Raw genomic sequence first — 144179 nt, 5'->3', positions numbered from 1 at the left:
TCCTTTTTAAAGCAGTATTCCGTGGTGGGTGCTTCCGGCGTCCATATTTGGTGCAGCATTTTGGAACGGCTGTCTTGGGAAAGAGAGGACCAAAGCGCAGCGTGGTTAGTGTTCATCTTATTTAATAATAATCCAAACTGAACACTTCAATTTACAAAACAACAAAGTGAAAACCGAACAGTTCTGTCTGGTGCAGACACAAAGACTGAAAATAACCACCCACAAAACACAAAGGAAAACAGGCTACCTAAATATGGTTCTCAATCAGGGACAACGATTGACAGCTGCCACTGATTGAGAACCATATCAGGCCAAACACAGAAATAGAAAATCATAGAAAAAATAACATAGACAACCCACCCAACCCATGCCATTACCATACTAAAACAAAAGACAAAACAAAGGAACTAAGGTCAGAATGTGACAGTTCCCCCCCCCCCCCCCCCCCCCCAAAGGTGCGGACTCCGGCCGCAAAACTTAAACCTATAGGGGAGGGTCTGGGTGGGTGTCTGTCCGCGGTGGCGGCTCTGGCGCGGGACATGGACCCCACTTCACCACAGTTTTTGTCCGCCTCCTCAACCGCCCCCGTGGCCTCTTACGAGCGGCGGACCACGCCGCCGACCTCCGCCTCTAGCCATGGGTCCCGAATGGACGGGAAATTCCGGCAGCGCCGCACAGGCGGGAGACTCCGGCAGCGCCGTACAGGCGGGAGACTCCGGCAGCTCCGGAGAGAAGGGCGATTCCGGCATTGCCGGCGTGACAGGCGGCTCTGGCAGCTCCTGGCGGCTCCGGCAGCTCGGGACAGACTGGAGACTCCGGCAGCTCGGGACAGACGAGAGACTCCGGCAGCTCGGGACAGACGGGAGACTCCGGCAGCTCGGGACAGACGGGAGACTCCGGCAGCTCGGGACAGACGGGAGACTCTGGCAGCGCTGGAGAGGAGGAAGGCTCTGGCAGCGCTAGACAGGCGGGAGCACCTGTAGGCAGAATACGGAGAGACAGCCTGGTGCGGGGGGGGTGGCACCGGATAGACCGGACCGTGAAGGCGCACAGAAGGTCTCGAGCACCGAGCCTGCCCAACCCTACCTGGTTGAATGCTCCTTGTAGCCAGGCCAGTGCGGCGAGGTGGAATAGCCCGCACTGGGCTGTGCTGGCGAACCGGGGACACCATGCGTAGGGCTGGTGCCATGTACACCGGCCCGTGGAGACGCACTGGAGACCAGATGCGCTGAGCCGGCTTCATGGCACCTGGCTCGATGCCCACTCTAGCCGGGAGCTGGGGTGTACCGCACCGGGCTATGCACACGCACCGGGGACACCGTGCGCCTCACGGCATAACACGGTGCCTGCCCGGTCCCTCTCTCTCTCCGGTAAGCACGGGAAGTTGCCGCAGGTCTCCTACCTGCCTCCTACCTGCCTCCACACTCCCCGTGTGCCAACCCCTATTCATTTTTGGGGCTGCCTCTCGGCTTCCTTGATCGTCGTGCCAACTCCATTCGCCGGTATCCCTCCTCACACTGCTCCAGAGAATCCCAGTCGGGCTCCGGCACTCTCCCTGGGTCGGCCGACCACCTGTCTATCTCCTCCCAGGTTGTGACATAGTCCAGATCTCGCTCCCATGTCCAGGAGTCCTGTGATCGCTGCTCCTGCTGCTACTCCCTGTTACCACGCTGCTTAGTCCTTTTTTGGTGGGTGGTTCTGTAACGGCATTCAGAGGTGAAAGAAGGATCGGACCAAAGCGCAGCGTGGTAAGTGTTCATGATGATTTATTCAAAACGAACTGAACACTGAAATACAAAACAATGTGAACAAAACGAAAACCGAAACAGTACCGTGTGGCCCAAATACTCATACGGAAACACACCCACCAAAAAACTAAGGAAAACAGGGTACCTAAATATGGTTCTCAATCAGGGACAACGATTGACAGCTGCCTCTGATTGAGAACCATATCAGGTCAAACACAGAAATAGAAAATCATAGAAAAACTAACATAGACAACCCACCCAACTCACGCCCTGACCGTTATAAAACAAAAGACAAAACAAAGGAACTAAGGTCAGAACGTGACACATTTGGAACATTTAACATTGTTAATGGGCTCTTATTAAACTAGAGTTAGAGTTCTACAATGCCTTTTTCTGTGTTCTATACATCAAAAATTGTGATTTCCATTGGTTCCACCATATATGGCGTTGCACCCATAAATCTGTGGTGCTTTGACTGAGGAACTACTGAAGTGATTGTGATTCTGTGGTGCACTCCATCAGGTTGTGATTTCACACCACCCCCTGCCAGGCTGTTGTAAGACAGCTGTCATACGATTGGATGCAGTCTTGGATGGAGTGATGTCTCCCCCTGTAGATGGAAAAATAGGAAGAAAGGAACTTGAGGTCAGATTGAGACAGTCACCTGTCACCTGTCAATGTTGTATAAGTACAGAATTCTATCTGGTCATCCAGTGAGAGCCATTAGAGGGAGCACAAAATATGCTATACCTTTTGAGTGAAATATTTTCTTAATATTTTCACTTTCTTTCAATGGGAAATAAAATACAACAAATAAGCCAAAACAGGAAATCTGACCTAGTACTTTTTTGACCTGAATTAAATTATGCAAATGTGCTTTTGTAGGCCTATAAAAGTCAAGTCTGGTTACACCATTAAAGAGCCACTGAACACACCGATTGGCACAGCTGTTTTTCTATTGCACATTAGAAAAACGAGATTTCAGTCTTGGAGTTGTGTTTCCTGACCGATTCCCTGTTTGGTTAATTATGTTTGTCCCCCATGAGACACTGAAGATGCGGAAGCCTATTTCACTTCTTCAAAATCCCCAGAATTAATCTAAGATAACTAAATTAATCTGTCATTAATTTTGACATTTTTGCAGAGGATGTTTTAGCTGTGCAATTTTACATTTAACTAAGGTGTTTGGTGCAGTATTTCTCAAGTAAAAAAATGGACAACGGAGCTACTGAACAGGTCTGTCGCACTGTCAGTGCTATTGGATAGAGAGCAATCACCACAGCTATTCACCCCATGTTAGTGGGCAAATGGACATCATCAAATCATAACCCAATTTTTATTTACCCGTTGTGATTTATGGATAATCCAAAATCTGTTTTTAGACAAGACTGACTTTTTGACCAAAATTATCCTATTTACACTTTGTAGTCAATTTTGACACTAGAATAACTGTTTCTGACTGTTTCTGCCACACAGGACATTTTCAAAGGGATTAGTTGCTTTTTAAAGGCAGTTGCTCTTTAATCAAGAATAACAAATGCTGTTTTGGTTGAACAAAAGGCCTTACTAAATATAAATAACAAAGTTGAAAAGTTAATCTACAGATATAAATAGCAAAGTTGAAAAGCTAATCAACCAACCAGACCAACAATATCAGCAAATCAAACAATTCCATTCATTTCAATAATTGACCATTTCCATGGTCTGTTAAAACTCAAGCTTGCGAGGAATTGACATAAATGACATAAAATGTCCACTGAGTCATACATACATTTATATGTCGCTAAACACTGTTACAGACCAAAGCAATGGCACCCATTAGAGAAACAACTGGACCAAAAAACTGTCACCAATTTAATAATTCACACTTGGTGCTGAAAGGTTACGTCTTGTTTCTGACACAGGGAGATGGGACCAAACAATTCACTTTTTAAAAGCCTGCGAAGGCTCTATGGGGCAACAATTTAAATCGGAGTAGTGTCTGGGTAGATGATGCCAATGGCCCTGTGTTTAATGGGCGACATACAAAATGTTTCCCTTTCATTTCAACTGGAGCACGGCGAGAGTGGGGTCGGGACCCTACTGTTGTTATTATTTATTAAACCTGATTACGAGGCACAGCAAACACTGACACTGTACAGCCCCTCTGCTCTCTGACTCACTTACCATTATTTGACTTCAGATGCAGTTCAAAACATCCCTTATGAATATTTCAAATCTAGCTCCTGAGGGGGGATGCAGCATTGACATTATTAGAGGCAGTGAGGTTCTCAGATATTGGACGCTTGTTTACTTAAGACTGTCTGTAAGAATAAGAATCACAGCCCTTTTTGGGTTACCATCAAACATATTTTAGATGTGTGTCTTGGTGTGCCCATTTGATAGATACCATGTCATTTCAACGTGTATAATTGTGTAATATTTGGTTGAGATTTTGATCAATGAGATTACAACCTACCACTCAAAATGACAGCCAATAATTAGTTACATTTCTAATGAGTTATCACTATGCTTTCAACTATCTAAAAGCACCACCAAATTCCAATGGAAAATCATGGTCAGATGTTGTTTAGTTGTCACCCAAATGTGTATTATTGCAATTTCAACCATTTAAAAGCCCAGCAAAGAATGGCAATACAATGTCAGATTAATGCTTTATCACTGAGATTTCAGTTAAGATTACATTAAGATTATTACAGCAACTGTGAATATCTCCACAGACTTGTGAAGACATGCATGTTATCTTGAACATACGTGCTTTACGGGCGCGATTCAGACTGTATGCCTTTCTACGCATTCCTTTCCTACACACTTCTCCGTAGTTGATATTGACTTACCTTATGCAGGTTAGTAACAGGCTTTGTAGGTGTGGTTCCCTTGCGCACGCTAAATCATTTTAATTCAACCTCTGAATACCCTCCCACTTGCTGGCCAAAATATTTTCTCATGGAGTTTGCATTCAATAGGATTTTCAGGACATTCATCTTAAGCCATCCCTTTAAATACGGTGTACCTTTAATAACATTTTTGGCGCCAGACTCACTAGAATACATACAGAGAACAGGTTAAAAATATAGGGATCAATGAAAGAAAGCCGTTGAAATATATGCATATTCGTCTCCGTTTTATCACCAACTGGTAGATTTAAAAATACTCTGATCATCTAGATTATTTAGGCACATTTTAGGGTTATGAATGAATGTATGAATCCTAAAAAACAGGGTTGGGAAGCCTTATGAAATATATTGATGAATCAAAAATATAGTGGTTTGATTCATCCTGAAAGTTCTATGCATGAAACATTGGAATGTGAAAAGTGTACAATAGGGTTTGAACAATAACCCAATGAATATATCCTAATCCTCACTAATCATGGAACTGTATGACATCGTGAACCACTTTGTGTGATCTAATACTTCAAATAGGCTACATGTCCCAAATTATTGCACAACATTAGCCTAATATGATCCACTATTACTAACAACAACCCTCAGAAACAACTACACGGACGAGTCAGAGGAAAAAAAGTTTTTAAAAGTGAGAAATTATGCAAAACGTAGGCTACAAATTGAAGGAAACTAACACTAAAGTGGCAGTTATATATGTGTGTGGGTATTACTGAAGGTGGTTATTATTTAACATGATACCATTTTTTTCTATAAAATGGAGAAAAACCTGTCTCCAAATTTCATCCCTGCAAATTATAAGGGCATACAATTACATTTCTGAATAATGGCACAGCTATTAATGAAGGTCAACATCAAATCAAATCAAATGTATTTATATAGCCCTTCGTTAACCCACTGTTCCTAGGCCATCATTGAAAATAAGACTTGCCTAGTTAAATAAAGGTTAAAAAAAATCCCCTTCTCCAAACAAATTTCAAATTTACCTACAGTTGAATTCGGTAGTTTACATACACCTTAGCCAACTGCATTTATCTCAGTTTTTAACAAATCCTGACATTTATTCAAAGTAAAAATTCCCTGTCTTAGATCAGTTAGGATAACCACTTTAATTTAAGAATGTGAAATGTCAGAATAAGAGTAGAGAGAATTATTTATTTCAGCTTTTATTTCTTTCATCACATTCCCAGTGGGTCAGAAGTTTACATGCATTTAATTCGTTTTCGGTAGCATTGCCTTTAAATTGTTTAACTTGGGTCGAATTTTTCAGGTAGGCTTCCACAAGCTTCCCACAATAAGTTGGGTGAATTTTGGCCCATTCCTCCTGACAGAGCTGGCATAACTGAGTCAGGTTTGTAGTCCTCCTTTCTCGCACACGCTTTTTCAGTTCTGCCCACAAATGTTCTATGAGACTGAGGTCAGGGCTTTGTGATGGCCACTCCCATACCTTGGCTTTGCTGTCCTTAAGCCGTTTCTCCAAAACTTTGGAAGTATGCTTGGGGTCATTGTCCATTTGGAGGACCCATTTGCGACCAAGCCTTAACTTCCTGACTGATGTCTTGAGATGCTGCATCAATATATCCACATAATTTTCCTGCCTCATGCCATCTATTTTGTGAAGTGCACCAGTCCCTCCCGCAGCAAAGCACCCCCACAACATGATGCTGCCACCCCCGTGCTTCACGGTTGGGACAGTGTATTCGGCTTGCAAGCCACTCCCACTCCAAACAGTCCTATTTTTGTTGCATCAGACCAGAGGACATTTCTCTAAAAAGTACGATCTTTGTCCCCATGTGAGTTGCAAACCGTACTCTGGCTTTTTTTAAGGCGGTTTTGGAGCAGTGGCTTCTTCCTTGCTGAGCGGCCTTTCAGGTTATGTCAATGTAGGACTCATTTTAGTGTGGATATAGATACTTTTGAACATGTTTCCTCCAGCACCTTCAATATGTCCTTTACTGTTGTTCTGGGATAGATTTTTTTCATTTTGAACCAAAGTACGTTAATCTCTAGGAGACAGAACGTGTCTCCTTCCTGAGCAGTATGACGGCTGCGTGGTACCATGGTGTTTATATTTGTGTACTGTTGTTTGTACAGACAAATGTGGTACCTTCAGGCGTTTGGAAATTGCTCCCAAGGATGAACCAGACTTGTGGTCCATTATTGTTTCTGTGGTCTTGGCTGATTTATTTAGATTTTCCCATGATGTCAAGCAGACGCACTGAGTTTGAAGGTAGGCCTTGAAATACATCCACAAGTACACCTCCAATTGACTCAAATGATGTCAGTTAGCCTATCAGAAGTTTCTACAGCCATGACATCATTTTCTGTAATTTTCCAAGCTGTTTAAAGGCACAGTCCACTTAGTGTATGTAAACTTCTGACCCACTGGAATTGTGATACAGTGAATTGTAAGTGAAATGATCTGTCTAAACAATTGTTGGAAAAACTACTTGTGTCATGAACAAAGTAGATGTCCTAACCGACTTGCCAAACTATAGTTTGTTAACAAGACATTTGTGGACTGGTTGAAAAAAGATTTTTAAGGACTCCAACCTAAGTGTATGTAAACTTCTGACTTCAACTGTAGCTCTTATCAATAGTAATTACTAATTACAGTGCATGGAGATTGAGCTGGTTCGTGACAAAGTTTGTCACAAAAAGGGAGACAACGTGGAGTTAAGGAATAACAGAATATATTTATAAACTAAACTAAACACAATTAACCATGGTGTGTGTAGTCACTATGGTAAGTGAGTGGTTGCATGCATAAATGTGATAATGAGGGGTGTTGCAAGGTGCTAACGCTAACAAAGAAAAACAGCCACAACCAAAATCTATCAGTGTCTGCATGGAGAGATTATCCCCAATGAATGTGGACGAGATGCTTTTATCCTGGGACACGGTACTCGGTCCACACCGGTACTGTGTCCCATTTCGTTGATGACCCTCCCAGCTCCGCCCACCGACAACCTACTCAGGAAAACAAGAGTAAAGATAGAATTCGGCAGACAGAGTGGGAGGGCGTCAGCAACAACATTATCAGTCCCCCGGATGTGCCGCACATCGAGATGGAATGCTTGTAAAAAATAAACACCATCTCATTATACTCTTATTAGGACACATCATGGACCTCAAAAAGGTGAGGTTAAGGTCAGTGTACAGTAGACCACAATAGGTACTACTCCCGACCCAACATACACCTCAAAGTGCTGTTTATTTATTTATTTATCCGTTATTTTACCAGGTAAGTTGACTGAGAACACGTTCTCATTTGCTGCAATGACCTGGGGAATAGTTACAGGGGAGAGGAGGGGGATGAATGAGCCAATTGTTAACTGGGGATTATTAGGTGACCGTGATGGTTTGAGGGCCAGATTGGGAATTTAGCCAGGACACCGGGGTTAACACCCCTACTCTTACGATAAGTGCAATGGGATCTTTAATGACCTCAGAGAGTCAGGACTCTCGTTTAACGTCCCATCCGAAAGATGGCACCCTACACAGGGCAGTGTCCCCAAACGCTGGGGGATTGGGATATTTTTTTTTAGACCAGAGGAAAGAGTGCCTCCTACTGGCCCTCCAACACCACTTCCAGCGGCATCTGGTCTCCCATCCAGGAACTGACCAGGACCAACCCTGCTTAGCTTCAAAGCAAGCCAGCAGTGGTGTGCAGGGTGGTATGCTGCTGGCTGTAGCGCCCATATTAGTGCTGTAGCGCTCCTTTTTCAATGACCGAGTAGTTCAACTGATAATGGTTAAACTTTTTGGATAAGAAACAGACCTCTCAACACCAGACACATCTGCTTGCAGTAAAACTGCACCTGCCCCCACATGACTCGCAGCCACCTGTAAGATGAATGACAATCCACAAAAGGAGCAGCCAGCACTGGAGTTGAGGCAAGCAACCTCTTTGCATCTTCAAACGCCTGTTGACAAGGTTTGTAAATGTATCAGAAAACAAACCTGTAAATCTCTGAATCATACCAACCATCTCTTTTCACCCATCAACAGGTAGATGACTGAGAAGGCTGTCTAAAATATCCAGTGTCTGAATTTTTCAATCTTCCCTGCAGTATGCAATCATCGGGACCAGGAACATCTTCCTCCTCATGCACGGACCTAGCATGACAAGAACACAGCGAATTAATGGTATCGGCCAAAAGAACAGGTTTACCGTCCTCTGTAGGCTCCCACTGTTCAGCCTCAGAGGAACGTGCCTAATAGGGTTTTAACAAATGTACATGGCACAGTTGGTGTGCTTTCTAAATTCGGGAGTGGCAACGAGATAGTTTTCCTCAGTGTACTGGCTCACAACCGTATATGGACCTTGAAACTTTGCTTGAAAAGGAGAACCAACAATTGGCAGCAGAGCAGGAAGCTGGTCACCTGGACTAAAGTGACAAGGCTCAGTTCGCCAATCAAATATGCCCTTCATCCTCTCCTGTGAAGATGACAGCTTTTCTTTTGCCATTTCACCAGCGGCGTACAGGCGTCGCCGGAAATCACACACATAAGATAACAGGGACTGAGGGGGATAGAAGTTCACGCACCCTATGTCCAAACAAGGTAATTTGGACTGAAACCCGTGCTCTCCTGTGAAACCTCCCTAGTGACTAACAGTAACCAAGGAAACCCCTCCGCCATCTCCAAACTATAAGCGCTCAACAAAGACTTACGTGTTTGATGGAAAATTTCCAGCGCCCCTTGACTAGGCGCTGGATAGGCGCTAGACAAATTGTGTTTAATATGGAGCTGTTGGAGAACCTGACCAAACAGATTAGAGGTGAAATTAGATCCTTTATCATTCTGAATGACTTTAGGGATTCCAAACAGTGAGAGAAACTGAGTCAAAGCTTTTAGCACAGACTTAGTCGTGATAGACCGGAGAGGATAGGCAGCAGGAAACCTAGTGGTCTGACGCAGTGAACAGGTAACTAATACCATTTTTGAACGAGGCAGAGGACCAGCAGTCAATTATCAGAAACTCAAAAGGTTGGCTGGGTACAGGAACAGGAAACAGTGGTACCGGTTTAATAGCTTGATTAGGTTTACCAGTTAGTTGACAGGTGTGACAAGTTGATGAACTCAGAAACATCCCCCATTAACCTAGGCCAGTAGAAATGTCGTATTATGCAATGGTAGGTTTTCATCACACCCATATGTCCAGCAACTTCGTTGTGGGAAGTTGTCAACACCAACTCACGAAGCTTAACTGGTACAACAACCTGACTAATCGCCTCCCCCGGAAAACAACTACCATGAGACACCCACTTTCTTATCAGGACATCCTCTTGGAGAAAATAGCCACATCTCCCAAATGTTCCAAAGGCACAATTTGGTCACGCAACTCTAATGTGGGGTCAGCCCATTGCGCCTTGATTCAATCGGAGTGGGGTACAGATAACGGGATAACAGTGACAGATTTCTTTGTGGCATTCTTGTTAGCCAGTGCAGTGACCAGGTCGCCACAGCTCATAGAACAAGTCACTGCACACGCAGAGAACCCCTCTGGGAAACTCTGTGCACTCATCAAGAATCCCTACAAATTACGGTTTAGCAGAAACTACTGGAGATGAAAACACGACAGGCTATACACGCTCAACAGCCAAGTTATTCCCAAGGATAACATTGACACCCTCAATAGGCAACGAAGGACGCACCCACAGAACAACCTCACCTTTCACCAGTCCACAATCCAACATCAGTTTATGAAATGGAACTGACAGTGTTCAAACCTATTACCCTGATTAGAACACTATTCCCCGAATCAATCTCAGCAGAGAAGGGTAACACAGACTCCAACACAAACAATTCAGAGGCACCTGTGTCTCTCAGGATCTTCACTGACACTAGGTCCTTACTTTGTAACATAGACACAAAACCCTCCGTAATGAAAGGTAAATGGTCTGAGTCAGTATGGACTTTCACATGCTCCTGGGCATTGAACTGATGTGGAACAGGCACAGCTAACGTAAGCGCACGTACTGAAATTATCCCTATCCCTGAGAACCGGACATTCATTTTTCCAATGACCCGAACCTTGACAGGAGTGAAAGTCTTGACCAAAGTCAGCTTTACCACGGGAGTCAGGCTCCAACCCTAGTTGAATGAAACTCTCCCCGTGAACCAAAGTATCTTGGTGAGCGAGGCCCAAATCTCACCGAAAGCCCCCACACACTCCGAATACGGGCTCTGCAAAGACACTTTTGTGAGTCAAAACATACTCATCCGCCAAAACAGCAGTTTCAGTGACAGTCTTTAGTTTTCGTTCGTTAATGTACCTGGCTATATGATCAGGGATTGTGTCCTTGAAATGCTCTAGCATAACCAGATCACACAGCCCTTGGAAAGTCATAACTGCAGAGGAGGAACACCAGCGATTAAACTGCTAAGATAATTCGCATGCAAACTCAACATGAGTGTTTATTATCCCTGTTTAAAGGTCTAAATCATTGGCGGTAAGCCTCAGGGACCAATTCGTAAATCTGTAACAGCCATTTTAACCTTATCATAACTAACAATGTTGGCTACACTAAGAGCTAAATATGCTTCATGCGCATTACCTGTCAACACACTGCAACATTAAAGTGCAGTCAGAATCAGGCCAACTCCTAGCGTCAGCAACACGCTCAAACAACAAAAAGAATGTCTCAGGGTCCTTCTAATTAAATTTAGGCAAGAACCGTAAGTTCCCAACAATATCAAATGTGTCTGGGACATGACCAAAAGAGGAACGACCCCTAGGTAAATCTGGGTCATCTTCCCAGAGCAAACTCTCCCCTGAGAGCTTTCCTTCCCTAACCAGCTCTAGCCGCTCTTGTTTAAGCTTGATTTTAGCACACTCCAAATCCTGTTTAAATGCCAATTATTTTTCAGATTTGACACATTCATGCTCTAGCTTCTCACGATCATGCTCTAGCTGTAACAGAAGCAGTTCTTTCTGCTGTTGAAAAAGACTACTAGGACTAAGATGGAGCGGCCAATGTAACGTTACAGGGGAGACTGCGAGTCCTCAGCAGAGGCTGCCACAGTGGTAACTTCAAGAATACCACTCCATCAGATTGGCCTTCAATAATGAACATCAAAAAATGAAATTAGGTCATCACTAATTTCAACCTTGTAGTGTTCAGCAATATTCAACAGCTGTTCTTTATTACATAATTCTAACAGTTCCTCTGATGGAAAGCAAATGAACTTGTCTACATTAGACACCATAGTCAGAAGTAATTACAACAAATCTCGCTCTTCCCCTCTGCTGAACACACCAGACCACAAGAGAAGTGACAATCAACTGGGCACCACAGAAGAGAAAAGAGATATATGGAGCTTCCCCAAAACCTACAGTAACTCAACTCTGGTCTTTGTGCAGATTTGCAGTGGGTAATTACACACTGTAGCCAGCTGGCAAGGAAATAAACCACCCAGCACACTGGCAGATTCCCCCAAGCCACGGATGTGCCCCTGAGACAACTGCTCAGTCCAGACACCACACAAAAATAACAAACAAAGTAGCCATGCCCAACATATTCCAAAATGCCTAACATTGGTAAAAGGCTATAGCTCCAGGTAGTAAGTGTCACTACCTTCCCCAAATCTCCCACTGAGGTACACAGCCGACTGTACTCACCTCCTCGGACCGATGTCCCAACAGTGAGTAAATCAAGAGTCTCCAGCCTGGGCAAGGGCTTGGAAACTAACCAATGTACTCTCTCCAACGCAGCACACAACCAACTATCCACCGCAGTGGCAAGTTTACCAAACAAACAAAGGTAACCAATACTGGGCACAAAACATTACAACTCAAACAAGATGTAACAAAAAATGTAAACAAAGCACCTACAGAGTTTAACATTAACTCCACATTTTCTCCCAAACACAGTACCTTCAAGATCCCGGATGAGCCCCCACTAGTCACGAACCGGCTCAAAGTTCATAACAAAAAGGGAGACAACATGGAGATAAGGAATAACAAAATAGATTTATTAACTAAAGTAAACAAAATACAATTAACAATGGTGTGTGTAGTCAGTACTGTAAGTGAGTGGTTGGTTGCATGCATAAATGTGATAATGCGGGTTGTTGAAAGGTGCCAATGAAAACAAACAGCCACGACCAAAATCTATCAGTGTCTGCATGGCGAGAGTCCCCCCAATGAATGGAGAAGAGGTGCATTTATCCTGGGACACACCCTAGCCCAGGTGTGTGCCATTTCGCTGACGACCCTCCCGGCTCTGCCCACCGACATCCTATTAAAACCTTTTGTGACTTTTTCATTTTTGGAAAAAAAAAACGTTCCCTTAGTAAACGGGATATCTTGTCAGGACAAGATGCTAGAATATGCATATAATTGACAGCTTAGGATAGAAAACACTCTAAAGTTTCCAAACATCTAAAAATATTGTCTGTGAGTATAACAGAACTGATGTTGCAGGCGAAAGCCTGAGAAAAATCCAATCCGGAAGTGCCTCATGTTTTGAAAGCGCTGCGTTCCAATGTGTCCCTATTGAGCAGTGAATGGGCTATCAACCAGATTACGCTTTCTCCATATTCCCGAAGGTGTCTACAGCATTGTGACGTAGTTTTACGCATTTATGTTGAAGAATACCGTAGGCGGCTACATTGTGCAAGTGGTCACCAGATGCTCCCAGAGAGATTCTTGCGTAAAATACAGAGGGAGCCATTACTCCAATCGGTCCTACTGAAAAACGAATTGTCCCGATGGATATATTACCGAATAGATATTTGAAAAACACCTTGAGGATTGATTATAAACAACGTTTGCCATGTTTCTGTCGATATTATGGAGCTAATTTGGAATATTTTTTGCCGTTTTCGTGACTGCAATTTCCGGGCGATTTCTCAGCCAAATGTGAAGAACAAACTAAGCTATTTCGCCTACAAAAATACTATTTTTGGAAAAAAGGAACATTTGCTATCTAACTGGGAGTCTCGTGAGTGAAAATATCCGAAGCTCATCAAAGGTAAACAATTTAATTTGATTGCTTTTCTGATTTCTGTGACCAAGTTACCTGCTGCTAGCTGGACAAAATGCTATGCTAGGCTATTGATAAACTTACACAAATGCTTGTCTAGCTTTGGCTGTAAAGCATATTTTGAAAAAGATGACAGGGTGATTAACAAAAGGCTAAGCTGTGTTTCAATATATTTCATTTGTGATTTTCATGAATAGGAATATTTTCTAGGAATATTTATGTCCGTTGCGTTATGCTAATTAGTGTCAGATGATGACAACGGTCCCGTTCACGGGATGGGGAGTCACTAGAGGTTAAATAAAGGTTAAATAAATACAATAAAAAAATGTATCCTTATGTAATCATATAGGGGGGAAATCCGACCTGAGTTAAGCATTTTTTATGCCCTTTTCTCTCTATGCATATTCTGACCTTGAATTTAAGCATGGGAATAGCATGATATTCATTCGCTATTTGTTTGTGGTGGAGATCAAATAAATAAATGTATTATGCCATATTCGGACTTTGACTTAACGCCTTCATAATTCGACCACCTTTACGCGCGAGGAAACCATGAATAAGCATCTACTTTATTTTTTCAAGTCAGTTAAGAACAAATTCTTATTTACAACAAGGGCCTACCAAAAGGCAAAAGACCTCCTGCGGGGACAGGGCCTGGGATTAAAAATGTAAAATTAAATAACATCACGACAAAAGAGACAACACTACAGAAAGAGAGACCTAAGACAACAACATAGCAAGGCAGCAACACATGACAACACAGCATGTTAGTAACACAACATGACAACAACATGGTAGCAACACAATATGCTAACAACACAAAACATGGCATGAACATTATTGGGCACAGACAACAGCACAAAGGGCAAGACGGTAGAAACAACAATACATCACACAAAGCAGGCACAACTGTCAGAAAGAGTGTCCATGATTGAGTGTTTGAATAAAGAGATTGAGATAAAACTGTCCAGTTTGAGTGTTTGTTGCAGCTCGTTCCAGTCCCTAGCTGCAATGAACTGAAAAGACGAGTGACCCAGGGATGTGTGTGCTTTGGGGAACCTTTAACAGAATGTGACTGGCAGAACAGGTGTTGTATGTGGAGGATGCGGGCTGCAGTAGATATCTCAGATAGGGGGGAGTGAGGCCTAAGAGAGTTTTATAAATAAGCATCAACCAGTGGGTCTTGCGGCGGGTATACAGAGATGACCAGTTTACAGAGGAGTATTGAGTGCAGTGATGTGTCCTATACGGAGAATTGGTGGCAAATCTGATGGCCGAATGGTAAAGAACAGCCGCTCGAGAGCACCCTTTACATAATGATCTATAAATTATGTCTCCGTAATCTAGCATGGGTAGGATGGTCATCTGAATCAGGGTTCGTTTGGCAGCTGGGGTGAAAAAGGAGCGATTATGACAGAGGAAACCAAATCTAGATTTAAGTTTAGCCTGCGGCTTTGATATGTGCTGAGAGAAGGACAGTGTACTGTTTAGCCATACTCCCAAGTACTTTTATGAGATGACTACCTCAAGCTCTAAACCCTCAGGGGTAGTAATCACACCTGTGGGGAGAGGGGCATTCTTCTTACCAAACCACATGGCCTTTGTTTTAGAGGTGTTCAGAACAAGGGGAAGGGTAAAGAAAGCGTGTTGGCCACTAAGAAAGCTTTGTTGAAGAGCACACAATCTGGGGAAGGGACACACGGGTTTAAGACTGTATCATCTGCATATAAATGGATGAGAGAGCTTCCTACTGCCTGAGCTATATTGTTGATGTAAATTGAGAAGAGCGTGGGAACTAGGATTCAGCCTTGGGGTACTCCCTATGTGACAGGCAGTGGTTGAGGCAGCAGATCTTCTGACTTTATACACTGCACTCTTTGAGAGAGGTAGTTAGGAAACCAGGCCAAAGACCCCTCAGAGACACCAATATTACTTAGCCGGCCCACAAGAATGGAATGGTCTACCGTATCAAGTCAATAAAAATAGCAGCACAATAGTGCTTAGAATCAAGGGAAATGGTGACATCACTGAGGACATTTAAGGTTGCAGTGACACATCCATACCTGAGTGGAAACCAGATTGCATACCAGAGAGAATACTACAGACATCAAGAAAGCCAGTCAGTTGATTATTGCTAAGTTTTTCCAACACTTTTGGTAAACAGGGCAGAATAGAAATAGGCCTATAACAGGTAGGATAAGCTTGATATCCCCCTTTAAGTAAAGGACGAAACGTTGCTGCCTTCCAAGCAATGGGAACCTCCCAAGAACGGAGAGACCGGTTAAAAAGGCCGGAGATAGGCTTGGCGATGATAGGGGCAGCAACCTTAAGGAAGAAAGGGTCATCTGACCCAGATGATTTTTGGGGGTCAAGTTTCAGGAGCTCCTCTAGCACTTCGGATTCAGTGACTGCCTGCAGGGAGAAACTTTGTAGCGGGGCAGGGGAAATAGAGGGAGAAGCACCTGGGATAGTCGCATTAAAAGGGGTGGGCGATGAGTTACAGTAACCTCAATAGTTACAGTAACCTCAATGTGGACATCGATGTGTTACTCATTTTAAGGTTGAACGTTACATTAGTTTGTAAGATAGCCTCAACTTTAGGCTATTTAAAACCTGTCTAGGACACAGGTTCCGCTAACGGAACCCCCCCCAACATTCCGCTGAAAAGGCAGCGCGGGAAATTCTAAAATATATTTTTTGAAATATTTAACTTTCACACAATAACAAGTCCAATACAGCAAATGAAAGATAAACATCTTGGTAATCAACCCATCGTGTCTGATTTTTTAACTGTTTTACAGCGAAAACACAACATATATTTATGTTAGATCACCACCAAATCCAAAGAAACAGCCATTTTTCCCAGCCAAAGATAGAGTCACAAAAGCAGAATTAGAGATAAATTAAACACTAGCCTTTAATAATCTTCATCAGATGACACTCATATGACATCATGTTACACAATACATTCATGTTTTGTTCGATAATATGCATATTTATATCCACAAATCTCGGTTTACATTGGCGCCATGTTCAGAAATGCCTCCAAAATATCCGGAGTAATTACAGAGAGCCACGTCATATAACATAAATACTCATCCTAAACTTTGACGAAAGATACATGTTTTACATATAATTAAAGATACACTGGTTGTTAATGCAACCGCTGTATCAGATTTTTAAAAAACGTTACGAAAAAAGCATACGATGCAATAATCTGAGACGACGCTCAGAAGAAAATATATTTCTCCGCCATGTTGGAGTCAACAGAAATACGAAATTACATCGTAAATATTCCCTTACCTTTGATGATCTTTCATCAGAATGCAGTGCAAGGAATCCTAGTTCTGCAATAAATTATTGTTTTCTTTCATAATGTCCATGTCCAAATTAGCTACTTTTGCTAGCACGTTTAGTTCACATGTCCAAAAGCTGGCACTGGTCCAGGCGAACTCGGACGAAAACTTCAAAAAGTTATATTCCAGGTCGAATAAACTGGTCAAACTAAGTAGAGAATCAATCTTCAGGATGCTATTATCATATCTATCCAATAATGTTCCAACCGGAGCATTTGTTTTGTCTACAGAGTAATGGAACGCAAGGCGATATAATGACTACTCCGCATAACCAGGAACTGGCATTCTGCCAGACCAGTGACTGAAATAGCTGCCATCCGGTCCCACATCACACTAGAGGCTTCATTCCACGTTCTACTGACTGTTGACATCTAGTGGAAGGCGTAGGAAGTGTGAATAGGCGATGAGTTGAAAATCAACCAGCCCCAGAATTTCCACTTCCTGTTTGGAAGTTTGCCTGCCCTATGAGTTATGTTATACTCACAGACATAATTCAAACAGTTTTAGAAACTTCAGACTGTTTTCTATCCAATAGTAATAATAATATGCATATATTAGCATCTGGGACAGAGTAGGAGGCAGTTTACCATGGGCACGTAATTCATCCAAAGTGAAAATGCTGCCCCCTATCCCTAAAAGGTAAATGAATTACAAAAGTAATATTGAATTGTGTTTAGTTGACATGCAACCAAATATATAAACATTTAAAGGAGATGTGCATTCAGAAAGCATTCACACCCTGACTTTTTCCACATTCTGTTGTGCTACAAAGTGGGATTAAAATGGATATAATTGTCATTTTTGGTCAACGATCTAAGCAAAATACTCTGTCAAACTGAAAATTTGAAAAACACTAATATATTTTAATTAGATAAGTAAAATCAAATAAAACTTTATTTATCACATGCGCCAAATGCAACAAGTGCAGACCTTACCGTGAAATGCTTACTTACAAGCCCATAACCAACATTGCAGTTCAAGAAAGAGTTAAGAAAATATTTAGCAAATAAACTAAAGTAAAAAATAGCAAAAGGTAGCACAAAAAAAGGTTACATAAAATAAATTAACGAGGCTATATACAGTGGGTACCGTTACCAAGTCAATGTGCGAGGGTACAGGTTAGTCGAGGTAATTTGTAGATGGAGGTAGGGGTGAAGTGACTATTGTGCCCAATAGAAATGAATAGTAAATAATGTATTGTGTAATTTTGGCGTTATTTTTATTGTAAATAAGAATGTCATATGTTTCTAAACACTGCTACATTACTGTGGATGCTACCATGATTATGAATCGTGAATAATGATGAGTGAGAAAGTTACAGACACAGAAATATCATACCTAAAGACATGCTAACCTCTCACCATCTACTATGCTAACATATGGAATTGTTTTAAGATGGTCATACCAAGGATCATTTAGCTATTTTATTTAGAATTTTAGGTATTATTTTAATTATTGATGAAACATTGAATTTGTCTTTACTGCTATTAGCCCAAAGAAATACATGGAATAACATATTCAGACATTGAAAAACAGATTAGTGTATTGCCCAAGTTGTTCGGATGCTTTAGAAAAAAGTAATAAACAACGCTTGCAAAAGTTTGTAAAAATAGATACGATTCTGCAATCATGGGGTAAATACTTGTATATTTATGGAAAAATCACACTGATTAACTCTTTGGTGCTATCACAGTTTACTTACTTACTACTGGCGCTGCCTACTCCAGACAACTCGTTTTTTAAATCACATGAGCAAAGAATATTTCATTTTATTGGAATGCTAAGCAGACAAAATTGAATGTGACAATTTATAGAGTTTGGGAGGCTGCAATTATTAAATGTGAAAACCTTAAACCTCTCACTTAAAGCTTCACTCATACATAAGTTATACTTAAACCCCAAAAGGTTCTCAAGTAGATTATTAAGAAAGGCTCATCCCTTGTTCAGAAATGGCCTTTTTGCCTTCATACAGATTACAACTTCAAATTTCCGACCAATTGAAAATAAAATGTTGTTTAAAGTATCACCCTTTCTTAAACAAGCCATAGAAAGCTGGTTACAATAACAGTTTTATCCTCCAGAAATATAGAACAAATATTACAACAAAAATGATGGTTAAACTCAAATATATTGATTAATAATAAAAAATATATTTATGGATGTTTTTCTTTTTCTTGTATATTTATTAATGACACTATGAATAGAAACAGTGGAGTTATATGACATATGCAGCTATGGAAAATATTTGGGAATATCTGCTCATTCCACATTTATAACCAACTGATTGCAGCATTAACACAAAAATGGACGAGGCAAGTGGAAGAGGGAAAAGGTAGGGTTGTTTGTCTGCCATATATTGAAGTAACAAATTGGATGAAAATAATTGGCAAAGATAGAAAAATATACCAGTTTCATTTGAAAACAAGTATTGATAGGAAACATCATAAAGGTTGCTAAATAAATTAGAAGAGATGTTCAATGTACCGATTCCATGGCACATGGTTTATGAACTGATACAAAAAACAACACTTGATTCAACACTGAGTTTTTCTATTTAAATTATTATACAAAATTCCTAACACAAACAGAATGGTATATACAGTATATGGGGAATACAACAATCTCAGCTCTGTAGATGTTGCTGCAAAGAGACAAAATCACTGGATAATTTTTTCTGGTATTGCCCCTATGTAGCTTGTTTCTGGTCACAGGTTCAGAAATGGTTAAAAAAATCACAACATTAATTTAAAATGAACCTTACAAATAGCAGTGTTGGGTGATTTGTAAAGTCATGGTCAGTCAATAAATATATATTTTTTAAATATATTTTTTTAAACAACGTTGGGACGCAGCTCATTAAAAACTCATATCTTTATCTTAATAGACAGAAGGGGGATTTTATTATGCTAATTAGATTTCCATGGGGTGCGGACATTGACTCTAGGGGGTTAACAACATTATAGACCACTGCCAGCCTGGATGTGCCTGCTGCCTGCTGACTCATACCTCACACTTACGGGAGACTGGAGAGAGTAGAGGAGAGATTGAGAAACCGAGAGAGAGAAACAGAGAGAATGAAACAGAGAGAGAGAGAGAGAGAGAGAGGGACAGACAAATATGTCATATCAATAAAACATTTTGAATTTAATTTAAATTGGGGTAGGGGGGACAAGAGAGAAGATGAAAGATAGAAAGGGAGAGAAAAAAGACCATAGATTTCTGTCCCTTCTTCTCCTCTCATCCCACTGCCCATTGGCTGAATGATGGCTCTCAATAAGTTATGTGATGCTAGAGTATCACAGGGATTGATAGTGCCCCTGGGGAATCTATAGCATGCATACCTCAGAGAGGAGAATGCTTCATATCTCAGTGACAATAAATCAAATCAAATCAAAGTTTATTGGTCACATACACAGTTTAGTAGTTATAGTGGTACATGCGAAATGCTGATGTTTTTAACTCCTAACAATGCAGTCAAATGTCAAGCAATTGAAATGTAAAGACAAAACAAAAGACAAGCAATCAAGAATGGTGGGAGGAATCCAATTAGCAACCCGAATAGCGTTGTAGCAGTATCAAAATTCAATGTATACATATGTACACCGGGGGAATTTACAGTACCTTGTAAAAGTATTCATCCCCCTTGGCGTTTCTTCCTATTTTGTTCCATTACAAACTGTAATTTACAAATATTTTTATTTGGATTTCATGTAATGGACTTACACAAAATAGTCAAAATTGGTGAAGTGAAATGTAAAATATAACTTGTTTCAAATAATGAATAAATAAATAAACGGAAAAGCGGTGCGTGCATATGTATTCACCCCCTTTGCTATGAAGTCCCTAAATAAGATCTGGTGCAACCAATTACCTTCAGAAGTCACATAATTAGTTAGATTGCACACAGGTGGACTTTATTTAAGTGTCTCATGATCTGTCACATGATCTCAGTTTAAATACACCTGTTCTGAAAGATCCCAGAGTCTGCAACACCACTAAGCAAGGGGCACTGCCAATCAAGTCGCACCATGAAGACCAAGGAGTTCTCCAAACAGGTCAGGGACAAAGTTGTGGAGAAGTACAGATCAGGGTTGGGTTCTAAAAAAATATCCGAAACTTTAAACATCCCACGGAGCACCATTAAATCCATTATTAAAAAATGGAAAGAATATGGCACCACAACAAACCTGCCAAGAGTGGGCCGTCCACCAAAACTCAGGGACCAGGCAAGGAGGCCATTAAACAGAGAGTCATCAAAGAGACCAAAGATAAGGAGCTACAAAGCTCCACAGTGAAGATGGTAATATCTGTCCATAGGACCACTTTAAGCTGTACACCCCACAGCGCTGGGCTTTACGGAAGAGTGGCCAGAAAAAAAGCCATTGCTTAACCTTTCTAGTGCAGAGACAACATTCCGCTCCCAAGTCCAATACAGCAAATGAAAGATAATAATCTTGTTCATCTACCCACCGTGTCCGATTTAAAAAAATGCTTTACAGCTAAAGCACGACATATGATTATGTTAGATCACCTTCAAGTCGAAAAAACACAGCCATTTTTCCAGCCAAAGATAGGAGTCACAAAAAGCAGAAATATAGATCAAATTAATCACTAACCTTTGATGATCTTCATCAGATGACACTCATAGGACATCATGTTACACAATACATGTATGTTTTGTTCGATAATGTGCATGCAGTGCCTTGCGAAAGTATTCGGCCCCCTTGAACTTTGCGACCTTTTGCCACATTTCAGGCTTCAAACATAAAGATATAAAACTGTATTTTTTTGTGAAGAATCAACAACAAGTGGGACACAATCATGAAGTGGAACGACATTTATTGGATATTTCAAACTTTTTTAACAACGCAAAAACAAAAAAATTGGGCGTGCAAAATTATTCAGCCCCTTTACTTTCAGTGCAGCAAACTCTCTCCAGAAGTTCAGTGAGGATCTCTGAATGATCCAATGTTGACCTAAATGACTAATGATGATAAATACAATCCACCTGTGCGTAATCAAGTCTCCGTATCAATGCACCTGCACTGTGATAGTCTCAGAGGTCCGTTAAAAGCGCAGAGAGCATCATGAAGAACAAGGAACACACCAGGCAGGTCCGAGATACTGTTGTGAAGAAGTTTAAAGCCGGATTTGGATACAAAAAGATTTCCCAAGCTTTAAACATCCCAAGGAGCACTGTGCAAGCGATAATATTGAAATGGAAGGAGTATCAGACCACTGCAAATCTACCAAGACCTGGCCGTCCCTCTAAACTTTCAGCTCATACAAGGAGAAGACTGATCAGAGATGCAGCCAAGAGGCCCATGATCACTCTGGATGAACTGCAGAGATCTACAGCTGAGGTGGGAGACTCTGTCCATAGGACAACAATCAGTCGTAAATTGCACAAATCTGGCCTTTATGGAAGAGTGGCAAGAAGAAAGCCATTTCTTAAAGATATCCATAAAAAGTGTCGTTTAAAGTTTGCCACAAGCCACCTGGGAGACACACCAAACATGTGGAAGAAGGTGCTCTGGTCAGATGAAACCAAAATTGAACTTTTTGGCAACAATGCAAAACGTTATGTTTGGCGTAAAAGCAACACAGCTGAACACACCATCCCCACTGTCAAACATGGTGGTGGCAGCATCATGGTTTGGGCCTGCTTTTCTTCAGCAGGGACAGGTAAGATGGTTAAAATTGATGGGAAGATGGATGGAGCCAAATACAGGACCATTCTGGAAGAAAACCTGATGGAGTCTGCAAAAGACCTGAGACTGGGACGGAGATTTGTCTTCCAACAAGACAATGATCCAAAACATAAAGCAAAATCTACAATGGAATGGTTCAAAAATAAACATATCCAGGTGTTAGAATGGCCAAGTCAAAGTCCAGACCTGAATCCAATCGAGAATCTGTGGAAAGAACTGTTCACAAATGCTCTCCATCCAACCTCACTGAGCTCGAGCTGTTTTGCAAGGAGGAATGGGAAAACATTTCAGTCTCTCGATGTGCAAAACTGATAGAGACATACCCCAAGCGACTTACAGCTGTAATCGCAGCAAAAGGTGGCGCTACAAAGTATTAACTTAAGGGGGCTGAATAATTTTGCACGCCCAATTTTTCAGTTTTTGATTTGTTAAAAAAGTTTGAAATATCCAATAAATGTCGTTCCACTTCATGATTGTGTCCCACTTGTTGTTGATTCTTCACAAAAAAATACAGTTTTATATCTTTATGTTTGAAGCCTGAAATGTGGCAAAAGGTCGCAAAGTTCAAGGGGGCCGAATACTTTCGCAAGGCACTGTATTTATATCCAAATATCTCAGTTTACATTGGCGCCTTACGTGCAGTAATGTTTTGATTCCAAAACATCCGGTGATTTTGCAGAAATACTAATAATAAATATTGATAAAGATACTAATGTTATTCACAGAATTAAAGATGGACTTCTCCTTTATGCAACCGCTGGGTCAGATTTCAAAAAAACTTTACGGAAAAAGCATAATCTGAGAACGGCGCTCAGAACCCAAAACAGCCAGAGGAAAATCTGCCATTTTGGATTCAACAAAGTCAGAAACAACACCATAAATATTCATTTACCTTTGATGAGGGTAAGTGACAATAAATGACTGATTTGTTCCATAAAGATCCATCAATAGCCACTTGTTGTTAGCGTGTTCAGCCCAGTAATCCATCTTCATGAGGCGCGAGCATTTCATCCAGACAAAAACTCAAAGTTCCGTTATAGTCCTTTAGAAACATGTGAAACGATGTATGGAATCAATCGTTAGGATGTGTTTAACATAAAAAATCAATAATATTCCAACCAGAGAATTCCTTTGTCTTCAGAAAAAGCACTGGAACGAGAGGTAACTGTCGGGAGCGTGCGTCATGAGACCAAGGCTCTCTGCCAGACCACTGACTCAAACAGGTCTCATGAGCCCCTCCTTTATAGTAGAATCCTCATTCAAGTTTCAAAATACGGTTTACATCTAGTGGAAGCCCTAGGAAGTGCAACCTCATCCATATCTCAATGTGCAGTCGGTAGGCCAAGCTTTGAAAAACTACAAACCTCAATGTCCCACTTCCTGGTTGGATTTTTCTTAGGTATTTGCCTGTCATATGAGTTCTGTTATACTCACAGACATCATTAAAACAGTTTTAGAAACGTCAGAGTGTTTTCTATCCAATAATAATAATGATATGCATATATTAGCATCTGGGACAGAGTAGGAGGCAGTTCACTCTGGGCACGTTATTCATCCAAAGTGAAAATGCTGCCCCCTATCCCAAACAGGTTTTAAGCATATGTTCTCTTTTCAGTCTCCTCCATTTCCACTAACTGAAGTTAACTCTAAGAATTGTTTTCCTAATAATAGTGTAAAATTAACAGCACTTATTGATGAATTTAAAACAATTAGTCCAGGGAAAACAGCTGGGGTACAGTAGTTTGGACATACCTACTCATTCAAAGGTTTTTGTTTATTTGTACTATTTTCTACATTGTAGAATAATAGTGAAGACATCAAAACTATGAAATAACACATACACTAAAAAGTAACACTAAAAAGTGTTAAAACAAATCAAAATATATTTGAGATTCTTCGAAGTAGCCACACTTTGCCTTGATGACAGAACTCATATGGCAGGCAAAAACCTGAGAAAAATCCAAACAGGAAGTGGGAAATCTGAGGTTTCTCTGGCTGGTTTGGGCTCAGAGCGCCGTTCTCAGATTATGCTTTTTCCATAAAGTATTTTTGAAATCTGACACAACAGAAGTGTATCTAAAGTTCCATTTATAATAGTTGAATTTTCATCAACATTTATTATGAGTATTTCTGTGAATTCATGTGGCTCTCTGCACTATCACTGCATGCTTTGGAACTACTGAACATAACACGCCAATGTAAAATAAGAATTTTGGATATAAATATGAACTTTCCCCGAACAAAACATACATGTATTGTGTAACATGAATTCCTATGAGTGTCATCTGATGAAGATCATCAAAGGTTAGTGATTCATTTTATCTCTATTTGTGCTTTTTGTGACTCCTCTCTTTGGCTGGAAAAATGGCTGGGTTTTTCTGTAAGTTGGTGGTGACCTAACATAATCGTTTGTGGAGCTTTCGCCGTAAAGCATTTTTTAAATCAGACACGGAGGCTGGATTAATGAGAATTTTATCTTTAAAATGGTGCCTAATACTTGTATGTTTGAGGAATTGGATTTATGAGATTTCTGTTGATTTGTATTTGGCGCCCTGCAATTTCATTGGCTGTTGGTGAGGGGTTCCGCCCAGTCCTAGACAGGTTAAAGTATTTTTCTTCCACATATAATATAGCAAACCAAGGTACTGAGCTTAGTGACGAGCTTGGAGGGCACTATGGTGTTAAAAGCTAAGCTGTAGTCGATGAACAGCAGTCTCACATGTGTGTTCCTCTTGTCCAGGTGGGATAGGGCAGTGCAACGGCGATTGCGTCGTCCATGGATTTGTTCGGGTGGTATGCAAATTATAATGGATCGGGGGCATTGGTATTGTGGAGGTGAACTACCTACAGTCTCTGACGTCCAACGAGCCATACAGGGTGATGCTTCTCAAACTGAAATGCCTCTTCTGATCAAGAGAGTCAAATCAATCAGTCAAAGGACTCAAAATACAGTACTTGGACGCATATAAAGTATTGAAGAGTTATGGAAAGGTGGTATAAATTGTCTGCCACACAGAATCCATCTGAGAGATATGGGATCACTGCATGTCAATTTGTTTTAATAGAGGTTGAAGGAGATTTGTTATCCATGGCTGGCTATAAGATTGTCACTATCGTTTGAATCATTTGCAGACTGTTAGTGTTTACAGGTCTGATTGAATGATTGATGACCTTGCCAGCACACCCTGGTCCCTGCCTGAGTAGATCTCTCTTTCCTCTGTAATTGGTGAGATACGGCATGCAAAGCAAAGTCAATTAAATGATTTGTTGACAGGGTGGGTAATCTGACAGCCAGCAAATGCACATCCGGCCAACTACCTTGGTCACTTATTTGACCTTTTAATTATCTTTACTTCAAAACTTGCAGAGATCAAAAAAATATTTAACACGCTGCTATCTTTCCTTTCAATTATCCACATATTGCATGATTCGGGTTCTCATCATGCTAACTGATGATGATGATTAATGCCTCCTGAATTAAATAATTACCCTGCCATTTGTTATTGTGTTTATTTTACTATTTTTTTATACCAGGGACTGAATATCACAGAGGTTCTGTAGTCTGTACATTTCCATGTGATGAGAAAGAAAGGGTAGAATGGATGGTAGAATAGTACTCAAGGAGGAAATTTGTAATACCAGGAAAGTGCTAGCCTGAGGTTACTTTAATGATAGCAGTCCTTTTGCCTTTAAGTATCACAGTCCAATGAATAATTTTGTTCAAGAACGGATAACATTTGATGTTTTCGGAGCAATCAGTTGGAGAGTCTCCAAAGTAAAATGTAGCTCGTATTCAATGTCACACAAAAGGTTTTGAAAATGACTTGATTTTCTTCATACCAACAATGGAGGAACCCCTCATAAAAAAATGAAATAAAGTAACTAGGTCAACATTTGGTTGGACATTTTATGAGCAAAATGACAGCTTTTCTTATACTTCAAGCTAGCTCATTAGATTCAGACAGACAAAAGTCTTATTTGCTCACAATGCTTCTGAAAACCACCCACCTGCTAGCCGCCACAGACTTTCATAGACAGCCAACAGCAAACGGTGGCAGTGTCAAAAGCCATGATGCCCATATTTATCATACCATTTTTGGAAAGAGAAGGCTGCGTAAACAAAATTAACCAAGCAGCTGAGCTGAGAGGGCCTAGCAAATGTCCGTCCCACTGACATCAAGGCATTAGCATGAAAATAAACAGAACTAGAGGGAAATATTCCCTCTCTGGCGCTCCATGGCTTTCTGAGGGCTGAGCATCTGGGTCTGTGTTAATTAACTTGGCATTAGCAGCGTTTGGGTTTTATTCAATGCTGAGCTCACGGGGGTGTTTTAGAACTGTTAAATCAGGGCTGAGGAACATGGGAACGCTCGTGTCGGATTCAGGAAGAATTAGAGCCTGTGGAACCTCAGGAGAACCAGCCTATCCTGGAACCTCTGTCTAATTTAGTATGGCTGTTAATCAGAGATTCTAAAGGGCTCCTGAATACGTCTCCTAGCCTCTACCAGGGAGAAAACAACAATGCCGGGGGTTCGAGAGTACCTCTGGTGCAGTGCTTTCGCCTACTCTCTAAAGCTTTAAGAAAACAGGTGTCCAACTCATACAAGCTCCAAGTTCTGACGATTTGCTGATAAAACTGGGAGAGGTGGACAGAATGTTATTCAAAGATTAGCATTTCAGGCTACCAGTTATACAAGTTATTTCATATTCACAAAATAAGCATTGACAAAATAAACATGCCTTCCTTTGAATAAGCTTTCCCAGCCAAATTGCAAGTTGTTGATTTAACTCCAGAGACAATAGAGGTTGAAAATACCAAGGAGTGTGATTGCAATTAGAGTTTCATTATTTGTGTCCTACTCACACTGTATTCACTTAAGATAACCGTTTTTTAATCAAAACTCTGAATGGGTCATGTCTGTTATCACAGATTGAAAGCACAGTAGCGAACAGGGGAAAAAACAAGCCCAGTAATCAGACATAAGTGTACATTAGTGCATAGGACAATGGTACCCATTTCTGTTCTCCCTTTTCAGCCTAACTACTAAGGCCTTCAATGGTCCAGCTTTTCACATAAACTGCTAAAAGGCATGTGGCTGGGTTATCAAGAACCGTCTTGTTTTTAATTATTTCCATTTCAATGCCGAATCTTTAAACTACAACTTTCCATTGCAATAGTTGATAGGACAGGTAGATGTAGGCATTGCTCTCAATGAGAACGTTAACACCCCAAGATAGCTACTCTTTGAATGAAGGGTTGTAGTCACTTTGTCAAGCAAGGTAGACTGTAGCGTAGCCTACACTTCTTTATCCAGTTCACTTCTTTGTCCTTTGAAAATAATTCTGTGGAAGACCCAACACCAAATCCACCATTGCTGAGAAGTTTAAGTAGTGGTAGGTCTAATAAATGGATTGACGGTGCAAAGAAGCTACGTACATTTGTTATGTCTTCTACATGCCCAATCACTGAAGCCTACTGTCACAGATTACCGAGCTAAAGATGTGTCTGAAACTGGCTGTAAATAACATTTTAAGGGGGCAATATATTTTGCTGAGTCATGCTCTTTTATCTCCAGTATGCTCCTCCCAACCCTGTCACAGAGCATTCTTTCTAGCCTGCCTGAATAATCCCTGTCAGCTGGCGGCACATGGAACTGTCACAGGTATGGCCGTGAAAGAAACAAAGTGACAGGGATAACGTGGGCCAGGTCGCTTCACATGCCTTCACATGTCCCCTTCTCTTACTTCTTCAAACCAGAGCTTGTTGGTGAATGATATGTCTAAGACATGGTCCATGCATGACTCAACGTTTGTCCCCTTCTTGTCTGCTTCTTGAAACCAATGTGTAGGGAAGGTGAATCGGTGTAATACAGTGCATTCAGAAAGTATTCAGACCATTGACTTTTTCACATGTTGTTAACTTACAGCCTTATTCTAAAATTGATTACATTATTATTTTTCCTCATCAATCTACACAAAATACCCCATAATGACAAGCAAAAACATGTTTGTAGAAATTGTAGCAAATTTACAGAAAATAAAAACAGAAATATCTTATGTACATGAGTATTCAGACCCTTTGCTATGAGACTCGAAATTGACCTCAGGTACATCATGTTTCCATTGATCATCCGTGAAATGTTTCTACAACTTGATTGGAGTCCACCTGTGGTAAATTCAATTGATTGGATATGATTTGGAAAGGAACACACCTGTCTATATGGTTCCACAGTTGACAATGCATGTCAGAGCAAAAACCAAGCCATGAGGTCGAAGGGATTGTCCGTAGAACTCTGAGATAGGATTGTGTCAAGAAACAGATATGGGGAAGGGTACCAAAAAAGCAGCTTTGAAGATCCCTGAGAACACAGTGGCCTATATCATTCATAAATGGAACCACCAAGACTCTTCCTAGAGCTGGCCGCCAGGCCAAACTGAGCAATCGGGGGAGAAGGGCATTGGTCAGGGAGGTGACTAAGAACCTGATGGTTGTTCTGATAGAGCTCTAGAGTTCCTCTGTGGAGATGGGAGAATCTTACAAAAGGACAACCATCTCCGCAGCACTTCACCAATCAGCACTTGATGGTAGAGTGGCCAGACGGAAGCCAGTCCTCAGTAAAAGGCACATGACAGCCCACTTGGAGTCTCTCAGACCATGAGAAACAAGATTCTCTGGTCTGATGAAACCAAGATTGAACTCTTTGGCCTGAATGCCAAGCATCACGTCTGTAAAAAAAAAAGAAAAACGTTTTGCTTTGTCATTATAGGGTATTGTGTGTAGATTGATGTGGGATTAAAACTTTTTTTTTTAAGACTAAGGCTGTAACGTAACAACATTTTGAAAAAGTCAAGGGGTCTGAATACTTTCCGAAATCACTCTATACTCATGTGATGTAACCTTGCTGAGACCTGAAGATTAGCTCTCAGCTGACCTTTTACCACCCAGCTAGCCTTGAGCTAACACAGTCTTTAGGTGTGCAGACAACCCAAAATTTAACCCTGATCAGTCACAAGTGCTTTCTGTTTGTATGGAACATATCCTTGAGATACAATCACCGTCCTGAAGAATGTCAAAACTAGCTTATTGAAGTGTGAAGCGTGTTCCTTTGTTGCACTTCACAATAACATTAGTCTGCCTTTTTTGGAATCGACTACAACAACATATGTTTGTTAGGTTGTGCAAACACCCACAGTTCCAAAAATGGATTTTATGTGCAACCCTGCCAAGACACAAGCTCTAACTGTACTATGTGAGTGGTCCGTAGGCAGTCTTCACTTTCATCAGTGTGGTCGGTCAGCCTCAGCCTCCTAGTGCTGTAGTAGCTTGTTGCTGCCTTCTACTTTATCTCCTGTATATCACTGATGATGGATTTGTAATGGAGGAGCTGGGCCTCTCTCGCTCACAGCACTACATCACTGCTTACAAATCTCCTGCCTATCTGCTCTGCTAGTATCAATGATGGCCCACCTCCCGAGAAGAAAATGGCACAAAACATACAATGTTCCATTCCCACCTGGGTCTGTCCTTTAGCAGCGTGCCACAGTGTTGACAGAAGGGTAGAGCCTGATAATATCTAGAAGATACATCCATTCATCTTCTAGGCTTTTGGCACAAATCCTCTCCACAAAACACATTAACAAGGAATATATGAGAGCGCAAATATACTGTCAAACCTTCCAAATGCACCTGAAAAGATAACCATAGTACTTTGAATTGTTCTTATTTGTTTGAGTTTCTCAAATTAAGTAAATTCTCAACACACAAAAACTTCAACAAGTTTTGATAAGCCTCACAGAGATGTGCTTATGAAAATGCTAAATGAAAAGGGAGGACAATGCCATGAAAAGGAAAGAACATTATCGCTGTGAGATTCTGAATGTGATCTGTGCATACTGAGGGGTAGACAAAGCAGCTTACCTTTCTCATCCGCTCTGCAGTGGCTTATCAATCCTACAATCCCCCTGAATTAGCAGACATACTGCTAAGCACTGAGTCTCCTCTACCATGAAGATTCCCTCAAGCAAAGACCTTGATCACCGTTATTGTAAATAAGAAGTTGTTCTTAACTGACTTGCCTAGTTAAATAAAGGTTAAATAAAATAAAAATATGTATAATTAAAAAAAAAAACTTTCACCACCATTGTTTTTTCAAATCAAGCAGACAGTTATTAAGCCAGCGAGAAACTGTTTCTGGATACAAAGTCTATTTCTCTTCCCTGTTGTGGTTCTGGTTTGATAGATGTCGTAATTGGGAACTAGTTTGATGTGTATGGTCTAATAGTTAATGTAATGACAGTTTTGATGGGGACATTGGGGAACACAACTGCAATTTCATGATGAAGAATTGAAGAAAGGTTTTGTTTATTTGAGGCTAAAAAGTATTTTAACATTAAATATAAGAATAGCAACACCTCTAAATTAATGAAAATATCCCATGACACATCAAATCCATAATCGTGTACTTAAAGGTATTAAAGGGTACTTCCTGATTTTGGCCTCGTTTGGAAGATAGCTCATTAAGAAATGCTAGCGGCCATGACTGAAGCCAAATGAGAATTGTCTTGGGGGTGTGGCATGTACTGTTCTTGGTCCCTCCTGAGTCACCGTAGCAACAACATAGCCACTTCCTAAAAATATTCACTTCCTTAGACTAGTCTGAATTGATCTAAGATAAATCAAGAAATCTGTCATTAATTTAGACGTTTTTGCAGACGTTTTAGTTGCACAATTTTACATCTAGCTAAGGTGTTTAGTGCAGTATTTCTCAAGTAAAACAATGTGAATGAAGACCTAATCCGTGCACTGCAGACTTTCTATCAAGTCGGGAAAGTCTGGCTGTGCACTCAGGACTGATTTCTGAGAACAATAACATGTCTACAACTTAATCATCTGCAAGCTGTCAAACTATCTTTAAAAAAGCACAAGATGCACATGGTTTATCAGTGCCCAAAGTCACTTGATTGCTAGCTAAGTTCCAACTCTTTGTTTGTCAATGAAGTTAGCAAGTAGTAGCTAGATGGCACATTGAGCAGGAAGACCACAATCAGCTTATCAAGTCACTGGAGACGTGTTTGCTTCGGTGCTGTTTTAGTTGTTTTTTTTACAACTTTCTCACTATCTATTACGAGAGTGCATCTACAATTGAATTCTGAAGTTTACATACACTTTTTTTAACCACTCCACAAATTTCTTGTTAACAAACATACGTTTTGGCAAGTTGGTTAGGACATCTACTTTGTGCATGACACAATTAATTTTTCCAACTATTGTTTACAGACAGATTATTTCACTTATAAATCAATGCATCACAAATCCAGTGGGTCAGAAGTTTACATACACTCAGTTGACTGTGCCTTTAAACAGCTTGGAAAATTCCAGAAGACTATGTCATGGCTTTAGAAGCTTCTGATAGGTTAATTGACATCATTTGAGTCAATTGGAGGTGTACCTGTGGATGTATTTCAAGGCCTACCTTCAAACTCAGTGCCTCTTTGCTTGACATCATGGGAAAATTGAAATAAATCAGCAAAGACCTCAGAAAAAAATTGTAGACCTCCACAAGTTGGTTCATCCTAGGGAGAAATGTCCAAATGCCAGAAGGTACCACGTTCATCTGTACAAAACAATAGTATGCAAGTATAAACACCATGGGACCACGCAGCCGTCATACCACTCAGGAAGGAGACACATTCTGTCTCCTAGAGATGAACAAACTTTGGTGCGAAAATCCCAGAAAAACAACAAAGGAACTTGTGAAGATGCTGAAGGAAACAGGTACAAAAGTATCTATATCCACAGTAAAACGAGTCCTATATTGACATAACTTGAAAGGCCGCTCAGCAAAGAAGAATCCACTGCTTCAAAACCACCATAAAAAAGCCAGACTACGGTTTGCAACTGCACATGGGGACAAAGATCGTACTTTTTGGAGAAATGTCCTCTGGTCTGATGAAAGAAAAATAGAATTGTTTGGCCATAATGACCATCGTTATGTTTGGAGGAAAAAGGGGGAAGCTTGCAAGCCAAAGAACACCATCCCAACCGTGAAGCACGGGGGTTGCAGCATCATGTTGTTGGACTGCATTACTGCAGGAGGGACTGGTGCACTTCACAAAATAGGTGGCATCATGAGGAAAGAGAATTATGAGGATATATTGAAGCAACATCTCAAGACATCAGTCAGGAAGTTAAAGCTTGGTCGCAAACGGGTCTTCCAAATGGACAATGACCCCAAGCACACTTCCAAAGTAGGAATTGTGAAAAACTGAGTTCAAATGTATTTGGCTAAGGTGTATGTAAACTTCCGACTTCTGGCAGTGTTTCATAGGGAACAATGTTACAAAACCGGTCGCGGGGGGACACAAGATACTCTCAAATGGGTTTTGGAATATCTTGTTCAAGTCCATTCCAGTGTTCTCTATGGCTGTCATCTCATCTAGCAATGGGGTAGTGGTAATAATCCTTTGACCTTCTTCATGTTAATAGGAACAACTTATTGCCTCTCTGGTAAAATCCATGGTTTGAGTTTAAAATGTCCCAAAAACACAAAACAATTACCGTGGAGCTGCTTCCTCTAAGCACTACCGAAGTTCTGTGATTAACTTGTAGAAAAAAAGAAGGAAGGGAGATGCTGCTAAGGTACACAATAGTAGGTTTTGGTAGACAGAAGGTGCTCTTTGGTAAAAGGGGTAAATTGGTCATCAAAAATATATTTTTATATCTTTATATAATTAATGAAAAGGTCTTTATTTGTATGACATGTTCAATGGAAACAAAGATTAAAAACTCTGACGTGTTTCGGCTGCATGGTCTTCGTCAGGGAGTACAAAGACATGATAATACAATGTCCTCTTTCAAACAGCTTTTTCCAATCAACCCTGGTTTGAAGAGGGAGTGGTTACAGAATTCATTGGACAACAACTAGTAAGCAATATTATACGGATTAAAAAGTGAAATAATGTAGATATGTTATCAAAATGTAAATAAAATCTAAAAGCATCAGAACCCCTAGAAAGATAGTTCCTTGAATATGACTGGACTGGATACCACCAGTTGGAACTTGCTCCAGAGTCGAGGTATATCACAACTTTCTTAACATACATGGGACTAAGCATTAATTAAGCATACATGGGTACAAGCATTAATTTTCAGAATCTCATTATCTGCTGAAGTTTTCCAACACATCATTCAGCAGGTGCTCCATGGAATCCCACTAGTGAAAAACTTCAGTGATTGCGGCATTCTTGTTTTTGGGACCTCAGCCGAAGCTCACAACTGTTCACTGGAAGCCATCTTCCAAAGGCTTCATGAGAACAACCTGACAATCGACAAAGACAAGAGTGAGTATCAAAAAACATCTTTGGAGATCTATGGCTAAAACTTATCTCAAGATGGCATTTCTGCAGATCCCAAGAAGCTTGAGGCGATAAGCAACATGTCACTTCCTAAAAACCTGAGTGAAGTCCTCAGACTCCTGGGAATGGCGAACTACAGTGCAAGCTTCATTCCGGACATATCCCCAATCACCCTACCACTGCATGACCTCACAAAGAAAGAAACAGAGTGGGCCAGGAAACAAACACACAACGAAGCACTTAACACGTTCAAGGAACAACTTCTCAACAACCCAGTCATGAGTTACTTCCACCCAGACAGAGAAACAGACGTCATTGGTGCAGTCCAAGCACAGGAAGATTAGAAGACGAACATGACACATACTGTTGCATATGCAAGCAGAGCACCTATCCAAGTCAAATAGATACTCCCAGACTGGACAAGATGCACTGACAATAGTCTGGCACTGTGAAATGTGTATCTGTATCTCTGTGGTGCTTAGTTCAACATGATCACAGATCAGAAGCCATTGGAACTCATCTTTAACAACCCCAAGTCGAAGCCACCAGTCAGGATTGAGAGACAGGCTTTCAGGCTTCAACCCTACAAGATTGAGGTGATTCACAAGTCAGGCAAGTCCACCCCAGCAGACTACATGTCTTGACATCCGCAAAGTCTTTGTTAATCGACAATCACAATGATGTGGACACTGAAATGCATATGTGCTTTTTCGCGAAGAATGCAGTACCTAAAGTGTCTCCTGACCCCTCCTGTCTCAGCCTCCAGTATTTATGCTGCAGTAGTTTATGTGTCGGGAGGCTAGGGTCAGTTTGTTATATCTGGAGTACTTCGCCTGTCCTATTCGGTGTCCTGTGTGAATTTAAGTGTGCTCTCTCTAATTCTCTCTTTCTCTCTTTCTTTCTCTCTCTCGGAGGACCTGAGCCCTAGGACCATGCCTCGGGACTACCTGACATGATGACTCCTTGCTGTCCACCTGGCCGTGCTGCTGCTCCAGTTTCAACTGTTCTGCCTTATTATTATTTGACCATGCTGGTCATTTATGAACATTTGAACATCTTGGCCATGTTCTGTTATAATCTCCACCCGGCGCAGCCAGAAGAGGACTGGCTACCCCACATAGCCTGGTTCCTCTCTAGGTTTCTTCCTAGGTTTTGGCCTTTCTAGGGAGTTTTTCCTAGCCACCGTGCTTCTACACCTGCATTGCTTGCTGTTTGGGGTTTTAGGCTGGGTTTCTGTACAGCACTTTGAGATATCAGCTGATGTACGAAGGGCTATATAAATAAATTTGATTTCATTTAGATTTCATTTAAAGCCATAACTCTTCGATAACTGAAAACCGAGGTAACGAATGACCAGCTTCTGCAGCATCTGATCAATCATTCACTGGCAACTGGAACAATATCTATGGGAACTTCACATCTGAGAACAACCTGACAGTCAGTTCCTGAAGAGGGACTAACAGCGCTCAAAGCATTCTACAATATCAGAGAGGAATTTACCTCACTCAAGAAGACAAACTGACAATAAGCTACTGCAGATGTCTGAGCTATCACAAGGCCCGTGGCAGAAAGTCTCTGGACTTTTGCGGACCTTCCATACTGGTAACTATCTCATAGTCATTCTGGCTGAATACTAAAGAATCTCGTTTGCGGAGATAACGTCAACCTCTGTAAGCAAAGTTATCCCCATCATGGACAAAGTGTTCTCTACTGTGGCAATACCAAAGGAAGTTTCAAGTCGAGTTCTCCGACTTCACAGGTTTCCACCATCGGAAAATCACACCTTACTGGCCCCAAGCCAACGCTGAAGTTGAAAGGTTCATGAGGATTGTGAGAAAAGCTGTTACAACTGTGACATTAAAAGGCAAGCTGTGGAAGGAGGAGCTGCACAAAGTACCAAGGAACTACAAAGATACTCCTCACCACTCCACAAACCAGCCCTCAACTGACTTGCCCTATTGACGACTTCTGTCGATCAAGCTACCTACCTTTGAGTTACCTTCAAATGATGTTGAGCACCTCCGCACGGACAGCTCCAAAAAGGAAAAGATGAAAACCTAAGACAAAGGATAAACGCATCACAGTTAGAACTCTCTGTAGGGGATGTCGTCCTCATCCGTAAAAAGAAGACAGGTAAACTTGTGACTCCATTCAACCCAAGCCATACAAAGTCACAGCAGTGAAAGGCACAATGATCACTGTCCAGCGACACTGGCATATTGTCAAAAGGAACCAGTCACACTTTAAGTTTCTGAAACACTGCCCAGAAGTCACCTGCAGATGAAGAGGATGATTAAGAGGATGATGAGGAGGAATCTCAAATTGACCCTCAAGTTAATCACCCACCTCCTGCTCGTCCTGAAGACATCCCACTAGCAGCAAGAAGATATCATCAAAGACAAAATGGAAGAACTCCTCACAGGCTGATAGCTGATGTTAAAAATAAAAACCAATTAATTGAGCTGCTGAGAAATATCATTTTATTTGAATAAGGGTTTAAAAATAAAATTATATTTATGTTTGTTTAAAGTAACAGAAGAAAACACATACTGTAACACATGTTAAGCATTGTGGAATGAAAGTGTATTAATACATGTACTGTATAGAGAATGTTTGAAAAAAAGCATGTTTATTTTCTACAAGAAAAGGAGGGATGTAATGTAACACGACCTCTTTAATAATGCCACATTCAGTATCCGCAAGTGAAAGTTAGAAACAGCCTTCAGTATTCCTACCCCAAAAATGTGCCCAATGACAAACAGCATTGCTGTTCAGATGAATTCATAATACAAATGTAAAGAGGTTAGATGCATAACCCAGTATTGCAATAGTTAAGAGGTGTGCATTTTCAAAATAGTTGAGAACTTTTTCCTTTTCCCAAAGGTGTGAATCAATGGATAAGTACACACCATAATCGAAAAAGGGGTAATGGAGGTGACTGCTTACATTTGAATACATTACAGTGCCTTGCGAAAGTATTCGGCCCCCTTGAACTTTGCGACCTTTTGCCACATTTCAGGCTTCAAACATAAAGATATAAAACTGTATTTTTTTGTGAAGAATCAACAACAAGTGGGACATAATCATGAAGTGGAACGACATTTATTGGATATTTCAAACTTTTTTAACAAATCAAAAACTGAAAAATTGGGCATGCAAAATTATTCAGCCCCCTTAAGTTAATACTTTGTAGCGCCACCTTTTGCTGCGATTACAGCTGTAAGTCGCTTGGGGTATGTCTCTATCAGTTTTGCACATCGAGAGACTGAAATGTTTTCCCATTCCTCCTTGCAAAACAGCTCGAGCTCAGTGAGGTTGGATGGAGAGCATTTGTGAACAGTTCTTTCCACAGATTCTCGATTGGATTCAGGTCTGGACTTTGACTTGGCCATTCTAACACCTGGATATGTTTATTTTTGAACCATTCCATTGTAGATTTTGCTTTATGTTTTGGATCATTGTCTTGTTGGAAGACAAATCTCCGTCCCAGTCTCAGGTCTTTTGCAGACTCCATCAGGTTTTCTTCCAGAATGGTCCTGTATTTGGCTCCATCCATCTTCCCATCAATTTTAACCATCTTCCCTGTCCCTGCTGAAGAAAAGCAGGCCCAAACCATGATGCTGCCACCACCATGTTTGACAGTGGGGATGGTGTGTTCAGCTGTGTTGCTTTTACACCAAACATAACGTTTTGCATTGTTGCCAAAAAGTTCAATTTTGGTTTCATCTGACCAGAGCACCTTCTTCCACATGTTTGGTGTGTCTCCCAGGTGGCTTGTGGCAAACTTTAAACGACACTTTTTATGGATATCTTTAAGAAATGGCTTTCTTCTTGCCACTCTTCCGTAAAAGGCCAGATTTGTGCAATATACGACTGATTGTTGTCCTATGGACAGAGTCTCCCACCTCAGCTGTAGATCTCTGCAGTTCATCCAGAGTGATCATGGGCCTCTTGGCTGCATCTCTGATCAGTCTTTTCCTTGTATGAGCTGAAAGTTTAGAGGGACGGCCAGGTCTTGGTAGATTTGCAGTGGTCTGATACTCCTTCCATTTCAATATTATCGCTTGCACAGTGCTCCTTGGGATGTTTAAAGCTTGGGAAATCTTTTTGTATCCAAATCCGTCTTTAAACCTCTTCACAACAGTATCTCGGACCTGCCTGGTGTGTTCCTTGTTCTTCATGATGCTCTCTGCGCTTTTAACGGACCTCTGAGACTATCACAGTGCAGGTGCATTTATACGGAGACTTGATTACACACAGGTGGATTGTATTTATCATCATTAGTCATTTAGGTCAATATTGGATCATTCAGAGAACTTCTGGAGAGAGTTTGCTGCACTGAAAGTAAAGGGGCTGAATAATTTTGCACGCCCAATTTTTCAGTTTTTGATTTGTTAAAAAAGTTTGAAATATCCAATAAATGTCGTTCCACTTCATGATTGTGTCCCACTTGTTGTTGATTCTTCACAAAAAAATACAGTTTTATATCTTTATGTTTGAAGCCTGAAATGTGGCAAAAGGTCGCAAAGTTCAAGGGGGCTGAATACTTTCGCAAGGCACTGTATCTATACCCCACTACTAGATAGAAAAGAAAACAACATGGTAGGCGATAGAATGAATCTCTATGAGGCTTGGTGTGTTCCTCATATAGCCTGTTTTAAATGTAGCAGATATAACCCCTGGACTGATAGTATTCTGCAAAGTGATAACCAGAGAAATGGAGCTCAAAAGAAGGAGCTCTTAGTCGAAGCACCCCTGGATTCATATTCCACCGGGCCTCATGGAATGGAGTTATCTGAATCAACAGTCCTCAACTGTTCGTGGAAGGATATTGAAGGAGGCCGAGGTCAAATTACATGGGGATTCAGGTGGCATTAGACTTCTGAGAGTTTCCAGACTCTGGGAGAGATGATCTTCAGGGCCTTTAGTACTCAGAAAGAGGCTGAAGAGACTGACAGCTGAGGCAATGGGAAGAATGAGAGAAAAAAAGATTGAAAATCATAGGGTACATCATAGTTGGCTGCAGTTAAAAAATTGACAAAATGTAACAATGTTGTATCTTTTTCCCAGTCCTTAAAGTTTTCTACAACAAACATTAAGACAGAACAGGAAGAGCTGTTCCTGCAGCTGCATGACACTTGGCTAAGATGACTCTCTCCCGACTCTCTTCTGTCCCGACTATTCTGTTCTGTGATTGAGACTGTGGTTAAGGTGTGAATTAGTCACCCACCCCCAGCCTGTGGCAGACCCAGACTGTAGAGTAGGAAACACACTGGGCTGTCTTGCCTCTGCCACCGCCACCATGGTCCCTCAGAGGAGATCCATTTCAGGAACACCACTCATTAATATGCTAATGGCGCTCATTTCAGCTTGAAGCTGAAATTAATGGAATTACAGTATTTAGTGGGTCAGAGATGAGAGAGGACGAGTGTCACATTTAAAATAGAGAGCACTTGATGTTTTTGTTATTGTGCAAAGTAATTTTTACTAGGAAAAAGCATGATTATGTGATTTTCATCTCTACAGTAACAGCACTGTGCAAGGGTAGAGTTTTTCAGTTTTCTTCTAATGTATTCTGGGAACTTGTTTTCTCTCCAGTACATTGGAGTATATTGTCTCCAGATCTAGCATTTGGCAAGTAATACAGTCTGCAACAACATTGCACTTGGCTATTCTATCATTAGATACATGCACAGATAGGGGTCTACCTGTGCTGAGCACAAGCTCATTTGCCCTCCCACTTACCAAGTGTCGTTGAGTTTTTGTCGTTGTTGTACTGAACCCACTGCCTGCAAGTCATCTTGATTTCAATTTCACCACCCTCCACCACCACCCCGTCCGTTGGTTGCACTTGTTGGTCTGCCTTCTACGGAGATTGCTCACGTTACCCCCGGTATCCCGTCCCTCTAAACTTTCAGCTCATACAAGGAGAAGACTGATCAGAGATGCAGCCAAGAGGCCCATGATCACTCTGGATGAACTGCAGAGATCTACAGCTGAGGTGGGAGACTCTGTCCATAGGACAACAATCAGTCGTATATTGCACAAATCTGGCCTTTATGGAAGAGTGGCAAGAAGAAATCTTTTTCTTAAAGATATCCATAAAAAGTGTCGGTTAAAGTTTGCCACAAGCCACCTGGGAGACACACCAAATATCAACAGTACTGCTACAGCAGCATAACATTTGATAAACACTTGATAAACACTTGATTTACATAATCAATATTCAGTCTGGTTGGCTGATACAGACAGCAAAGAGAGACAGAAAGACATAGAGAGGAGTGGCTGCATCAATGACCCTCCGACTCAACTCCATCCCTTCTTCAGTCGGGAGTTGCACATGCGTGTCACTGCAGCAGCAACACAGGGAGTCTAGACTCCAGCTAACCACCATATACTAAAATATCCACACAAGCCACTAGCCTGCTAGTCATATATCATGAGTTAGAAGATTATGAATATTAAATTATGAAGTTATAATTTAAGAATTGAAGAGCATTGAAGATAAATCACAATCATTGGGGGAAAAAAACTCAATCTAACTCAAAGATCAGCTGATAGCCCACCCTCTTTTCCTGATGTAAATCATGTCTTTGAGTGGCGCTGTAATAAGGGCTTAGATTCAATCAGATCAACCTGCGATGGCATAGCAGATGTTTCGGAGGTGTCGGAGGTGGAACTGCGCTGGAGCAATCAAATCGGTGAGCAGCTGCTCTTGCGATCATTGTCTTGAAGCCACACCCGCCCCACTCACTTTAGAAGTACAGAACAAGACAGTGTAGGCTATATAGAAAAATCATTAAATGAAATAATGATGATTTCTATCATCCTAATGGAGGTGTAGATTACATCTCACATTCCAGTGTTTCAACTTGTAAACAGGCTGCATGGGATTTCTGTTAAAAGGCAAATCCACCACTTTTCAACATCATTTTCAATACCAGTGTCAACATGTGAAAAGGGCACATTTCTAAGAAAATACACTCCCTTGGCTAGAACACCGTGGCAGGTTTTGAAAATCACCCTTTTTACTTTTAATCCTACCCTGTGATGTCACAGAGAAGCATTTTTTAGGACCTTTCTTGTCTTTTTAAAAACAGATCATAGAAATGCGCTGTTCTCACATATGTAGGCACTGTTCTGGTGCTGTATATGATGAATATGAAGTTGAAAAGTGGCGGAATTCACTTTAATGCAACTCTGTGCAGCCAATGGCAATTTCCGCTTTAGATATAATGCTGGAAGCCATTTGGGGATTTGAGAGCTCTAATGCAGTTCCAACTCAGACACCGTCAAAACAACCACTATGCGGAGGTCGGCTAAAGCGTATCTGATTAAATAGAGCTATAGCTTGCTTACAATTTGTGATGAATGTGTTGTTGCAGAAATAAATAGGCCTATGCTCAAAAATTTTAACATTTTCTGTCACGACTCCGACCGAAGGTGGCTCCCCTTCCCGTTCGGGTGGCGCTCGGCGGTCGTCGTCGCCGGCCTACTAGCTGCCACTGATTCTTTCCTCCCCCTCCTTATGTGTTTATTGAGTACACCTGTTTTGAGTTGGGTATAATTAGTGAGGCTTTATTAGTCAGCCGGCCCGCCTGGTTCTTTGTGCGGGATTAATTATTGTGACCTTCTGTTTTGTGTAACTTGTGTGCACGTCTGTGAGTTACGTGTTTTCCCATTTTGTGGGTTTTGCTGGACAGTTTAAGTCCCCGTGTTTGGGGCGTTTGTTTTGTTATACGCCCTGTGTTTTTGTGGGGTTGGCTTATGTTCGCCGTTTTGTGCATTAAAGTATCACTACCCTGAACTCTCTGCTTCCTGCGCCTGACTTCTCACCCACTACACTCAGAACGTTACATTTTCACTACAGAGGCATTTGATATGTTATGAATTTGGAGATATGTATATATATTTTTTAAGCTGGGGAATGGGGGGCTGCATCCTTGAAAGGTCTGGGCCGGACCTTTTAGTAACCCTATACAAACTATGTAATAACTAAACAACACCCAGCGGCCAAGGTATTTTTCTGAGTGGTGTGTAGGCGTGGACCATTATTGTGGGAATGAAAATCAAATGTATTTGTCACATGCGGCCCGAACACAAGGCCTTAACCAACAATGCAGTTTAATTAAGAAATAGAGCTAAGAAAATATTTACAAAAATTTGAATATAGAGTAAATATAAAGTATAATAAAGTATAATAAAATAACAATAACGAGGTTCTATACAGGGGGTTCTGGCTAGGGCCGGTCCTGATTGATGAGTTAATTTCCAGGTTGATAAAATCAGTCAAAATCATTTAGTTTTTTAATTACAAGTTGCAACAGGGAGACAACCTCCAGCATAGAAGCATAGAAAAGTATAATTTGCCTTCTCTAAGCAGACTCTTATATTCTGTAAACACCAGCTGAGAGGCACGTATGATGTCGCAAAATCATCTGCTACAGTATCACACAGTGTCACAGAATAAAATAACATAAAGTGTCCTCAGTCCTTGGGCATCCTAATAAAATCAAAATCCAGTCTGGAGTCAGTCACTATAACAGATATGAGAACAGTCCATAACATTCAATATTAAGTCTAGTGACCATCAACCCGTAAACAAATGAGTGCACTTATTTGTGTGTATCCCAAATAGAACACTGGAAATCATATCCCGACTACAATAGTATACCATATTAATAGTGTAAACATTACAATCATCATAATCTGGGGTTACTTCTGTGTATGCCTACAGCATGTGTGTTTCATTGATTTGTATTGTGTTTTCTGGGGGCCCCAGAAAGAGAAGCTGTTGCCAAAGTAACAGATAATGGAGCAAACAGATGAGTGCCAATTATGTCACATCTGCTCCTGCAACGCCCTCTACTGCTCATCCTGTGTCTCCTTGACCTGCCGCCACTCCCCCAGTACTCTCTCCCTCTGTGTGTGTGTGTGTGTGTGTGTGATTGTGTGTCTGTGTGTGTGATTGTGTGGGCAGAGACAGGTGTCCGGGAGTCAGAGCAGATCCCCACCGACTTCAACTTGTTCCATAATCAAGACCTCTACAAATACTCAGTCCTGCCACTTCCACACTGCCAGATTGTAATTTCTGCTCTGTCAGTCTAAGCTTCTAGCAGTTTGTTACTATTAGATCCTGTTATCCTCCTATCTGTCCTCGATTCCCCACTCTACTACTCACTTGGATTCCTTTCCGGACCTGCTTACCCAGTCCCAACCCCTGTCGCTCCAGCCTCCACATCCTCACATGGTTTCCTGCAACCCACTCAAGCTTCCCCTGGCCTGCACTCCATCTGCCCCCTGTGTTTCAATAAATACCTTGGTTACTTCATCCCAGTCCCCTCGTCTGAGTCTGCTCTTGGGTTCCCCTGTTCCACTCCGCGTAACAAATAATCAGAGTAAAGAGTGCTTTATGTCAGAGTATTCTTGATAAGCAACTATACCCCTGATGAAGTCTACTACTGAAACCCCTATGGAAATGATCCAAAGTTGAACGGTTATTCGTTGAGGTTTTTAAATATGTTTTTCCTCACCGTGGACAGCTCACATGTTATAGCCCTGAGGAACAGTTCACACACTGGGAAACAACACAAATAGAGCCTTATGGAAATTATGGCAAGTTGAAGAGTTTTTCATTGAGGTTGATGGAAGTCAAAGATGGAGTCTCCAAGTCACTGTAGTCATTGGAGTTACTCATTATTTAGAGGCAGTTCAGCACCGTGGACAACTCCCATACCATATAACTAAGGAAAGGTCTACTTGTTCCAATACACTACAAACACACTTTCTTTCTGTCTTCAATTGAAGACACCACAAAGCTGACCATATTGGGTGGAGATGGAGACCTTACTATAATAATGTAAGCCATTTAGCAGACGCTTTTATCCAAAACGACTTAGTCATGCTTGCATACATATTACATTTGAGTGGCCCTGGGAATCGAACCCACAACCCTGGCGGTGCAAGCACCTTGCTCTACCAACTGAGCGTTGGTATGTTAATTATTCCAACAAGGTTCATGTTGATTGTGGTTGGCACACTATTGCAAACAACGGAAATAATATATATGGACCAAGGGATAGGATGCAGATGAGTTTAGGTTCTTAAACTCAGGTCTCTAAGCTTAGGTTAGAACCTTAATTTAGAGAGGATGCAGTTGCATATGATCACTTCTAACTGAAATGCTGATGCATGTGTGTTGATGTATTCCTTCATATTCACTGTTAAATGCCAGCATTCATTCATTGTCTGGAGTCTCAGTTGGTGCTGTTAGTTGCCTTTGCAGTGCTGTGATGCATGGCTTTTGCACAGACATATGGGGGCTGAAGACAAGGGAGAAGAGAAGCAGTCACTGAACCATCCTCAGTTCCCATACCCTGCTCAGACAGATAGAGCTAAGTATGACAGTAAGACAGGTATGAAGACTAAACTAACCGCTGGCTCACAGACAGTGTGCTTTAGCCTACAGGTATTTATTTTGGTGAGATACATTCGATTAATTCCTCAAATGTCGCCTATTCATTTGCCCCTCCTGAAAGAGATCACATCAGTAAAATTAATAATAGATTTAAAACGTCATGAGAAAATAAAGACTTAAATATCCTCAGACAATACATATAGGAATCCATAGCTGTAGGCTATTTCACTGTGATAAGGGAGCCGCTGTCTCCAAAGCGCTTGTTACCATTCGCGCCACGTCAACGGTGACGGTCTTAAGTATATCCTCCTTTCGTAGCTATTACAGAGGGTTACTTGTGTTTTAAACATGTGACTGGGTGAGAAAGGGGGTAAAAGGGAGAGAGGAGAGCTAAAAAAGACCGTGTCTGCTGTTTCACCTATTGCAATTTGGCTCTCCCTTTCTCTGACAGCGCTGCGGAGTAGGCGGGTCAAGCAGAGCCCGGTGCTGGCGTGGACTTTATAAAATAATATTTAACCACTGGCCAGAGATACTTAAACATCCGGTGAAGCAATACCCACCTGCATTCCTCCGTAGTTGCCTTCCTGCCAGTCGCCCACTGGTGTTTCCAACCCGAGGCGCGCACGCATTCCCTCACCAAGCGGAATTGCGCCCGCTCTCTCCGTGGATACTTTAATTTAGTAATTATCCCCGGAAATGTCAAAAACTCTGCTTCCAGGAAGGTTAAAGTATTCCCGGATAATCGTACCTCTATGAAAAGCTTTTTTCTACCAAACTTCCTCAGTGGGCCGGAGCGATAGGAAGGATTGCTAAGGCGCAGCGCAGCCCGACTTGTCGAATCGTTTTCCTTCTATTGCTCATCGGATGTTGTGGAGTGTTGTGGATCTCGTCCAATTCATAACTCATTCGCACCGATGAACGTTTTGGCAGTTCTATGGGCATATCCGCTGATTCAGCAAGATAATGGGAGACGCTGAGTTTAACTTTGTCTGCTGTTCTGAATCGCGGTGAGTTGAGATATCCATCTTTCACAATACCTATTGTTAGTAAGCCTGGAAAGAGCTTAGTTTTTTGTTACGTAATGGTTTGCATTTTCCTAAAATTGCATGAACACTGTCACGCAATGTAGGGACAGATTGGTTAGACCTATAACTGAATTCCAGAGGTAGCCAAACCTTGAAAATAGCATGATGTCCTCTCTCTTACACACACACACACACACACACACAAACAGTGCCACCTCTGCCTATAGCCAGACTACGTACTGCACTTAGGGCCCCGGTGGCGATAGTTGGCCACCCACTAAAACATTAATAAAAATAAACTTACCGTTGAGAGATAGCATAGCAGAATACACAACGTGCCATTTCAAAAGTTTTTATCTTGTTATGTCACTCACTGACATAACGAGGTGGCTAGAGATGGTTCTACTCACACACCATCTGTCTCCTTGCACACACGCGGACATACACAACATTGGTATGCACCTTTACATGCATGCACACTGATTCACCCCCACCCCCCCCCCCCCCACCTTCTCTTTTATCATTCCCTCCCTGGCACCAAGTCTATATCCCCGAGGGTGTATTGGCTTGTTTGCAGAGCAGAGCAAAGCAGAGCTGGGGATCAGATCTCTAACACTGATGTGGTGTGTGAGCAAGTCTGCCATGTGCTAGCCAGTCAGTCAGGCAGAACCAGCAGCTTCCAGACATCCACAAACAATTTTCCCTCTGATTTCATAATTATACACTTCACCCTCAAGCTTTTCAAAACCTGCATTGATTCCCATGGCTTTGAATGTCATGAAAGCCAAGCACCCTCAATCCACAAACACCACTGTAAATGTAGCTCCTAAATCAAAATATAATAACTTGGCATTGATAAATTGAATGAACCCAGTAAAGCACAATGACATAACATTATACATGTGTGCTGCTCTTGAATAGGGGATATTGTGGTCATTGTGGATTTAGAGTATTTCGATGTATTGAAATGGTTTATATAGTCAATTTGATCCCTTTCAGATAATTATACTAAATACTGCATACCAAATACTTTATACTATTGCATATCTAGCTTGCGCTAATCCTGACTTGACGTAACATAAATCAATGTTTGGTAAATATACCAAAATAATAGACATTCACTCATCTGGCAGTTGTCAAACAGACAATGGTCGACGAATCTTGTTTCAAAGAAATTAAATGGTGTATCTTTGCCTATGGAGAGTCTATGAAAGTGATGAGTGAACTTGGTTAATACATGAGTCATATCTGAACATATTGTAGAGATAGATCTATATAATGGAGATGTAGTGATGTCTCTGGTTAAGGCTCCATTGGGTGAACTTATGTCAGCTTTGGTTTATCACTACAATTGGAGGGAGTCAGTACTGTCATAGTCTATGAGTCTCTCACATTAGCTGTTAGCTCAGAGAGCCCCAGAGTCAAATCATTGGAGGATTTTTAGCACTGAGTGCTAAAGCCTCTGTATGTACAGTATGTGACCTGCAAGAGAATGGGCTCTATAAACCATCTTCAGGATGTACCACGTTAAAGTGTTTGTGTGTGTGACTGCGTATGAATATGTGTTCATGTAACTTCTCCATAAAATTGGTGGAGGCCCAGCTCCATAAAGGGTTCAATCTCTTGTTCCTTTGTGGAGGCCATGGGGTAATTTATCTCCAGAGACTGTATAAAGAGTGAGTCCATTGCCACGGCCAGACTTAAGAGCTGAATGCTGCATTCATGTCCTGTGGTGTATAGTGAGAGAGCTTGGTGGCCCAGCTGAACCCCGTGAACATTATATACAGTGCCTTGCAAAAGTATTCATCCCCCTTGGTGTTTTTCCTATTTTGTTGCATTACAACCTGTAATTTAAATGTATTTTTTGGGTGGGATTTCATGTAATGGACATACTCAAAATAGTCGAAATTGGTGAAGTGAAATGAGAAAAAAAAACAGAAGAGTAGTGCATGCATGTGGTGAAACCACGCCAGCCCAGGACCTCGACATCCAGCTTCTTCACCTGGGGGATCATCTGAGGGAGGGTGCTGAGGAGTATGTCTGTCTGTAATAAAGCCCTTTTGTGCAAAAAAAACTCATTCTGATTGGCTGGGCCTGGCTTCCTAGTGTTTCCCAAGTGGTTGAGCCTATAACCTCACAGGCTCATCTATGGCTGCACCCCTGCACAGCCATGTGAAATCCATAGATCAGGGCCTCCTGAATTTAATTAAATTGGCTGATTTCCTTATATGAACTGTAACTAAGTAAAATCTTTTAAATAGTTGCATGTTCATGTTTTTAATTTATGTTTTTGTTCAGTATAGCATTAGCAAAATCAACAGCTATTGTTTCAATTCAACCTCTGGCTCATCTCAAATGCAATAATATTTAGTGATATTGATTTGTGTTTGGTTGTCAACACAACCAAATATCAACATTTGAAATGGATGTACAGTTGAAGTCAGAAGTTTACATACACCTTAGCCAAATACATTTAAACTCAGTTTTTCTCAATTCTTGACATTAAATCATAGTAAAAATTCCCTGTCTTAGGTCAGTTAGGATAACCACTTTATTTTAAGGATGTGAATTGTCAGGATGATAGTAGAGTGATTTATTATAGCTTTTATTTCTTTCATCACATTCCCTGTGGGTCAGAAGTTTACCTGCACTCAATTAGTATTTGGTAGCATTGCCTTTAAATTGCTTACCTTGGGTCAAACGTTTCGGGTAGCCTTCCACAAGCTTCCCACAATAAGTTAGGTGAAATTTGTCCCATTCCTCCTGACAGAGCTGGTGTAACTGAGTCAGGTTTGTAGGCCTCATTGCTTGCACATGCTTTTTAAGTTCTGCCCACAAATGTTCTATAGTGTTGAGGTCAGGGCTTTGATGACCACTCCAATACCTTGACTTTGTTGTCCTTAAGCCATTTTGCCACAACTTTGGAAGTATGCTTGCGGTCATTGTTCATATGGAAGACCCATTTGCAACCAAGCTTTAACTTCCTGACTGATGTTTTGAGATGTTGCTTCAAAATATCCACATAATTTTCCCTCTTCGTGATGCCATCTATTTTGTGTAGTGTACCAGTCCCTCCTGCAGCAAAGCACCCCCCAAAACATGATGCTGCCTCTCCCGTGCTTCACGGTTGGGATGGTGTTCTTTGGCTTGCAAGCCTCCCCCTTTTTCCTCCAAACATAACGATGGTCATTATGGCCAAACAGTTCTGTTTTTGTTTCATCAGACCAGAGGACATTTCTCCAAAAAGTATGATTTTTGTCCCCCATGTGAGTTGCAAAAACTTAGTCTGGCTTTCATCTCTAAGAGACAGAACGCATCTCCTTCCTGAGTGGTATGACAGCTGTGTGGTCCCATGGTGTTTATACTTGCGTACTATTGTTTGTACAGATGAACGTGGTACCTTCAAGGGTTTGGAAATTGCTCTCAAGGATGAACCAGGCTTGTGGAGGGCTACAATGTTTTTTTCTGAGGTCTTGGCTGATTTCCTTTGATTTTCCCACAATTTCAAGCAAAGAAGCACTGGGTGTGAAGGTAGGCCTTGAAATACATCCACAGGTACACCTCCAATTGACTCAAATGTTGTCAATTAGCCTATTACAAGCTTCTAAAGCCATTACATCATTTTCTGGAATTTTCCAAGCTGTTTAAATGTACAGCCAATTTAGGGAATGTAAACTTCTGACCCACTGGAATTGTGATACAAAGAATTATAAGTGAAATAATCTGTCTGTAAACAATTATTGGACAAATTACTTGTCATGCACACAGTCGATGTCCTAACTGAGTTGCCAAAACTATAGTTTGTTAACAAGAAATTTGTGGAGTGGTTGAAAAACAAGTTTTAATGACTCCAACCTAAGTGTATGTTAACTTCCGACTTCTTCAACTGTATTCACCCCATTTCCTATGAAGCCCCGAAATAAGATCTGGTGCAACCAATTACCTTCCGAAGTCACATAATTAGTTAGATTGCACACAGGTGGACATTAAGTGTCACATGATCTCAGTATATATACACCTGTTCTGAAAGGCCCCAGAGTCTGCAACACCACTAAGCAAGGGGCACCACCAAGCAAGCGGCACCATGAAGACCAAGCAGCTCTCAAACAGGTCAGGGACAAAGTTGTGGAGAAGTACAGATCGGGGTACTAAAATCCAGACTGCATCATATCCGGCCGTGATTGGGAGTCCCATAGGGCGGCGCACAATTGGCCCAGCGTCATCCGGGTTTGGCCGGGGTAGGCCGTCATTGTAAATAAGAATTTGGTCTTAACTGACTTGCCTAGTTAAATAAAATCGTTGGATTATAAAACAATATCTGAAAATTTTTTAAGAATATGGCACCACAACAAACCCGCCAAGAGAGAGCCACTCACCAAAACTCACGGACCAGGCAAGGAGGGTATTCATATCTAACCCTGAAGGAGCTGCAAAGCTCTACAGCGGAGATCGGCATATCTGTCCATAGGACTACTTTAAGCCATACACTCCACAGAGCTGGGATTTACAGAAGAGTGGCCAGAAAAAAAGCCATTGCTTAAAGGAAAAAAAAGCAAACACATTTGGTGTTCTACAAAAGGCATGTGGGAGACTGCCCAAACATATAAAAGAAGGTACTCTGGTCAGATGAGACTAAAATTGAGCTTTTTGGCCATCAAGGAATACACTATGTCTGGCGTAAACCCAACACCTCTCATCACCCCGAGAACACCATCCCTACAGTGAAGCATGTTGGTGGTAGCATCTTGCTGTGGGGATGTTTTTCATCGGCAGGGACTGTGAAACTGGTCAGAATTGAAGGAATGATGGATGACGCTAGATACAGGGATATTCTTGAGAGAAACCTGTTTCAGTCTTCCAGAGATTTGAGACTGGGACGGAGGTTCACCTTCCAGCAGGAAAATGACCCTAAGCATACTGCTAAAGCAACACTCGAGTGGTTTAAGGGGAAACATTTAAATGTCTTGGAATGGCCTCGTCAAAGCCCAGACCTCAATTCAATTAAGAATCTGTGGTATGACTTACAGATTGCTGTATACCATCAGGAACCTATCCAACTTGAAGGAGCTGGAGAAGTTTTGCCTTGAAGAATGGGCAAAAATCTCAGTGACATACCTCATGAAACTTGCAGCTGTAATTGCTGAAAAAGGTTGCTCTACAAAATATTGATTTTGGGGGGGGGGGGGTGAATAGTTATGCACGCTTAAGTTCAGTTTTTGTCCTATTTCTTGTTTGTTTCACAATAAAACAATATTTTGCATCTTCAAAGTGGTAGGCGTGTTGTGCAAATCAAATGATTCAACCCCCTCCCCAAAAAATAAATTTTAATTCCAGGTTGTTAGGCAACAAAATTGGAAAAATGCCAAGAGGGTGAATACTTTCGCAAGCCACTGTCTGACCGTCTCCTCGCTATTTAGAGGCCTATAATAGAAGCAATGCAGATTGGTGAGAGCATAATAAAGCTCACACAAACACTGGCAAACACACACGTAATCCCACAAACCCGTACACAGATTTGCACAGACACGCACGCACACACACACACACACACACACACAAGACATCAATAACTGATGCGGATTTCTCAATGGCCTGTTCATCTGCTCCTGAGATATTTTCATAGATCAGATGAGACATGTGAGATGCCACCGTGTTCAAATGACCGTGTGATGCTTCAAGGGTGTGTCTTCCTTAAAGAACCCACATCTTATTTTCTGTACAGCACTTTGATATATCAGCTGATGTAAGAAGGGCTATATACTGTAAATACATTTGATTTGATTTCTTTAAGGCCTGCTGCTAACAAGCACACAAATTAATTAATGAATCACACGTGAAACACGGCTGAATCAATTTTATCACATCAAATATCCACAGTGGAGATAAAAAAAAAAGAGAAGATGGAGACAGGAGAAGAAAGAGAGAATCAAAGAGACTTAAAGAGAGAGATACAGGAAGAAACGGTGGACAAACAGGCAGCAGGCAGGCAGGTTTTGGCAAGAACATGGGGTTTTGTCAGGGTTGGGTAGGTTACTTTCTAAATGTAATCTGTTACAGTTACTAATTGTAATCAGTAACGTAACTTTTGGATTAAACAAACTCAGTAACGTAGTCTGATTTATTTTTTTGATTTCTCTTAAGAGGCATCAGAAGACACATTTATATTACCAATTCAATAATATCTATTGCAGGATAAATCAATGCATAGCTGGCCATAAATGGATTTGCATTTTACTTTATGGGTTGGTTATGTATAGGCTTCTTCAAACCCATTTGCTTTCTACTACTAAATCTGTCAGATTGTCAGTCATTCCATTTAATTGAATACCCATTGATCTTCAAGAATATAATTTGGAAATATCGATCAGACAAATTGTTTTACATGAGCATATCCCAAAAACGAAGGATTTATTAGCCTACTCTGTTGTTTATTTTGTCATAGAGGACTGATTGGGCTCATTGCTTCAAGATGAAAAATAAATGCTGCTCTCATGGAATGTCATGCTTTAAGCCCTTCCGAAAAGTGTTATTTGCATGTGCAAAATGTATGCCATGTGCTGCATTTGTTATAGGCATATTGTTTACGTTTTTGTTTGATATTTCAATCATTTGGAGCTGTTGAAGTCTATCAAAGTGGGCGAGTTTGAGCATGTGTCCGTTTGGCCTATTGAAACACTTTTTTATCAGCACGAATTAGATTGAGCACTAAAAGCCCTACTCATGCTCTTCTTAAATTAAACTTGCTTTTGACAGTATGGAGCACAATACAACGGATGAGTTTAGATGGGAGGAACTTCCTCAAACTTTTATTCCATAGGCACGAATCCGCCCTATGCAGCTGTTGCAAGAGCTCATTTTTCACTGGCTGAAAAAATTATTGATAGGCAGCTTAAACTTCTTTAAATTCAACCATATATATAGGGTTAAAATACACATAAACATTTGTGAAAGACATCCACAACAACCACAATCCATAAGGCCAAAATAGCCAAATGAGAGAGCAGCAGTGTGATTCACATCAATGCGCTATGTAGATCAATCTGATTGTGGACATCAGGAAACAGCAGAGGGAGCACACCTGCCCTCCAGGACAACTACAGCACCTAATGTCACAGGAATGCCAAAAAGATTATCCAAGGACAATAACAATCTGAGCCACGGCTTGTTCACCCTGTTATCATCCAGAAGGTGAGGTCAGTACAGGTGCATCAAAGCTGGGACCGAGAGACTGAAAACAGTTATCTTAAGGCCATCAGACTGTTAAATAGCCATCACTAGCCGGCTTCCACCCTGTTACGCAATCATGCACCTTAGAGGCTGCTGTCCTATATACATAGACTTGGAATCACTTGCCAGTATAATAATGGAACATTAGTCATTTTTTAATAATGTTTGCATACTGCATTACTCATCTCGTATGTATATACCGTATTCTATTCCACTGTATTTATTAAATGCCACTCCGACATTGCTCGATCTAATATTGATATATTTCTTAATTCAATTATTTTACTTTTGATGTGTGTGTATTGTTGTGAATTGTTTTTTAGATACTACTGCACTGTTGGAGCTAGGAACACAAGCATGTCGCTACACCTGCAATAAAATCAGCTAAATATGTGTATGTGACCAATACAATTTTATTTGATTTAGACAACAATAGTAAGTGATATCTGTATCACTTGTAGGCTACACCACTGCTGTCGTCCTTACGTCCAAGCGTTTCTTCAAGTTGGATAATCTTTGAATGTCGACAGCAGTCACACCATTGGAATACATACAGTAGCTTGTACTGTAGCCTACAAAACCTATCCTGCTCTTTTCCTGCCATTCATCAAACACATTTGATTTCAGTCGTCTTTGACATGTGGTCAGACTCACTCTGGTAGAAAAAACGTAAACCTACGCCTTTTTCAATGCTGATTTGAATGTCATTGAGAAAACAATGTTGTGACAGTTTTTTCATTAACATCATTTCTGAATTGAAAAGTAATCCTAGAAGTAATCATTTTATTTGAAAGTATCTGTAATCTGAGTACAATCTTTTTGCTGGAAAAGGGTTACAGTTTTTTATAATCCGTTAACTTGTCACGGATTGCATATAAATCGGTTACTCCCCGACGCTTGGCTTTGTGGTGTATACCCACGGCCCATTATTTTATTATAATGAGCAAACTGGTGGATCAGTGGCGTAGCGGCCCTAACTCGTATCCGAGCCTGACGGAGAGAGAGGACAACAGAGAGAAAAGAAGACAATAGGAAAGATATAGAAAATGTGAAGTGCGGAGAGAAGGTAGGAAAGAAGAGAGGATAGTAAAGGAGAGGAGAGCAGGACACAGAGAGATTGACTGATTAGGGCATTAAAAGAAAGATGCCTCCAAGAATGTTTGGTAATTGAAAAAATATATGATTCCAGGCAATGATGGGAAATGTACAGTCACAAACCTTACCTCAATAAAACAAACAAAATTATATTAGAAACGGGTGAAAAAGAAAGGTAGCATGTGTTCTTGTAAATGCTGTCGTTACTGGTCAATCCCCAAATATGTTATTCTCCCTCTCTGACCTTCTCATTTTACATTTACAGTTTATATACACCTTAGCCAACTACATTTAAACTCAGTTTTTCACAATTCCTGACATTTAATCCAAGTAAAAAAATCCCTGTTTTAGGTCAGTTAGGATCACTACTTTATTTTAAGAATGTGAAATGTCAGGATAAGAGTAGAGAGAATGATTTATTTCAGCTTTTATTTCTTTCATCACATTCCCAGTGGGTCAGAAGTTTACATGCACTCAATTAGTATTTCATAGCATTGCCTTTAAATTGTTGAACTAGGGTCAAACATTTAGGGTAGCCTTCCACAAGCTTTCCACAATAAGTTGGGTGACTTTTGGCCCATTCTTCCTGACAGAGCTGATGTAACTGAGTCAGGTTTTTAGGCCTCCTTGCTCGCACATGCTTTTTAAGTTCTGCCTACACATTTTCTATGGGATTGAGGTCAGGGCTTTGTGATGGCCACTCCAATACCTTGACTGTGTTGTCCTTAAGCCATTTTGCCACAACTTTGAAAGTATGCTTGGGGTCATTGTCCGTTTGGAAGACCCATTTGCAACCAAGCTTCAACTTCCTGACTGATATCTTGATGTTGCTTCAATATATCCACATAACTGTCTTTTCTCATGATGCCATCTATTTTGTGAAGTACACCAGTCCCTCTTGCAGCAAAGCACCCTCACAACATGATGCTGCCACCCCCGTGCTTCACGGTTGGGATGGTTGCCAGCCTCCCCCTTTTTCCTCCAAACATAACGATGGTTATCAGTTCTACAATATCAGTTCTACGATGGCCAAACAGTTCTATTTTTGTTTCATCAGACCAGAGGACATTTCTCCAAAAATAACAATCTTTGTCACCATGTGCAGTTGCAAACTGTAGTCTGGCTTTTTTATGGCGGTTTTGGAGCAGTGGCTTCTTCCTTGCTGAGCAGCCTTTCAGGTTCTGCCGATATAGGACTCATTTTACTGTGGATATAGATACTTTTGTATCTGTTTCCTCCAGCATCTTCACAAGGTCCTTTGCTGTTGTTCTGGAATTGATTTGCACTTTTCGCAGCAAAGTACATTCCTCTCTAGGAGACCGAACGTGTCTCCTTCCTGAGCGGTATAACGACTGCGTGGTCGCATGGTGTATATATTTGTGTACTATTGTTTGTACAAATGAACATGGCGTTTGGAAATTGCTCCCAAGGATGAACCAGGTCTTGGCTGAGGTCTATAAGGTCTTGGCTGATTTCAATTAGCGGACTCTCTTATTCAGAGCAACTAGGGTTAAGTGCATTGCTCAAGGACACATTGACAGATTTTATACCTAGTTGGCTAGGGGATTCGAACCACACACACATACAGTAGCCCAAGTCTGTCGCCCTCCACCATACCAAGTACTGTAAAGAGAATACCTATTAGCCCAGTTTCATAGGTTATTTTTACAGCTATTCACTTAGCAGAAATAATGCTTTTATTTAGGAGGAACCTTTTGGGCCTGCTTGTACCCGGCCACTGGCTCTCGTTTTCAGAAGAGGCCTGTGTGCTTTACTGAGATTTATAGACACTTTTGCCCACTCTTCTCCCAGCCTCCCAGTGATATGCAACCAATTGAGCACTTACGAGCTGGATAGCCACAATTAAGATTGTAACCCTCGGTGTAAAATAGTAAATAATGGCTACTTCTCAGAAAGTATTAAACTGTCAAGAGTAGTAAAACCAGGCTATCCACTATTGGCATATGTATTAATTATCAAAATGTTATCTATTAAAATCAGATCCAACAATAATATCAAGGGCCTAGAAATCCAGGGCTTAAAAACAAAGGTGTACACTGATGATTCATGTTTTCTTCTCTGGATTACAACACACTTACTCATGGTCTTTCTTTATTTTTACTATTTTTCACATTTGTTTAATAATAGTGAAGACTTCAAAATTAAATAAAACATATGGAATCGTGTAGTAACCAAAAAGTGTTATATATATATTTTAGATTCATCAAAGTAGCCACCCTTTGCCTTGATGATGGCTTTGCACACTCTTGGCATTCTCTCCAGCCACCTGGAATGCATTTAAATTAACAGGTGTGCCTAATTTGTGGAATTTATTTCCTTCTTCATTTGAGCCAATCAGTTGTGTTGAGACAGGGTTGGTATACAGAAGATAGCCCTATTTGGTAAAAGACCAAGTCCATATTATGGCAAGAACCGCTCAAATAAGCAAAGAGAAACGACAGTCCAACATTACCTTAAGACATGAATGTTTTCCAATGTGAAAAATGTCAAGAACTTTGGAAGTGTCTTCAAGTGCAGTCACAAAAAACGCTATGATGACACTGGCTCTCATGAGGACCACCACAGGAAAGGAAGACCCAGAGTTACCTCTGCTACAGAGGATAAGTTCATTAGAGTTACCAGCCTCAGATATTGCAAATAAATGCTTCACAAATCTCAACATCAACTGTTCAGAGGAGACTGCGTGAATCAGGCCTTAATAGTAGAAGATCTCTGCATGTGTGGTTCCCACCGTGTTATTTAATAGTTTTGATGTCTTCACTATTAATCCGCAATGTAGAAAATAGTAAATACGTATAAATAAAAACCATTGAATGAGTAGGTGTGTCCAAACTTTTGACTGGTACTCTATTTCCCTACAAAATATATGGGTGATTGGAAATTATGCAGACAATTACATTAATGGATGCCACAATCTATCTGCAATTTTTAAAGGTGATCTACCCTCTAAAGAAAATCTAATGTATCCCATAACTGCCTATTCAAGTGGGCTTTTTATGTGGTTTTAAATCAATTTGGTGTTGTTTTTTATTCAATGTGGAAAGGAAAAGCGCTCTACCTCAATAAACCTTTCAGTAGAATACACACACACACACACACTGAGTACACAAAATATTAAGCCTTCCATGACATAGACTGACCAGGTGAATCCAGTTGAAAGTTATGATCCCTTATTGATGTCACTTGTTAAATCCACTTCAATCCTTGTAAATGAAGGGGAGGTGACAGGTTAAAGAAGGATTTTTTAAGCCTTGAGATAATTGAAAGATGTATTGTTTGTGCCATTCAGAGGGTGAATGGGCAAGACAAAATATTTAAGTGCCTTTGAATGAGGTATGGTAGTAGGTGCCAGGCGCACTGGTTTTTGTGAAGAACTGCAATGCTGCTGGGTTTTTCAAACTCAACAGTTTCCCATGTGTATCAAGAATGGCCAACCACCCAAAGGACTTCCAGCCAATTTGACACAACTGTGGGAAGTATTGGAGTCAACATGGGCCAGCATCCCTGTGGAACGCTTTCGACACCTTGTAGTCCATGCCCTGACACATTGAGGCTGTTCTGAGGGCAAGAGGGCTGGGTGGTGCATCTCAATATTAGGAAGGTGTTCCTAATGAGTGATATCTCATTTTATACACACACACAGACACACAAACTTGGTCAAGTCTTTCACCTGCCACCATATCAAGTATCTAAAAGGGAATAGCTGTTAGCCCAGTTTTTACTTTTATATATACGACTATTCACTCAGCAGAACTAATGCTCTTCATTTAGGAGGGACCTTTTGGGCCTGCTTGTACCCGGCCACTGTCTCTCGTTTTCAGAAGAGGCCTATGTGTGCTTTACTGAGATTTATAGAAGCATTTGCCCGCTCTGCTCCCAGCCTCCCAGTGATATGCAGGTAAATCAAGTGAGAACTTTACAAGCTGAATAGCCATAATCAAGACTGTTTTTTTATCATTCCTTTCCAGAATTGACTATTCAAGTGGTATTTTTGTGGTTTTACATCGATTTTGTGTTTTTTATTCAACGTAGAATGGAAAAGTACTCTACTTCAATGAACCCTTCAGCAGAACACTTACTCACTCACTCACTCACTCACTCACTCACTCACTCACTCACTCACTCACTCACTCACTCACTCACTCACTCACTCACTCACTCCACTAATTGATTAGATTCAATTGAAATCTTTAAGCCCCCACACACACACTTCTGCATTATATCTCGGGTTGAGCCAATTGCTCATTTCTAATTGATTCGGGGCTGCAAGAACTGGGAAAAAGCATATTTTAACAGCACTCAGGTTTTTCCTTTTCCAGTGAGTTGTGCCTAATGTTTCAAACAGAAAGATAAATCAGTCATGTGATGTGTAACATACAAGCTAAAGCACTGACCAACATAATGTAGCTTCACATGTTTGTTCAGTTAATGAATTATTCCTTCAAAGCAGTAAATAACAAGCTGTAGTCCATGTTAGCTTACATGTAATAGCATCCACTAGCCTACATGGCGCTCTGATTTCATACTGTATTAGACCGCTGGCCAGGCAGTCATCTATCGTCCCCTAAAGCATCAGTCTATACTCAAACAGTCCATTACTCAAAGTGACAGCCATATTAGAAAGGATATTTCATTCTGTCTTCCACCACCTGACACTGTCTGCCACTGTTTCTAACACCACAACTGAATCTCTGCTTTTTAATATTGGTTTTGAAATGCTTTCAATGGGAAACCTTCTCTTTGATGCTCTCCCACACCCAGAACCGCCTCATCCTATACGCTGCACGTAGTAGTAACGCACGGGTTTATTCACCCGCACTCACCCGCAATTGCTAATAGCTCATCCGCGACCGCCTGACTATGTGATAAAGTGAAAATCTGTGGCCTGCAAAATCTGTGGCCAACCCTAACCCGCAAAAACAGAAGATGCACTTTATTTTACTCAATTTATTTTACCCAATTTTTTAATGTCTAATTTAGATATGTTTCTGCTTATAATTTCTGACATTTTGGTAGGCTATTTGTTAGTTAACTTATTTTGTAGTCTATAATTAGATACATGCAGCTTCTCTTCTGTCATTACTTGTCGTCCTAGGCCTCTAGAAGGCTAAATAAACCCTTGTTCACCAGGATAATGTCATAAATCAATAGAATGAATGCTTCAATCTAGTTGACTTTGGTAACTTTTCTCTTTCATCTCTGCTTACATTTTTTAAAATAATTTTGATCAGTTTTAAGGAAATTAAAAGCTGAGACTACCCAACATATTTCTGATGAGATTTCAGTTCTGCTTGGATGCATATTTTATGTGGTCGTTAAAATACTATCAGCTTTTATGATGCTAATAAAGATAGGGACTGTAAAAAGTTCTAACTGCACATTCACATTCTCTCAAGATGCTAAAAGAAAGAAATCATGTTTCTCCACTCCTGTTCCCAAGTCAAAATGTACATTTTATAGCAATTCTGCAGGAGTTAATAATATATTAGGCTATAGACCTATAGTCAGTGCCCAGATACTATTCTATTTAACCCATTTGAACTGTAAAGTTCCCTTGACGTGCCATATTTGAAGTTCTGTCCTGTGACTGTCAAATGTATATGGTCCCTCACAATCACTGCTATCATCCACTTTACCAAATCATAGAGTTTCTAAACCCAGAGACATTTTTTTATTGTATTTAACTTGGCAAGTCAATTTAGAACAAATTCTTATTTACAATGACGGCCTACCACGGCCAAACCCAGACAACGCTGGGCCAATTGTGCACCACCCTATGGGACCTCCAATCACAGTCAGATGTGATGCAGCCAGGATTCGAACCAGGGACTGCAGTGACACCTCTTGCACTGAAATGCAGTGCCTTAGACCACTGTGCCACTCGCTGTGTCATTTGTGAGACTTTGAGGAACAATTGCAAAGCAGATCATGCAGACCAGGCTGAGGTTTGGGATTTGATCAATGAGAGAAATACTAGATTCATACAAACTTGGTCTCTTTTCTGTTTTCTTGAATTAGGTATCTCCAAAATGCAGGTGTTTCAGCCTAGCTCAGTGCTTTATGTGGTGGTGGGGCAGCCAGCAGAATGTGTAATGGTAATGTTCTCTAGTTGCGCTGTGATTGGCTCAGTGTTCTGTCACTCATGGGGACACTACATCACCGCGAAATCTACAAGTAGAGCTAGAAAATTCAAGCCCCTTGGGTGCTGCCATAGAGTTACATTAGAAGTGCCTATCCATGAAGGCTCAAGGTCATTGGCCACAGGTAATATGAGGTAAAATAACAAATCTACAGTAGCTTTGATTGGACTTTCAAAATCTTAGTTAGCATGCTAGCAATCTACCAGCTCAATACAGTCTCATGTAGCAACATATGAAATTGTGTTTTTTTACATTGGATGAAAATACAGACTCCGAGCTAGAAAATGGCATATCATACATTACAGTTCAGGAACAATGGGAAAGTAATTTTGAAAGTTGATAAACTTGTAAACTCACTTGAGAAAATGTCCTTTGATTTTTTAATACTACTACTGTAGAGCCCTTCTTTGTCTACATCCATTCAGCATTGTTCACGGTATCCTGTCCGCGGGATGGTTGAGCTAACGTAGGCTAGTGTGATTAGCATGAGGTTGTAAGTAACAAGAACATTTCCCAGGACATAGACATATCGGATATTGGCAGAAAGCTTACATTCTTGTTAATCTAACTGCACTGTCCAATTTACAGTAGCTATTACAGTGAAATAAAACCATGCTATTGTTTAAGGAGAGTGCACAATTTTGAACATGAAAAGTTATTAATAAACAAATTAGGCACAATTGGGCAGTCTTGATACAAAAATGCAATGGTTCATTTGGATCAGTCTAAAACTTTGCACATACACGACTGCCATCTAGTGGCCAAAATATAAATTGCACCTGGCCTGGAATAATGGCCTTTCTCTTGCATTTCAAAGATGATGTTACAAGAAAAATACAAAAAAAATAAAATAAATACAAATTTTCTATTATCTTTTACGAGATCTATTGTGTTATATTCTCTTACATTCCTTTCAATTTCCACAAAGGTCAAAGTGTTTCCTTTCAAATGGTACCAAGGATATGCATATCCTTGCTTCAGGGCCTGAGCTACAGGCAGTTAGATTTGGGTATGTCATTTTAGGCGAAAACTTTAAAAATGGGGCCGATCCTAAAGCTTTATCCCCACCCATCTCTTTAAGGGTTGATCTGAGCATTCTGTACTAACAGCAGTCAATCACCCAAGCTAACTTGCTAGCTACTTCCAGAAACAAGTGAGAGAACAGCTCACTGAACATTACTATATCTAGCAGAGCTGGTTAGGCTGTTATGTTATCCAGAGCGTTGGTGACTGCAACTATGCTGTCAGATTGTCCATTCGTATATTCAGAGCATTTCACTCTCGGAGCGTTCAGAGTGTACACTGGATGCTCTGGCTGAGGAGTAGAGTTGATCCGAACATTCTGACCTCACAACGGCAGACAAGCACCCAAGCTAACTGGCAAACATTGGCTAGCGTGCTAGCTTCTTCCAGACACAAATGACAGAACACCCCACTCTGACCATTTTCCTCGCCTTAGCAGAGCTGCATAGGCTGTTTTAATGTTATATAGAGCGTTGGAGACTAACTGTGCTGCTGGCAACAATTTAATTATGCTAGCTAGCTAGGTAAACAATGAAGGCTAGCTAACATTAGGCTAAACTAGTCAACCAAATGGCTCTGCAATATGAATAATAAGATCACACACTTTACGTTAGCTAGCAAGCCCGCCAGCTAACATTAGCTATCTAATAATACACTAACTTGAAATGAAACCACTTTCTGTCAATTAGGAACGTGTAATATCTGAAAATGTAGCTAGATAGACTATCTTACCCGTATACATCATGGATGGACGTGTCTCTTGTCGGATGCCATGGTTTCCCTTAGTTTGAAGATGTAATCCGGAAACAGGTGTTTTTTCCATCTCCTTAGCTATCATACTCAAATTCCACTGATTTCAAAACTCGGCCCTCCAGAAAGTGGAGAGCATCACTTATGCAATTTTACTACGCAATACATTATATATAAAAGCCGCGTTAGGAAGGATTACCTGGACATAATGACCAGCTCAAATAGACAGAAGTGCGCTATATGGCAGACCAATCCAAACTCATCCCTCGGCATGTCCAGCCCACTCATTATCTCAGCCAATCATGGCTAGCGGGAAGGTTGCTAATTTTTTCTCTGGCTAAATCAACTTGGCTTGTAATTTTAATAATTTTAAATTAATTTTTAATAATTGAATTAGTGACCCGCAACATACAGTGGGGCAAAAAAGTATGTAGTCAGCAACCAATTGAGCAAGTTCTCCCACTTAAAAAGATGAGAGAGGCCTGTAATTTTCATCGTAGGTAAATAATAAATTCATAAAAAATCCTACTATGTGATTTTCTGGACTTTTTTTCTCATTTTCTCTGTCATAGTTGAAGTGTACCTATGATGAAAATTACAGGCCTCTCTCATCTTTTTAAGTGGGAGAACTTGCACAATTGGTGACTGACTAAATACTTTTTTGCCCCACTGTATTCGCATAATTTCCTGAAATGGGTCACACACATATCCTAAAAATCCAAAACAAATAGCTAAATGATCCATAGTATGATCATAGTGCATATATAATAAATCACTGTGTTCATTTAATGAAAATATTTGCCTCTTTTGGGTCTTGAAATGTCTGGTCAAAGATATTTACATACACAGCCTCGAATGGCTGAAAAGACAGTCTAGAGCCCACCCCCTTCTACTATTATAATCAGATTACATTGTGACATCATGATGTCGGCCAAAGGCAGAAATTCCAGGATTTCTTTTCAAACTGCTCGTACACAAAAATGGTATTAACTTTTTCACCATTTCTGAGTGTTATTTCAACCTCATATTGTGGAAATATCATTAAACAAACAGCAACATCAGGTTCTTAGCTGCCAAATGGGGGACACTAAAACATTTTTCCCGCGAGTTGGGGTGCCCCCCCCCCAACCAAATCTCGCCCACACCTCTTACTATTCCTTTGCATAACATAGCAGCTTTTCTTTGGGTGTTGATGTGTAAGACATCCGAATAGGAGAGGAGCTGTAGATCTGCAGACATATTATTATTTCACAAAGGCTTTGCGTCCCCCCAGCGCCTGTATGAAAGCCATTGTTGACAGTCATACCCGTAGGAGGGGCAATACTGTATGTGGGTTAATTAGGGCCAAAAACCTTTTTTAGTCAGCACCCAAGGGGAGATTGTAAAGTTTATCACTTCATGCTTCCACACTTTGAAGATGCTTTTGGGGATGGCTCGCAGACAAGTTTCAAAGTGGACCAGTTACTTCCTCCCCTCCTCCTCTCTCCCTCCTTCCCTCACTCCCTCTGCCTTCAAGTGTATTCAAAGTTGGGAGAAATCACGAAGTGAGGGCCATCCCCACATTAGCATAGTTGCAGTGCCAGCGAAGGCGCATCATCTCTATGGCTCCGGTGTCCTAATGGGTATAGTGGCTGAACAGATGTTCTGAGAAACACTACACTCTCTTTTCTCACTCACTCACTCACTTACTTACACCCCCCCCCCCCCCCCCCCCCGATCCCTCTCTCTCCTCTGAATGGGACTGGTGGAATGCTTTAGACAGATTAGGTTGGGGAGTTCCCAAACCTCATCAAGCATACAACAGTACAGTATCTCCTCTGAGCCGAGAGGGAGAGTGAAGAGACTGTCTAAACACTGCGGTAGGTCTGACACTGTAGGTTAAACAGTCTCTGGATGTGTCACTCAAAAAGACCGGTGCAATCGAGACAGACCTTTAGATCTTTAGAAGTAGCTGTAGTAGTAGTTGCATAGTAATGTCACACTTAGGGCTGGGCGATATATCAAATTAATTATGTACATTCGATTGTATGTTTAAAACACAATATTCCAAATGCCTGTATTGCAAGAATCAAGTTTTTTTTTAGTTTTAGTTTATGGCCGTTTGTTCTCATGTTGTCTTTTGGTCTCATCTCCTTCACTCCTTTTGTTGTGACTGTGCACCCTCCCATTTAGACTCACACACCAAGTTCCTCCTCCTGCCACTCAGAATAACTCAAATTAAATGTCTCTTCTTTCTCTCTTTCAACTCACTATTTGCATTTGAGATTTGGTCCAACAGCTCATATGGACACAAAAACACATTGAGATGTTATTTTACTGTAATAGAGGAGAACCGACATTGTGTGAAGAGCAGACCCTACTGAAACGGGAGTATCAATTAACATTGATTCTGGAAAATTAATGATCAGTTTCTGTTGAGCACAGCATTGCGGTACCATGTACCACTAGCAGAATTTAAGCCACAGACTGTTATACTAGCTGTATAGTCTGTGTTTGTTAAATGTGCAAAGACCATAAAAAAAAAAAATTATATGAGGATTTGGCAACTCATTCTCGTTCTGAGAAATAAGTTGGGCCACTTCATATAAACATCTGAACAAAGTGGACAGGCTAGCATGCTGTTCAAACCGTTGGAGACAGACAGAAGGGTGTGTTCATAACAATTTAACTTTTATACCTAGGTATATAACAGGTGACTGTAAAGACTCTCGAGCGTGCAAAAAGGAATTATATAAAACATGAGCTCTGAGAAATGTTCTGTGAGAACGGAGTAGAGATTACGTGAATGAATGGCATTATTAATAATCAATATGATTATTTAGCATGGATTTAGGGCAATCCTCTGTGGGACATCTAAATGGGTCACAGAGCTATAGAACCAACCATCCCTGGCCCCTTTTCAAGGCTTTCAGCACTAGCTACTAGTCCAATCTGCTGAATGAACAATGAGAATGAAGACAATCGCAGTTTATTATAGTTTCAATATATTGTAATAATGTTGTCCTGTTGTGTCTAAAACTGAACATAATAAAACCTAATCAAACTCAAAACATAAAAAATGTATATTAATATATTTTATATTAAAATCTGTACTTCTGTGCTGATTGCTGGTCTATTCAGTCAGTGTAACTAGGGTTGGGTGATATGGCCTAAAAATCATATAAAAAAAGTTTCTAATGAATGGGCGACTCACAATATACTGTATATGGACTTTTTAAATGTTTTCTCTAACTCAGCTTTGTTATCCTAAAGCAAAACAACTGGCATGTTCATGAGAGTCTCACCTTTCCATAGAAGGGTCATATTAGTGTGAAGCCCAAAGTGTTTGGATGCTACAGAGGTTGACAGATCGGCAGTACCGTGTTCATGAGAGTCTTTCCTTAGAATGGTCATTTTAATTGGCCATATTGTAGGCCAAACAGTTCGGCTACTACAGACATTTTCATAGAAAATGCTCGTCGGGGCCTCCCGGGTGGCGCAGTGGTTAAGGGCGCTGTACTGCAGCGCCAGCTGTGCCATCAGAGTCCCTGGGTTCGCGCCCAGGCTCTGTCGTAACCGGCCGCGACCGGGAGGTCCGTGGGGCGGAGCACAATTGGCCTAGCGTCGTCCGGGTTAGGGAGGGCTTGGTCGGTAGGGATGTCCTTGTCTCATCGCGCACCAGCGACTCCTGTGGCGGGCTGGGCGCAGTGTGCGCTAACCAAGGTGGCCAGGTGCACGGTGTTTCCTCTGACGCATTGGTGTGGCTGGCTTCCGGCTGGGATTCGCGCTGTGTTAAGAAGCAGTGCGGCTTGGTTGGGTTGTGTATCGGAGGACGCATGACTTTCAACCTTCGTCTCTCCCGAGCCCGTACGGGAGTTGTAGCGATGAGACAAGATAGTAGCTACTACAACAATTGGATACCACGAAATTGGGGAGAAAAAGGGGTAAACATTTAAAAAAAAAAATACCTGTCGCCAAACCCACTGGCTTCAGGTCATCTACAACATCCTGCTAGGTAAAGTCCCCCTTTATCTCAGCTCGCTGGTCACCGTAGCAGCACCCACCTGTAGCAAGCGCTTTTGGTCACCCCCAAAACCAATTCTTCCTTTGGCCGCCTCTCCTGCCAATGATTGGAACGAACTACAAAAATCTCTGAAACTGGAAACACTTATCTCCCTCACTAGCTTTAAGCACCAGCTGTACATAGCCCATCTATAATTTAGCCCAAACAACTACCTATACCCTACTGTATTTATTTATTTTGCTCCTTTGCACCCCATTATTTATATCTCTACCTTGCACATTCTTCCACTGCAAATCTACCATTCTAGTGCTATATTATATTTATTTCGCCACCATGGTCTTTTTTTTGCCTTACCTCCCTTATCTCACCTCATTTGCCCACATTGTATATAGACTTATTTTTCTACTGTATTATTGACTGTACGTTTGTTTTACTCCATGTGTAACTCTGTGTTGTTGTATGTCGAACTGCTTTGCTTTATCTTGGCCAGGTCGCAATTGTAAATGAGAACTTGTTCTCAACTTGCCTACCTGGTTAAATAAAGTTGAAATAAAACAATTAAAAGGACGATTTTCAGGATGTCTCATGGTCTGACAAACATCGCTGTAGCTCTAGATATCTCTAGATTAAACAGACTGATTTTGATGGGAATGTTTGTATTATGCTAATTTGATTTTGGAAACACCTACTCGTTGAATGAGTAGGTGTGTCCAAACTTTTGACTGGTACTGTATGTGACTCGTTTCAGGAAACTAGCTGTATGTCACGTGTCATTACTTCACAGGAGAGCTATTTGAACAAACTTACAAAATATATAGATATGTTTTTAGACAGAAATGCCTTTTGGAACATGTGAATTTTCATGAAATGTTTATGCCATCTGTAAATACTAATAAAATTGTTAAATTACGAGCCTAGTTGGTCTAGCCATGGAAAAAGACAGCACTTTCTGGTGGACCGAGTTTTGAAATCAGTGGATTTAGATTATGATAGCTAAGGAGATGGAGAAAATGCTGGTGTTTGATTGAAAATATGCAGACAGATTTGGAAAGAAAATGCACGCAAGGCTGTTGTATAGAACAGCTGTCTCCAGACTACTGTTACATTTTCAAACAAAGGGCAAGCATGGCATCCATGACAAAGAGGGAGAAGCGTCCATCCATGTACACTGGTAAGATAGTCTAGCTAGCTAAATTTTTTGATTTGACACATTTCTAATTTTGTCAAAGTTGTTTTCATTTGAAGTTAGTTTACTATTAGCTAGCTAGCTAACGTTAGCTTGCTGGCTCGCTAGCTAACGTTATGTGTATGATCTGTGTGGTAATATTATTCCTATCTCCTCATTTGCATTGCTAACATTGAACCTGGTTGGCTACCTGCAGATTCATGCAGGGTAGTAACATTATGAGTTGGGATTATGGTTAATTGTTTACCTAGCTAGCTACATGTCTAAACAAAAGACTCCACTATGCAAGTAACCATTTCAATAGAATGTTCATGATGTTACTGTGACAACTGTCGATAGCCAGAGTGAATTTACCACCTACGTCGATCTACTCCGATTTCAAAGCACTCTTGTCTGAGTGTGCCAGAGTGCAGAATAACTGACCAATTTACGAACGCTCAACACCCGTTGAATGTGGCCGGTGTCAGTAAACATTAGCAAAAAAGCATAATTAAATTGTTGCCAGCAGCACAGTTCCAGTCACCAACACTCCGGATAACATAAAAACAGCCTAACAAGTTCTGCTATTCTGAGTAAAATGGTCAGAGTGAGCATTTCTCTCATTTGTGTCTCTAAGTACTTAGCAAGCTAGCCAACATTAGCCAGTTAGCTTGGGTGCTTGACTGCAGTTGTTAGGTTAGAACGCTCGGATCAACCCTACTCCTCGGCCAGAGCATCCGGTGTGGGCTCTGAACACTCACACAATTTACAAATGGACAATCTGACATCTTTATGAACACCCAGAGCACACTCTGGCATTCCATATTGAATTTACAAACACACTTGTAGTATAAACCAGCCTTTAGCCTTGAAATCTTTGGTTGTTTAGTATATGGCCTCATGTGAATCCTTAAAGAGATGGGTGGGTCTAAAGCTTAAGAGGGTGTGAAGATGCTGAATCGGTGTAGACAAAGAGCTCTCCAGTAGGTGTACCAAAATATTAAATTTTCTCAAAAGTGAGGTTACAAGTTTATCAACATTCAAAGAATTACTTTCCCATTGTTCCTCAACTGTAGTGTATGATATACCCTTTTCTAGCTCTGAGTCTCTACTTTTAGCCAATGCAAAAAAAAAACACAATTTCAAATTTTGCTACGTAAGACCAAATCGAGCCAGTCTGCCACAGATCATTCACATTATATCCCAAAAGTTGGATTCCATAAGATAATACATCTGATAATAAGTTCTCGTATAACTTTTTGAGAATTTTAAGTCGTTGACTTCAAGTTGTTTTTGCAAATAACTAAATAAACCTGACACGAGTTGAATTAAATGGAAAATGCTTTGAAAATAAATAAAAATCTTGCTCAGTGTTCTATTGACATTTCACAGATAAGCTGGTTTGTGTTTCGAAGTCTTCGAAAAATAACAGGAACTTCACATTTACATGTCATATCTCAAAATCGAAATCTATCTTACCTCTGTTTTATGTCCTCCGGATTTGAGAAGAGAGATGATGAGTTCAATGATAAGCCTGTGAGGTATTCTTAATTCTCGCACAGCATGCAGTCTAGCAGACGCAAGCTATTTTCCAGATTTTTAACCACTTTTTTTTCTCTGGCCATTGATTTAGTTGCCCTAATTTTTTACCATCCTACAAGGGTTAATAACTACAATACGTTTTGAACGGATTATGATAGAGACATGACGTTGGACCATTTGTTTTCTCAGAGGACTATCTACACAATTAACATATTTATTATTTTACCCATTGGTCAAAAGATGCGTTTTTGATTGGACACCCTAATCATTTGCATTCTTATCATCCAGAACACTTCACACATACATTGCCTAACAAACATACACCCATCTCTGGCCTTTGTGCGGTGGCTACAAACAGCCCTGGGTTAATAGCTGGCCCACGTTGTGTGCTGTATAATAATATTTGAGTGGCTGTATAATAATATTTCAGTGGAGCCACCAGGGCCTTTGTTCTCTCTCTTACGGCTGGTAATAATTAAACTGCCTTTCACGCCACAGCCACAGCCTCGGCTACGACAATCCTTGATGTTTCTATATATATATGGTGGTGTTCCAGGTCACCTACATTGCAGTCACGCTGTGCAGAGCAGTAGATTGCTATACCGATGTTGTTCCTTGGATAAATACTTCTCCAGGCATTATGACATCCCAAACAGGGAGTATTCTTGCAGGCCTAGTATCTACATAATATAAAGAATGTGATCAACAATCTCACTTCCTATTGAATGCAGAACGAGGGAGAGCTGTTTGTTGTTTTGAAAGTCTCTGAAAAAGTGTTTTATTGAAAAGGTTTGGTAACTAGTTACCTTTTGAGTTTGGATCCTGCAACATGGTTGGCATCAGTTGCTGGAACCACTGCCATATGCCAGCTGCTTGCCATAGCAGATAGGCAGCTTACAGTGGCAGCTAGGCTATCAAGCTGGCGGGGTTTCCTTGAGGGCTTGAACGCAGCTTGTCTCGGACTTGTGACTGTCTATATCCCTGCTGTTTCTTGCTACTTGCCCTGTCTGGAACTGTGAGGAGTAACAGCATAGCTTACATTTTTACCATGACAAATACCATGGTAAAGGACAGTGGTGTCTCTCTCTCACAGTTGAAGGATCTTTTAAATAAACAAAAATAGTTCTACAAGCAGTTGTTAAAACAAGAAAATAGCTTCAAGTGTTTTGTCCAAATACTGGTGGAGTCATCTAATAAAATTATAGATTACATGACCAGAGAGGTCCAGGACCCGAAGAACAGTTTGCAGTTCTCCTGGGGTCAACTCGATTTAGTGTCAGCAGGAAAACGGCAAGATGACAGCAATCTGTAAGTCACTCAGGGAGGACATAAGTTCTTTATGTGAATCCATGATAACAATGACAGAGAAATCAGACTCAAGGGACAATTAAATGTGGAAAAACATTGTTTTGGACGAAATTGAAACCTGGACCAAATTTGAAGACAACGTGAGGGAAATGATCTTGGAGAAACTGAAGATGGACCACAGGAAGATTGAGGTGGAGCACTCCCACAAGATTGGGAAAACCCACCACTGGCCCAGGTGACCGGCCCAGGCCGATCGTGCTCAGGTTCAAGGACAAGGTAGCTGTTCTGGAAAGAGCCAAGAACTTGAGAGGAACAAGGACTATCCTGAAGTTGTGCACCCGAAGAGAAAATAACTTATCCCAGCCATGAAAGCTGCCAGAGTGCTTGGGGACATGGCTTACATCCACTATGACAGGCTCATTTACCCACCCTCCCTCCAAAAAGCCTGGAAGGGATGAGAGAGGCAAGCCTATGGGTTCAAAGCTTCAACCCCGCAGCGGCGCACACACACACACACACACACACACACACACCAACTGATTAATGGACTGCAGAATGTTTTTTTTTATTTTGTTTGCTTTGTTTTTTCTTTTCCATACGTGACCGACCATCTTGATTCGGTCTTATGTAGAAACATTTGAGATTGTGTTTTTTACATTGGATAAAAGCAGAGAAACATAAATACAAAATGGTATATCATACACTGCATTTGAGGAACAATGGGAAAGTAATTCTGCTTTGAAAGTTGATAGTTTAAAGTAACCTCAGTTTTGAGAAAATGGCCTTTGAATATTTTGGTACCTCCTGGAGAGCTCTTCTTTGTCTACACCCATTCAGCATTGTTCACACCCTCTTAAGCCAACCCCACCCATCTCTTTAAGGATTCACATGTGAGGTCATGTTTATTTAATCATTTTTTTATTTCACCTTTATTTCACCAGGTAGGCTAGTTGAGAACAAGTTCTCATTTACAACTGCGACCTGGCGGTCAGCTAGGTAGGCTGTTTTGTGCTAAACAGTGAGTAGTATAGTAAAGATTAAGACTAAAAGTGGTAAACGTAGTAGCCTAAAATAAGAAAACGTTCCAGGTAAACAAAATATCCAGATAAAAATATGATATAAATATTAGATGATGCTTACCCAGACACACTTGATTGATGGGTCATGTGAAATAAATGCTATAACCTCCAGCCACATCTTGCTAAGTGGATGGGTCTCTACAGAAAGTTTAAACGGTATAGTGAAATGATTACTTGCATAGTACCAATATCAAAAAACAGAGTGCCAATATGAAGAAAATAATATACAGTATGTACAAGAGCATACAATCAGGGGTCAAACGGCTGAGCAGCAGAATAAAAAAAATAGCAGCAACATATGTTGTGTGTTAGGAGAGAGTCATTTGAATAGAGGTACTGAAGAGAGTGCTGATGACTGGGAACTCACCCCCGGTAATGAACTGGTCCGTCCAAACCACGCATAAACAAGATAATATATAATCGGAGAGCCTGTTTCTGTCCTGCCCTTGACTTTGCTGCAGGGCATGTGACGTCCATAGCCTCTTCGTCACAAAATTCCCTGATCTTCTCAAAGATATTTGTCTAGCTGTGTCCAGTCCAGGTGATGCTTGTACAGAAAGACCATCTTTGGGAGAAAGGATTTCAGTGTTGCGCAGCAGCTGAAACCTGGTTCCGACTTGAGTCCAAATGCTCCTTGTCGACAATGACACCAGGCTCCAGAGCATCAAAGTTGTAAAACAGAAAATTACAAAAAAAATGATGTGAGATCAATAAAAGGAGCGCCACTCATGTTGGAGGTAAATTAAATAACCAAAATGTGTTTATGCTTTACATACCAAGTTTTGTCATCGATTCCTTGTAGAGATGCCACACCGCTGCTTTTCTCATATGGGATGGTGGCAGCTTTCCATCAAGTGTTTGTGTCCTGGGTGGCATCCTCGTAATACCATTGCATTATCCTTTGCATAGTTGTTGATGAAGTTCACAACTTGCTGCAAGTCCTCATGCTTCAGGTGTAACCTGTGCCTGCTTGGGCCAGCTCTCTTTTTGACTGGAGGCATTAGACCATTTTCCTTGTGTGACTGGTGAAGGAGTGTCCTACTGATGCTGAAAGAGAAATTCCAGATACAAATATTTTGGCATTATTATACAATAGATAGCCGTCAGATAGACCTGGCTAACTTGATGGGTCATGTAATCATCTGGTGAAGTGGAGTCTTTTGTTTAGACATGCTATCTAAACAACAAATCATAATCCTAATGCATAAAGTAATAGCAATACAAACCGATTGTCATATCTAGCTAAAGTTAACCAAATAGGTTCGATGTTAGGTAGTTAGCTGGCTAACATTAGGCTATAACTGGCAATGCGAAAAAATATTCTGAGAACATTACTACACACAGATCATAAACGTAATGTCAGCTAGCGAGCCAGCCAGCTAACATCCGCTAGCTAGCTAATAGTAACCTGTTAACTTCTCTAGGGTAGGGGGCAGCATTCAGAGTTTTGGATGAAAAGCATGCCCAAATTACACGGCCTGCTACTCGGGCCCAGAAGATATGATATGCATATAACTGGTAGATTTGGATAGAAAACACTCTAAAGTTTCTGTGAGTATAACAGAACTGATTTGGCAGGCGAAAACCTGAGAAAAATCCATTCAGGAAGTATTTTTTTGTGGTTTTGTAGTTTTCTATTCAATGCCATTACAGTATCAATTGACTTAGGACTCAATTTGCAGTTCCTATGCCTTCTACTAGATGTCAACAGTCTTTAGAAAAGTTTTCAGGCTTGTATTCTTATAAATGAGGGAGTAAGACCAGTCTGAATGAGTGGACCCTGACATGTCACAGAGCTTTTTCATGCGCAATCCCGAGAGAGTGCATTTCTTGTTTACCTTTTATATTGACGACGTTATTGTCCGGTTGAAATATTATAGATCATTTAGGCTAAAAACAACCTGATGATTGAATATAAACATTGTTTGACATGATTCTATGAACTTTACGGATACAATTTGGATTTTATTCTGCCTGTTTTGACTGCGTTTAAGCCTGTGGATTACTGAAGAAAACGCACAAACAAAACAGAGGTTTTTGGATATAAAGAGACTTTATCGAACAAAAGGAACATTTATTAAGTAAATGAATGTCTTCAGAGTGCAACCATATGAAGATCATCAAAGGTAAGGGATTAATTTTATCTCTATTTCTGAGTTTTGTAACACTTCTGCTTGGCTGGTTACTGTTTGTAATAATTTGTCAACTGGGCTATGTTCTCAAATAATCGTAAGGTATGCTTTCGCCGTAAAGCATTTTAAAAATCTGACACCGTGGTTCGATTCACAAGAAGTTAATCTTTAAACCTATGTAAAATATGTTTTTGTTTTCTGAATTTTTAGAATGAGTATTTCTGTATTTGAATTTGGCTCTCTGCAATCTCACTGGATGTTGGCCAGATGGGACGCTAACGTCCCATATACCCTAGAGAGGTTTTAACTTCAAATTAAAACAACTTTCTGACAAAATTAGAAAGGTATAGTATATGAAAATGTAGCTAGACACTTACATGGAGGAATGCTTCACAGCAGACTGCAATCCCTTTCATTAAATAAGACGTCCTGTGTTGTTTCCGTTTTGTTTGTATAGCTTGCTTGGCCCGTTGTGTCAAGTCAATCTGGTTCACACTGACCGTGTACAATGCCATAAGAATCATCTTAAGCTTGAGCCCCGACCCAAACTTTGACCATTTTGCTCTCTCTGGCAGAGTTGATTAGGATGTTTTCATGTTATCCAGAGCATTGGTGACTGTAACTGTGCTCCTGGCAACAATTGAATTATGCTTTTTTGCCAACATTTACTGACACCGGCCATATTCAACCGGTGTTGAACGTTTGTAAATTCATCAGTTATTCTGCGGTACAGCAATAGCAATACAAGGATATAACATCTATAGAAGAGACAGGAACGCTTAAATGGGAGGTGTTGCTACAGTGTACATTTACAGTACCAGTCAAAAGTTTGGACACACCTACTCATTAACTTTTTCTTAATTTGTACTATTTTCTACATTGTAGAATAACAGTGAAGACATTACAACTATGAAGTAACAAATATGGATTCATGTAGTAACCCAACAAATCAAAATATATGTGAGATTCTTCAAAGTAGCCACACTTTGCCTTGACAGCTTTGCCCACTCTTGGCAATCTAATTCATGTTAATAACAAAAAAATCCATCCTCAAACTTGCCCACTTTTGATAGACTTAACGGGGCAATCTGTAGTTGCTACATCCATTTTTAGACTTGTAAATTATATATATATTTCCATTGATTCTTGAAGAATATGATATAATAAATTCCTCATGAGCTTAGTTCAACTGTCACACTCCATGAGAACCCAAACATAAGGATCGTCAGTCCCATGTATCCATAGCTATGTCTTAATCTGAGAGTTGTTACATTTCTCCAAGCCCATCCCTCAGCTTTTTGCCAAAACAGAGGCGGGGCAACCATTATTATTTCATCTGTGGATTTGCCCTTTAAACAGCTGCATATTATTGAAATATCAAAGTGTCACCAACAAAAAGGTATACAATAGGCCTATAGCAAATGCAGCATATGACATTCATTTTACACATGTAAATAGCACTTTTCAGTTGTGCTCAAAGCATGCCATTCCGTGATGAACTCGAATCCATGAGCCCAATCAGTTACCCATGACAACAGTGTAGGGCTGCATAATAAGTCCTTAGTTTTGGGGTCATGCTCAGGTAAAATAATTAGGCTAATCTATATTTCCTATTCTTAATTGTCAAAGTGGGCAAACTTAGGCAGGAAATGCCAACAGCGAACAGTGAGCCATCGTATTCATGCATTAAAACAAATTAAATAATGAAAGAAAGGCATTGTAAGTTTCAATTATTTAAAGTTAGTGTGGGAGAGGTGGATCTTTTTTTTGTCGTTCAATGATGACAAACCTTCTGGCATTGACGACTTAGATGGAAAGCTACTGAGGATGATAGGAGTGGCCATAGAGTCATCTATCTGTCATATATTTAATCTGAGTCCAGAGGAAGGTGTTTGTCCTCAGGCCTGGAGGGAAGCCAAAGTCATGCTGCTACCCAAGAGTGGTAGATCAGACTTTACTGGTTCTAACAGCAGACCTTGCCAGCTCTTAGTAAGCTGTTGGAAAAAATGGTGTTTGACCAAATACAATGCTATTTCTCTGTAAACAAATTGACAACAGACTTTCAGCATGCTTATAGAGAAGGGCACTCAACATGTACTGCACTGACATAAAGGACTGATGATTGGTTGAAATAAATTGATAATAAGATGATTGTGGGAGCTGTACTGTTATATTTCAGTGCAGCCTTTGATATTATTAACCATAAACTGTTGCTGAGAACTTACATCTTACGGCTTTTCAAACTCTGCCATATTGTGGATTCAGAGCTATCTATCTAAAATAACTCAGAGGGGTTTGCTTTCATAGAAGCCTATCTAATGTTAAACATATAGGGTGTGGTGTGCCGGAGGGCAGCTCTCTAGACCCTCTATTCTTTTTTTATATTTACCAATGATTTGCCACTAGCATTAAACAAAGCCTGTGTGTCCATGTATGCAGATGATTCAACCATATTCAGTTGAAGTCGGAAGTTTACATACACTTAGGTTGGAGCCATTAAAGCTAACTTTTCAACCACTCCACAAATTTCTTGTTAACAAACTATAGTTAGAGCAAGTCGGTAAGGACATCTGCTTTGTGCATGACACAAGACATTTTTCCAACAATTGTTTCCAGACAGATTATTTCACTTATAATTCACTGTATAACAATTCCAGTGGGTCAGAAGTTTACATACACTAAGTTGAATGTGCCTTTAAACAGCTTGGAAAATTCCAGACAATGATGTCATGGCTTTAGAAGCTTCTGATAGGCTAATTGACATAATTTGAGTCAATTGGAGGTGTACCTGTGGATGTATTTCAAGGCCAACCTTCAAACTCAGTGCCTCTTCGCTTGACATCATGGGAAAATCAAAAGAAATCAGCCAAAACCCCAGAAAAAAAATTGTAGACCTCCACAAATCTGGTTCATCATTGGGAGCAATTTCCAAATGGCTTAAGGCGGGACCATGCACCATGGGACCACGCAGCCGTCTGACCGCTCAGGAAGGAGCCGCATTCTGTCTCCTAGTGATGAACATACTTTGGTGCGAAAAGTACAAATCAATCCCAGAACAACAGCAACAGACCTTGTGAAGATGCTGGAGGAAACAGGTACACAAGTATCTATATCCACAATAAAACGAGTCCTATATCGACATAACCTGAAAGGCCACTCAGCAAAGAAGAAGCCACTGCTCCAAAACCGCCATAAAAAAGCCAGACTCCGGTTTGCAACAGCACATGGGGACAAAGAATGTACTTTTTGGAGAAATGTCCTCTGGTCTGATGAAACAAAAATAAAACTGTTTGGTCATAATGACCATCATTATGTTTGGAGGAAAAAGGGGGAGGCTTGCAAGCTGAAGAACACCATCACAACCGTGAAGCGCGGTGGTTGCAGCATCATATTGTGGGGGAGCATTGCTGAAGGAGGGACTGGTGCACTTCACAAAATAGATGGCTTGATGAGGGAGGAAAATTATGTAGATATATTGAAGCAACATCTCAAGACATCAGTCAGGAAGTTAAACAGCCTTGGTTTCTCAAATGATTGCCTCGCCTGGTTCACCAACTACTTCTCTGATAGAGTTCAGTGTGTCAAATCGGAGGGTCTGTTGTCCGGACCTCTGGCAGTCTCTATGGGGGTGCCACAGGGTTCAATTCTTGGACCGACTCTCTTCTCTGTATACATCAATGAGGTCGCTCTTGCTGCTGGTGAGTCTCTGATCCACCTCTACGCAGACGACACCATTCTGTATACTTCCGGCCCGTCTTTGGACATTGTGTTAACAACCCTCCAGGCAAGCTTCAATGCCATACAACTCTCCTTCCGTGGCCTCCAATTGCTCTTAAATACAAGTAAAACTAAATGCATGCTCTTCAACCGATCGCTACCTGCACCTACCCGCCTGTCCAACATCACTACTCTGGACGGCTCTGACTTAGAATACGTGGACAACTACAAATACTTAGGTGTCTGGTTAGACTGTAAACTCTCCTTCCAGACCCATATCAAACATCTCCAATCCAAAGTTAAATCTAGAATTGGCTTCCTATTTCGCAACAAAGCATCCTTCACTCATGCTGCCAAACATACCCTTGTAAAACTGACCATCCTACCAATCCTCGACTTTGGCGATGTAATTTACAAAATAGCCTCCAATACCCTACTCAACAAATTGGATGCAGTCTATCACAGTGCAATCCGTTTTGTCACCAAAGCCCCATATACTACCCACCATTGCGACCTGTACGCTCTCGTTGGCTGGCCCTCGCTTCATACTCGTCGCCAAACCCACTGGCTCCATGTCATCTACAAGACCCTGCTAGGTAAAGTCCCCCCTTATCTCAGCTCGCTGGTCACCATAGCATCTCCCACCTGTAGCACACGCTCCAGCAGGTATATCTCTCTAGTCACCCCCAAAACCAATTCTTTCTTTGGCCGCCTCTCTTTCCAGTTCTCTGCTGCCAATGACTGGAACAAACTACAAAAATCTCTGAAACTGGAAACACTTATCTCCCTCACTAGCTTTAAGCACCAACTGTCAGAGCAGCTCACAGATTACTGCACCTGTACATAGCCCACCTATAATTTAGCCCTATCAACTACCTCTTTCCCAACTGTATTTAATTTATTTATTTATTTTGCTCCTTTGCACCCCATTATTTTTATTTCTACTTTGCACATTCTTCCATTGCAAAACTACCATTCCAGTGTTTTACTTGCTATATTGTATTTACCTTGCCACCAAGGCCTTGTTTGCCTTTACCTCCCTTCTCACCTCATTTGCTCACATTGTATATAGACTTGTTTATACTTTATTATTGACTGTATGTTTGTTTTACTCCATGTGTAACTCTGTGTTGTTGTATCTGTCGAACTGCTTTGCTTTATCTTGGCCAGGTCGCAATTGTAAATGAGAACTTGTTCTCAACTTGCCTACCTGGTTAAATAAAGGTAAAATAAATAAATAAATAAAAAAAGCTTGGTTGCAAATGGGTCTTCTAAATGGACAATGACCCCAAGCATACTTCCAAAGTTGTGGCAAGACAACAAAGTCAAGGACAACAAAGTCAAGGTATTGGAGTGGCCATCACAAAGCCCTGACCTCAATTCTATAGAAAATGTGTGGGCAGATCTGAAAAACTGTGTGCGAGCAAGGAGGCCTACAATCCTGACTCAGTTACACCAGCTCTGTCAGACGGAATGGGCCAAAATTCACCCAACTTATTGTGAGAAGTTTGTGGAAGGCTACCCTAAATGTTTGACCCTAGTTCAACAATTTAAAGGCAATGCTACCAAATACTAATTGAGTGTATGTAAACTTCTGACCCACTTTGAATGTGATGAAAGAAATAAGAGCTGAAATAAACCATTCTCTCTACTGTTAATATGACTTTTCATATTCTTAATAAAGTGGTGATCCTAACTGAACTAAAACAGGGATTTTTTGCTTTGATTAAATGTCAGGAATTGTGAAAAACTGAGTTAAATATATTTTGCTATGGTGTATGTAAACTTCCAACTTCAACTGTACATGTCAGCAAACACAGCTAATGAAGTCACTGAAACCCTTAACAAGGAGTTGCAGTCAGTTTTGGAATGGGTGGCTTGTAATAAACTGGCCTCTACAACTAAGAGCATTGTATTTGGTACGAATCATTCCATATGCTCTTGACCTCAGCTGAATCTAGTAATGAATGGTGTGGCTAATGAAGTTGAGACTCAATTACTTGATGTTACCTTAGATTGTAAACTGTCATGGTCAAAACATATAGATTCTATGGGTATAAAGATGGGGAGAGGTCTGTCCATGATAAAGAAATGCACTGCTGATTTTTGGCACCACATTCAAAAAAATACAAGTACTGCAGGCTGTAGTTTTGTTTTATCGTGATTATTGTCCAGTCATGTGGTCAAGTGCTGCAAAGAATGACCTAGTAAATCTGCCTCTGGACCAGAACAGCGTGGCACGTCTTGCTCTTCATTGCAATCTGAGGGCTAATACAGTATGAATACTATGCATGCCAATCTCTCTTGGCTAAGAGTTGAGGAGAGGCTGACTGCGTCACTTCTTATTTTTAAAAGAAACCTTAATGTGTTGAAAATTCCAAATTGTTTGCATAGTCAATTTACACACAGCTCTGACAAACACACTTACCTCACCAGACATGCCACCAGGGGCCTTTTCACAGTCCTCAAATCGTCAAAAAAAGTCCACAGTCCTAAAAAAAAGTGTGCAATATTATATAGAGACATTATTGCATGGAACTACTTTCCATCTCATATTACTCGAATGAACAAACCTGATTTAAAAAAACAGATAAAGCAACACCTCACGGCACAACGCATCTTCCCTATTTGACCTAGATATTGTGTGCCTTTGGAAAGTATTCAGACCACTTGACTTTTTCCACATTTTATTACATTACAAATGTATTCTAAAATGGATTTAAAAATAAATAATCACACACAATACCCCATAATGACAAAGCAAAATTATTATTTTTTTAAACATTTTTGCAAATGTATTAAAAAATAGACTGAAATGCCTTATTTACATAAGTATTCAGACCCTTTGCTCTGAGACTCGAAATTGAGCTCAGGTGCATCCTGTTTTAATTGATCATCCTTGAGATGTTTCTACAACTTGATTGGAGTCCATCTGTGGTAAATTTAATTGATTGGACATGTTTTGGAAAGGCACAGACCTGTCTATATAAGGTCCCACAGTTGACAGTGCAAAGGCATTATCATGTGCTCCACTAAGGATATTTATCTTATAACTTGTCCTTGTGCTAAAAAATGATGTGGGTAAAACAAAGTGCAAACGTACAAATCTCGGAGCATCATAGCACCATCAGGTGCAAAAACTCGACTTACCCAGTTGCGGCCCACTTTGTGCAAACAAACCACTCGATTTCGTCCCTACTTTATATCGGCGTCGACCATGTTACCCTCGCAAGGAGAGGGGGTGACCTCGACAATTTGTTAAAATTAGAGGCTGCCTGGATCTGTAATTTAAAGACCCTCACTCCCTTCGGTCTCGACGTAGACTTCGATCTGAAGCCATTCTTGTGATTTTGCTATTGTAAATGTTTGTATCTACGATCGTATGCTATCCTTTAATGTTTTTGGTATGTTATTTTTATATCTGAGAATTAACCAATGATATCAGGCCACACCCAGCCATGATTACAGACACACATGTGTGTCCTTTGACACTATAAACTAGTCACCCTGTAGTGTTTGTCATTATACCCTGATGAAGACAGCTTGTCTGTTGAAACGTTGGTTATTAGGTTATTCAATTATTGCATTGGACCTCCTAGAGTGTGCAGCTCCTCCTTTAATTTTTCATGCGTTTTATTCCGCTAGCCTGCACCTCGCCTAAATAGTTGTCTATTTATTTCGCCTCTAGTGCAAAAACCAAGCCATGAGGTTGAAGGAATTGTATGTTGAGCTCCTAGACAGGATTGTGTCGAGGCACAGATCTGGGAAGGGTACCAAAAAATGTCTACAGCATTAAAGGTCCCCAAGAACACAGTGGCCAACATAATTTTAAATGGAAAAAATTTGAAACCACCAAGACTCTTCCTGGAGCTGCCTGCCTAGACAAACTCAGCAATCGGGGAAGAAGGACCTTGGTCAGGGAGGTTACCAAGAACCCAATGGTCACTCTGACAGACCTCCGGAATTCCTCTGTTGAGATGGGAGAACCTTCCAGAAGCACCAACATCTCTGCATCACCCCACCAATCAGGCCTTTATGGTAGAGTGGCCAGACAGAAGCCACTCCTCAGTAAAAGGCACATGATAGCCCGCTTGGAGATTGCCAAAAGGAACCTAAAGGACTCTCAGACCATAAGAAACAAGATTTTCTGGTCTGATGAAAACAAGATTGAACTCTTTGGCCTGAATGCCAAGCATCACGTCTGGAGGAAACTTGGCACCATCCCTACGGTAAAGCATGTTGGTGGCAGCATCATAATGTGGGGATGTTTTTCAGCGGCAGGGACTGGGAGACTAGGCAGAATCGAGGGAAACATGAGCGGAGAAAAGTACAGAGAGATCCTTGATGAAAACTTGCTCCAGATCGCTCAGGACCTCAGACTAGGGGCGAAGGTTCACCTTCCAACAGGACAATGACCCTAAGCACACAGCCAACACAATGCAGGAGTGGCTTCGGGACAAGTCTCTGAATGTCCTTGAGTGGACCGGCTAGAGCCCGGTCTTGAACCCGATCAAACATCTCTGGAGAGACCTGAAAATAGCTGTCCATCGACACTCCACATCCAACCTGAGTGCTTGAGAGGATTACCAAGCTTGTAGCGTCATGCACCAAGCTTGTAGTGTCATACCCACAAAGAGACAAGGCTGTAATCGCTGCCAAAGGTGCTTCAACAAAGTAAAGGTCTGAATACTTATGTAAATGTGATATTTACGTTTTATTGCAAAACATTTTAAAAACCTGTTTTTGCTTTGTCATTATGTTTTATTGTGTGTAAATTGATGAGGAAAAAATATATTTAGTCCATTTTAGAATAACAAAGTGGAAAAGGTGAAGGGGTCTGAATACTTTCCGAATGCACTGTAAATGAAAAAATCTATGAAAATATTGTATTTCTACCGGTAAATGTGCGCTTATCACATGAGGTTGGTGGTACCTTAATTGGGGAGTACAGGCTCGTGTTAAAAGCATATTGGTTCCATTTGTTTGATGACATTCCATTCACACCTTCCCAGCCATTATGAGCAGTTCTCCCCTCAGCAGCTTTCACTGGTGCTTACAGTATTGTTTTCTTTGGCAACGGTGGTATAAGCAGGATAAACAGCTTATACATACACAACAAAATAAAATATGTGACCGTGTAGCAATAGTTAGTTGGTTAGCTAGCAGCAAGGAATGGATAAGAACGTTGCCACTGAGCATGGCAATGGAACATAAAGAACGAACGACTGGGTCGTGTCCATAAATATGGAACTAATTGAACAAACGATTAGTTCTCTGGCAACCAAAAGGTGAGAAAGTATGAATTTGCTTATACATTTTTTAAATATTAATGTAGAAAAAAATATTTATACCACTAAATGTGTACTTTCATATTGTTTATTTGGCCATGGTGGTATAAGTGGGATAAATGCCTCTGTATGTTACCTTGGAAAAATGAACTCCACAAAGGGACTCGGCTCTGCCTCATCCTGCGCCATCGTCCATTATTTCCAAGGTAATGTACAGAAAATCAGAGTTTATTCCTTATATATCATGTCATGTTATGTGTGGACCCCAGGAAGAGAAGCAACCGCAAATGGGTATCCTAATAAAATACCAAAATATTACCAAAATATGATATTTATTGCAGCTCAAGGATGGCATTTTAACCATGTTTGAAAATGTAATGTTTATGTTTGCGTATGCAAGCACATATGTGATCCAGTAATGCCCTTGTAAAGTGGTAATGGTGTGTACCGGATATGATTCAGACAGATAATAATCTGGTTAGTTGGGTCTGTGTTGTCTGTTAATGTGATTATAGAGCTGGTGTTGTCTGAATCTGTGGACAGATACATGTTTACATACTGGACTTTTACATTGAGCAGGTAGAGAGAATAGAGATGATGATGAGTGAGAGAGAAAGTCAGCTAGAAAGAGAGAGAGAGACTAAATAGTTTTCCTTCCTGCATCAGTGTTTGTTTGGCCCCATGCCTGTTGGATGATAAAATAAAGCATCTTTAAACATGACCCCTGTACTCTTTTCTAATATTAACAGGTTAGACAGTCCCCTCGCTGTAAGCGAAGGTCACTTTTACACAATGTTTACAAAAAGCCATGTATTGACTTGGTGGAAATAGTGTTGCTGTTGCATGAATGTTGTAAAAGCTGAAAGGCTAACTCACTGTTTAACATTAACAACAGCCACAAAAACAAAGTTATAAGGGAATTACTGAGGATAGCAATGGTTGCAGTGTTTCATGGCTTCCCTACCTCCCTCACTATGTGGAACACCACTGTGCTAAAATGAACTGCTCTCCATTGTTGGCTCCCTGCTGTGTACTTACTCAGATCCAACCATCCCGCCCCTAACACACACACACACACATGCATACGGACATGCACATACACATCTCATCAATATGTATTGCCATACACAGATGTCTGCACTGAGGAATTAAATGTCATGCAGCAAAATCGGAGCTTTTGAATCTGGTGTGATCACATTGTGAACCAGATAAAGCCTGTGTTTGCATTGGTGAGGGATATTCACTTTTCTGTGAATAACACCCAGTCTGCAATTCATTATAGTCACACACATGATGCGCGCACACACCTTCTCTCACACTTCTCTCTTTTTCTCTCTCTCCTCTCTTTCTAGCTCTCTTTTTTTCCATATTTCACTCTTTCTCCCAGTCTCTCTCTCTTTCTCTCTCTCATCTCTTTCTTTCTCTCCATAACGCTCTTTCTCTCATCTCCTAGCACCTGCTCCCATGTCCACCCCCCACCCCCTGGTGTCTTGTGCTATTGTTTGAGAATAATGATTTCTGAAACACTCCCACACACATGGTCACATGGCTGAGTTCACTTGACAGATTGTCATCAGAATACAGTAATGGGACTTTAAAAAAAAACAAGCATCTGGTTTGGTCACGGCTGCAGGGAGAAATTGACAACTCTTAGGAGGAAGATGGGAGGCTTGGACTAGAGATGGAACAGCAGGCTAGTCTTAAAACAGATGTCTAGTGACTTAATCCATAAGAGCTAAAGAGATCAGATTTGTTTTGTTACTTGTCAGTATGGGATCTCTAAAATTATGAAGGTGCTTGATGATTATAAGAGCATTCATTTCTCAAGTGACAATGGTGTCTCTCACTCCCAGGTCATCCGGGGGAGGTGAGGGAATGCAGATCCACCTGTCATCCCAGAGGAGGTATAAGCTCACGTGTGGGAATCCCTTCCACTGCTGATCCCTTCCCTCTTTCCCTCCCTCCCTCCCTCCCTCAACCTCTGATGGCTCTATGGGGCTTTCTGATCCTGCACTGCTGGGTCTGGTTCTGGCTCTTGACCGGGGCCCCTGCATTGGCCAGCCTGCCCCACGACCGCCCTGGGGGGCCCCTGGACTGGCTGCTGTCCGACAAGGGCCCCTTCCACCACTCCCAGGAATACACAGACTTCGTCGAGAGGAACCGGCAGGGCTTCTCCACCCGCTACAAGATATACAGGTTAGTCTCATATCAGGGTTTATACGTAGGGGGTTTACAGTTAAAGGGGTGAGTCTCCATAGCAGAGTTCTCTTACATACAGGAGAGTCAGACCACAGGTAGTCTAATGAGGTGTTGGGAGAATCTAAAGTTAAATCAAATTGTATCGGTCGCATATTTGGCAGGTGTTATTGAAGGTATAATGAAATGCTTGTGTTCCTAGCTCCAACAATGCAGTAATATCTAACCATACACCACAATAAACACATCTAAAAAGTAACATAATGAAATTAAGAAATTTAGAAATATTGTATTTTTTTAATAAAAATATATGAAATGTGTGTGTGATGGTACAGTATGTAGGTAGAATATGTAGTATATCTGAATAATACTATATGTACAGCAATGGTTAAATAGGATAGGTCTTGACTAGAATGCAGTATATACAGTGCATTCAGAAAGGATTCAGACCCCTTGACTTTATCCACATTTTGTTAAGTTACAGCATTATTCTAATTTTGATTAAATCATTTTTTTCCCCCTCCTCAATCTACACACAATACCCCATAATGACAAATTTACTCAGTACTTTGTTGAAGCACCTTTGGTAGCGATTACAGCCTCGAGTCTTCTTAGGTATGATGCTACAAGCTTGGCACACCTGTATTTGTGGAGTTTCTCCCATTCTTATCTGCAGATCATCTCAAACTCTGTCAGGTTGGATGGAGAGCGTTGCTGCTCAGCTATATTCAGGTCTCTCCAGAGATGTTCAATCGGGTTCAAGTCCGGCTCTGGCTGGGCCACTCAAGGACATTCAAAGATTTTTCCCGAAGCCACTCCTGCGTTGTCTTGACTGTATGCTTAGGGTCATTGTCCTGTTGGAAGGTGAACCTTTTCCCCCGTTTGGGGTCCTGAGCACTCTGGAGCAAAGTTTTCATCAAGGATCTCTCTGTACTTTGCTCTGTTCATCTTTCCCTCGATCCTTACTAGGGTCCCAGTCCCTGCCGCTGAAAGACACCCCCAAAGAATGATGTTGCCACCATGCTTCACTGTAGGGATGGTGCCAGCTTTCCTCCAGACATGACGCTTTGCGTTTAGGCCAAATAGTTCAAACTTGGTTTCATCAGACCAGAGAATCTCGAGTCCTTTAGGTGCCTTTTGGCAAACTTAAAGTAGGCTGTCATGTGCCTTTTAATGAGGAGTGGCTTCCGTCTGGCCAATCTACCATAAAGGCCTGATTGGTGGAGTGCTGCAGAGATGGTTGTCCTTCTAGAAGGTTCTCCCATCTCCACAGAGGAACTCTGGAGCTCTGTTAGAGTGACCACCGGGTTCTTGGTCACCTAACTTACCAAGGCCCTTCTCCCCAGATTGCTCAGTTTGGCCAGGCACCCAGCTCTAGGAAGAGTCTTGGTTGTTCCAAACTTCTTCCATGTTCTTGGGGACCTTCAATGCTGCAGAAATGTTATTGTACCCTTCCCCAGATCTGTGCCTCAGCACAATCCTGTCTTGGAGTTCTGCGAACATTTCTTTCGACTTCATGGCTTGGTTTTTGTTCTGACATGCACTGTCAGCTATGAGACCTTATATAGACATGTGTGTGCCTTTCCAAATCATGTCCAATCAATTTAATTTACCACCGGTGGACTCCAATGAAGTTGTAGAAACATCTCAAGGATAATCAAGGAAAACAGAGGCTACTTAGGTAAATAAGGTATCTGTTTTTATTTTGCAAAAATTCTCAAAACATGTTTTCACTTCGTCATTATCTGGTATTGTGTGTGGATATTTTTTTTATTTAATCAATTTTAGAATAAGGCTGTAACGTAAACAAAATGTGGAAAAAGGGAAGGTGTCTGAATACTTTCTGAATGCACTGTAGATATGAAGTGGGTAAAACAGTATGTAAACATTATTAGTGACCAGTGTTCCTTGACTATAGGGCAGAATACTCTAAGGTGCATGGTAGAGTAACAATGTGACAATGTGACAATGACTAAAGTTCAGAGCGGGGTACTGACCGGAGGCTGGCAAGTATTGACTATTTTACAGTCTGATAGGCTTGAGGTAGAAGCTGTTTTTCAGTCTCTTGGCCCCAGCTTTGATGAACCTGTACCGACCCTGTACCGACCTTCTGGTTGGTAGCAGGGTTAAAAGGGTGTGGCTTAGGTGGCTGAGGTTCTTGATGATCTTCTCGGCCTTCCTGTGATAACGGGTGCTGTAGATGTCCTGGAGGGCAGGCAGTGTGCCCCCGGTGATGCATTAGGCAGACCGCACCACCCTCTGGAGAGTCCTGCGGTTGCGGACGGTGCAGTTGCCCTAGCAGGCGCTGGTACAGCCTGACAGGGTGCTCTGAATGGTGCAGTTTGAGGGTCTTAGGGGCCAAACCAAATTTCTTCAACCTCCTGAAGTTGAAAATGTGCTGTTGTGCCTTTTTCACCACACTGTCTGTGGGGCCCCTATGTTGAGGATCAGCGTAGTGGGGGAAGTAAGTGGGGGCAAAAGACTGGGATAGGGAGAAATGGAATATGTCCTTAAACATTCCAGCCAGCTGGTGGTCTGTGCATGCTCTGAGGATTCGGTTAGGGATCCCGTCTGGGCCGGCAGCCTTGCGAGGGTTAACACACTTAAATGTCTCTCCCGTTGGCTACGGAGAACGACAGCTCACATTCAAAGGGAGCAGTGTTTTCCTCGATGCAGGCAAAGGAAAGGTGTTTCTCTTGTCTGGGAGCAAGACTTCTGTGTCCGCGGCGTGGCTGGTTTTCCCTTTATAATCCGTGATTGTCTGGAGTCCCTGCCACATACGCCTTGTGTCTGAGCCGTTGATTTGCAACTCCACTTTGTCTCTGTACTGACGTTTTGCCTGTTTGCTTGCCTTACGAAGTGCATAATTGCACTGTTTGTTCTCAATCATATTCCCAGTCACCTTGCCGTGGTTCGCGCTTTCAGTTTTCTACGAATGCTGCCATCTATCCACGGTTTTTGGTTTGGATAGGTTTTAATCGTCACAGTGGGAACAACATCTCCTATGCACTTCATGATGAATTTAGTCACTGTGTCAGTGTATACATCAATGTTATTCCCAGAGGCAACCCGAAACATATCCCAGTCCGCGTGATCAAAACAATCTTGAAGCATGGATTCCGATTTGTCAGACCAGCGTTGAACAGTCCTTACCATGGGTTCTTCCTGTTTGAGTTTCTGCTTATAGGAAGGGAGGAGCAGATTGGAGGTGTGATCTGATTTGCCTAAGGGAGGGCGGGGGAGGGCATAGATGGACAGAGTGGACCACAAGATCCATATGCATATTCTGAAATGCATCAAAGCCAGATACATTTTTTATCCACTTAAGTATGTTCAGTCTCATGTGGGGTTTAAAGGTGTGAAGTAAATACCACTGGAAGGAAGGCCTTAAACACTTATGTGGAAAGACCTCACCTCACCCCTTTCATAATGATCTAGTGGAAACATTATTCACTTCACCTCATTTGACTTCATTGCAGTTCCTTCAGTTCAATAAAGGCCCTTGGAGAGGAGTGAAGAACTTTCCTTTCTCTAGCAAGTAAACTAGAATGACAAAATGGCACCTACTTGTGTAGCAATTGTGGAAATGTTCTTATCTATGTAAATATTTTTTTTTTATCTATGCACCTAGACATAATATACATAATAATATAGCTATTGTGGGTGATAAAAAAAAAATATATATATATTTTTTGTGAAGGTTATTACAAGCAAGGGCCCATATGCATATTCTGAAATCTGATCAGGTAAAATATGTTGATTACTTTAGTGCAGGGAAAGTAACTGATGATTTGTCACGCTAAACACAATTTCATATATTGGCTTGTTATATGAAATTAGTGGCAATTATGCCATAAATACCATTCATCATGGCTTGGAAGGGTATTGAACATGCACCGGGAAACTGCAGACGGGACTATGAAATCTATGGATTTGTGTTGGGTGTTTAATGGGCTATGGTGATCGGCTTCCCGTGTTGAAGTTTTTTTAAATATATTTCTCCCCTGGCTAGTGCAGCCCAACCTAGCTATGTGGCCTGAGCTTCATGGGTGGTAAGATTAATAGTCTTATCATGTGGCCAAGTGATTAGTAGGTTCTTAATACTTATTACTCTGCATTATCAGACAGTCCCCTGAGAGGCTACTGTCAGCCTCAAGGTTGTGTCTGAGGCACGCTAAATTACAACCAGTCCATGTTTAATGGGGGGAATTTCCTGTAATTCTACAGCAAAATCTGTAGAATTACAGGAAATGAGCATTAAAACTGCAACATTTCCTCTCTGCCAAAAAAAGGAGTGTGAACAGTTTGAACAGTTTGAGATCGCATGGGATGCGAGGTGGTGGTTTGTTACTACGCAGATAAGTGACAATATCCATTCGGACCATTGTCACCTAGGAGATTTTGTGTGACCGGACCTTCTCAAATAGTACTTGACTAGACTACCCCTGCCGTGTAGACATTGCTTTGCCGACTTTGCCAGACAACTTTTATTGTGGAATTGTGTGGTGGCCATTTTGTATTAAAGTGCATGCAGTTTGTACTAATTGCCTCTGTCTCTGTTAATATGTGGCATGCTGACAAGCATACATCCAATATGTCCACTCTGTTTCCAATTCCCAAAGATTGCAGCATAGCCAAACAGTCCACCACACTGTTTGTTGGTTTTCAAATGACCTCTCATATCTGACAATCTATTCCCTGGCCCATAACAGATAATTTCACAGCAAAAGAGACTTGAGGAGATGGAAAGTGACAATATTATTTTCCTGCCCAGTTCTGCTCCTGCAGAGTTTTGGATCTCTGCTAAATTCTCATAATCCTCACTGACAGAGAGAAGATGAATTACCACAACTGGGTACTTCTAGTTACAGTGGCGGCGTGTTTCTACGCTGCAGTAATGAAATCGCACCATCTCCTCCTGATTGAATTTGAAATAATTTTAATGAGTCCTATAACAGGTAAATGAAGGCTGTTTTCCTGTTTGGGGAATCACTCAGTGATTTAGCGAGTGAAACAGTGTTTCCCTCAGTCAACATGAGTAGAGACGGGGTTCCGCTGCACCACCTGTCCTAGGCATCCATTGCCAAGTGACAGTTGCCATAGACAACAGGGTGTAGGCAACCGTAGGCTATGTGTGTGTATCACTTGTTTTTGACATATTGCATTTGAATAACATAAGTGGGTGTGTTGGCGCCAACTTGCATAGAGAAGGTCACAGGGTGAATGACATATTTATTTAAGGCTGCAATGCGTCAAATTTTAAACTGTCTTTTGGAAACCTGAAAAAGACCTTGGTTTTTGATTTCATACCCATACACTCTTACAAAAAGGTTGTTTCCAAAAGGGTTCTTTTGCTGTCCCCATATGAGAACCCTTTTTGGTTTCAGGTAGAACCTTCTGTGGAAAGGGTTCTTCATGGAACCCAAAAGGGTTATACCTGGAACCAAAAAGGGTTATTCAAAGGGTTCTCCTATGGGGACAGTTGAAGAACCATTTTAGGTTCTAGATAACACCTTTTTGAGTAAGGGTGTTAGTGAGGAGGCTCAGTGCATATGTGTTACTTTTAAATGAAAACCAAGGTAGCTGCAGTATGCAGGCCAAGATACATCCCAGTTCTCAGAAATCTCAGCTCTCATAATCTCCACTCCCAGAAATAGTCCAACAATGAGATGTGTGAAAATGAATTAACGGTATCGCAAATGAAACCAATGTAGCTATGTACAGTACAGTGATGAGAGAAAGATATAAATAATAACTGCATGGTCTAGTATAAGGAAAGACAGCAGAACGCCGAAAACTGCACCATGGTGAAATCCATTTCATCTCACTTCCCGGTGGACATGCCATTAGGTCTATGGGGGGTTTAAGATAAGACAAAGGGGACAGAGGGGATTTGAGGCTACACTTTCCTTACCTGTTCCTTTGCTCCCTCTCTTTTCTCACTCCTCTTTCTCTCTCCCCTCTCTTTTCTCACTCCTCTCTCTCTCTCGCCTCTCTTTTCTCACTCCTCTCTCTCGCTCCCCTCTCTTTTCTCACTCCTCTCTCTTGCTCCCCTTTCATTTCTCACTCCTCTCTCTCCCCTCTTTTCTCACTCCTCTCTCTCTCTCCCCTCTCTTGCGTCTTACGTGTGATACCTTTGAACTGGCAAGTTCAGCACTAACATAGCAAAGCTAGTTAGAATTGGTGAGGGATACGATAGTATGCCAGTTGAAGAGGAATTTATATGTATGGAGTGAAAAGAGGTCAGGATTAATGGTTATGTTAGGTGTAACTGACTGACAAATTACTCAAGGGCCATGTCTAAAATTAGAAGTATATGCGTATATACTGTATATATATATCACTGTATGTTTCATGTATGTATTTCAGAAAGCTTTTCCATAAATGGACACATGCAAATTTATATTATACAAAGTAAATGTATTGCTACATTACTGACTATACAAGAGCAGCTTGAAATTATTTGACATAATTCCACATAAGAAGCAGGTTGCACTCAGGGTTTTTACCATGATTGAATCCATCAAACATCTGGGTGTGATGCTTTCCCTCATTACTCTTGCTTTAATGTGATATATCTTCCATCAAAAGGCCATCCTCCCTCCATCCATCACCTACAGCCCAGGATGTCCAACCTATTCTGATTATAGCAGACAAGCCTCCACTTCACACGGCAGTGCATCATTTAGTGCTAACCCGTACCTGTGAGAGTAGTTAGGGAGTGTGTGTATGTGTGTATTTTTTGTGTGTGTGGTGGAGGAGGATAGAGAAATACTTTGAAGTATAGAAATTCAAGACAGAGGGATGGACAGAAGAGGAAAAACAACTGGCAATAGGCCTATGCTTTCCTACATGACATAGCTTCTACTGTAGCTTCCAGCTAACTGACACAGCGCATGTTCATTTCAACCTGACTCACATAAATATTATCTGAACCTGTCAGAGCCAATTAAAATACTAGATACTAAGATTATTTAAACACAGCAGATTAATGCAAACAAAGTCTGTCAAGGCGTAACGGCATACGAAGCTCACATCTTTAAGGTTGCATTCAGAATAATTTAGTAATGTTTGTCAATGTAAACAGAGGAGGATGTCACATCTACAGACAAATATTTAATGAGAAAAATTTTGTTCAGCCGGCTTTCAGAACTTTACAGCCGCCTCCAGCATTTCCTTTGCTGCGCTTTTCTTTCTTCCCTCATTATGAGTTGTATTGAGTGTTAGAGATGGGCCGATGTCTATGGTTTTCACTGTCACTGCACATTTCTGTCATGATGTGGTTATTAAGGAGAGCACCTGTCAGCTGTTCGCTTTGAGAGCAGTCTCCTCCCCAGCTACATTCATCTTCCAAATGGTACCTGTTTTGGAATAACTCTCTATTCTCTCTCTCGCTCTCTTTTGCTCTCTCCTTTCTCTCTCTCTCTCTCCCCCCATCTCTCTGTCAGAACTTAAAGCTAATGATGCAGTGAGGCGAGGCAATGTGGTTGATGGCTGCCCCCGTAGATTCACCTCTCCCCTACTCTTCTGCCAGACAGACAGGACAGACTGACAGGAAATCATTAATACCATCACGTAATTAGTGAGTCTTATTTACCAAACAGCATCTTCAATGGTGTCTTATCCTCTCTGTCATCTCCTTTCCAGGGAGTTTGGGAGGTGGAAGGTGAACAACCTGGCTGTGGAGAGGAGAGACTTCCTGGAGTCGCCGTTGCCCCTGACGCCAGAGTTCATCCGTAACATCCGTCTACTGGGTCGGAGACCCACCACCCAGCTTATCACTGACAACCTGATCAGGAAGTATGGGACTCACTTTCTGCTGTCGGCCACACTGGGAGGTAAACAACCACTGTGGGAATTCTGTGGGAATGCAGGAGGAGGTATAGCTGTAGAAGTTGACCCCTATCAACTGATACAGGGTCATATTTTTTCATCCCCCTAATGGTTAGGATAGGGTGTAATCTTTGTGTAATCTGTGAGTAAATTCCCAGAACCACAAAAATTCTGATGTTTAACAGATCTGTATCTAGATCAATTCCACTGACGGCAGGACATGTACAATAATGGTACAGCAGCCTATACGAATTCAGAAGAAGACCTTTCAAGAATGTGTTATCTACATCAATAAAGCCCATTTTAAAAACCTCAATACATGTACACTATAACCCTCAGCGACACTGCATTGTTGTGCTTTGATAGACATGTGGACAATGCCGTGAGGGTGGTTGCTCTTTACAGGAGAACAGCTTATTTCAGCTACAAAGCAATGGGGATGTCGGGGCAGCCAAGGGAATGGGTTTCCTGTTGGAAAGCAACACTTGTCGATTACCTCAGCCGGGCTCCTGGAAAGGTCGTAGTTATGAGTGGCTCCGTAAAATGCCCACACACACAAACACATACACTGCTGTGCTGGCTGATGCAATGTAACCTCCATGCTCTGGCACACAACCAATTCAGACTAGTATGAGGAGAGGAAGATGAGGAGCTAGTGCTTGGCCATGAGCCAGAGATGTGCTGCTCGCTGCTGACTGGGGTTATAAATTGATTGCCTGTCCGTGTTCTGGAACATGGGATATTAAGGGCACCTTTCTTCAGCGGAGGAAGAAGAACACATAATACGGATTACACCTTGCCTTATCTCTGAATCTGAATGTATATTTAAGCAATAAGGCCAGAGGGGGTGTGGTATATTTAAGTAATTAGGAACGAAGGGGTGTGGTGTATATGGCCAATATACCACAGCTCAGGGCTGTTCTTAAGAATGATGAAATGATGAAACAATATACCACAGCGCTTAGCCGTGGTATATTGGCCATATACCACAAACCTCCGAGGGACCTTATTGCTATTTTAAACTGGTTACCAATGTAATTGGAAACATTTTGTCATACCTGTTGCATTCAGAGCTTGAACCACCCAGTTTATAATTTGCTACTATTCCACAGCATTGTTGAATAATAGTTTCTGATTGGCTAGAAGGGCACTCTAGAGTTGGCATTAAAACCAGATACTGTATACGCAACAGTTAGAAAAGATATAGGACACCTGTCACGTGTGCTCCCTCTCCGACCTCTAGGTCACCAGGCTGCTCGTTATGGCGCACACTTGTCACCATCGTTACGTGCACCTGCGGATCATTAGACTCACCTGAACTCCATCACTTCCCTGATTACCTTCCCTATATGTCACTCCCTTTGGTTCCTTCCCTAGGCATCATTGTTTCCGTTCCTGTGTCAGTTCTGTAACGTTGTTCGTGTTTCTGATTTATGTTGTGTTTATTTATTTACCCTGAACTTGCTTCCTGACTCTCAGCGCACATCTTTACAACACCTCTGAAGTAGTTCCAACAATAGGTGCCTTTTTATCTTTCTTAAGCACTACACCATGCAGACCATACTTGCTACAAAGTTACAGAAAGCTAAACTAACGACCACACAAACTGAAATTAGATCAAATCAAATGTATTTATATAGCCCTTCGTACATCAGCTGATATCTCAAAGTGCTGTACGGAAACCCAGCCTAAAACCAAAACAGCAAGCAATGCAGGTGTTGAAGCACGTTGGCTAGGAAAAACTCCCTAGAAAGGCCGAAACCTAGAGAGGAACCAGGCTATGAGGGGTGGCCAGTCCTCTTCTGGCTGTGCCGGGTGGAGATTATAACAGAACATGGCCAAGATGTTCAAATGTTCATAAATGACCAGCATGGTCAAGTAATAGGTCTGGGACAGGTAGCATGTCCGGTGAACAGGTCAGGATTCCATAGCCGCAGGCAGAACAGTTGAAACTGGAGCAGCAGCATGGCCAGGTGGACTGGGGACAGCAAGGAGTCATCATGCCAGGTAGTCCTGAGGCATGGTCCTAGGGCTCAGGTCCTCTGAGAGAGAGAATGAAAGAGAGAAATAGAGAATTAGAGAGAGCATACTTATATTCACAAAGGACACCGGATAAGACAGGAGAAGTACTCCAGATATAACAAACTGACCCTAACCCCCCGACACATAAACTACTGCAGCATAAATACTGGAGGCAGAGACAGGAGGGGTCAGGAGATACATTGTCAATGCAGGTCCAATAAGGAAAAACCTAGCTAAATAGCAATAATTTGTTTCCGCAGAGACTTATGGTGTGTTTGTAAATTTCCACCAGTGTGTCAGAGTGTGTTCTGGGTTGTTTCTTAATTCAGAGTGTTGTCAGATTGTCTGTTCGTAAATCCGGAGCATTCAGAGCACACACTGACCCTCTGGCCGAGGTGAAGGGTTGATCCGAGCGTTCTGACCTTGCAACGGCAGTCAAACACTCAAGCTAACTGGCTAAAGTTGGCAAGCTCGCTAGCTACTTCCAGACACAAATAAGAGAACACCCCACTCTGATAATTTTACTTACCCTAGCATAGCTTGTTTGGATGTTTTTAATTTATCTAGAGCCTAAGTGACTTTAACTGTGGTGCTGGCAACAATTTTATTTATTTATTTTAACATTTATTTACACTGGTCATATTCAACGAGGGTTGCGTGTTAGTAAATAAATAAAAATATTCTGCGCTCTGGCACACAGACGAGAGTGCTCTGAGAACAGAGTAGATGGCCATAGTGAATTTACGAACGCACTGTTATTATTTTGCAGCAGCTTCTGATGACTTAACGTGGCGAGTGATGAACCTATATTTCTCCGTACCTTCAATGTTGCAGTCATGACGCAAGTGGCGCTATGCTGGCGCTATGCTGGCGCTATGCTATCAATTCCTCTCATGTCCCTTTTTTTAAATTCTATTACCATGCTAGTTGGCAATGTTATTTTCCCTTGCTTGCTAGCTAACTCTGGCTAACACAGTCACGTTAAACAATGCCTATGGCTAACAAACAATACAGCCACAATAACAGCAAAGTAGCATTTGCGTTGGTTTAGGCTGTTTTCTACTGGCATTTATTTGGATAGATCCATAACAATGAGCTGATGTGCAATTTCGCCTGGCATAGAAAAGTTGTTTAACAACCCAATTCAACAACAGTTGCCGAAAACAGCTGGTCAAACTAAATATTTTTCCTTGACTGTGGTATAAGCGGGATAAATGCTTCCACTCTGTACATTACCTTGGAACGAATGAAGTCTGCAGAGGGACTCTGCTTATGCATCGGCCGTCTCACTGAGTTTCCAAGGTAATGTACAGATCGGGAGCATTTATCCCTTATATCTACCACGGCTAAGGGCTGTGATGTGAAGCAGGGTGCCTGTATGCCGTTCTTAGCCGTGGTACAGTATATTGTCTATATATCACAAACCCTTGAGGTGCCTTATTGCTATTATTAACTGGTTACCAACAGAAAAAGATCAGGAAACAAGTGTTTTGGAATCGTACTTGTGGTATATTGTCTGATCTACACACTGCTGAAATGTTGTTTCTCCCAATCAACATCCAGGACCCAAACTTCCTGGTTTATAATTGTTCATATACTACCAAATTGCACCTGGTTAATAGTCATAATCACTGGCACTGAATAATACATTGATATTACATTTTATTGCCATTATTACTAACAGTTGGTTATGTAGTTCAGACTGTCTAAATAACACCAGCTGACATTTGTATAAACTGTTTCAACCATGTTAGCCATCAAACTTTTTCCCAACCTTTGTAACAAAGCCTGTTTAAACACCGTCAGCAAACATTGTCCCAACGCTGTCTTTCTGTTTGCAGGGGAAGAGGCCTTAGCGATATTTGTGGACAAGAGGAAGCTGAGTAAGAAGCCCGAGGTGAGCGACTACTCTGGCAACTCGTCCAGTGTTACTCTGGAGGTTCTGCACCAGTTGGCTGCCTCCTACTTCATCGACAGAGAGAGCACTTTGCGCAAGCTGCACCACATCCAGATAGCATCCACAGCCATCAAGGTAAACCTACAAGTTGCACTACATCCAGATCACATCAGACATACACAGACAAACATACAGTACACACTCTGACTTTCGGACAGACTCATAACTGCAATCAGACTTCTGCAATCAGCTATTTCCCAACAATGCAGTAATATGCAGTAATTATAATAATATAGATAATAAATAAATCTAAAATAATAAAATAAAATATATATTAAACAAATCAAAAACACAAATATGGGTTGAAAAACACGAGAATGTGGGTATACACTGCGTATTAGAAACATTAGGAACACCTTTCTAATATTGAGTTGCACACCCCCTTTTTTCCCTCAGAACAGCCAATTCGTCAGGGCAGGGACTCAAGGTGTTGAAAGCATTCCACAGAGATGCTGGCCCTTGTTGACTCCAATGCTTCCCACAGTTGTCAAGTTGGCTAGATGTCCTTTGGGTGGTGGACCATTCTTTATACAGACGGGAAAATGTTGAGCGTGAAAAACCCAGCAGCGTTGCAGTTCTTGACTCAAACCAGTACACCTGGCACCTACTTCCATACCTAGTTCAAAGGCACATTTTTTGTCAAAATGCCACACCTACACAATCCATGTCAACTATCTCAAGGCTTAAACCTGTCTCTTCCCCTTCATCTACACTGATTAAAGTGGATTTAACAAGTAACCTCAGTCAGGGATCATATCTTTCACCTGAATTCACCTGGTCAGTCTGTGTCACGGAAAGAGCAGATGTTCTTAATGTTTTGTATACAATTCAGTACCAGTACCTTAGTGCAGTGGTTGAGATAGGTTAATACATAATAAGTGACTGGTAGCTACTGGTAATATATACAGTACCAGTCAAAAGTTTGGACATCTACTCATTCAATGTTTTTCCTTGCTATTTTCTACATTATTACTCCACAGAATAATAGTGAAGACATCAAAACTATGAAATAACACATATGGAATCATATATTGACCCAAACAAGTGTTAATTAAAGTAGCCACTCTTTTTCTTGATGACAGCTTTAAACACTCTTGGCATTCTCTCAACCAGCTTCACCTGGAATGCTTTTCCAACAGTCTTGAAGCAGTTCCCACATATGCTGAGCACTTGTTGGCTGCTTTTCCTTCACTCTGCGGTCCAACTCATCCCAAACCATCTCAACTGGGTTGAGGTCGGGTGATTGTGGAGGCCAGGTCATCTGATGCAGCACTTCATCACTCTCCTTCTTCGTCAAATAGCCCTTAAACAGCCTGGAGATGTGTTGGGTCATTGTCATGTTGAAAAACAAATGATAGTCTCACTATGCGCAAATCAGATGGGATGGCGTATCGCTGCAGAATGCTGTGGTAGCCATGCTGGTTTTGTGTCTTGAATTCAAAATAATTCACAGACAGTGTCACCAGCAAAGCACCCCAACACCATCACACCTCCTCCTCCATACTTCACAAAGACACAGAGGTTGGAACCAAAAATCGGAAATCTGGACTCATCAGACCAAAGGACTAATTTTCACCGGTCTAATGCCCATTGCATGTGTTTCTTGGCCCAAGCAAGTCTCTTCTTCTTATTGGTGTCTTTTAGTAGTCGTTTCTTTGCAGAAATTGTACCATTAAGGCCTGATTCACGCAGTCTCTTCTGAGCAGTTGATGTTGTGATGTGTCTGTTACTTGAACTCTGTGAAGCATTTATTTGGGATATAATTTCTGAGGCTGCTAAGTCTCGTCTTATTATGGATAGTCTGTGGGAAAAGGAGAGGAGTTGTTAGCCATTAAACAGTCTTATGGCCAGGGGATAGAAGCTGTTTAGGAGTTCAGGAGCCTTGATGTGCCAGTACCGCCTGCTAGATGGGAGCATGGAGAACAGTCCTTATCTTGGGTGACTGTATTCTTTGGCAATTTTCCGGGCCTTTCTCAGATACCGCCTGGCATGTACATCCTGGGTGGCTAGAAACTTGCAGAATGTTGATCAGTAGGTGATGTTGAACTCATCTGAACTGAGTAGCTGATGAGATGAATGTTGTGACATGCATGCCATACCGGTAGATCACCGAAAAGGTATTCTGTTGCTACCTTGCTTTCCAACCAAGGTACATGAATAGATGTGTGAAATGTGAAAGATATTCAGGAACAATAGAAAAAATACACAAAAAACAAAACCTGATATGGAGGTACTGTATATACGTGCCAAAACATGTCGGATGTGAATGAAGAAAGTGATATAAATACCTCTAAATTGATAGGAAGGATTTTGTTAGGCTGAACTATAGTGCGTAGGTATTTACAGGAAAGTATACTTGACTTTTTCCACATTTTGTTAAAGCAAAAACAGGTTTTTAGAAATTTGGGCAAATGTATAAAAAATGTATTTGTCACATGCGCCGAATACAACAGGTGTAGGTAGACCTTACCGTGAAATGCTTACTTACGAGCCCTTAACCAACAATGCAGTTCAAGAAATAGTTAAGAAAATATATACTATATAAACTAAACCAAATAATTAAAATAAATAGTAACACAATAAAATAACTACAACGAGGCTATATACAGGGGGTACCTGTATCGAGTCAATGTGCGTGGGTACAGGTTAGTTAAGGTAAATAGTACATGTAGGTAGGGGTAAAGTGACTATGCATAGATAGTAAACGGTGACTAGCAGCAGTGTAAAATAGGGGGGGGGGGGGGGGTCAATGTACAGTAAATAGTCTGGGTGGCCATTTGATTAATTGTTCAGCAGTCTTATGACTTAGTGGTAGAAACTGTTAAGGAGCCTTTTTGACCTAGACTTGGCGCTCTGGTACAGCTTGCCGTGCGGTAGCAGAGACAACAGTCTATGACTTGGTTGACTAGAGTCTTTGACACTTTTTTGGGCCTTTCTCTGACAGTATATAGGTTCTGGATGGCAGGAAGCTTGGCTCCAGTGATGTACTGGGCCGTACACACTACCCTCTGTAGCGTCTTACGGTCGGATGCCACACAGTTGCCATACCAGACTGTGATGCAACTGGTCAGGATGCTCTCGATTGTGCAGCTGTAGAACCTTGTGAGGATCTGGGGACCCATGCCAAATATTTTCAATCTCATGATGGGGAAAATGTGTTGTTGTGCCCTCTTCACAACTGGTTTGATGTGTTTGGAACATGTTTGTTTGTTTGTTGGTGATGTGGACACCAAGGAACTTGAAACTCTTGACTCACTCCACAACAGCTCCGTCGATGTTAATGGGGGCCTGTTCGGCCCTCATTTTCCTGTAGTCCACGATCAGCTCCTTCGTCTTGCTCATGTTGACGGAGAAATTGTTTTCCTGGCATCACACTGCCAGGTCTCTGATCTCCTCCCTATAGGCTGTGTCATCGTTGTCGGTGATCAGGCCTACTACTGTAGTGTCGTTAGCAAACTTAATGATGGTGTTGGAGTCGTGATTGGCCACGCTGTCGTGAGTGAACATGGAGTACAGGAGGGGACTAAGCACGCATGTGAGGGGCCCCCGTGTTGAGGATAAGCATGGTAGATGTGTTGTTGCTTACCTTACCACCTGGGGTGGCCCTTCAGGAAGTCCAGGATCCAGTTGCAGATGGAGGTATTTAGACCCAGGGTCCTTAGCGGGCACTATGGTGTTGAAGGCTGAGCTGTTGTCAATGAACAGCGTTCTCACATTTGTGTACCTTTTGTCCAGGTGGGAAAGGGCAGTGTGGAGTGAGATTGAGATTGCGTCATCTGTGGATCTGTTGGGGCAGTATGCAAATTGGAGTGGGTCTAGGGTTTCCGGGATGATGGTGTTGATGTGAGCCATTACCAGATTTTCAAAGCATTTCATGGCTGCTGACATGAGTGTTACGGGGCGGTAGTAATTTAGGCTGTTTAACTTCGCTTTCTTGGGCACAGGAACTATGGTGGTCTGCTTGAAACATGTTGGTATTACAAACTCGGTCAGGAAGAGGTTGAAAATGTCTGAAGACACTTGCCAGTTGGTCCGCTCATGCTCTGAGTACACGTCCTGGTAATCTGTCTGGCACCGCATACTTGTGAATGTTGACCTGTTTGAAGGTCTTTCTGAAAACTTTGGCTACAGAGAGCGTGACCACTCAGTTGTCCAGAACAGCTGGTGCTCTCATGCATGCTTCATTCTTGCTTGCCTCGAAGCATGCATAAAATACATTTAGCTTGTCTGGTAAGCTTGTGTCACTGGGCTGCCCACAGGCTAGGTTTCCCTTTATAGTCCATAATAGTTTGCAAGCCCTGCTACATCCGATGAGCTTCAGAGCCGGTGTAGTAGGATTCGGTATTGACGCTTTGTCTTTTTAATGGTTCGTTTGAGGACAGCAGGATTTCTTATAAGTGTCCGGATTAGTGTCCCTATCTTTGAAACTAGTGAGGATGTTGCCTCTAATCCATGGCTTCTGGTTGGGATATACAGTTGAAGTCGGAAATATACACACACCTTAGCCAAATACATTTAAACTGTTTTTCACAATTCCTGACATTTTAATCCAATTAAAAATTCCATGTCTTAGGTCAGTTAGGATCACCACTTTATTTTAAGAATGTGAAATGTCAGAATAATATTAGAGAGAGTGATTAATTTCAGCATTTATTTCTTTCCTCACATTCCCAGTGGGTCAGAAGTTTAATGTTTCGGGTAGCCTTCCACAAGCTTTCCACAATAAGTTGGGTGAATGTTCAATTTTCTAATTTTCCATTCCTCCTGGCAGATCTGGTGTAACTGAGTCAGGTTTGAAGGCTTCCTTGCTCGCACACGCTTTTTCAGTTCTGTCCACAAATGTTCTATAGGATTGAAGTTAGGGCTTTGTGATGGCCACTCCAATACCTTGATTTTGTTGTCCTTAAGACATTTTGCCACAACTTCGGAAGTATGCTTGGGGGTCATTGTCCATTTGGAAGACACATTTGCGACCAAGATTTAACTTCCTGACTGATGTCTTAAGATGTTGTTCAATATATCCACATCATTTTTCCTCCCTCATGAAGCCATCCATTTTGTGAAGTGCACCAGTTCCTCCTGCAGCAAAGCACCCCCACAACATGATGCTGCCACTCCTGTGCTTCATGTTGGGATGGTCTTCTTCGGCTTGCAAGCCCCTTTCCCTCCAAACATAACAATGGTCATTATGGCCAAACAGTTCTCCAAAAATTATGATCTTTGTCCCCATGTGCAGTTGCAAACTGTAGTCTGGCTTTTTTATGGCGGTTTTGGAGCAGTGGCTTCTTCCTTGCTGAGTGGCCTTTCAGGTTATGTTGATATAGGACCTGTTTTACTGTGGATATTGATACTTTTGTACTGGTTTACTCCAGCATCTTCACAAGGTCCTTTGCTGTTGTTCTGGGATTGATTTGCACTTTTCGCACCAAAATACGTTCATCTCTAGGAGACCGCAACGTCGTTGATGCAATTATTGAGAAAGCCGGTGACTGTGGTGGTATACTCCTCAATGCCATTGGATGAATCCCGGAACATATTCCAGTCTGTGCTAGCAAAACTGCCCTGTAGCGTAGCATCCCCGTCATCTGACCACTTCCGTATTGAGTTAGTCACTGACAGTTCCTGCTTTAGTTTTTGCTTGTAAGCAGGAATCAGGAAGATATAATTATGGTCAGCTTTTCCAAATGGAGGGTGAGGGAGAGCTTTGGAGGCATCTCTGTGTGGAGTAGAGGTGGTCTAGAGTTTATTTCCCTCGTGACAGAAATCCGGTGAAATTGATTTAAGTTTGTCTGCATTAAAGTTCCCGGCCACTAGGAGCACCGCTTCTGGATTAGCAGTTTCTTGTTTGCTTATGGCCTTGTACAGCTCGTTGATTGCGGTCTTAGTGCAAGCATCGGTTTGTGTTGGTAAATAGATTGCTACAAAATATAGATATGAAAACTCTCTAGGTTGATGGTCTGTCTACAGTTTTTCATGAAGTACTCTACCTCATGCGAGCAAGACATCGCGCACCAGCTGTTATTGACAAATAGACACACCCCCACCCCAGACATAGCTTACCGGACATAGCTGTTCTGTCCTGCCGATGCACAGAAAACCCAGCCAAATGTATATTATGTGTCGTCGTTCAGCCACGACTCTGTGTAACGTAAGATATTGCAGTTTTTAATGTCCCGTTGGTAGGATAGTCTCGAACGGAGATCATCCAGTTTATTTTTCAGTGATTGCAGGTTGGCCAATAGAACAGATGGTAGAGGATGTTTACACACTAGCTAATGAATTCTAACCAGGCACCCCAATCTCCGCCACCTGTATTTCCGTCTTTTCTTCACGCGAATGACTGGGATTTGAGCCTGGTCTCAGACAAACAGTATACCCTTCGCGTTAGACTCGTGAAAAAAAAAATCTTTGGAGTTGGAGGTGAGTAATCGCTGTATTGATATCCAGAAGCTCTTTTCAGTCATAAGAGACAGTAGCAGCAACATTATGTACAAAAGAAGTTACAAACAATGCCGGGGAAAAAAATAGCACAGTTGGTTTGGAGCCCGTAAAACGAAAGCAATCCCCTTCGGTGCCATTGTACTGATTTACATAAGTATTCAGACCCTTTACTCAGTACTTTATTGAATCACCTTTGGCAGAGATTACAGCCTCAAGTCTTCTTGGGCATGATGCTATAAGATTGGCACACCTGTATTTATGGAGTTTCTCCCATTTTTCTCTGCAGATCCTCTCAAGCTCTGTCAGGTTGGATGGGGAGCGTCACTGCACAGCTATTTTCAGGTCTCTCCAGAGATGTTCAGGTTCAAGTCCTGGCTCTTGATGGGCCACTCAAGGACATTCAGAGACTTGTCCTGAAGCCACTCATGCGTTGTCTTGGCTGTGTGCTTAGAGTTGTTGTCCTTTTGGAAGGTGAACCTTTGCCGTAGTCTTACGGCCTCAGTGCTCTGGGGCAGGTTTTTATCAAGGATCTTTCTGTACTTTGTTCCGTTCATCTTTCCCTTGATACTGACTAGTCTCCCAGTCTCTGCCCCTGAAAAACATCCCCACAGCATGATGCCGCCACCACCACCATGCTTCACCGTAGGGATGGTGACAGGTTTCTTCCAGACGTGATGCTTGGCCTGAACACTTTCCAAATGCACTGTATATTAATTTATTTTGAAATGTTTCTTATCCTACACCCGAAAATGTGCATACACCTTTTGAAAATAGGAAAGAAAAATCTTCCCTATCCTTCATGTTTCTATATAGTGAAAATCACAGCTGTTTATGACAGAGCAAACTATGAATAACTACTATCAAAGCTCTCTACTACCTCAACCATAGAGCTTGTTGGGAGGTCAGGCATTTTGTATCACAGCAGATGTAGTCACTCCTCATATAGCAAGACGCGCTGCTTTGTCTGTTCTGTTGGGAGTAACTTTAATAGTGTGTATGTATGTGTGAGTGCCGGATTTCATTTTTCAAAGGCAGAGATTAGTTCAGAGTATCAGGTGAGAGCAGAGCGGCAGAAAGGTTGAGCAGAGGGAATGATTGACATTTTCCCTGACTAAATCAATGGTGATATCCCCACCTGACCCAGACCATGGTTGGCAGTGTGTCTGCAGAATGATGAACAATGAGAAAACGTTTCTCGGCAGCGGGGCTCTCACAACACCGTGAGGATTCATATTTATTTCCACTCAGAACAGTATTGCATTATGTTCCCATTATGGCAGCATTGAATTTTTTATGTTTCCGCCCTGCTACTCAATCGATTGCTCTTTTTTGTCACAGGTGCACTGTATCCCAGCAGTCTTAAAGCTACATTCTGTACCTTTCATTTTCAGTCTAAAGTCCTGCCCCTGCACTTGCCAGTAAGTCTTGGGCAATTGTAAAAGTGCTTACCACGTCATTTAAATAACCACCTTTCCTCATATCTTCCTCATCTTTGCTTCATCAAGCTACTGTATCATATACCTATCTATCTCCTTACCCTCTAGTGGTCATGAAGAAAAGCAGAAGCAGAGAAAGAGAAAAATAAGCTCAGCAGACTGTACTGGAACACAGCCCCTCTCTGAACTACATGTGAAACCTCCTCCAGCAGCAACACAGCGATACAGCTCGCCAATAATGTGCATTAAGCATTTAGTAATATACCAGAATGTATCTGCAATAAAAAGTACCTGCTATCCATAGAGTAAATGGATTGCCGTGCTCATCAGTCAACATTATGCCATAAGGGCTATCATATATGTCATTTCAAGTAATACTCTTAATAGATTAAATATTCAAGTGTCCCAAAACGTTGTTCCTCATTTCTACGGTCTTACCAGCAGTAAAATCCCATATGAAGGAAATTTGTGATTTACAATGTGCTGTAAATAATAATGGCAAAATCATTCCACACAGATTCTCCCCTTTCTCTGATTAGCATATTCTATTCATTTTCCTAGACACCCAGGTTTTGCTAGGTTCAAGGTTTGATTTAATAGCTCCAGAAGTTTCCCTGTATATAGTATTATAATCAGGTCTCTCTCTAGTTTTTCTCTCTGTCAGCACTCTGGGATTGTGTTTGATTGTGTAACTGATGGACTGACCCTTGTTTTCTCGCCACATCCATCTGTCTCTCTGCCACCAACTGTCCTGTGACAGGCCAAACCTGGTCATGTCTCTGGGCTGACAACACTGTCCCTCTCCTACAAAGGGAGAAAAATGGCAATCAGTTAGGTGCTCTCCACCATGTAACCTCAAACAGAAAGAGAAAAGACATCTCATGTTGCAAATGAGGTAGAAAGGATGATCAGGTCTGGCAGATATGTTTTGCCATGAAAAGGTCAGGAGGGATGTCTCAGTCATTACGACAGAAAAGACCTGCCATGGCCGAGTTGTTTGAGGCCCTCCTTTTCAACACCACTCTGATGTTTCTCTTTTCTTTGAGTGGGAGAGAATAAGAACAGCAACGCTGCCATTTTCTCTGTGGGTGCATAAGAATGAATGTAATGAAGGAATCCATGTAATCAATTCAGTGTCTGTGGGTGGAAGGAAGGAGAAAGAGAGCGGAGGAGAGGAGAAGGCGTACTGTAAATGTGCTCTACCACTGTGCAATGTTCAGTGTCTCTCTGCTAGCTGTGATTCAGTATCTACTCAGAGCTGTGGGTGATGGTTATTAAGGGGCCTGTGTAATGTGTGTAATAGGGGCTTGGCTACAGGGGCACAGGAAGAAGGGGCACAGAAAGCAGAAAACCATTGCTGAACACTCATCTCACCAGGGAACTCACATTCTCATCACTTCATTGCATTTTCCCAGCAGAGAGCAACCTCTCTCAGAAGTGTTTCCTTTGTCACATACAGAAGTACTGTAGAAGTAGTGTTTTTCCTCCATATTTTTAGTTTGATATTTCATTCGGGCATACTGATGTAATAGTATGGCAAAGCATACAAATGTTGCTGTGATGTTATAAGGAATGTGCATTAAAAGCTTTGAATGTTTGTTGTTGCCAAGGTAACAGAGACCCGGACAGGCCCTCTCGGATGCAGTAACTATGACAACCTTGATTCTGTCAGCTCTGTTCTGGTTCAGAGTCCGGAAAACAAAGTCCACTTGCAAGGTCTGTATTATATATTTTCTTGATTACGTATTCCCAGAATGCAAATCCTATACACCATTGTCACGCTCCACACCAGTGCTTTGGAATCAACCACAAAAAAGCAAAAGAAAAATATGAAATATGGTTTATAGCACATCCTATCATAAATTCCCATACAATAGCATCTTCAAAGAGATCCACACATCCCATTTCAACGATTGTATAGAGTAAAATACAGTTATTGGTATGCTCTTACATTGTTAGTCTACCAAGGCTAACAACTACACTTGCACTGCCTTGCAATTCACACACTATAGATCACAAATTGTTGTCCTCTTATACAGTACCATAACAGTACACCTTAATGGTGGTTTTAAATCCTGGCTATGTTGTGTTGTTTTACAGGCCTACAGGTTATCCTGCCAGACTACCTGCGGGACAGTTTTGTCCAGGCTGCTCTCAGTTACATTGCCTGTAACGTGGAAGGGGGCTTCATCTGTAAGGACAATGACTGCTGGTGCAAGTGTGACCCCAAGTTCCCAGAATGCAACTGTCCCTACATGGACATCCAAGCCATGGAGGACAGCCTGCAGAGAATCACTGAGACATGGGGGACACTTTACAAGGAGTTTGAGGACTCAGGTGAAGATAAACGTTTTGGATCCTCTTTGATCTTTAGATGCTGAAACTATTAAACTTTTAATTTGATATATGAAGTGTCCAGTGCAACTCAGTTGTCATGCAGCATTTACGAAATGTCTTCAGCTAGCTTAGCTCTAAACGTAGTCGCTGCGCATGCAGTTGATAGTTTATATATTCATATGTGGACAATCTTTGGATAGTTTTTGTAGGGGACTATGTGAGCTGAGTAAAAGTGTTTTATCATATGTCACGCAATTAAAGGTGGAGGGCCGTTCCTTGGTGTGTACCCCAGACATTATGATTTACGGTGTAAACCGTAATGAGTCACAGTGAAACCTGGGGGACTTGGCACACAGTCTGTGTGCAGCAAATCACAACCTGATAGGATTGGATAAAAAAACAACATCTCGAGCAGATTAATCATCCATGAAACACATTTATTAACATTCCAGCATTTTCACATCGGTGTAGTAACAACGTATGAATGAGAGCACTTAGCATAATGTTGGGATATTATTGCCTCTCTAGGTCACCCTGTAGTGGCCACTATTTCTGAGGTGAATTCAGAATGGATGGGCCTTTTTTCTCTTCAAATATTTTTGGTGTGTGAAATATCTATAAGTGCAATTACTTTCAAAGTTGATGTTTTAAGAGCAGAGAGGAGAGTGCAGGCGTGTGAGAGTGCCAGGAATAAAGAGTTTCTCAGGTGAGGTCGTAAACATGTCCTTCCGTAAAGGATGTCAAAGACGTTTCAACATTCAGCGGAATGGGATGCTAGCAGGAAGAAAATAAACCTGGAAACATGGAGCATGGCAGTACTGGAACCAATGACATTGTTCTCCTTTGGCCTTGAGGAATGTGGCAACATGCATGAAGTGATCTTATGCTCTTTCTTTTCAAACATACAGAAAACATTTTTCCAAAAGGATTCTTTGGCCATCCCCATAGGATAATTATTTTTGGATCCTATTACCCACTGGGCACACACTGGTTGAATCAACTTTGTTTCCATGTAATTTCAAATTACGTAGATCCAAAGTGGAATAGACGTTGACTGAACGTCTGTGCCTAGTGGGTAGCCTTTCTTGACGGACTATTTTGTTTCAATCAAAGCATATATACTGCCTAATGGCGCACGCTGTAGATTATTAGCCACATGAGGGGGAAGAAATGTGACTCCTCAGCTTCAGATTAGAAATGACCGAGGAGGTGTTTTTGGTGTAACATATTATACTGTAGGTGCCTATGCTACAGTATGCTATCATATTTGGTTCTGCTAGGCTATGTAAAATACTAATTCATCATTGTGTGATCTTGTGAGACATTGATTCAGCTTTTATCTAACTTTAGGCTACTAAATGAACACTATTGTGAGAAGTGATAATAATCATAAGTGATGAGAAAGATTATTAGGCGTAGGCAACAGTTCTTGATTAAGGTTACTTAAAGCGATTTGAGCGCCTTTGAATCATGGTGCTGAAATGACAGCACCATAACCAAGTGGTCGTTCTGGGTTCCATTGCGCAGGAGGGGGTCTGTGGAGTTTTATGAACTTCAGGGCAGACATGCTGTCAATTTGGATCCTAGATCTTGTTGGTGTGATAAGGTTCATGCAGTGGATGAGTTTGTCTGCATACGCAATTGAGGTGGTGCATTTCTGTAAGCTAAGCACATGTACAGTAGGGCGAGATCAAGTGAGTTGTACATGTGCCCCATGTCCATAACACAATGTTTTGAGGACAAATGTTTCAGCAACTCCTGGTAGAGTTTTCTGTCTGTGGCTGTTCTTGTCATGGTGGATTTGGCCTGCTCAAAGTTGTCAAGCCTCTGACCGTTGGGCCTCTGCACACACGCCTACAGATATTCATCATTTGCGCCACCTCCAGAGAGAGAGACTACAGGGAAGAAACCACAATTGTCGTACCTGTAGGCTGCTATAGCCTACATATCTATTTAGTTTGTCATTATTTTGTTTTCATGGAACTTTTGCGGTGTGACATATTATTTATTTAGAGTTGACCAGAATACTTTTTTTACGTTACCAACTCCATGTATTCTGAAATTTTAAAGTGATGGAGCACGGTCCCCTCACGCTACGGCAGCACTAGATCCCTATTCACCTGGCCATATTCATGACATGTTAATTTCAAAACAATCACCTTTTAATTTTCACTCTCTTTCTGCCAGATGAGTTCAAGACCTTTCTGACGAGGCTCCCGCAGAACTTCTTCCTGAACGTGACGACAATCCAGCACCTGTGGTCGTTGGATGGCGTGTTCCAGTGGCGCTACGAGCAGCTGGAGAACAGCATGAGAGTGCTCTTCAGACGAGCCCAGAGAGTGGTGTTCAAGCTATTCAGCCTCAGCAAGAGGTGTCAGAGGCAGCCTCACATCCGTCTACCCAGAGAACTGTGAGAGTCCCACTCTGCTCCCACATTACACCTCTTACCACTGAGCCCCAATTACACTTTAATCACCCATCCAGGAAGCTGATAGCAATCCTCTCCATCTACCCCTGTGTGAGTGGGAGAAACAGGAAGCAAGCCAAGCAGTGTTTATCTACGTTATTACTGCCGCTGTGAGGAAAATGTAAAGCACTATACTTATTTTGTGACTATAGACTGTGGAGAGAGGGAGTGGAATGTTTGTCATTTTGACTGGGAGGCTCCCCTACATGGCTTTAGTTCGCAGTGCTTCACACAGACGAGAGATGCGTGATTGATATAACTTCCAGGGGCCAGTTCCACTGCTGACAATTATGAAGGAATAATCTACAGGGAGACGGCGGCTCAGTTTTATACAGCGAGTAATAATACGACTTCAGAATCGGTTTAAACTACACTTTGTGTTCAGACAGGCAGCCCAATTGTGATATTTGTTTCACTAATTGGTCTTTTGAGAAATCAGATCAGCTCTGAAAAAAATCTGATGTGAAATAATTTGATGTCAAAATACCAATTTGTGGAAAAAATATCATGATTGGGCTAGTTTTGCGGCCGCAGCCTTTGTGCTCAAACTTTGACCATTAGTCCAAATTATGCAGGTTTACTTTCTGCATGTCTATTTCACAGATGAAGCAATATGTTTGTCTCTTTGTATTTTTTTTTTTACAATACTACAAACAAACAAAATTGCAGAATGCATTAATGGTATATGTTTGTTTAAATGAACTCAAACATGCATTATTAGTTCCTGGTAAGAGTAACTGTTACTAGGTACAATTGCACAGAATTTCTTTTTATACAATAAACCAATTAAATTCACATCAATTTTCATTCACCTACTGTATTGCCATCCTATGTTATATTCCATTGTGTCTCTCTGTCTCCGTCCCAGGCCCCAGTCCTACTGGCTGAGTCACTTCCAGTCTCTCCTCTACTGTTCTGAAAACAACCAGCTGGGTTCGTTCTCTGAAGAGCTCCACAGCTGTACCTGCAGCTACGAGCACAGCCCTTGCCAGCTGTCCCCGCCATGTGCCATCGGAGAGGGCCCCGCCTGCGCAGCCTGCGCCCTAGACAACCACACCCGCTGTGGAAGCTGCAACCCTGGATACGGCCTAACCCAGGGGGTCTGCAGACCCATGGTGGCTGACTCTACAGAGAACTACCTGGGCTTTGAGACAGACCTACAGGACCTGGAGCTGAGATACCTGCTACAGAGGGCTGACCGTAGGCTGGAGGTAAATACAGTGCCTTCAGAAAGTATTTATACCCCTTGACTTATTCCACATTTTGTTGTGTTACAGCCAAATTTATTAAATGAACATTTCACGCACATCAACACACAATGCCCCATAATGACAAAGTGAAACATGTAAACAATTATTTTTGCAAATGTATTGAAAATGAAATACATATATGTCTAATTTACGTAAGTATTCACACCCCTGAGTCAATACTTTGTAGAAGCAGCTTTGGGAGTGATTACAGCTGTGAGTCTTTCTGGGTAAGTCTCTAAGAGCTTTCCACACCTGGATTGTGCAGAATTTGCCCATTACTGTTTTCAAAATTGTTCAAGCTCTGTCAAATGAGTTGTTGTTTCTTGCTAGACAACCATTTTCAGGTCTTGTCATAGACTTTCAAGTAGAGTTAATTCAAAACAATAACTTGGCCACTCAGGAAAATTCACTTTCTTGGTAAGCAACTACATTGTAGATTTGGCCTTGTTTTTTAGGTTATTGTCCTGCTGAAAGGTGAATTTGTATTCCAATGTCTGGTAGAAAGAAGACTGAACCAGGTTTTCCTCTAGGACTTTTCCTGTGCTTAGCTCCATTCTGTTTCTTTTTTATCCTGAAAAACTCCCTTAGTCCTTAACGATTACAAGCAAACTTAACACTTTGTGTTCAGGACATAAAGTAAATTGCTTTTTTCAAATATTTTGCAGTATTACTTTAGTGCCTTATTGCATACGAGGATGCATGTTTTGTAATATTCCGTATGATCTTGAGAAAGTAGATAGACATATTGTCCTAACAACTTAAACAACCATGAATATGTCCTTCCAGGTCCACGCCATCTTCATCAGTAATGATATGCGTCTGAACAGCTGGTTCGACCCTTCCTGGAGGAAGAGGATGCTGCTGACTCTGAAGAGCAACAAGTACAAGTCCAACCTGGTCCACATGCTGCTGGGCGTGTCTCTCCAGATCTGCCTGACCAAGAACAGCACCCTGGAGCCTGTCCTCACCCTCTACATCAACCCCTTTGGAGGAAGCCACTCTGAGAGCTGGTACATTCCCGTCAGTGAGAACAGCTTCCCGGACTGGACAGCCACCAAACTGGACCTGCCCCTGGAGTGCTTTAACTGGACCCTGACGCTGGGCAACAAGTGGAAGACCTTCTTCGAGACTATCCACATCTACCTGCGGAGCCGGATAAAGACGCAAGGCGGTGGAGGCCCGGCAGGGGCGGTGAACGACAGCCTCTACTATGAGCCATTAGAAATTCTGGATTCTTCTCGGAATCTGGGCTACATGAAGATCAACAGCATCCAGGTGTTTGGCTACAGTATGCACTTTGACCCAGAAGCGATCCGCGACCTGATCCTGCAGCTGGACTACCCGCACACCCAGGGTTCCCAGGACACGGCCTTGCTGCAGCTGCTGGAGATCAGGGACCGGGTCAACCGACTGTCCCCTCCAGGTCAGCAGAGACTGGACCTGTTCTCCTGTCTGCTCAGACACCGGCTCAAACTGACCGCCAGCGAGGTGGTCCGCATACATGCCTCACTGCAGGCCTTTAGCAACCGCCTGCCCAACTCTCTGGATTACGAGACAACCAAGCTGTGTAGTTAACAGTTACTAGGGGATGAATGGGGGACGTTACAGATAAACGGCTACAAGGGTGAACTATTGGACAGCAGAATGGTGTACTGGTACAGTATTTTGGCTTTCAGTGGTTTGTTGATTCTCTGGATTACAAGACTGTAAAACTATGTGCTAAATGGAGCAGTTGGATGAGAAGGACAACTGAATAATGTTGTTTGGCTTTCAGTTGTGTGGCAACTCAATGACTTGGGAGGTGCTGATAGCCGGTGCTTTTTGGTCGAGAGAAGTCACACGCAAACTCTGACATCTGTAAACAAAAGCAGATCTAGAAATTGATATATTTAACACTCTCTCCACATCCATTTGACCATCTTGTTTAAATTCAACCCTTCTCATTTATACAGTATATACTGAAGCCAACTGGAGGAACTTTTTAAGAAACATGGTACAGTCTGTTTGTTTGTAACTCTTTTATATGTTATTTTGCTTATGTGACCGTGCACTTTCCATAATGACCAGAATACAGTGGTGTCAGTCAGTTTTGTAGATGACTTGTTATTAAAACATAATGGATTAACAACTGGGGATATTTTTTGTCAAACTTACTTAGAGCCGAGGAACAGCTGTTATCACATCTCATTGTAAGACATTCAACACATTAATCGCAGGAATTGAAACCACTTAAACTGAGTGAATGAAATTAAACATGATAGAGGAGTTTGATGAAATCATCAGGAATCTCTATTACTCATTTATGTGGTTCGTGTATGGCTTGTGATCAAGCTTATTTATCCTAATTGATTAGTAGACTTTGTTAAAGGAACAATTGAAGCCCTAATTATTTTACAAAAAACTATAGGTTATGTACAGTGAATGTGCACACACACACGAACACACATACTACAGGTGCTGAAAGAAGTGAACAAAGCGGAGTTTGTCGTAAGACTGGTTCCATTTGGGTCATGGCTAGAAACACACAGGGTGAATTTTTGTATTTATTTATCTGAAAGCAGATTGAATTGGAGCAGATTAGTAGACACTCCAACTGCCCTCTAGAACCAGGAGTGATGCCCCTCTACTTTACTTGGCAACAGATCCATACCTGCAGTATTAAATGTCAGGACTATAAGGTGTCAGATCTCATTTACTAACATCGCCTGTGTCTCATGGCTTGTCTGTCCAGGGGAGCGGTCACACACCTATGAAGGTCAATGGCTGTAACCTCCATTTGTCTGCTCCTCTTATCAAATCCTTCTCATGTCATAAGACAAACTCCAAGAAGGGTAACACGGATGAACATGGATTGATGCTGAGGTGTGTGCTGGATGTATAACTGAATTTCAGGGTGTCCTTTGGATGCAGGAGTGTCAGAACATGGCCACTGTGAAGAGATGGAAAAAGTAAGGTCCTGATTGTCTTTTTGGTCTTTACAAGTTAATTATTTCCCCGAAAACCATCAGAACACTATCCACTTACTCCTGGTTAACATGTCCCATTAAAGGTGAGACAGAGAACAGACGAAAACTTTACATCCCATCATCTCACATCAACCCGCCAACAAATTAAACCTTTTCATCTCACAGTAAGTGAGCTAGGGACGCTGGAGTAAAAAGAAAAAACGGAGGAAAATAAATTCTGTCTGCCCATTTATTCTTTCTGTGGTAAAAATGAAAAAATTACCAGGTAGGTGACTATAATTATGATGTTTAACAGCCCTCTGCTTGTTCTGCAATTACCAGGCTCAGTTCTATAACCCATCCTGGCGAGGCTGGCCATAATTCATTATTGTGAGCTTGTAAATTGTTTTTATCCATACTGTGGAGTCCCGCCATGTCCCTTTTGAGACACTGAGTGGGCAGAGGAGAGGCTTTGATGAAGGAAAGTCTGACCTTTACTGAGATGTCAATCAAAAGTGTCAGATATAATAACTTTGCTCATGTACTGTATGACTGTCCTGTTGCAACTAGATTCCATACTTTTATGCTTTTACTGTTCATAACGCAGTTCTTTTTCTAACCTGAATGCCTTAATAAGACATGGCTGCCCATAGAAGAGAGACATTTAATTATTCTGAAATAGGTCATTATGATGTTATGATAAATGTAAAAGAAAGACGTGTTACCCCTGTCACAGACACAATCATAACATTTGCTACACTGACCAATTTTCTTGCACTCCACATTATACCATGTTGGAAATGCATTCACACATTCAATTATACATTCAAGTAATTTAGCATAGTTGAATTTCTAATGTAAGATCAAAGAGTGTAATAATGAAGTGAACGGTGCTGCTTGGTCTCTTATATCGAACATATTTAGTATTTTTTTAATTTGTCTATGTAATTATGATTGTGCCACATAATCCACATCCGCATTATGAGGCAAAATACATTTTGCATCATCACCATGATGATGTGGCCAGAGACACTTAGCTTCTTGAAAGTCCAGTATCTTGACAACTTGACTGCTGACATGCAAAACATTTTGGGACTGTATCAACAGTGGACAAAAGAAAAACACATTAAAACCATTGTACTATGATACAGGAAGTAAGATCCCAGGTTTCCCTTTGAAAAAAGTCCCCTCGTGGGGACTTTGCAGTTAACTGGGAACAGCAAACACAAGAGGAGGCAAAAGGTAACCGTCACCGGCCGATAAATCAATAGTCTGCTTCATTACCTGGGAGAACAAAAGGCTCTGCAAAGAGATCGATAATTCTTCTGAGGAGGCTCCTCTGGCATTTTGTCCCCCCTCCACTCCCCCTTCCCCCCACCTGTCCCCCGGACTAGACGAGACTAGATCAGCACCCATTACTGAGATGGCAGTTTCCGCCCGGCATGGTTTGTATAATCACAAATCAATCTTGACTTTTAGTTCCAACGATGATGCATTGTAAAATGACATTAGTTCGGGTGTCTGGCTAGCAATCGCCATTGCTTAGCCACTCAGGCTGTGAACACAAAACCCTCAAACGTGAGGGATTCTTAAAAGTTGGGACAATCATTTTCCAGCAGGGAAACGTACTTTTTATAGTTGAACATTTTGTTGCATTTCGTAGCATTATTTGAGAAAAATATGAGTTAGGGGAAAGATTTGTGAAGGATTGTTCTAATGTTCAACATTATTAATTTCCATGGCTGCTCTGTGAAATGTCTGGAGCAAAGGATCACAATTTCAAACTCTCCCCCCGCAAAAAATTTATATTCTAAAAACTGGCAACAATGAATATGAACTTAAACAAGGGTATTATGTAGCATCTTTCAGTAGCCCTTTCTGACTTAAAGGAATATTTCTCTCAAAACTGTGATTCCTTAAGAAATTGTGGTTTTTGGTTACTCTGTCAGATTTGTCTAAACTCCTGAATGAATCGAGTTTGAGGAGGGTCAGATACAGTATAAGGACCCCTTCTTCATGTCCTCATTACATGTAGTGCAACAAGACCACTCATGGTCTGTAAAGTTCTCTACTTTCGATAGATTTAAACAAACAATGTTGAAATCACTATTGTCACATCCATAAACTGTCAACTCCATCTCCCTGACAGATTAAGATAGGTTTTAGTCATAAAGCAACTGGGGAAAAACTAAATTGCAACTGTTTATATCACTTGAATGAAGAAAAACATAATGATATTCAATTCTGACTGATTTTTGTCAAACATCAACTCTGAGTGCTGTAAGATCTAACAGAATTGTTGTTTTTATTGGGAATTTTCAAGTAAAAAAAAATATATTTAGAGGCAAAATATGTCTGTTTTAAGTATTTGTTGTCAACTCCGTCAGTGGCTTGTCAACTGTAGTGGAGCAGGTCAAGAGCTTCAAGTTCCTCGGTGTCCAGATCACAAAGGAATTATCATGGTCCACACACACCGACACAGTCGTAAAGAAGGCACGACAATGCCTCTTCTCCCTCAGGAGGCTGAAAAGATTTGTCATGTGCCTTCAGATTCTAAAATATTTCTACAGCTGCATCGAGAGCATCTTCAACTTCTACCTCCAAGCTACAAGATTGCTGAATAGTTAACCAATGGCTACCCTCATTGACCCCTTTTGCACTAATTATTTTGACTCATTACATACGCTGCTGCTACTGTTTATCTGTCCTGATGCCTAGACACTTCATCCCCACTTACAGTGCCTTCAGAAAGCATTAATGCCTCATGACTTGTTCCATGTTTTGTTGTGTTACAGCCTGAATTAAAAATGGATTCAATAATGACAATTTTACTAATTGATCGAAAGTTAAATACAGAAATATTTAATTTACATAAGTATACAAACCATTGAGACAATACAGGTTAGAATCACGTTTGGCAGTCATTCTGGGTAATTCTCTAAAGAGCTTTGCGCACCAGAATTGTATAATATTTGCATATTAATTATTAAAAAATTCTTCAAGTTAATTGTTGTTCATTGCCAGACAGCTATTTCCAAGTCTTGTCATAGATTTTCAAGCCAATGTAAGTCAAAACTATAACTAGACCTCTCAGGAACATTCAATGTCGTCTTCACAAGCAAATCCAGTGTATTTTTGGCCTTTGGGTTTTAGGTTGTTGTCCTGGTGAAAGGCACATTTTTCCCAGAGTCAGTTGGAAAGCAGACTGAACCAGGTTTTTCTAAAGGATTTTCCCTGTGCTTAGCTCTATTCCGTTTCCTTTTATAAAAAAAAACTCCCCTTGCCGATGACAAGCATAGCCATAACATGATGCAGCCACCACCATGTTTGAAAATATACAAACGCTATTATTGCCCACAATGTGAGTCCATGCAGCTTATTATGTGACTAATTTACGACATTTCTACTACTGAAATGATTTAGGCTTGCCATAGCACATTTGTAAAAACATCTAGAAACATTATTCCATTTTGACATTATGGTGTATTGTTTGTGGGCCAGTGACACAAAGTCTCAATTGTATCCATTTTAAATTCAGGCTATAACACAACAAAATATGGAAAACGTCAATGGATGTGAATACTTTCGGGAACACAATGTATATGTGCATATCTACCTCAATTACCTCGTACCCCTGCACATCGACTTGGTACTGGTAACCAAGTATAGCCAAGTTATCGTTGCTTATTTTGTATTTATTCCTCATGTAATTATTTTTCTATTTATCTTTTTTCTCTCTTTTTTCTTGGGAAGGGCGCATAAGTAAGCCTTTTACTGTTAGTCTACACCCGTTGTTTACAAAGCATGTGACAGATTCGATTTGATTTAGAATTGAACTGCGTCACTGATGGCTAACCCTCTTAAAATTGATTTTTTTTGTAAATAATCTGAAATAATATTTTAATCACTGTTCTGCAACATATGCTTCAACTATTTAAGTATTGCTGTGCTAGATCTAAGGTATAATGTTTTATTTATACACTTTGTTCTATGTTCTGAATCTAAAAAAAACATGCCAAAATGCTAACAAAATTAGCCCTGGAGCATTATATAGCATTATATAAGTTACAAATAATCAATCAAGGCCTTTAAACACGGTTCTTACACGGTATGATGTGACTAATCCATTGTAAAAAGGTTTCATTTGGGCTATGGTGGGTTAATAGTCTTTCAATCAGGTCACATGGTTTTAAAAACTCCAGGAAAAACTCCTGGCCTTGGGGAGGATGAAAACCTTGTCAAACTGCAGCAACCTTGTACTTGTTCATATTAATTATATTTTAATGAAGGACTAGGGGGTTTCCTATATACAGACACAGAGACGTTAATATTTAGGTGTATGGGCTGCTATATTTATGTAAGAACTTTTGCTTGTATCTGTCGGGAGTGATGTGTTATCACGCTTGCTAAATAAATACCGGAGGAAAGTGGAGAGCACACCTTGAGCTTTTTGTGTTGTGCCTGACCTGCGATTTCCGTGAATCTGATTGGTCAAGACACGCAAAGAGGCTGCAGCAGCACACCGTTGTGAAGGACAGAGAAATTGTGTGCAAGTTCACAAATCATGAGGCAAATCAGAAAAAGAAACAGCACTTTGCCCCTCTTTTAACAATTTACTTCAATATGTTTTATTAAACTAAATCGAAAGTGGTGTGGAGCTGCAACCTCTGATTGAAAAATGTTGTGGCAAATGTCGTCTCACAACACTTTTTCCAGTGGTCCTGCTAACGAAGTTGACATAAATCCAGTTAGTTGCCTTTTATGAAATGTAAGAATTAGGTTGTTCCTTTGCATGGTATGATAGCTGATACTTTGGTCTATCAAAATATACATTTCAAATGTTGTTAATATTAAGAATAACATTTGTGAAAAAAAATGGATTGTTCCGTCTTTCAAGAATCCCTGAGCTAAAGGTAACTTCCAAAATAATAGAAACACATTATTAAATGAGGAATACAAAGTATATTGAAAGCAGGTGCTTCCGCAGAGGTATGGTTCCTGAGTTAATTAAGAAATGAACATCCCATCATGCATAGGGTCATGTATAAAATGCTTGTCAGGCCATTTGGCCATTATTTTGGGTACCATAGCTATGCACCCATAGGGTGAGAATGCCTCAATCCACAGGGCACGAGTGGTCACTGAAAGGTTTGAAAACATGAAAACGATGTAAACCATATGGCACGGCCATCTCAGTCACTAGAGACGTCCATGGCATGTGAATACTTATGGAAGATTCCGGAGTGGCGCCTGAAACAGTTTTCCACTACCATTAACAAAACACCAAATTATGGAATTTCTAGGCATTCCTCCAATAGAGTTCCAGACACTTGTATAATCTATTCCAAGGTGCATTGAAGCTGTTCCGACTCGTGGTGGCCAAACGCCCTATTAACACACTTTATGTTGGTGTTTCCTTTATTTTGGCAGTTACCTGTACATAGCTTGACAATGCTGTGAGAAAAATAAAACTCCAACTAGAATATAAAGTTTCGGACAAGAGAAGTATTGAGTATTTCTGATTCGAGAATATGATAATCATGATAACTTCTAAGTGAGAAGTTCAAAGAATATCCCTTCGTAGTTTCTGCCTGTGGGGGGTAAAGTGTCTTGGGACCCAGAGCAAAGTGCCCTTCAAAATCAAACCTCAGTGAGGGGGAGAGCAGCATGGGGTCAGTAATGCAGATAAAAGGATGACTTTGACACCTCTAACGCTTTCATCACCAGAAAATAATTACACCACTATATCCAGACCTCTTACCAACGAGTTCCACAAAAACAAATACATAGCCTATAACTCTTCAACATCAAATAACACCCAAACTGTTATTGTTGATCTCTACATTTGCATTAAAAAAACGAAAATGAAAGAAAAATGCAAAGAAAACAAAGTTAACCCTCTAGAGTCGATTGACCCACTGGTGAATCAATCTACACTATATATGCAAAAGTATGTGGACACCCCTAAAACTTTGTCGATTTGGCTATTTCAGCCACACCCGTTGCTGACACCTGTATAAAATCATGCACACAGCCATGCAATCTCCACAGACAAGCATTGGTAGTAGAGTGGCCTTACGGAAAAGCTCATTTGCATTCAACGTGGTACCGTCATAGAATGCCACCTTTCCATCAAGTCAGTTCTGCCCTGCTAGAGCTTCCCCGGTCAACCGTAAGTGCTGGTTTTGTGAAAATGTCCGGGAAGCAACAATGGCTCTGCCGCCAAGTGCTAGGCCACACAAGCTCACAGAACGGGACCGCCTTGAGCAGAAGCATGTAGTGCATAAAAATCGTATGTTCTCGGGTTGCAACAATCACTACCGAGTTCCAAAATGCTTCTGGAAGCAACGTTAGCACAAGAACTGTTCAAACGGGATCTTCATGAAAAGGGTTTCCATGGCCAAGCAGCCAGACACAAGCCTAAGATCATCATGCGCAATGCCAAGCGTCAGCTGGAGTGGTGTACAGCTCACCACCATTGGACTCTGGAGCAGTGGAAATGCATTCTCTGGAATGATAAATCCCGCATCACCATCTGGCAGTCTGACGAACGACAATGCATGACAGCATGACAATGCCCCCTTGCACAAAGCAAGGTCCATACAGAAATGGTTTGTCAAGATCGGTGTGGAGGAACTTTGACTGGCCTGCACAGATTCCTGACCTCAAGCACATCGAACACCTTTGGGATGAATTGGAACGCCAACTGCGAGACAGGCCTAATTGCCCAACATCAGTGCACAACCTCACTAATGCTCTTGTGGTTGATTGAGAGTTAACTGCACCTCAGATTGCAGCCCAAATAAATGCTTCACAGAGTTCAAGTAACAGAAACATCTCACCATCAACTATTCAGGGGAGACTGCATGAATCAGGCCTTCATGGTCAAAATGCTGCAAAGAAATCACTACTAAAGGACACCAATAATAAGAAGAGATTTGGTTATCCCAGGAAACAAGAGCAATGGACATTAGACTGGGAGAAATGTGTCCTTTGGTCTGAAAACTTGAAATCTTTGGTTCCAACCGCCGTGTCTTTGTGAGACGCAGAGCAGGTGAACGAATAATCTCTGCATGTGTGGTTCCCACCATGAAGCATTGAGGAGGAGGTGTGATGGTGGTGGGGGTGCTTTGCTGGTGACACTGTCTTGGATTTTGGGGGGATTTAAAGCACACTTATCCCACATGGATACCACAGCCTTCTGCAGCGATTTGCCATGCCGTCTGGTTTGCACTTAGTGGGACTATAATCTGTTTTTCAACAGGACAATGACCCAAAACACACCTCCAGGCTGTGTTAGGGCTATTTGACCAAGAAGGAGAGTGATGGTGCTGCATCAGATGACCTGGCCTCCACAATCACCCGACCTGAGCTGGACTGCAGAATGAAGAAAAAGCAGGCAACAAGTGCTCAGCATATGTGGGTACTCCTTCAAGACTATTGGAAAAGCATTCCTCATGAAACTTGCCTAGTTAAATAAATGTTAAATAAAAGTAAATAATTAAAAAGCTGGTTGAGAGAATGCCAAGAGTGTGCAAAGCTGTCATCAAGGCAAAGGCTTGATACTTTTGGTCACTACATGATTCCATATGTATTAATTAATAGTTTTGATGTCTTCACTAAAATTTTACAATATAGAAAATAGTAAAAATATAGAAAAACCCTTGCATGAGTAGGTGTGTCCAAACATTTGACTGGTACTGTTGATTTCCTATCTCCTAGATTTAGGACAGACACTTCAAAACCTTGTTTCTTATGATTTATTTTTTTTACTGTAATGTTTGCCAATTATGAGTTTGTTATTATAATGTGTTTCTATGGGCTTGAGTAGTAAAGGCCAAAATCTATATTTTATCCATAAACAATTTAATATATTTTTGTTATACCTAAAGGAGTCCTAAAATTCAAAATCAAATAGCTAAATGATCCATATTATAATCATCTTAACAATATTCGATATGTCAGCTTAGTTTTCCCCCTCTCCCAACGTCTTAGACTCTACAGAAGTAAAAGAACATGCAGAAATGTCATGAAGCTAACAAGCAGAGGCATTCCTACAGGAGGATAAACACCTTTTCAGAGGCAGGCTGTTAGTTGAGCCTGGCTGTAACCAAGAGTCACTGGAACCACATTAGCATTCTATTCCTAGAGTGCACCCAGCAAACTGCTTTATAAATGAACAAAGTTAGGGAAGAGAGAGAAAAGGAAGAGAGAGAGTGCTCCAAGCTGCTATTTAACTGTCACTCCTGCATTTCAAAAAAAGGTTGAGGGAGAGGTAAAGGGAATATGCTTGTCCATGTACAGTACCTTTCCTCAGTTCATTAGAATGCATTACAATGCATTCAATATACTGTATATAGAGGTTGTTTGATATTGAAAGCAGTGTATGGATAATGGGCTTAAAGGTCTAGTTCACCAACAATTAGAAAATGACTCAAAGATTTCCCTACATAAAAAGCAGAGTATAGACGATAGGATAATTTAATATGAAGCTGTAACTCTTTCTGGTGAGTTGAGTGTTTGCGATGCAGACAGAAACAAAGCCAACCTAATAATCCCAGGCCTACCGAGAGCCATTTTATGCAATACATATTACAAAAGAATTGCTTTGGGGATCTTCAGGCCAGATTTTCAATGCACCTCTAATTAGACAATCCTTTGCTGCGGCATGTACTCATCAGGGGATAGTGTCTTGTGACAGGTCTGGACTAAGTCATTTACGAACTGTTTGGATTCCCAGCACATTTTACAAATATTCTCAGTCAACTGAGACTGCCTCAGATGATGAGTCGAGGCTGGTCGGTGCAAGCAGGCCTCTCAACTGTCACCGTAGATGTTTGTTGTAATGCTGTGTTATTCAGTCTGATGTATAATTTACCTGGTATCTCCAGTATTTTCTCAATTATTTGAAGTAAGGAAGGACACCTGTATCTTTGTAGTGACTAGGTGTATTGATGCACCATCCAAACTGTAATTAATAACTTCACCATGCTCAAAGGGATATTATTTATTTATTTATTTATTTTACCCATCTACCAATAGGTGCCCTTCTTTACAAGGCATTGGAAAACCTCCCTGGTCTTTGTGGTTGAATCTGTGTTTGAAATTCATTGCTCGACTGATGGACCACAGATAATTTTATGTGTGGTTGTACAGAGACGAGGTAGTCATTCAAAAATCATGTTAAACACTATTATCGCACACATAGTGAGTCCATGCAACTTGTGTGACTTGTTAAGCAAATATTTACTGCTGAACTTGTTTAGGCTTGCCATAATAGAAGGGTTGAATTCTTATTGAGTCAAGACATTTCAGCTTTAATTTTTGTCAATTTATAAAAATGTGTCCAAATATAATTCCACTTTGACATTATGGGGTATTGTGTGTTGACCAGTGACATACAATCTCAATTTAATCCATTTTAAATTCAGGCTGTAACACAACAAAATGTAGAAAAAGTCAAGGGGTGTGAATACTTTCTGAAGTCACTGTGTACAGTACCATGCAGTCAAAATTAATTAACAAGTGATAGTGTGAACCAATATATCACAACCGCAGCTGAGATTGAACTTCTCGGTGGAACTGGAGGGTGCATAATTCAAATAAATAATTATAAATATTATGGATTTTAAAAATGTAGGTACATATAAGTGTCTTGGCTGAGAGCTTACATTCTTGTTAATCTAACTGCACTGTTCGATTTACAGTAGCTATTACAGTGATAACATACCATGCGATTGTTTGAGGACGGCGCCCCACATCAAAATATTTTTCCACCGGCACAGGTTTCATACACTCACATATAATGATTAAATATTCACTTAGTTTTTGAAAATCTTCCTCTGATTTGTCATCCAAAGGGTCTCAGCTATCACAGGTACAGTAGTGGCCAAAGGTTTTGAGAATGACACAAATAATAATTTTCACAAAGTCTGCTGCCTCAGTGTCTTTAGATATTTTTGTCAGATGTTACTATGGGATACTGAAGTATAATAACAAGCATTTCATAAGTGTCAAAGGCTTTTATTGACCATAGTATGAAGTTGACGCAAAGAGAATACTTGCAGTGTTGACCGTTCTTTGTCAAGACCTCTGCAATCCGCCCTGGCATGCAGTCAATTAACTTCTGACCACATCCTGACTGATGGCAGCCAATTCTTGCATAATCAATGCTTGGAGTTTGTCAGAGTTTGTGGGGTTTTGTTTGTCCAACTGCCTCTTTAGGAGCGACCACAAGTTTTCAATGGGCTTAAGGTCTGGTGAGCTTCCTGGCCGTGGACCTAAAATACCAATGTTTTGTTCCCCGAGCCACTTAGTTATCAATTTTGCCTTATGGCAAGGTGCTCCATCATGCTGGAAAGGCATTGTTCGTCACCAAACTGTACCTGGATGGTTGGGAGAAATTGCTCTCGGAAGATGTGTTGGAACCATTCTTTATTCATGGCTGTGTTCTTAGGCAAAATTGTGAGTGAGTCCACTCCCTTGGCTGAGAAGCAACCCCAAACATGAATGGTCTCAGGATGCTTTACTGTTGGCATGACACAGGACTGATGGTAGCGCTCACCTTGTCTTCTCCAGACAAGCTTTTTTCCAGATGCCCCAAACAGTTGGAAAGGGGATTCATCAGGAAATTGACTTTATCCTAGTCGTCGGAAGTTCAATCCCTGTACCTTTTGCAGAATATCAGTCTGTCCCTGATGTTTTTCCTTGAGAGAAGTGGCTTCTTTGCTGCCCTTCTTGACACCAGGCCATCCTCCAAAAGTCTTCACCTCACTGTGCATGCAGATGCACTCAAACCTGCCTGCTGCCATTCCTGAGCAAGCTCTGTACTGGTGGTGCCCCGATCCTGCAGCTGAATCAACTTTAGGAGACGGTCCTGGTGCTTGCTGGACTTTCTTGGGCGCCCTGAATCCTTCACAACAATTTAACCGCTCTCCTTGAAGTTCTTGATTATCCGATAAATGGTTGATTTAGGTGCAATCTTACTGGCAGCAATATCTTTGCCTGTGAAGCCCTTTTTGTGCAAAGCAATGATGACGGCACATATTTATTTGCAGGTAACCATGGTTTACAGAGTAAGAACAATGATTCCAAACACCACCCTCCTTTTGAAGCTTCCAGTCTGTTATTCGACTCAATCTGCATGACAGAGAGATCTCCAGCCTTGTCCTCGTCAACACTCCCATCTGTGTTAACGAGAGAATCACTGACATGATGTCAGCTGGTCCTTTTTTGTCAGGGCTGAAATGCAGTGGAAATGTTTTTGGGGTGATTCAGTTCATTTGCATGGCAAAGAGGGACTTTGCAATTAATTACAATTCATCTGATCACTGTTCATAACATTCTGGAGTATATGCAAATTGCCATCATACAAACTGAGGCAGCAGACTTTGTGAAAATTGATATTTGTGTCATTCTCAAAATTGTGTCAGTCTCTTCTTTTGGCCATGACTACAGTGTTGTTTTGTTAGATAAAATCCTTCTTTATATCCTAAAAAGTCTGTTTAGTTGGTGCCATCGATTTGACCAATCCACTCGTTCAACTCGTTCAACTTGCAGAGAAAGGAATCCGAAAATCTACCCCTATACTTTCTCTGCAAGTTTCAACAAGTGAAAATATGTTTATATTTACTCCTCAGATACCCTAAAATTTAATCAAACTATAATATTTATTTCGGAAAGAAGTATGTTCAATAGGAAACCGATTTTAGAAAGTTCGTAATTTCTTCATAGCGCCCAAACAGGGATTTCCAGAACTATGTCCTTCTACAAAAACTGTTATTTCTTATTCGTTTTTGAAGTTACAAGCCTGAAACTTGATCATAGACTGCTGACATCCTGTGGAAGCCATAGGAATTGCATCCAGGGAGCTAATATACAATATGACCTTTCTCTTGCATTTCTAAGAGGATGGTCTCTCTCAAAAAAATAATTCTGGTTGATTTGTCTTTGGATTTTCTCCTACCATTTCTATTGTGTCATATTCTCCTACATATTTTAACATTTCTAAAACCTTCAACGTGTTTTCTTTCCAATGGTACCCATTATATGCATATCCTGGATTCAGGGCCTGAGCTAGAGGCAGTTTCCTTTGGTCACGTCATTCAGGCAGAAATTGAGCAAAAAGGGGCCAAGCCCTAAGTTAAAAGCACATATTGTTATTTTTGATTGCATTTGCATTGATGTATGAGTTGTTAGAGGGACTATAGAGCCCTGAGTTCAAGGCCATTAGTGACCTGATGATCATTAGAAAGTTGGGTACTACTAACACATGCATAAAAGGAGATTACCATGATTCAATTGTCACATAGAATTTTACTGAGGTCATGACATATGACTGCCGGTGTGGCGGTAATACAGTCACCGCAACAGGCCTGTTCGATGCATGTGGCAAGGATTAAAGTCTATAACAGATTTTAAATGAAGACCCAGATGTGAACTGCCTAACGATGCCTTCCCTACCATACGAAATTACAGTGCCTTGCGAAACTATTCACCCACCTTGACATTTTTCCTATTTTGTTGCCTTACAACCTAGAATTAAAATTTTTTGGGGGGGATTTTATATCATTTGATTTACACAACATGCCTACACCTTTGAAATTAAAAATATTTTTTATTGTGGACACTCTTCCATAAAGCCCAGCTCTGTGGAGTGTACGGCTTAAAGTGGTCCTGTGGACAGATACTCCAATCTCCTCTGTAGAGCTGTGCAGCTCCTTCAGGGTTATCTTTGGTCTCTTTGTTGCCTCTCTGATTAATGCCCTCCTTGCCTGGTCCTTGAGTTTTGGTGGGCGGCCCTCTCTTAGCAGGTTTGTTGGGGTGCCATATTCTTTCCATTTTGTAATAATAGTAATGGTGCTACGTGGGATATTTAAAGTTTCTGATCTATTTTTATAACCCAAACCTGATCTGTACTTCTCCACAACTTTGTCCTTGACCTGTTTGGAGAGCTCATTGGTCTTCATGGTGTCACTTACTTAATGGAGACCCTTGCTTAGTGGTGTTGCAGACTCTGGGGCCTTTCAGAACAGGTGTAATATATTTTTTATTTGAACTTTATTTAACTAGGCAAGTCAGTTAAGAACAAATTCTTATTTTCAATGACGGCCTAGGAACAGTGGGTTAACTGCCTTGTTTAGGAGCAGAATGACAGATTTTTACCTTGTCAGCTCAGGGATTCGATCTTGCAACATTTCGGTCACTAGTCCAACGCGCTAACCAGTAGGCTACCTGCCGCCCCATATATACTGAGATTATATGACAGATCATGTGACACTTAGATTGCACACAGGTGGACTTTAATTAATTAATTATGTGACTTCTGAAGGTAATTGGTTGCACCAGATCTTATTTAGGGGCTTCATAGCAAAGGGATTGAATACAGATGCACGCACCAGTTTTCCGTGTTTCACCAATTTGGAATATTTTGTGTAGGTGGTGAGGGTAGGCACAACACCTCTGCCACGCTAACCCTCAACATGGGGCCCCCTAGGGGTCTGTGCTTATCCCGAAGCTGTACTCGCTGTTTACCCATGACTGTGTGGCCACGCACAAGTCCAACTCCATCATCAAGTTTGCTGACGACACCACAGTGGAAGGCCTGATTTATTCAAACAAGGAGAGTTATAGTGGTGAGATGTATCTCTAGTGGTGTTTTTAGAATTTGTATTTGTTTTAAATTAAACATGAGATGGTTAAAAAAGAGGAAGACCATGTTTCGCCGGTCACTGGAAAAATAAAGGTTGTGAAACGCTGTACTATACGTTCTTATTATTAGTGGTGACTCGAGGAACCCTGGAGCTCCTCAATGAACCCCTGGAGTTCCTTAAGGTAATAGCTAGTCAATAACCACGTTTCCATCCATGCAAGGCAGAGTATCTGAGAGGAGAGGAGTGGAGCTGGAGCAGAGCGTGCCCAATTTGACTGGAGCACGGAGTGAGATTCGCAAAGGTTGGAGCGTCGGCCTTCTCACCCCTCCAATTTGATTCCAGTACCGCTCCATTACTGCTCACTTCACGAGCTCAGGGCATGACCAGCCCAGAATGCATTTGTAGTCTTCTTGTGTGCTGCTATAGCCCCTTGCCTTAGCTACTGTCATGGAGTTCGCTAAATATTTTCATATAGAAACTGATAAAACACACAAGTGCAAAATCAAGGTGACTTACAAAGATGAGAAGTACCAAGAGCAAGAGAGGGAGTGATGTAGTGTCCACAACCAAATAATCATTGTGGAATCTGGAAAGACACGTATCCCGAAAGGATGAGGGTGTACATATTACTTGCCCATACTGCCAGAATGGAATGAGGTGGGTAGTTAGTTAAATGTGTCATTGTAGCAAAGTATTTATAACCCCAGGGGGTTCACTACATGTAACAACAGATAGTCCCCCTCAAAAAATCTAAAGGAAGTTTGTTTAGGTAGTAGAGCAAAAAGGAGAACACCATTGTGTTCATGAGGGTCTCCCCTTTCCATAGAGTGGTCGTAATAGTTTGTAGCCAAACCGTTTGGACGCTACAGACATTTTTCGTGAGAATACAGATTTTCTGGATCTCTCATGGTCTGACAAACGCTGTTGTAGCTCGGCTAACTTCCACCGCAGATGTGGAAGGCTGCCTTAGTCAGACGTGGTGGATTGTCTCACAGGCCACGCAAAAAAATTATAACTCTTTCTTAAATTAGCAGATTTTGATGGGAATTGTTTTATTGTGTTACTTAAATTGATGCACCGGTGTGTCAATTGACTCTTAAGGATTAAAAGTTATATTATCTAAACAATAGACTATAATTTATAATTCCCCAATAGGCCTGACATACACTGAACAAAAATGTAAACACACCATGCAACAATTTCAAAGATTTTACTGAGTTTCAGTTCATAAAAGGAAATCAGTTGAAATAAATTCATTTGGCCCTACCTAATCTATTGATTTCACATGACTAGACATGGGTGGGCCTGGGAGGTCTACTCACTTGGGAGCCAGGCCCACCCACTGCGGAGCCAGGCCCAGCCATTCAGAATAAATTTTTCCCCACAAAAAGGCTTTATTAAAGACAGAAAGTCTCCTCAGCACATGATAGATCTGTGGAATTGTGTTGTGTGACAAAACGGCACATTTTAGAGTGGACTTTTAGTGTACCCAGCACAAGGTGCACCTGTGTATATGATCATGCTGTTTAATCAGCTTCATGATATGCCACGCCTGTCAGGTGGATGGATGATGTTGGCAAAGGAGAAATGCTTATTAATTGTTTTTTGTTTTAGTATGGTCAGGGCGTGAGTTGGGTGGGTTGTCTATGTTAGTTTTTCTATGATTTTCTATTTCTGTGTTTGGCCTGATATGGTTCTCAATCAGAGGCAGCTGTCAATCGTTGTCCCTGATTGAGAACCATATTTGGGTAGCCTGTTTTCCTTTGTGTTTTGTGGGTGGTTATTTCATTCTTTGTGTGTCTGCACCTGACAGAACTGTTTCGGTTTTCACTTTGTTATTTTTCAGAGTGTTCAGTTCCTTATTAAAAAGATGAACACTAACCACGCTGCGCTTTGGTCTGATCCTTCTTCCACCAAATACAACCGTTACAGAACCACCCACCAAAAAAGGACCAAGCAGTGTGGGAACAGGGAGCAGGAGCAGCACTATAAGGAGGGATGGACATGGGAGGACATTCTGGACGGCAAGGGTTGCTACACATGGGTGGAGAGCCTGGCTGGAAGGGATCACCTCCCATGGGAACAGGTGGAGGCAGCCAGGAGAGTGGAGGCAGCAGCTAAAAAAGGTAGAGTAGGTAATGGTGATTTTAATGAAATGAGTGACTTTGGAGAGGGATTTTTTTTTCTTCTTACGAGGAGTGTTTATTAGCGGAGTGGTTAGAAAGGAAGTGGAGCTCCGGAGCAGTGCAACCAGGGCCTTTATAGAATTTACAGACCAGGAGAGATAATTGCTCCATGACTTAGGAGATGCTGATTCTTCTAGGGCCACCACACTTCATCCATGTGAGTGTGTCTGAGATGGTAGGAGAATAAACTGAAATCATTCAAAATTTAAAGAGCAGGGAACTGTTTCAGAGCAGCTGCAGTGTGAAATTGATGATAATTTAAATTGATTGCACAATCTGGCATACATGGATCATTAATTTCTAATCTCTTCTCAATAAATACTATATCCTTTTCTCCAACGCAGCTTTTGGTAACTTTTGTTTATGAATAAAAATGAGAACAACAATGGTGTTCGTTGCTTAATTAAAACAACGGTTCCCTCAACACTTCCACAGCAAAATCATTACTATCCTTTCAGTCTGGGGTGGTTTTACATTGGAGGGAAAGTACTGCCTTCTGTCACACTCATATTTCTCAAGTTAGGGTTATTTTCTCTATTGTTGTCTACAGAAAGCAAGAGTGGCATTTCATTACATACTGTATACCCATCATTTGATGACGTATGAAACTGGAGGACTCAAATGTTAAGTGTCTTTAAATTACGTTCCTCCTTCCACCCACTTCTCACCTCTTGCTTCAGGAAACAATAACAAACTCTCTTCAGACATCCTAAGGTTATTAGAATATGCAGGGGTGATTGAGGTAGGTATATACATGTAAAAAGTGACTATTAGCAGGATAAATACTTTTTTTTTTTTGTAAGGGTGAAAAGATGACAATGATGAGGCGCTCTCGTTTGTGTGCATGCATATGGTATATTTAGTACATATCCATCTGTCTTGAGAGCTCTAGAATTGATGTTGAAACCAAATTTAATGGATGAGGTGGTTGCCCAGCGAAAGCAGCATTGTGACATCTCAATGGATATGCCCTTATCAGGAAATAAAAATGTTCTTTCAATACCCAACTTAAACCTGCATAGCTCACCAATCAGAACATTTTTGAACTGAATCGTGTCAGAGGATTTGCATATATTGCTTGTCTAAAATATATCAACAAGAATGTCAAAAGTAGATCAAAAAACCTTTCGATAGATATGAGTGTTGCTTGATCAGTCTGACTGAATGTGACAACTTTTAACCTGTAGACATACATCACCGTCAAGACATGCAGTATATCAGACATAGCATCACTAACTTTCTCTTCCCAATTTGTTTCACTCGGACAAGGGAGTAATTGACAGACATATTCATTACATGATTATCCATTTTTTCCTGTTAAATGATATTTTTGAGAAATGAAACAACTGCTCATAAAATGTTTTTTTTTAAATTACTCTTTGAGTTGAGCAATTTATTAGCCAAAATACTATACTGAACAAATGTAAACGCAACAATGTACCTTTTAAAAAAATATATTTCACTGAGTTAATAAGGAAATCAGTCAAATGACGCTGTAATTTATGGATTTCCCATGAGTGGGAATACTGGGAACTATCGGCCTATATCGAATCTTTCATTCCTCTCAATTTTAGAAAAGGCTGTTGCGCAACAACTCACTGCCTTCCTGAAGACAATGTATACGAAATGCTTCAGTCTGGTTTTAGACCCCATCATAGCACTGAGACGGCACTTGTGAAGGTGGTAAATGACATTATAATGGCATCGGACCGAGGCTCTGCATCTGTCCTCGTGCTGCTTTTGATACCATCGATCACCACATTCTTTTGGAGAGATTGGAAACCCAAATTGGTCTACACGGACAAGTTCTGGCCTGGTTTAGATCTTATCTGTCGGAAAGATATCAGTTTGTCTCTGAATGGTTTGTCCTCTGACAAATCAACTGTAAATTTCGGTGTTCCTCAAGGTTCCGTTTTAGAACCACTATTGTTTTCACTATATATTTTACCTCTTGGGGATGTTATTCGAAAACATAATGTTAACTTTCACCGCTATGCAGATGACACACAGCTGTACATTTCAATGAAACATGGTGAAGCCCCAAAATTGCCCTTGCTAGAAGAATGTGTTTCAGACATAAGGAAGTGGATGGCTGCAAACGTTCTACTTTTAAACTCGGACAAAACAGAGATGCTTGTTCTAGGTCCCATGAAACAAAGAGATCTTCTGTTGAATCTGACAATTAATCTTAATGGTTGTACAGTCGTCTCAAATAAAACTGTGAAGGACCTCGGCGTTACTCTGGACCCTGATCTCTCTTTTGAAGAACACATCAAGACCATTTCAAGGACAGCTTTTTTCCATCTACGTAACATTGCAAAAATCAGAAACTTTCTGTCCAAAAATGATGCAGAAAAATTAATCCATGCTTTTGTCACTTCTAGGTTAGACTACTGCAATGCTCTACTTTCCGGCTACCCGGATAAAGCACTAAATAAACTTTAGTTAGTGCTAAATAGGGCTGCTAGAATCCTGACTAGAACCAAAAAAATTAATCATATTACTCCAGTGCTAGCCTCTCTACACTGGCTTCCTGTCAAAGCAAGGGCTGATTTCAAGGTTTTACTGCTAACCTACAAAGCATTACATGGGCTTGCTCCTACCTATCTCTCTGATTTGGTCCTGCCGTACATACCTACACGTACGCTAAGGTCACAAGACGCAGGCCTCCTAATTGTCCCTAGAATTTCTAAGCAAACAGCTGGAGGCAGGGCTTTCTCCTATAGAGCTCCATTTTTATGGAACGGTCTGCCTACCCATGTCAGAGACGCAAACTCGGTATCAACCTTTAAGTCTCTACTGAAGACTCATCTCTTCAGTGGGTCATATGATTGAGTGTAGTCTGGCCCAGGAGTGGGAGGGTGAACGGAAAGGCTCTGGAGCAACAAACCGCCCTTGCTGTCTCTGCCTGGCCGGTTCCCCTCTTTCCACTGGGATTCTCTGCCTCTAACCCTATTGCAGGGGCTGAGTCACTGGCTTACTGGGGCTCTCTCATGCCGTCCCTGGAGGGGGTGCGTCACCTGAGTGGGTTGATTCACTGATGTGGTCATCCTGTCTGGGTTGGCGCCCCCCCCCCCCACCTGAGCCCTAGGACCATGCCCCAGGAATACCTGACATGATGACTCCTTGCTGTCCCCAGTCCACCTGACTGTGCTGCTGCTCCAGTTTCAACTGCTCTGCCTTATTATTATTCGACCATGCTCGTCATTTATGAACATCTTGACCATGTTCTGTTATAATCTCCACCCGGCACAGCCAGAAGAGGACTGGCCACCCCACATAGCCTGGTTCCTCTCTAGGTTTCTTCCTAGGTTTTGGCCTTTCTAGGGAGTTTTTCCTAGCCACCGTGCTTCTATACCTGCATTGCTTGCTGTTTGGGGTTTTAGGCTGGGTTTCTGTACAGCACTTTGAGATATTAGCTGATGTACGAAGGGCTATATAAATACATTTGATTTGATTTTGATTTGAATGCAGACATGCATCTGTCGGTCGCAGATACCTTAAGGTTGGGGCATGGATCAGAACAAGTCAGCAACTGGTGTGACCACAAAAAGCCTCATGCAGTGCCACACGTCTCCTTGTGGCCTGTGGAATGTTGTCCCACTCATCTTCAATGGCTGTGCGAAGTTGCTGGATATTGGCGGGGAACTGGAACACACTGTTATACATGTTGTTCCAGAGCATCCCAAACATGCTCAATGGGTGACTTATCTGGTGAGTATGCAGGCCGTTGTGATAAAACTGTACATTTTAGAGTGGTCTTTTGTCCCCAGCACAAGATGCACCTGTGTAATGATCATGCTGTTTAATCAGCTTCTTGATATGCAGGGAGAGTGCACATTAATCAACGTTTCAGTAAAAGTGGCGGTTTTAGCCAGCCGGCTAATTTTCAACCGTAGTCCCTGGGCAGGTTATTAAAATAAATTACAATATAGACAATCATTGAGCAGTGAGCACACGCAGAGCAACAGGACAAGCAAGACGTAGCATACAGACAGAGCAACATAGGACAAGCAAGATGTAGCATACAGACAGAGCAACATAGGGCAAAAAGCAGCAAGACAAAATTCATAAAAGCAACAGTTTCCCCACCTCACAACAGACAACATGGAAAGCGACAATACACGGATTATGATCACAAATCTGATTGACCTTTAGCCATGTATTCATAATTTTTTTTAAAAGTGTGATAGGTGGTGCAGTTATGTGTGTCTGATGGCAGTGTATTCCAGACATGGGAAGCTCTCACAGAGAAAGCAGATTTACTAAAGGTGCTTTTCCTTAAGGGAACTATACAGTCACCTCTCATGGCAGACCTTGTGGATCTGCTGCCATATGTTTGGGTTTTCTGTTTAACAAAAATACTGAGTGGAGGGGGAGCCAGGCCATTTAGGATCTTGAATACAAGACATGCGTCGGTCTATTGCACAAGATTTTCCCAACTCAGGAGCTCATGCTTTCTGAGGATGTAACAGGAAGCCCAATAGCCATCATCACTATCAAGCACTTTGAGAGCCAGTTTGTAGACAGACTTAATAGGTTTTAATGTTGTACAGCAAGCTTGGGCCCAACTAGTCAAGCAGTATGTTAAGTGGGGGACTATCATATATTTGAAGTACAGTTTTGCTACTTCTGTAGTCAAACAATTTCATATAAATCAGAAATTAGCTAGGTTGAATTTGGCTATCTGAATGACCTTTTCACATGCTTTTTAAAAGAGAGGTTGGAATCAAGTATGATGCCAAGGTACTTAAAATCAGATACCACCTGGAGCTTCTCCCCTGACACATAGACATCTGGTTCAGTAGCATCTGTTGCCCTCTTTGTGAAGAACATGCAAACATTTTTTTTCACATTGAGATGCAAACACGAGTCACTGAGCCACTTTGTAACCTGGACCATTACAGTAGTGAGTTCTTGTGCAGCTTGTTGTTTGTTCTTTGCATGCACATATATCACTGTATCATCTGCATACATTTGAACTTCAGACCCAGTACAGACAGAAGGCAGATCATTAATGTTCAGGCTGAACAGGAAGGGCCCCAGTATTGACCCTTGGGGCACGCCCACATCATAGCTAAGAGTGGGCGACAGCTCATTGCTCACTCTGGCACACTGAGTTCTGCCTTCAAGGTATGATTTCATCCATCTCAAGGCATCGGGGGAAAAGTTGACCTTGGACAATTGTGTGATGAGAATCTCATGGTTAACAGTATCAAAAGCCTTCCTTCGGTCCAGAAACACAGCCCCAACAACGCCCCCTTTGTCCATCTTGGACTTCACATTTTCCAGAAGAAAGCAGTTGGCCTTTTCTGTGGAGTGTTTCACTCTGAAGCCAAACTGCATGGAGTGTAATGTGAAGGGGCTGTTGTTGAGGTGGGCAATCAGTTGTTCTGCTACACACTTTTCAACAACCTTTGACACCACAGGTAGTATACTAATGGGCCTGTAGTTACTCACGTCAGCAGGGTCGCCCGATTTAAAAGATGGCCATTATTATGGCCGACTTCCATACCCTTGGAAACACCCCGAGACCAATAGATGTGTTGGTGACCTTAGTAATGGGAACAATGAGTGACTCTTTGTAGTTTTTAAGAAAGGTAGAGTCCAGCCCAAACACATCTTTGGCTTTAGAGTTCTTTAGTGAGCTAATCACCTTGTTCATCTTTGACTCGGAAACCTCCCTTAATGATGAAGATGGATTATCTTGGCAAAGGATAAATGCTCACTAAAAAGGAGGTGGACCTGTGGTGGTTAATAAAGCTCTTTACACCACCTCCATGTTTCTGATGACTCTGATTGAACTCTCCACCATTTTGTTGCCTATCCATGGTGAAGATTTTCCAAGGCTTGAGTTTCCCAATACTCTCTTCCATTCATGGTGAATGTATTGATGCAGATGTTCTTTCAGCAGATACTCTTTCAGGTTGAATCAAGTTTCTCAAAGTCATCTAGACTGTAACTTTAAATACAGCAAGTGAGGCTCCAGACAGATCAGCATCATGCAAGCAGCTCAGATAGCAGCAGAGGGAGCCCTGTCAGCCCCTCTCTCTGCTTTCGGAAATGCCAGCCGGATGGTCTTTAATGTCAAGTGCCTTTGACACTTAAGACAAATGATGCTCTCAGCCCGATGGGGAGAATATGAGAACCATACAGAGGATGGATGAATGGATGTCAGACAGAGCAGAGCTGAAATCTGAGTAGAGCTGTTATCATCACCATCATCAACATCATCATCACCATTATTATCGTTGTCATCAAGGGCCCAATGCCATCTGAAAACTTACAAGCATTAATTATAAATCCATTAAAAGAACAGATTAATTAGAAATGTAGTCATTACCCAATGACATTCCATCATTTTACCCTCGGTAGTGCTCTGTATGCGAGGGCGGGAGCTGGCGTTTCCTTGGGCCTTATGTAAAGACAGCACGAACAGCCATCTGCTTGTGGCAGTTTATGGCTGAATTTTTATCAGGCCTATCAGTGTCCTATGTAATGCTAGAGTGTCAACTCACTGCTCATAGCAATGGGCTCTGCCAGTAGGGTGCCATGTTCCGCACTCAATGTCAGTCTTACGCAAACTGCCAGACAGAGTTGTCTGCAGGCTGGTAAAAATCCTGAATACTGACATAATCAAATGTGTTTGCTCTTTGTATTATGCCTTAAGGATAGAATTAATATTATATAGTGGAAATGGGGTGTGTGTTATGGATCGTGTCTCATCCATGGTGATGCATGGTATGAAAATATTAAAGTGTGGATGTAATGTTTAATGATATTGAAGTGAAATGCTTGACATTCTCACCAAGGCTGAAAAGGGATTATGCTATCCTCAAAATACACTGAGTGCATTGATTTTCGGATATCTGTGTGGGCATCAAACTCACATTTGGGCATCGGTCAATGAAAGTTACATATTGAAAGGTGAACCCCTGACTACAGGTAGCCATTCATAGACCAATTATTTTGGATTTCAATCGGGCATATTTCTGGCTCCCCTCCAATAATGCCTCTCTGTATTATATTGTCTGCCCTGAACAATAGCAAGGTTATTTTGAATGTGAAAGATAAGATGTTGGCTGCACTTGTTCAGGTTTTTCTTTTGACCTAATGATTTTCTCTCAAGGTGATTGCTGGTCTGTCTATTCAATATATGAGTCTCTCTGTCTGGTAGGATCATCTTGAATGGAGGACCATTGGGACATTTACAGAAGCCATCAAGGTCTTAATGCCACTGTCCTATTGAAGAACAAGTTAATTTGGAGTCCATGTGGATACATCACCTTTGAGTCCCGGCCGTCAAAAGGTCAGAGTAATAAATAAGTCAGCTGATAGGTCAAATACTAGATAGTGGTCCACAGTGGATTGTAACACATGGTGTTACACAAGGTAATACCAGCTCTTCTGATCCCTCCCCAGCCGCTCATTAAGAAATCAAAGAGTGGGAGAAAAAAAGCAGAGCAACAAGATTCAGCTGAAATCGAAATTAACCAATCTCTCTGGAATGGACCTTCAGTGTAGCCACTCTTAACCCACAACAGCAACATATAGTTATAGTTGGGTCCCAATTCAACCAACTGTCGATAAAGGAAAAACATACTACGGGTTCATTCAGAAAGTTTTCTCTGGTTTGGTTTCCCGTCAATATCCAACAACAATTCCATGGAGAGGAATATATTGTTGGATGTGTTGGTTTTAACATGGTTAACTTCAATGCAGCATGAAGGGTAGCCTAGTGGTTAGAGCGTTGGACTGGTAACTGAAAGGTTGCAAGTTCATACCACCGAGCTGACAAGGTACAAATCTGTCTTTCTGCCCCTGAACAGGCAGTTAACCCACTGTTCCTAGGCCGTCATTGAAAATAAGAATTTGTTCTTAACTGACTTGCCTAGTTAAATAAAGATAAAATAAAAGATTCTGAGTGAACCGCAATCCAGTTAACCCAGTTAACCTTGTGCAATGGATTAAATCGGGGCACTACACTCAAAACCTTGTTTAATTGTGACTTATCATGTTTTCACAAAAGCAGGTAAGAAAGAGATTTAGGCTTAGCTTCAATCAGTTATACCCATTAACCCCTGATACCCGACAACTGCACAGCAGTATTATTGTTTTTACTTAGACGATGTGAGAGGTGTAACTGCGTTGGAGCTGTCCAATCAATGAGTGGCTGTTCTAGACTTCATTGTCACAAAAACACATGTCCTTTAATCCCACCCATGTTAGAAGCTCAGAATGTTACAAAGCTGCATATGATTTACAGTGCATTTGAAAAGTATTCAGACCCCTTAATTTTTCCACATTTTGTAACTTTACAGCCTTATTCTAAAATGTATTAAAATTATTATGTTTTCTCATCAGTCTACACACAATACCTCATAATTACAATGCAAAAGCAGAATTTTGGAAATGTTTGCAAATGTATAAAAAAAACTACAGAAATATAACATTTGCATAAATATTCAGAGCCTTTACTCAGTACTTTGTTGAAGCACATTTAGCAGCAATTACAGCCACAAGTCTTCTTAGGTGTGAAGCTACAAGCTTGGCACACATGTATTTGGGGAGATTCTCAGATTCTTCTCTACAGATCCTCTTAAACTCTTTCAGGATGGATGGGGAGCGTCGCTGCACAGCCATGTTCAGGTCTCTCTAGAGATGTTCGATCGGGTTCAAGTCCGGACTCTGGCTTGGCCACTCAAGGACATTCAGAGACTTGACCCGAAGCCACTCCTGCGTTGTCTTGGCTGTTACAAGGTAAACCTTCGCCCCAGTCTGAGGTCCTGAATGCTCTAGAGCAGGTTTTCATCAAGGATCTTTCTGTACTGTACTTTGCTTTGTTCATCTTTCCCTCGATCCTGACGAGTCTCCCAGTCCCTGCCACTGAAAAATATCACCATGCTTCACGGTAGGGATGGTGCCAGGTTTTCTCCAGTTGTGACGCTTGTCATTCAGGCTGAAGAGTTCAATCATGTTTCTCATGGTCTGAGAGTCTTTAGGTGCCTTTTGGCAAACTCCAAGAGGGCTGTCATTTGCCTTTTACTGGGGAGTGGCTTCTGTCTGTCCACTCTATCATAAAGGCCTGATTGGTAGAGTGCTGCAGAGATGGTTGTCCTTCTGGAAGGTTCTCCCATCTCCACAGAGGAACTCTGGAGGTCTGTCAGAGGGACCTTCGGGTCCTTGGTCACATCCTTGACCAAGGCCCTTCTCCCCCAATTGCTCAGTTTGGCTGGGTGGCCAGCTCCAGTAAAAGTCTTGGCGGTTACAAACTACTTCCATGTATGAATGATGGAAGCCACTGTTTTCTTGGGGACCTTCAATGCTACAAAAATTCTTTGGTACCCTTCCCCAGATCTGTGCCTCGACACAATCCTGTCTCAGAGCTCTACAGACTATTCCTTTGACCTCATGGGTAGTTTTTTTTATCTGACATTCATTGTCAACTGTGGGACCTTATGTTGACAGGTATTTGCAAATCATGTGCAATCAATTGAATTACCACAAGGTGGACTGCAATTGGGTTGTAGAAACATCTCAAGAATGATCAACGGAAACAGGATGCACCTGAGCTCAATTTCGAGTCTCATAGCAAAGGGTCTGAATACTTATGTAAATAAGGTTTTTCTGTTTATTTTTAATACATTTGTAAACATTTCTAAAAACCTTTTTTCACTTTGTCATTATGGAGTATTGTGTGTTGATTGATGACAAGTTAAAAAAATATAGATATTTTAGAAATAAGGCTGTAATGTAACAAAATATGGAAAAAGTCAAAGGGTCTGAGCACTTTCTGAATGCACTATATATTTTTATTATATTTTACTGACTGTTGGAAGAAAATGGGAGTACAGTAGAAAGGGTGGATATGGGGATTTAACCTTGGTCTCCGGTGGGAGTTGGGCTGTATGTGATTGGCCGGGAGTGTTACTACTAGATTGCGGCTCTGCATGGGTTAAGGCAGATCTGATTGTATCTAGCCCCTAAATGACATTGGGGCTATAATGGTGAACATTCTCAAAATGCGCATCAGCCAATTAAAATTGTTGATGTAGTTGCAAGTGATAGAACTCTACATTGTAGCTGGTCCCATCATATAACCCGGCACACGTTAATCCAATGCTAACCTCACCAGCTGACGGTGATTATTTCCTGTAACAAATTCCACATCGGACAATAAAAAATCTTAGACTTTATATCCACCGGAGGGATATTTTAAACCTTCAAATTCAAGGTTTACTTTTGTTCCACCAGGTCTGTAAAGTTTAGGGTCCCAATAATATTACATGATGTATCATTGACTAGGCTAGTAGCTACTAAATTCAAAAAGCATGTTTTCGCATATGACAATCTCATGTTTTTGCCTGTCCATTTCACACACATTAATTTGCTTTCACAGCAATAAAGATGTAGGAGGATTATACTCCATGTAAGTTTATATTCGTGCATTGTAAAAAACAAGAAAGAAGTTGTGGTAATGTCAAATAGCTCTAATTTACTGCTATCACTAATTGGTGGCGTGATCCACTAAAGGCATCCGCGTGCTTCCTAGCCTAAACAATTCGGAAGAGTTTGTTCATATATTATCAAGACATTTTGATGTTTTGTTTGGGTTTTTTCAGCTGTTCGGGCAGACAAGTATTTTTCTGGAGGCAACCTGAAGTCGGTACTGCATAAAACATTAGTTAGATGTAAAATTGCACGGCTCACATCTCCTCTGCAAAACGTCTAAATTCATGACAACTCAAATCTATTTTAGATGATTCTGAGTATTTTTAGGAAGTGTATACTGGCTATGGTGTCTCAAAATGGACAAAAGCTACTATTGACACTTTTTTTTTCTCATTTTTCAAGCCAAGGTCTTATAAGGGAGCTGTGCATATCTGGGCTTACCCAAAGGCGGTAAGCCCAGATATGGTGAGATATGATGACTGCGAGTTCAAATCCTCAACGGGCAGGGTTATTATATGAGGAAATACCATGACAAAGTAAATTATAATAAAAATGCATATAAAACGTTGTAGGCCTACATTTTGGTGTACACTTCTATGCAATATGACTATTAGCCAATATACAATAGGTGGGTCTAATCCTGAATGCTGATTGGTTAAAACCACATTTTAGCCAGTGCCTATAAAACCGGTGAAATCTATGATGTTAAAAAGCCTGTTTACTCTGTTCCATCTGACTGTGCCATCCACTGTTGCATCAGCCCAGCCATGCAATGTATAAACTTGATATCCACTATAAAAAGCATCTTGACATTATCTCACATTTCTTTTAGACTAACGTTTAGTTTTCAATGGAGGAGATTTGTATAAACCTTGCTGTCTATCTCCCCGACATTTGCAACATTGTTTCATTATTCAAATTTGATCTCAAGCTGTCACTTAGCAATGCACGTGTCAGGACGACACAGCCCGGCAGCTTTTCTCAACCAGTCAAAATCATGAATCAGCTGGCATCATTTTTATGGACATATACAAAGAAATGTCAATTCAAATGTCAAGTGAAAAAAGTTTGCAGTCTTTACAGCTTCAGTTGGAAGTTATTGTGTTTGCTGTGTTGTTGACTAGGTCCTCTGAACTACGGTGTCATGATGAGCGAGCACATTTTTTTTATGCCAGGCGAAATCGTGCCTCATTAGCTCATTGTTATGGAGGCATCCAAATAAATGTCACTCGAAAACAGCTTAAACGCAATTGCAGCTACTGTTGTTATTCTGGCTGCACTGTTTGACATGACTGTAAGTTAGCCGTAGTTGCCTAGCCCTTGTGTAGTCTTAACATTCTGTATACTCCACTTGTCCTAAGGGTAAAAAATGACCCACCTTTAACTAAACCCCTAAAAAAAAAAAAAAAACTTAATTGAATTGTATTCTATTTTGCATGAAGAAACAACCTGTCATTCATCACAAACTTTGTGAATATCTGGGTTTTCCCTCTTCACAATGCAGAACGACTGCATTTAATCAGAGGACACCACCCATTTTTAATACAACACACTTGTCATAATTGTTTATTTGACTAAAGTAGAGGTTTATTATTATTATTGCTAAAGGTACTGCATAGGTGTAAACATACTTTTTTTTGCAAGATATAGCATAAGAAGGTAGCAGAAATGTGCAGAAAGTAGTTTTGAATGCATTTTATAGAAGGGAAACAATAACAGTCTTGAACGTTTTGGCAACATAGTGATATATTGTTATATACTGTAAAATGAGTAGTTACACTACAAAATACTAGTCTTCTCCCATTTTTTTTTAACCATTACCCCCACCCACAAGGTGTATAAACAACAACAATAAATAAGAATAAAATAAGATAATAGATACAAATCAAAAACGTGAAGAACGTAAACCAATCAACTCTAATTAGCCCATGTAGGACAGTATGCAAGTGTGTGTGCAAGAACTTTGCAGATGTATTTCTCACATATGCAGCACATAGTATTTGTTTGACAGTCCTTCTTTGGGGGTAGAATTGGCATCCTCCTCTTGCCTGCCCCAGCTGCAGCCTCAGGTGGATCAGGACAAGATTCAGTCCCCTGAACAGCTTTCACAAGCGCTGCAGGGGCTGCTGTGCGGGGGAGGTGCTCCCTTCTTTGAATGTGTGGGGTTACAAGTGCCCTTCCCTGCTGCTCCAGGAACACCTTCCTCTTGTTCTGCATATCAGGCATCCAGGTAGGGTTGATCTTGTTCCATATCACAAAGGCATTGTAGTCCAGGATGATGGCTGGTTTTCTGTCCTCATGATAACTGTCTCAGCTGTTTTGTGCAGTGTGCTCAGGAGGACCACATTTTTGTTCCTCTTTGGGAGGTAAGAAACTAGAGTGGTGGAGTGGGTGATGGCAAACTTTGATGAGAAGGTCTCTCCCCCTTTTGCAAGGAGTGCAGGGGGGAGCTCAGGCTTGTTCTTTCTAACTGTGCCAACCATGGTGATCTTCCTCTTCTGGAGCTGCTGAGTTCAATCACTAGCACACATAATACCAATGTATCATTGTGTGTGTTTGTGTGTGTGTGTCTTTGTGGTGTGTAAATGATTTTATAACTGCCGGGTCAAAAGAGCCTAAGACAATCTTTGTACCCTGGTGGTGTACAGCAATAATGGAAATATGAACAAATGCGATGTTTTCTTTTTCTAATGTGGTCACTAGGAAAAGTAATCAAATTTCAAGTTGAAAAAACATCATTTAGGGGGTTATCTCAGCTGGTAAACATAGTGGAGGGTCAATTTTGGCTCTTAAGACAACACAAGGGCTAGCTAGCAAGCAAGGGATAAGAACGTTGCCCGTCAGTATGCTAATGGTACATTTAGAACGAATGATTGGTTCGTGTCCATAGATAAAGAGCATAAAGGCTAAAGGACTGGGTTGCGTCTCTGGAAAACGAACCGATAGAAGAACCAGCCGGCTTGGGTAGAAACCCTAGATTTGTGTCTGGACTATATTTTGTGGAAGGATGAAATCTAATGAAAAAACTCATCAAAGTAAAGATTTTAATGAAAATGTCAATCATTATTTGAACATATTGATAACCCGTTGTATAAGAGTGATAATGTCCTCGAAGCCGGTGTTTGGAGGATAAAGTATATTGGCACGGTTTGCCTGCCCTTGACTTTGTCTCGGGCCTAACAACATCCGTGCCAATTTATCCTCCAAACATCGGCTTCTCTGGCATTATCACTTAATTAGGCCATAGCAGTGTGTTTGTCTGCAACACTGAAGAAAGTCGTAGCTCCTCATTGAATTCATTCTTAATATTCATTTTCAAGCTGTTGGCTGCACTTCCCTTCTCAACACAATAACACAATAGATGTAATTCTACATTTCAAAACAGAATGTGTTAAGTATGCATTCATGAACAAGTGTTGGATCACATTCAGCTACGTCAAGGATTTTAATACGGATGGTTTTGCGGAAGTTCAGCATTACAGTGTGATATTTAAAGCAATGTATTCACGTTAAATTATACTGCATTCAGGGTAAACGCTGTATATAATTGTCTCATTCGTAAATTACCCTTACATTGCTATCTCACGCTTCAGAGATCCAGATTGAATAGAGCACTAAATCTGCCAGGTTATCTGATGGGAACAGCTAACAAAGTGTTTGATCTCGTGCAACTACGTCAACTATTGTAATAGACTGATGCGCATTTTGAGATGGAGGTCCAGGTTAAAATGGAACTTTTTCTAATGTTGGCAAGTATGGCCCCATTATGTTTACGTATGACTGTAATGGCCTCCAAAACAAATATGAAGTTGTCAACCGGTGAAAACAAGCTGAGCGTAAAGTCTGTCTTTAATGAAATAAATGCCTGGTGCATTGTGATTGCTTTCGGAGTTATTGACCCAGACGAAAGTTAATTACTCCCCGATGTGTTATGGCCAAGCATGACAGATTGCATGGCTATTTACATCCATATTTGCAGGCCATATCACTAAAGTGTGATTGAATGCCTGGGGGTCTAATGCCAAGAGGGATATGGGGGAGGGGTGGGGTTATTATTATTATTATTATTATTATATTAAAAGCAACTAGCAATGTCCAACAAGAGACCCCAGAGTCCCCAAGAGATATGAGTAATATAACATAAATCAAATAGTTCTGGCCACAGAGCAAATAATGTTCAGATCAATATGTCTGCTTTGTGCAGCTGAATACAGTACAGTGTTCTTTTGGGAACAGTAGCCAATTGTGTTCTCTTAACTCTTTCAGACATTTCAGGAACATTGTTTGCCCTTGCATGGCTTAGAAAATAATTCTGTCTGTAACAATAGCCAGAAGGGAATGACTTGCCAATACAACATAATGCTGATGTCAGGAATGCATGGAACCCACTAGCAGATCAGGTTGGATATGGAGTTCGAAAAGCAAGCATAGTTACAGAGAATGAAGGAGACTAGAACTTGAACTGAAGTTCTAGATGAGAGCCTGAACAGTCTTTTAGCATATTACATTACTAGCCTTAAGATTCAGAGTACTGCATGGATCAAAAAAAAAATTCTGGAAACTCTTTCCTCTAAAGCAGCTTACAAAAAATTAAATACTCTATCTTATACAGTAAGTGTTGTGGGAAACAAAAATAGAAAAAATACAAAAAGCAACGGAATAGATCTCCCTCCAATGGAACAAGAAACAACAATGGTTCTAACAGATGGCACAGAACAATGCCTTTTATAGTTCACAATTTACATGGTCAATTTACTGACTATTGTGATAAATTCCCTGAACTGACACATATGGAAACATTATAGAAGCAACATTTTTCTCATTTTATAGTCACAACTTTACAAGATTTATCAACTCAGTTAATTCCTAGGCTTACAGCCTTACTGTACCATTAATTCCCAGTATCTATCTAATGTATCATTACATTAAAGCGATACAAATACACATAGACAGATACACATCACCATACACACCAGCATCCTTGCTCAAACATCCACACACACA

At 41.2% G+C, this 144179-nt stretch overlaps 1 protein-coding gene across 1 annotated transcript; it reads left to right on the top strand.

Moving 5' to 3' along the window:
- Window positions 1-44748: 44748 nt before the first annotated feature.
- Window positions 44749-112068, top strand: LOC110521699 (BMP/retinoic acid-inducible neural-specific protein 3-like). Its single transcript, XM_021599482.3, has 9 exons — window positions 44749-45493; window positions 83855-84197; window positions 91845-92035; window positions 95894-96084; window positions 105497-105602; window positions 105987-106223; window positions 108411-108633; window positions 109559-109901; window positions 110727-112068. Exons 2-9 carry the CDS (start codon window positions 83986-83988, stop codon window positions 111513-111515), a joined length of 2292 nt encoding a protein of 763 aa, XP_021455157.1. The 5' UTR covers window positions 44749-45493; window positions 83855-83985; the 3' UTR covers window positions 111516-112068.
- The last annotated feature ends 32111 nt before the right edge of the window (window positions 112069-144179 follow it).

Source organism: Oncorhynchus mykiss, chromosome 4 (genome assembly GCF_057628025.1).
Source record: "Oncorhynchus mykiss isolate SJ-2025 chromosome 4, ASM5762802v1, whole genome shotgun sequence".
Classification (NCBI taxonomy): Eukaryota; Metazoa; Chordata; class Actinopteri; order Salmoniformes; family Salmonidae; genus Oncorhynchus; species Oncorhynchus mykiss.
Note: the sequence above shows the minus strand (reverse complement) of the source record. Positions and strands in the feature narration are given on the sequence as shown.

Bases quoted from the DNA above. Each gene is read 5' to 3' on its own strand.
- LOC110521699 (XM_021599482.3), top strand. From the start codon at position 83,986: ATGGCTCTATGGGGCTTTCTGATCCTGCACTGCTGGGTCTGGTTCTGG. The intron at 84,198-91,844 runs GTTAGTCTCATA...TCTCCTTTCCAG, and splicing joins ACCCGCTACAAGATATACAG to GGAGTTTGGGAGGTGGAAGG. The intron at 106,224-108,410 runs GTGAAGATAAAC...TCTTTCTGCCAG, and splicing joins CAAGGAGTTTGAGGACTCAG to ATGAGTTCAAGACCTTTCTG.